Raw genomic sequence first — 120,639 nt, forward strand, 5'->3', positions numbered from 1 at the left:
AAATGATAATACTTTAACAAGTGTGCATCTTTTACTTGAAAATTATCATTCACCTGCTCGGCTACAACCTTTGAATCGGTCCAGCATTCCAATCGGCTAACTCCGATCTCTCGTGCAAGCCTTAAACCTGCCAACAACGCTTCATACTCGGCCTGATTATTTGAAGCTTTAAACGCAAACCGTAATGATTGCTCTAGAATCAATCATGTTGGTCCTTCCAAAATTATACCAGCTCCACTACCCTGATTGTTTGAGGAACCATCCACGTGTATCGTCCACAAATCATTGACAAAACAACCCCTCGGCTGCAACTCATTGATAAAATCCACCAAGTACTGGGACTTGATCGGCCCTCTAGGCTGAAAACCAATGTCGAACTCCGATAACTCAATAGACCAAGCCATCATTCTTCCTGCCAACTCAGGTTTACGCAACACTTTAGCTATCGGGCAATCAGTTCGAACGACGATTTGGTGACTCTGAAAATACTGCCGGAGGCGCCGAGCGGTGTGGACTAGCCCCAGTGCCACTTTTTCCAAGAGCTGGTACCTTGTCTCAGCCTCTTGTAGCATGCGACTGATGAAGTAAATAGGTTGTTGTCCTTCCTTTTCTTGAATTAAAACTGTACTTATTGTATCGTTTGATACACACAAATAAACCACAATTGGTACTTCTGGATCAGGCTTAGAAAGTATAGGCGGCGAACCGAGACACTCCTTTAAAGTCCGAAAAGCCTCTTCACATTCAACAGACCATTCGAATTTTTTCGCTTTTCTCAACAATCCCACCATAGGTTTCGTTATTTCAGCCAAACACGGAAGGAATCGTGGCAATGCTGTAAGCCGACCTGCTAGCTGTTGAACTTGTTTAAGGTTCTGAGGGCTTATCATGTTGACGATTGCCATACATTTGTCAGGATTAGCTTCAATACCCCTCGCCGAAAGCATGAAACCAAGGAATTTGCCCCCGGAAACCCCAAACACGCACTTCTCCGGATTGAGCCTCATATCATACTTGCGCAACTGTTGGAACACTTCCGAAAGATCCGTTACATGCCGATCAATGTTTCTGGATTTTACGACCATATCATCCACGTACACCTCCATATTCTTGCCTATTTGGCGTTGAAAAACCTTGTTCGTCAATCTTTGATACGTTGCCCCTGCATTTTTCAATCCAAACGGCATTACCTGATAGCAGTAATTGGCCGAATCGGTTATGAAGACCGTCTTTTCCTCGTCACGGGAATGCATGGGAATTTGGTTATACCCCGAGTAAGCATCAAGGAAAGATAAAACTCCATGACCCGACGCACCATCAACTAACCGATCTATATTCGGGAGCGGGTAGGCATCCTTAGGGCATGCCTTGTTGAGGCTAGTATAATCAGTACACATTCTCCATTTCCCATTTGACTTTTTCACCATCACCACATTCGCCAACCAAGTGGTATAATGAACCTCCCGAATGAAACCAGCATCTAGCAATTTGGCAACCTCCGTTTCCACTGCAAGCTTCCTTTCCGTTCCCATTTTTCGTTTTCGTTGTGCAATTGGTCTTACTTCAGTACAAACTGATAATTTATGACACATGACCTCAGGATCCACACCAGGCATATCCGAAGGGGTCCACACAAAAAGATCTTTATTTTTCAATATAACCTTGCACAGGGCAGAACGACCCTCTTCGGTCATATCGGCACCGATGTATGTAACCTGAATAGGATGTACACTGATCTGAAATTGTACTTTAGATTCTACTGGCTCCACCCGTTCCTCATTGTTCATTCTTGGATCAAGATCCCAAACAGGTTCCTCCCCGAGTGCCGAAGTGTTAACAGTATGAACCCTTTTTTTATTTTGATTTTTTCTCTTCCAACGGCGCGATCCGTAAGCTAGCATAATAACACTCCCTAGCAGCCTTTTGATCGGCATGAATCGTAATTATTGTCCCTTGATCAGATGGAAACTTCATCGCTAAATGTGGTGTTGAAACGATAGCCCCTAATGCATTCAAGGACGGCCTGCCAAGGAGGATATTATATGAAGTGCTAGCTTCCACCACGATATACTTCACTTGAACCTCTCTACTCTGTTGTTCGTCAAAACAAAAACGTGTAAAGAGTTTAATATAATCTCGGGTACTGACCCTTTCTCCTGCAAAACCGACCAACGGGTCATCATAAGGGAGAAATTCTTTTTCCGAAATGCCCAACTGCTTGAAAGTATTCCAATATAATATGTCTGCTGAACTACCCTGATCAACCAATGTTTTCTTGACAATGCAATTGTGAATTTCCACGCTAATAACCATTGGGTCATCTTGCTCTGGATCAATGCCCTTGAAATCAGCATCGGTGAAGGTTATTGCTGGTAACCTCCGTGAAGACTGTCTATGAACAATGATCTTCTTGTATTCTGAAGGCCGAACGAGTGTTCTGAACGAGTATTCCGATCCAACGTGAGTAGACAGGTTTGTACCTGCAAAAGGCACTCCGATGCTCAAGTCAGCACAAGCACGAAAATCTAGAGTAATTAATGAACAGTGACGTTACCTTTTGACCTGAACTATTTATACTGACAATCGTGGGCCCAGGACCTTATGGGCTCTGTAACATACTTACCGTATTAGGTAATACTTCTTAATCAGCTAATTAACCCTTAATCATTTATTAAAAATAATTAATAAAGATAAGCCGATCCAGGTGACCGATTGACAATCGACCACCTGGTTCGGCCATTCGGCGGCCGATAAGAGGGTGGCTGAACGCCCCTACCCGTACAACTACAATGGCTAACTAACTACAATTATTTCAAAAGGTTAACATCGTAATTCTCTATCATAACTTACAAAAATAAGTTATACTTCTAATTCCTTTTTACTAAGATATAAATATGATCATTGCTTAAAAAATAGAATTGAAAATCCAACATAATGACCATTGCAAAACATAATTCACAAACAAAATCTAAAAAAAAATATTAAAATTTATTAAATTTTTACAATTTCTTTTAAAATTCATAAAACTTTTATATTAAAATAAATTTTATAAAATCTTAATTCAATACATCCCCATAACATATATTTTTATACTTATACTTAATATCAATATATATATATATATATATATATATATATATATATAATAATAATAATTCAAACGATATCAGTGTAATATATTTTCCTTTATTAATTAACTACCAAATCCAACACATACTAAATAAATAACATTGGCAGCTATAATAAGTTATTTTTTGGTTAAATACCTCTTTTAGTCCTTTACAATATTTTTTTGTTTCAATTTAGTCCCACTTTAATTTTTTGTCTCAATTTAGTCCCTAATAATTTAAATCGTTCCAATTTGGGATTTCCGTCTAAATAATTTAAACGGAGTTAACTGGTGGCCACGTGGATGCCAGGTGGATGCCACGTAGATGCCACGTAGGTGGATCAAAAAATACTTGAATACACCTGGAACCATAACGGCTCGTTCTGGTTACATTATTGGTGTGTAAAATTTGCACTGCCCGTTCCAGGTCCAAAATTAACACATCAACAATATACCCAGAACGGGCCGTTTTGGTCCATAATTTCGTGCAAAAAAACCAAAATACAAAACATTTTTTTTATAGGAAAAATACAAAGCATTTTTCTTTTTTAGGAAAAATACAAATCATTTCAAACACTATATTTAGTAATATTGTTAATGAGGATTAATAACTTCAACCGCTAAACATTTGGGCTACACAGTATATCATTAAGAATGATGCAGTGTATCACTAAGGACAATGGTAACAAGTTTTATTTCATTGTTAGTCAAACTGGAGTGAACCACTTACTACCAAATTGACACTATACAATCAAGGATAAAATGAAACAGTGTTTTTCCTTAAAGTCATTGACGATGTACCCCAACAATAACAACCTGTTCTTGAGGAGGTACCCCTAAACCCTGAATTTTATTTTCAATTTTTGAAATACATTGCGACATTTTAGTCAAGATTTTGAACTGGATAAATTCAAATCAAAGAAATATTTTGGAAGGTCTTATCTTATTTGATTTTTTTTTATAGTTTTATTCATAAATGAATATTAATTTATTATATTTTATATTTATTATATATTTATTAATATAGATATAATAAAAAAATATATAATAAAAGGCATGGCGTTTTGGAACGGGCCGTTCTGAATTCAGAACGGCCCGTTCTAAAATCAGAACGGCACGTTCTGGTTTCAGAACGGGCCATTCTGGTTTCAGGTTTTTTAAAAAATTTTGGCATCCACGTGCGCATCCATGTAGATGCCACGTGGCCAACGGTTAACTCCGTCTAAATCATTTGTTATTAGGGACCAAATTGAGACCAAAAATTAAAGTGGGACTAAATTAAAACAAAAAAATATTGTAAGAGACTAAAAGAGATATTTAACCTTATTTTTTTTATGCAACCGTAACGATCGATAGTTTTTTAAAGGGGGGTATATTCCGCAGAATATGAGAAAAAATAATTTGGAATATACCTCAGTTGAAGAAAAAATAAATAAATTAACGAGTGTGGAACAGAGTTATAACTTGATTTTTGTGTAGATGGACAAAGAGAACACGTGGAGACATCCACATATTTGCACGGTTGTCATTATTGTTTACAAACAGTTCAGTAACCAAATCTGAGTTTCGCGGCGGCGTTTGTACGGGAGTGATCGAGAGAGTAGCAATGTTGACGACGATGACTCTTCCTCTGCACGTTTCTGTCAGGTCCCGGAGCTGGTGCTGCTACGCCTCGCTTTCCGTGCCTCAGCCGCAGGCGGAACCCCAACTCCTCAACGGAAACTCCGGCGGAAGACTCGCCGACCGGAAAGAGATCCGTCTCGGTTTGCCCAGCAAAGGCCGTATGTCTGCCGACACCCTCGAACTTCTCAAGGTACTCACTCTATTCGCCAATTCGATTCGATTCGCCACTGTTACTTCTCACATTTAGGGCACTGTTTACGTTTTACTTTCCACTGTTTCTCTTTCACTAACTGTAACTACTGTGCCTTGTTCTGTATTCAAGAATTGTCAATTGTCAGTGAAGCAGGTCAATCCTAGACAATATGTCGCTGAGATTCCTCAGGTGCGTTTTACTTTTCCGTTTGCTTCCAGCTTTATGACTGGATGTTACCCTATCAATGTGTTTTGCACTCATGGATGATGCTAAATGTCCATTTATGGATTTTCTTACATTGCAGCTTTCCAACCTGGAAGTTTGGTTTCAGAGGCCTAAAGACATTGTAAGAAAACTGCTATCTGGAGATCTTGACCTCGGTATTGTGGGGCTCGATACACTCAGTGAATATGGCCAGGTGAGCATGTGAATGGACATTTTTGTTATGCCTGATTTCACATTCGTAATTTATGTCCAATATATGTAGTTTTGTTCCACAATATAAGCAAAGGTTCCTTGTGCCTGTGGTTCACGGTGCTTAAATTTAATACTCCTTCGGGTCCTTTTAATCATTGTATGTGGCCTGACTAACTTGTATCACATTTTTCCAGCTTGAAAATTTGCTTTGCCTCCAAGTTTAACTGTAACTGAAAATTGATTTCCCAGGCAGCCAGGCTATTCATGAGAATCTAAAATTTTATCATCTAATTTTCTTTTGTTAGAGTAGCGAAGATCTCATCACTGTCCATGAGGCTCTGGAGTATGGTGATTGCCGATTATCCCTTGCAGTGAGTTAAAATTGTGATGTTTTAAACTGCTTGATTCTGCTACTGTTATTGTTTTGTACAATCAATTGTCTGGACTCTGAAGTACCCTCTGTTATTTTAGATTCCCCAATATGGAATATTTGAAAATGTAAATTCACTGGAGGAACTTGCAAAAATGCCTCAATGGACAGAAGAAAGGCCTCTACGAGTTGCTACTGGATTTACCTATGTAAGTGCTTAAAGTTCAACTAATGTTTCCAAGCATCATCTCTGGTAGGGTTTCTACAGTTAGCTTTTAAAAAAAGAAAATCTAATTTGAATTTTGGTGTTACTGTTCAGCTGGGGCCTAAATTTATGAAAGAGAATGGACTTAAGCATGTGACATTTTCAACTGCTGATGGAGCACTAGAGGCAGCTCCTGCGGTGAGATACTTTTTTGTTTTATTAAAAGTTGTTCATTTAAATTTTCTATTCATCTAATAGTTGACCATTCTGTGTTAGGTCAAGATCTTTTTTTTTTTTTTTTCCTTTTGCTGCTGCTGCTTGCATGGTTGGGGTTTGGGGTGCTCTTGCTTACTATAGTTGTTTATAGATGATATATGTCTTTGTTCTATGGCTTAATACACTATTCATGGTTAAATATTATCTTGATCCCAAAAGTCATTGATAAATATTCTATAAATGTTTAGGGGCTGAAACTAATGATGTTCAAATTTTATATATAGGATAAAAGATCGTTAAACTGCAGATGTACACTGTATGTGCAAATTGTTGCTAGATATGCATAGAGCTGTCAATGTTTTGCATTCAGCAAATTAAAGAATACATTTCTTGAATTTTCCCTAAAAATATGTTTTTCCATGCAAGAGATTATTTGTTCTTCCAATGAGATTATTTATAGGATAAAAGATCGTTAAACTGCAGACGTACACTGTATGTGGCAAATTGTTGCTAGATATGCATAGAGCTGTCAATGTTTTGCATTCAGCAAATTAAATAATACATTTCTTGAATTTTCCCTAAAAATATGTTTTTCCATGCAAGAGATTATTTGTTCTTCCAATGAGATTATTTGTTCTGTGCTTTTGTTGTTTCCCTTTTATGCTTTCTCGTTGGTATGATATGTGTGCCATGGTGACCAGCATTTATTAAAGTGTGTTAGTGTGCTGTTTTGATGACAGCATTATTTTGTAAAGTGAAAAATGAGGACACAGGTGATGTCACTGCTTGCCCAACCAGATTGTTTTTCTGCATATTCTATATCAGGAGAATGAGGAACATATTGAAAATTCTGCAGTGCTATATTGAATTGTGAAGTTTCATCAAATTACCAACTTCTGGTTGGCTTTTGTTGAACTTCAGGTATTTTCTGTTTTATGCTATGGGGAGGAATGGTGGGATGTGAACTGTGGTTAACTACTGAGCCAAAGATCTGTTGGCATTGCACTCTGCTTTTAGTGAAATGTCAAAATAAACTTGGGAGTTCTTTCTGTGGCAATATTTATTAGTGTGAAGTCGGTTAGGATTTTAATTATTTCATGCTGCAAACAACAAACTCTTTTGTAGAAATTATATCCCCTTTCCTGACAAAACCTTTCCCATTTTATTCCTTTGCTCATGATTCTCAGGTCTTTGCACCTGAAATGATGTATCGATTGCTGCATGTTCATTTTTGTGATGCTGCTGCCGTATATGCTGGATGTGATATTTATGATTTATGTAATTGTTTGTCTTTGCCCTATTTAGATGGGGATAGCTGATGCTATCTTGGACCTTGTAAGTAGTGGGACCACGCTGAGAGAAAACAATTTGAAGGAAATCAAAGGTGGAGTTGTTTTGGAAAGCCAGGTTAGCAATTGTTAACTTTTCTTTGAGTATTATGATTTGTTGGTTTTACAATAAAAAAAAGTAGGCATGGGGAAATTTTTTCTGTATTATGCATTGTCAGGTTTCGGCTCATTCTGACAATTGAATGCTCTTCAGGCTGTTCTTATTGCAAGCAGGAAATCAATGATCCAACGGAAAGGAGTACTTGAAACAACACATGAGATGCTTGAGAGATTGGAAGCACATCTGAGGGCCATTGGGCAGTTCACGGTGCATAGTTTATAATTCCGAGTCGCCCCTAACTCCACCCGTGTCTGCCTTTGTTTAAATTCCATTTTCTAATGCTAGACTTGACAGGTGACTGCAAACATGAGGGGAAGCAGTGCAGAGGAAGTGGCTGAGAGAATACTGAGTCAACCATCATTAATGGGTTTGCAGGTGTGATATGAGATGAAATATTTGCTAACCTGGCTTTCCAAAACAACTTCCCCCTTTCATCATTTGCTTTCTGCATTAGCAAAATCCGATGCATTGTAATTATGACATCTTCCGAGTTCTGATGCAACTCTTTCCCAATTGTAAGAATCACACTTGATTGACTGTCTGCAGGGACCCACTGTAAGTCCTGTTTTCTGCAAGCATGATGGGAAGGTAACAGCAGACTATTATGCAATAGTCATATGTGTGCCCAAGAAGGCGCTATACAAGTCTATACAACAACTGAGAGCGGTGAGTTTTTTGAACTAATGTTAAAGAAGTTGTTTTTGGATTTATTATCATTTATGAAGATATTTGTTAGCTTCTTGGGGGGAAACAGAGAAGAAAAATTAGGAGATGAAGGTAGAATGGATGGTTCCTATTGTTGCTGGCTAGCTGTAAACTGTTAGTTTCACCAAAAAATTCTTGAAAACCTTTCAAAGCTTCTGCTTATCATGTGGCATCATATTTTAGCTAAATACAATGCTTGCTGTTTTGACTTGCGTATCAAAAAACTCTATTTCTTACGCTTATATGATTCTCGTACTTGGTTTCCTGTTTACTACACTCATGATGCAGATTGGAGGCAGTGGAGTTCTTATATCACCCTTGACCTATATTTTTGATGAAGAAACTCCAAGATGGCGTCAGCTTCTATCTGAACTTGGGCTGTAACCATTTATGATCAGTTCATGGAGTCATTCGGGGATGTTTCATTTTTCAGATACTGCCAAAGCAGAAGAGCATTAAATCTATGGTGAAACTGCGAAAGACAAGTACACCAAAATGGAGGACTTAGATAACTGAAATTGCATTCTCATTACTCATAGAGGAACTCCTATTTACATCGCTTTATAGAATGAAATTTTTGTAGCGAGCATGTATCTTCTACGTTCTCTTCTTAACACTGGTAATGGCTAGAGAAGTGACTTTGTCTTCTGGGTCCTTGGGGGGGAGGGGTTATATTTTAAGTTCAACTGCTGTGGGATTTTGCTTCGGTGTTGTAATTTGGAACTTTTTAGTAGGATTATTTGTGACCTTAATGAGTTGGCCATCTTTCTTATGATGTTTGATACGTATGATATTAGAAGCTTGTGGAAACGCACAGCGAAGCAATGTCTAATGAATAAAATTCTGTTTTGTGTGTATTTTATTTTTGGATGGTTTGCTATTTATAATTAGATATTGTCTAAGCAAGCTAAGCTTTAACTTTTAAATATAAAATCTGATATTTAAACCAGATATTGGAGTGCTCGAAACACATTTTCTAATGCATTTTATAAATATACTCTTTATTGATAGTTAAAAGTTATTAGAAATTATAAGTTTAAATATATTCCTTCTAATAAAATAGTTTCACTCAATTTTGATTCTTCTTTTACTTCTATTTTTTTTTATTTCTTTTCTTGGAAGAAAATATGTCGTCTCTGGTGATAGTTATAAAAATTCTTTTTTGTTTGATACTCTTTTTAATAAATAATTGAGACACTAAGATTTTTTATAAATCAGTTTTTCAGTTGTAATATTTAAGTTTTATTTTATTTCTTGTTTTTTTTTTCTACTTAAAATAAGCATTTGAGCCGTATTTCTTATATTTGTGTTGTGCTCATAGTTTTTTTGGTAGAAACAAATAAGTTAAATATATACAAGATAATAAATGACCATTTTTTTTACAGCAGATAATAAGTTTTATTATATAAATATTAATATTATATAAAATGTGCCAAATAATAAGACGTAGATAATAATGCTGACATGTATCTTATTATATCAAATTGTTAGCTTCTGTACAAATGAAAAATAATAATAAAAAAAGTTTTGTTGACTAAAAATAAAGGTTGAAATTTGATTATTAATAAGATTAGATTTGTTTTAAATTTAATTATGAATATTAGTTGATTTATAATATTTATTTTATATAATATAAAATAAGCTTAATAATAAGATGTGAATAATAACTTTCATATGCATAAAGTAAAAAATATAAAAATTGCATAAATAATGCAACCATGTGTTTTATTATGTGTTTAGTATTTGTTGAACAGAACAAAATACTATGTTTAATTACATATATATTCATATTTTGTTTAATGCTTGGTTGAGTATAAAAGATTAAATAGAACAAAATTAAATATTATTTCACATTTGCTATTTTATGACTGTTATTATATAATATTCTAATAAAATATTGATATTTATATTTTATAATTATTTTCTAAATATGTAAATATGAAATATTTGATAAAATGTAATTTATAAAATATAATTAACTTAAATATACTGTTATTATTATATAAAAAAATTTAAATAAAAAATAATATTAAAAATTTCACTCATATAGTTTCAAATAAATGCATTCATCATAACAATAATGACATTGTTCTCATATCCAAAAATAAAATAAAACATTAAGTTTCAATATCATATGAAATAAAACAAAACACCATAAAATAAAACAAAATTTTGTAGTAACTTATGTTTCAACCCATAAGTACCATATGAACAAATATTGTTGATAGACTAAAATACTAATTATGTATATATATATATATTTTTTTACATTTTCAATACTCTTAAATATTTATATTTTCTATTGTATGAAAAAATAAAGTAATTTTGCTCCTTTTATATTAATTTTATTTTTTTTAAATTATAATAATAATGGAATAAACTATTTTTTATGTGTAAATTAAAAAAAAAACTTGCACACAAGAAAAAATAATGTTGTGAGATAGTTAAATAAAACCTAATCTAACTAATCTCTTAATCTAATGGTTATAAAAACTATTTTGAAACATGAGAATGGACATGATACTTTTAAGTTTAAATTTTGTTTGAGTTAAAATAATATTTAGTCAATAAAAATCATGATTTAATAAGATTAGTCATTGATTGTTAGTTTAGAATTATTTTGAATTTCAATAATAATAGTTCAAAGACTTAATTAGTGATTTTTTTTCTATTAATTTTTTAAAATAAATTAAATTAAATTGAATTAAATTAGAACCTCTTATAAAAAAAAGTTTAGTTAATCATATTATAGATATTTTTTCCTCTCTTAAAAACAGTTCAAATTCTTTAAAAATAGATCGTTTCAGTCATTTACTTTATTGATATGATTTAATTCTTTAAAAAATTATACTATAGATAAATTTTTTTTTTCTCTTAAAAATGATTTTTTTTAAATAGATCAGTTTAGGCATTTACTTTATATTCATAGGATTTAATTTTTAAAAAATTAAACTAAACTGTTTTATAAAAAATGGTTGGATTTGATAAACCAAATCAATTTTACAAAAAAAATAATGGTTTAACTTTTTCTCTCTAAACAAATCAGTATTTTAATCCGGTTTTGGCATAATTGGGTTCAGCTCTTTTCGTACCCTTAATTTTTTTTTGGTTAGAAGTACAAGTAGCAGGGTTTTGTGAGCTGTGTGTTGATTGTTGGGCCTAACAAACGAGCGGAAAGTGCAAGAAATTAAGTTGCGGCTGTGTGAGTGTAAAACCCTTTCTCTCTTTCTAACCAAAACCCTAACACCCTTCCCTACCTTGGAAAATGAAGGGGAAGAAGAAGACCATGACGCAAAACGACGACGAGGGAGCTCCCTCTCCATCTGAGAAGCTACCTTCACCAGTAGTATCCGATTACGATTCCGAATCCGACTCTGATTACGAGGTACTCTATCTTCAAGAGATTGTAAATTCACATCAGTTTCTGTCACTGTAACTATATTAATGCTATACTCGCACTCGCGCATTCTTGTTGTAGGACTCTTCTGCAGGTAACGACGAATCTTCTGACTCGCTGGATTCTCTATCTGAATCAGATTTAGATGATGCTTCACCTGAGAATGATAGCGCTGGCAATTCTGAACCTGCAGAAAATGAATTATCTCAAGATGAGGTACATTGTTTTTGTTCGCAATAACCTTGTATGCTAACTAGGAAGAGTGTGTTGTCGTTGTTGTTGTTTTCTTTGTTCATCCATAACTAATATGCTTAGGTGCAATGATTGCAGGACATTGTCAATGACGAAGACAGTGAAAGTGAGAGTTCCGATCTCCATCAGGAAGGAGCTGAGAGTGACTCCTCTGAGGATGAGGTTATCATCGCCTCATCGGCTTCATGTTCTAATATAATACGATTCTGGTTCATTTTATGAAGCTGAGTTTTGCTTACATTGTTTGTGCTATCATAGGTGGCTCCTCGAAACACCATTGGAGATGTGCCTTTGAAGTGGTATGAGGATGAACCTCATATTGGATACGACATCAAGGGCAAGAAGATTAAGAAAAAAGAAAAGCAAGACAAGTTGGATTCATTTCTAGCAAATGTTGACGATTCTAAGAATTGGTTAGTTTTATGTTTCTACATTAACTTTATTCTCTTCATTTCAGTATTCATTGTTGCATTCTTTTCTTCTCATAATGTTTGTAAACCTACTCATAACTTTCCATCCATCTACTCGGTACAGAAACAGCATGTATATAGTGTTTTTCTTTGAATACCTAGATTTAGATTTGGTATGTTTTCTTTAATGTTAAAGCCTAACATTTGAATTAGCATGCTGTTTTTTTAATCTGAGACATAAACAGATTTACAATAGATAAAAAAAGGTCAACCGGATAAATTTTGATATAATAATGACGAGCTCTCTTCGGAAGCTGGGAAAAATAGGCGATTATGTCTTCAAAATAAGATCAGTCAAATGCACACTAAATATGCTTACTGAAGATCAATAGTGGAAAAGTAGGTAGATAGAATTGTGCCTAAGACCAAACTAACTAAATGTGATAGAAGCTAATGCTAATATAATAAACAAATTCTTAATTAGGATGAAATTCCTAAATAGAAATTCAAATTTCTAAAAATTAATAAACTAGTCAACAGCCCAAATATACTACATCACTAATAGAGACTCCAGTTTGAAGAGTTGATCACATGGAGGATAGTTCAATAACTGGAGAGGTAGAGGTATATATTGATAACAACTCTAGGTAAAACTATTTAAAAGGATCAACTAACAAATGGCCTGAATAATTGATTTTGGACAGAGCATAAAGTTGACCTTTGTTTTTTTTGTAGCCAACTCCACCGGGTGAGATAAACTTTGATTGTTGTAAAGAGTTAAATCCAACAATAGTTCTCATAGAAATATCTGGGCAAAAAGTTTAAGAATCAGAAAATTTGTGATTAATTTTCTAAATTTCTCATTTCTCTTTAATTGGACACTTGATGCTGAATTTTTACATTCTTAAAACATTTAAGGAGGAAGATCTATGATGAGTATAATGATGAGACAATTGAGCTGACAAAAGATGAAATCAAACTTGTCCGAAGACTACTCAAGAATCGGGCACCACATCCTGACTTCGATCCATATCAGGTGTGCATTTTCTTTTCATCTTTTTTTTATTTATTTATATATATATATATATATATATTATTTAGGCCACTGATGTCAAGTACGATTTTTAATACGATTTGTTTGCACAGTTTTGTTCCTTAATTTTTTCTCTCCTTTCTAATATCCAGGATTATGTTGACTGGTTTAAATGGGATGATGCCAAGCATCCATTGTCTAATGCACCTGAACCAAAAAGAAGGTTTATTCCTTCAAAGTGGGAAGCTAAAAAGGTAACATTCCTTTGTTTACTAATGTCGAGATGATTTGGGTTCAGGCTAGAACAAAGCAAATTGTTTTTCCTTGTCATTCATACACTTCCTTGATTCTGCAGGTTGTGAAGTATGTTAGAGCAATTCGCAATGGATATAACCCTTTTGACAAGCCAAAAGAGGAAGATGGTCCATATCTCTTGTGGGGAGATGATTCTGGTTCAACAGAAAAAGCAAATTATTTGTCTTACATTCCTGCCCCAAAGCAGAAATTACCTGGTACTACATGTGTCAAATTTTGGAGTTCCAAAGTCTACCAATAGATGATGTTTGTTTTACCTTTGACTTTAATGTATTTTCATTGTTGATAATTTAATTTTGCTTCTTAGGCCATGATGAGTCATATAATCCTCCTTTAGAGTACATTCCAACCCAAGAAGAGATCAATGCTTATCAATTGATGTTTGAGGAAGACCGCCCTAAGTTTATTCCAAAAAGGTACTGTCTTTTCAAGGCAAACATTTTTGCCCCCCTCCCTTTGTGTACAGTTGAACTATAATAAATATCACTTTGTCAGGTTTACATCTATGAGGAGCATCCCTGCATATGAGAATGCTATGAAGGACTGCTTTGAACGTTGTTTGGATTTGTACTTGTGCCCTCGAGTTCGGAAGAAACGTGTGAGTGAAATATCTATTTTGACGAACTAACTTACTGATTTTATTTTTGTTTCATGTCTTAATTTGGTGGTGAGTTATACATAATACAATATATTACTATTGGTATAATTGATTTACTTTTTCCTTTCTCTGTGTTTTAGCTCAATATTGATCCTGAATCTTTAAAACCAAAGCTTCCAAGTCGAAAGGAGCTCAAGCCTTATCCCATAACATGTTATATTGAGTATAAAGGCCATGAAGACGCTGTTACATCAATTTCAGTTGAAGCTTCTGGGCAATGGATGGCTTCAGGTATGAATGTTGATAACATATATTTCAGTCTCAATTAAGGTGGGATGGAGATGTGCCTCTCATTTTCTGTTATCTGCAAAGGTTCAAGTGATGGAACTGTCCGTATCTGGGAGGTTGAAACTGGCCGATGTCTTAAGCGATGGGAAGTTGGTGAAGCTGTTAACTGTGTTGCCTGGAATCCTCTGCCTGATATTCATATTCTGGCCGTTTGTGTGTAAGTTTGGTTTCATTGGCTATGAAGGTTCATATGTTTTTTATTCTATAAAATTCTTAATGTTTTCTTATTGTATATGGCTTGATTGTGAAAAGAAATCTATTATGAATCTTTTAGGGGACAAGATGTTCTTCTACTGAACACTTGTTTGGGGGATGAAGAAGAGCAGAAATGTATTAAGGAGCTTCTCTGGGTTGACTCGACAATAGCATCAGATGACTCTGGTTAGTGTTGTTGTCACTTCTTTGATTTTGATCTAAATATTCAAAAGATGGATGCAAGAGATTCCGAGTCTCAAATTGTCATATGAACCCTAACCAAGGTTATCGATAGCGGATAACGGTCTATGGCGGTGAGGCCAGAAATCCTTTATAACTCTATGGTGGATGTCATGGCGGCCTATGGCGGACGTCATGGCGGACAAAAAAATAAAAATAAAAAATATTTATATATATATTATATACAAAAAAAACAGCAAAACAATGAATAACAAGTAACAAAACTAAATTAAAACCAACATAATATCAACTTAAATACTTAAATATCATAACAACAATACCATAATTCATTGTCTCATAACATAATTGATTAAAACACAACAAAAAATATAGAAAAACAAGAGACTCAATTTAGAATTTAGAATAAAATAAAAATTTAAATTAACCCAATTGGTAGAAGAATTAGGATTAAAAAATTGTTGCTGCAGATGCAACAATGAATTCATTAACAAAAGACTCAAAGGAGTAGGAAAAATTAAAAAGAGGATTAAAATTTAAAACTGAAAAAAAAAGGTTTTAAACTGAAAAAATAAAAAGAGGAGGATTAAAACTGAAAAAATAAAAGTAGGAACATTAAAATTGGAAAGAAAAAAAGTAGGATTAAAACTGAAAAAAAAAAACTAGTTTCGCCGGAGTTGCTCGCCGGAGTATCTCGCCGGAGTACTGGGCCACCACGGTTCAGGTCGCCGGCCAGAAAGGGGACGAAGGGGTGGTGAACGGAGGTGATTAGGGGCAGTTTCGACTTCCGTAAGTGCTGTTCGCACTTCGTGGTTGCTGGTCGGAGTGTTGGACTGCCGCAGTTGCCGCGTTTCAGGTGGCCGGAGTACTGCGTAAGTGCCGTAAGTGCCGCGTTTCAGGGAACAAGGTCACCGGAGATGCTTAGGGCATGAGCTCCTATTGAGGTGCAAAGAGTCGCGACTGTGAGGGGGAAGAGAGATGAGACGCAGAGACAAGCACTAACCTAGGGCTCACTCCATTTGGGCCTGTTTCAAAGCCCAAAAATAGGTTTTTTTTTTTAAAAAAAACCGTCATGACTGCCATGCCCGTTATAAACCTTCACGGTGCCATGACCATGGCGGCCGCCATATCGGAAATGGCGGAAACCGCCATAAAGCTTCGTATAACGGATGGCGAATGGCGGTTTCAGCTCAAACCGTTCCGTTTTTTCCGTTATAACCCCGTTATAACCGATTTTTGACAACCTTGACCCTAACTAAACTTTTAATCAAAGTGGGTAAAGGTCAGCTCAAAATTTAAACCTAACTGGTCTGTGGATATTGACTTGTTATTTACGTCAATGCTGATTGTATTTGATGTCCCATTCTTGTGCTTCTGTTATTTTCTTACCATGCCTGTGTTTGCAGGGAACAAAGCTCCTAGTGTAAGCTGGCTTAAAGACGATAAACATATGGGTTTAAGATTAAGGCACTTTAAGGTATTTCTACAATGTCTCCATTTCCATTTTGGTTTGCATGTTAATTGAAGTTTTCTTGTTCAATTAAAAAATTGTGAATGTGTCTATGCAGACTGTTACTGCTCTAGAATGGCACCGGAAAGGCGATTACTTTTCAACAGTGATGCCAGCAGATATCCTTTGAGTGTTTCCTCTAAGCAATTGATGCATACCTCGTTATTCATTTGTTTATTGCCTGAGAAGGATTACATGTCTTGGTGATGATGATTATTTTTAAAATATTAATACTTTTAACATGTTGATATTTTTGGTATATTTGTAGTTTTATTTTGTTCAACACAGTATGAGGCATGGCTGGCTTTTGACATGTCTAATTATCATAAATATTATAACCATTTAGACTTGAAATGTTATATGTCATGTCGTTTCATCTCTTGAGGTGTTATATGCCATGTTGTTTCGTCTGTTCTATTTCATGGGTCATTAATGTCTGTGTTCACTTTGTGGATACTTTATCCATGGAACTTACTGAAAACAAACTGTACTAAACGATTTCTTCATTGCCAACTTTTTAGCTGATTTATTATCTGAAAACTAAACTTTAGGTATAAGATTTTAAACTAGGGGTTTGCTGGTTTTTCCTTGACAATTTCTTTACGTGAATCAAGATCAGTGCTGATACACCAGTTATCCAAGAAGCTTACACAAAAACTTCCATTCAAATTACATGGACTTGCTGTTAGGTCAACCTTCCATCCATCCCGTTCCATCTTCTTTGTTTGTACAAAACAGAGTGTTCGTGTGTATGATTTATTGAAGACCAAGATCATAAAGAAGCTTGATACTGGGCTTCGTGAAGCCTCATCCATTGCAGTTCATCCTGGAGGTATGATTATTGTTGATATTAATTATATTGTAATCAGTTTATCTTACACTCATAAATACAAAAAATTACTCATCATAATTGTTTGTCTGTACGCATTTCACGCAGGCGATAATTTGATTGTGGGTAGCAAGGAGGGGAAGATGTGTTGGTTTGACATGGACCTTTCATCTAAACCGTATAAAATTCTTAAGTAAGTTTTTTTTTTTTTATCTGCTAATTGAAACAAGGCCAAACTTGTTACGTTTTTTTTTTGTGCCAGAGTGGTTCTCGGTTGTTAATGCAGATTATATTATAGTGTGCGACCTATAGAGCTTTCTGAATGAAGGAGGAAATAATTTGCCTTTAGGCAGAAGCCATACGAAGTTGATTGAAATGAAAGAGAGACCTGTGGGATGTTCTATATGTATATGTATATTATTAAACTATAAACTATACCTTGCTATTTTTGACGTTTACCAAATTTTGTGAGGTCATGCATGATCGCAATAGAAAATTAGCTATGAAAATGAATGTGTTTACATACGTTGATGTTATATTGTGGAAATAGTATTTCCTGCTAAATTCTAGCAAGTTATTTATTGAACTTTTGAATTTATTACACCCTGACTAGTTCCATAGTGTTGGCAAGTCCAAATTCATATACAGGGACAGACAATTTCATTCTTTGAAAAGACTAAACTAACAGCAAGTAGAAAACATAAAAAAATAACTACTATTTGTATATTGGTTAATGAGCTATTAGTTATTTGGCAACAACTTGGTAAGAAACTTCATTTTCAGTATTTTAATGTCATGACATGGATTATTTTTTAATAATTTGATTACATTGCAGGTGTCACCCAAAAGATATCAACAATGTCATCTTTCATCGCTCCTATCCCTTATTTGCTTCATGTTCAGATGACTGCACTGCATATGTTTTTCATGGAATGGTTTATTCTGATCTCAATCAAAATCCTCTTATTGTGCCTTTGGAAATTTTACGAGGTCATACCAGTTCAAATGGGAGAGGTGAGTGTCCGGCTGTTTATGATGTTATTTTTTGGTGTTGATAAATGTTGAGATCCAATTTTGTGCAAATTTTAGTTTAGATCAACTTAAAAGATAAATGAATCAAATCTTAACTATCAAATTAGTTTAGGATAGTAGAAACAAAAGAGCCAAGATGTTGGATTGGTTTATATTGACATAGCCTTGTCTACAAAGGAGAAAAACAAGTCAAACATTTGAAGTTTAACTGCAAAATCTGTTTAGGATCATGCTTAGTAGAACAGGAGCAAAAGATCCAACATATAGGATTTGTTTGTAATGGCATGGCCCTGTCTTACAGAGGAATGGGATAGACACAATGCTACTTGCGGCTTTGGTGCGCATTTATTTCTGTCCTTATAGGTTGGTTTGTAGACAATTGATTCCTGATCATAGCCAAAGAAAAGGAAAAATATATACAATGTTTGAATGATTAGATCAACCTTCCAACTAATTTTTTCGGCCTTTGTGGGGTAACTTGAGAGTTCAACTCTACGTCATGTGGTCTCTGTAGATGTAATTTGTTGACATGGTTACAATTATTTGATCAATCAACCTTGAGTATCTGTCTTTGATGTATTACCCTCCTCATTTTAATTATCCATTATATATTATATTCTGCTTGTTTGACAATGCATTTGAAAATAAGTACATGTATGCTAAATACTTTATCTTACTTGGAAGTTGTCTTGCATTGCAGGGATACTGGACTGTAAGTTTCATCCAAGACAGCCATGGTTATTTACGGCTGGTGCTGATAAACTGATTAAACTTTACTGTCATTAATACAAATACGGATATTCTTGTATACATGCGATATGTGGATAACATCTAGGAGTGTTGCGTGCAACTTTATCACCAATTTTGTTCATCAATTCTTAAATAGAAAGCACTGCTAGCTGAAATGAAGGGCAACTGACGAGTTAATTTCTTGCTCTGGTTTTCTTGACCGTCTTTGTTCACATATCACATTTATCTTTATAAAATCTTTAGCTGAAATATCAATCCTGGAATTCATATCCGCAAAACTTGGCTTGCGGTAGAAACAAAACTTCAATTTTGATGTAACGTGTATCAATGAGAAGCCCATTATTTTAAGACATCCAGCGGTGTTTTTATTTTTTATTTTTTTTCTCTTTAACGTCAATCATGCAGTTTGGACATTGTAATGTTTTGATAGGTTATTAAATGAAGTCCCCTTTAGTTGAGGTTAAAGGATAATAGTTGCTTAGGCTTTCTTAACACTAAAGTTTTGATCAAAAGTCTATTATTATTGTTAAGGTTATCATACTAGATATTTTTTATTTTGATATTTATTAAATTATTACAGTTTTGTGCTTGAAAAAATGTTTCAATGGATTAAGGGGTGAAATTGTTTATAAATTTATTTTTATATTTGATGTTTTAAGTGATTTGAGACTTTTAGATATTATTGAAATAATAGTACATAAAAAATTAGGGGATAACAAGATATTATAATCATATTATAATTTAATATTTAAATATAATAATTTATTTTTAACGTAATATAAAACTATAATATAATTATATATATATATTTTTTTTTCTTTTTTTAATTACTAAATTTTCTTATTTTATTTTTTAATCTTTATAGTTTAAAATAAATTTAGTTTTCTTACTTTATCTTTTCCAATCCTTTTAGTCTCTATAGTTGAAGAAAAATATTTTTAACCTCTATATTTATAGTCTTTTAATTTGTAGTTTTGGTTTATTTGTATTTTTTTGTAACATTTTGTTTTTCGTGTTGTTGACTCATGTATTAATTTAATGTGTTTGATATTAAATTTATTTTGTTAAAATTACTCTAAATTAGGTTTCAAACATTAATTTAACTTGTATTTGATATTGAATTTATTTTGTTAAAATTATTTTAAATTAGATCTCTATTTTATGACTCTTTTGTATCCTTACCTACAACGCATATTGTTGAAATATCATTTTTTTTATCCTTATAAGGTCAATGCAAACCAAATGTTAAAATAAATAATAATGAAAACTAAAAAAATTATAAAATTACAAGTACAAACACTAAAAAAATTTATCTTAAATTATAAGAACTACAAAGAATTAAAATAAATAAACATAAAAACTAAAAAATATATTTTAAATTATAAAAAAACAAAAATAAAATAAGTAAAATTATATAAATTAAAAAATATTTTAACCAAAATATTTTTATTTCTAACAAATTTAGAAGTCGACAATCTCTAGGACCTTTATCGAGGTATTCGTGTGTGTGAATTCTGACAGGACCTCTATCATGTGTTCATGATGCATGAATTGCGACATTATATTCAGGATATCGTGTGTATACAGTATACTTACAATTTTCCTTAAATATGGTCAATGGAAAACAGGTGGCCAGTCAAAAATATCGTTTTAAGGAATAATTAGGCTCGAACTCATAACTTCCACCATATCAAGATGACATTTTACCGCTGAGTTATATTGAATAATTAAGCTCGAACTCATAACTTCCACCACATCAAGATGACACTTTACCATTGACACTTTACCATTGAGTTATATTCCTTCCCTTGCCTCCATCGAGAAATAGAACTGACTAATTCTAAGGCAAAGGGTCGAGAAACTCAACACCACTATTCTTAAATACTGATTAAAAAGATAAATATAGCAGTAGTTTGACGGCAATAGAAGAAGCTCTCTTCCTCCGTGATAGTTCTATATATTGACTGCATTCAAATGTTTGAATTTCAAAAAAAATTCCTGTGGCTACATATACTATACATCACATGTAACACTTTATTTCTATTAGTGTTGTACACGAAAAATTACAAGAATGCCATGATAGTTCTATTTTTGTTTCGGATCAAACTATCATAAAAGCTGAACTGCTGCTATGGCAGGTATTTTTTCTCGCAACTTTTGTGTAACCGCTACACGCACAGTCATGACACTAGCAGCAGGACCTGTGATTCGGACCTTTACTATTGGCTCATCAATGCCCACCAATTCAAGTGTACCATCAGCAGCCCCAACCAAGTATGGCCTTATTTCCTCAAGAACCTGAAGCAGTTAATAAATATTAAACTCTGCGAACATTTCATAGTCATACTAGTGTTATAGAAGTTTTACACAAACGTTATTCTTATTCATTTAGACTAAGAACTGAACAAGTCCTGAAATTAACAATGGCAATAGTAATTAAACTAGCTGAGAATAACGTTATTCTTGATATAACGAATTAAAAAGACAGAAAAACGTCCATCATTTCCCATTTCTTACCATATCAACAAATAAGAAGGTCAAACATGGCAGATGTACCGCTCTTTCAATAAACCCAATATAAAGAAACATAAGCTTATTTCAACATTAGACCAGTCTCAATAAACACAATCCAATACATAAAACAAATAAAGAACAACATTTGCAGTTTAAACCCTAATGGGATAAAGCATCTTCCTTCTACTGAAAAGCTGGACTTGATATTTAGTGTTGAGAGAAAAATCAATTCCATATGGAAGTCCTTACCTCAGATGTTACTCAAATCCCTTTCCATCAATGTAAACAGTGTACAGATTTGAGTAACATCAAAAGTAAAGACTTCCCATATGAATTTGATTTTGCCCCGCAACACACGGAACACAGGAAGTTTACTTTCTACCTTAACTACTTTTTTCACGGAAGGGCTTAACGTGTGTAAATTTTTACAAAACTTGTACCAAATAACTAAGCAGCTCTTCCTAAAAAATGAGTAACTTTTTCCCAAATTGTTTGAATATCACAGTTGATTTCCATCAACTTCATTGATTACAATGCAATTATATTAGTATATATATTAGGCGTATTTATTATTCATTAATTTTTTTCTTAGAAGTAAATCAGCTATAGTGTTTCAAAGAAATCCCGAAAAACAATAAAAACTACACCTTTTTTAGTCTTTGTTTGATTCGTTGTTAATTAAGCCCATTGAATTACTAATTCACAATGAAAAGCCCAGAACAACCAGTGAAGTATATACATAATAGTCGTAATGAAACACAGAACTAACCTTCTCTATATTTTCTTCATTTAGCTCAAGGCCAGTTTCTTCATCAGGTATTGGTTCAACTGCGACTATTTCAGGAATCTTCTCCATTAATCGACGCTCAATGCCCAATTTCATTGTTGTAACAGAACTTGGACAGGAGCCACATGCACCCTGTAGCTTCAACCTTACAACATTGCCATCAATTTCATGCAAAGCGACATTTCCGCCATCTGCAATGAGATACGGTCGAATTTCATCCAATACACTTTCTACATTTTCAGCAGTTAAAGGCAATTCCACAGCAGGGTTTGGAGTGGCAACGCAATTTACAGCTGTTCAAGCATAAGAATCAAGTTGAGATTGGGTTTCCCAAATGTCATATAAAGGAAAAATCTGAAACTAAGGCCTGTAGCAGCATGGCATCGTAATCACACATGCACAAATGTTTAAATCGTAATTGGATTATTAAGCTTTGAATTTGAAAGTTAATTGAGAAAAGTAACTAACCAAGGGTACGTGTAGAAAGGGGTAAATGAATCCGAAGAGAAGGACGGAGCAGGTAACCTCTTCTCCTGAAACAAACATGGGCCCCCAGAAACCTTGTTCCCTGCGAAGCGAGAATTGCAATAGCGGATTAGAAAAGGGAAGAGAAGAGAAGAGGGTCATTTGAAAAAAAACCCTAAAAGAAGAAACCTTTTTGGAGGTGAATGAAGGAGAAGATGAAGAAGGTTCAAGGCCTCTGCAGAAGGATTGTGTGTTGAGCACCACAACTTGCATCCTTCCTTCTCTCCCCAAAATGATTTTTCTTTCACCTTTTTGCTCTTCGATTCGAAACAGATCTTTCTCTATAAAAAATCAAATTTTTATTTTTTATATATATGTATATGCTGCTCCTTTATCAATTTCTTCTTAAAATAAATTGGAATGCGTTACGTCTCTGAATCTGATTCATGTCGTGCTTCCTTCCTTCTTTTTGGGCCTTTTATCTAAGCCCAACCTTTTCGCTCTATTTTGCTCTTACAGTTTTTTGTTACTTTTAATGATTTTTATATTATACCTGATCGATATCCAAAACTTTGATGAATACTGGTTTTGTATAACAAATGATAAATAAATGACATTTTATCAAGTAAAAAAACATAGTTAGACATTGAAATGACGCATCAAAATTAATTAAAGTGAAAATCCATTCTCAAATTTTCAATTAAGTCATTCTAATCATCTATTTCCCCACCTCCCTCTTTCTTTCCAATTTTATTCTATGCAAAATTTTCAACGACCATTTAATCATATAATTTAGATAATATAAGTAATATTCTTTTAAAATTTAGATAAATTTTTTTAACATAGATTAATCGTTGACAAAACTAACAAATCATTGTTTGTGTCGATATATTTATATAAAAAAATCTAATAATTAGGAATTGGAGAACACTAAAATGTAAGAAAACATATTATATCAGAATTTGGTGTCAGAACTATTAAATTTACGTAGATACATAAAAACTTTCCTTAACTTTTACAAACAAACCAAGGCCAGAAAAAAAAACACACATAGAATTTGGAGTGTTGAAGCATGCAGATATTAAAGATTAAAAAGGAGAAGCATAAAGAGGATTATGGTGATGGGTAGTGGAAGATGATTTTCTCTTGAAAAAGAAATCTCCGACGAGAGGGATGATTGGTTTCTGTTTGTGTTTCCTTCCCTTCTTCTCTTTCCCTCCAAAAAGATGGTCGTTTTCACCAAGACTAAGTATGTCATTGTCACCCACACTCACCACCTCTTCCTTTTTCTTCTCATCTTCTACCATCTCAAACCTCACCGTCTTGGTCGTCGCCGCCGCCGCCTTCCCCGCGGCGGCAGCCTCGGCCTGAGCGAGCTTCGACATGTTCTTGTGAAGCTCCGCGTTGAGCGTGGCCAACGCCACCTCCGTTTCGCTCCCTCTTTCCTTGAGCAGCTTCAGCTCCATCTTCGTTTGCTCAAGCTCCGCCTCCAGCTTCTTTATCACGTCAACGAGGTGGTCGTTGTTGCTGTTCTCCGGCGGCGGTGAGAGCCTCCACGACGGTTCTCGCTTTGTTGTTGGAGTGTACATGTCCGGTGAGAAGGGCTTGGGCGAGTAGATCTCTCCGAGGAGGAGGCGCTCGCCGAATATGGCGACGGCTTCTTTGACGGAGGTGAAGGGGCGAGACGTGTCGACGGTGGAGGTGAAATCGTGTTGGGGTTCCATCTCCATGGTTCATGTGTCACAACAATTTTGGAGTGCCATATTTGAGGATCATAATTGGTTGGTTTGGTGATCTTTTCTTTGCTTCTACTTCAATATGGGAGCTAGGAAGAGACCTTCGCAACATAGACTGAAAGAAAGACATCATCGTATGTTGTTTTTTCAAGCCTAAGACATATATAACACATTATATTCTCTTGCTTCAACATCACTTCCAAACTAACTACTCCCATCATTAATTTCTTTCATCTAGACTTCACTTTGATGCAAATTAAATACTATTCTTCTCTAATTAAAGTTTAATCTTAATGAACCACTAAAATGGGTATATATGGTTGTGAACTGTGATGGTTGAGATAGATGCATTAAGAAAAATAACACTTGGTACGGTTCTCATCGTTATCTTGTAATTTTTTTGTTTATCACAAAAAAATGTTGGAAAAATGATTTACTATATGTATTTCTTAACTAATAAGTAAAGATTAATTTTTGATGACTTAAATATTAAGAGATAATGAAAAGTATTGTTTTCATTTTTATAATGAGTTGATTCAATAAAAGTGAATTGTACCTCTCGGTAATAATAAGAATGAAAAAAAGAAGAAACAAAAGCATTGAGAAAGAATTCAGTTAATTAACAAATCAATTATTAGTTGAACTTTGAAATTATTACACCCTAACTAGTTCCGTAGTGTTTTTCTTAAATTAGATATTCAAGCCTAATGAGTTATTCGTTATCTAGCGACAATTTGGACGAGAAACCTCACTTTGTGTGGTTTAGAGTAATGGAAGATTATTAATAATCTGATTATATATGTAGGTGTCACCCAAGAGATTTTAACAATGTGATTTAACCGTTCATATTCAGATGATTGCACTGCATATGTTTTTTCTGATCTCAATCAAAATCCTCTTTTGTTTTAGGTGTATGTTCAATAACACCCATGAGATTTAAACTTAAAAACATCGTCGGAAGGAATTCTAATCTTCCATCACCACTAAATCAATGTCAGTGAATTTAATCAAACTCCAGTTATTGTTCCTTTGGTAATTCTAAGAGATGACACAAATTCAAATGCAAATGGAAAATGCAAGACTTGAAAAAAATAAACAGAGGAATTGAATCAAGCATTTTAATTACAGAATCAGTTTAGGATAGATCAAAAGAGCTAAAAATTAGGATCTGGTATATGGGTATGTCCTTGTCTAGAGAGGAATAGAAGAGATGTGATGGTAATTGGTAGCTGCTTTTGTTACACATTTATTATTCTATCCTTGTAGGTTGGTGTTGGTGTATATATAGTTTATACATGATGAATCATTCAGTAGCATAGCCAAACAAAAAATAAATTATTTCTGCTGATGGTTGGATTAGAATAGGTAAATAACGTTTGCAAATGATTAGTCCAATTCTGATGCGGCTGACTTTTGCATGATGATGTGGAGTATCTGGACTAGCAAGAATAATCTCCTATGGAAAGATATACCTTGGAATATATCGGAAATTGTCCACCGTGCCCGTAACTCTAGACAAAATTGGACTTTGGCTAACCATCGGCCTCTTGATGCTAGAGGTATTCCTGGTCCCACCTCAACTACCCAATGGTCTCCCCCACCCCATGGTTCATACAAGTGCAATTTTGCCACATTCCCTAACCCTGATGAGAATACATTTGGAATCGGTTTCTGCATTAGAGACAGCTTGGGTTCCTTTGTGGGTGCACGTACCCTCAAGATCCCTGGTCTTCCTCCTGCCAGTATTAGAGATGTTATTGCTCTCATGCAAGCCATCATTTTGGCTTCGGAAAATCAATATTCGCCCATCCTCTTCGAGTCCAGTAGTAGCAGAATTGAAAGTTTTTTCCTTCATCCCAACCTGAAGGATAGAACTGAATTTAGTGGCATTATGAACCATTGTAGAAATAAGATAAATTCTTATAAGATAAATTCTTGTGCCAACTTTAATGTAAGTTTCACCCATAGATCAGCTAATTTGGTGGCTGCCAACCTTGCAAAGGCCTCCAAATATTATGCTAATCTTAAAGATTTTGCATATATCCCAAATTGTATCTTCTCTCTTATTGTTAATGAATTGAGCTAAGGCTCAGCTCTTCAAAAAAAAAAAAACAAATATATTATTGTTAAGGGGTATAATCGTCAAAATAAATGGGTACACGAAAATGAATTATTATTTTTATAATAGCTATAAATTTATAATAGTTATATATGTTTTTATTGTTTTTTTTAGTAAACAAAAAGATGTATATTCAGATAAAACATAATCTTATATAATATTACATATAATAACTAATTTATTTGAGAATTTTTAGTGAGATTACAATCAGATTTTTTTATGCTTAATAAAAGTTTACATGAACTGGTATAAAATTATATAAAATTAGAGATAAATCATATTCGATTCTAATTGATTTAGATGGTTTTCTTGTTCAACACTGCATTTGAAAATAGTTTCTTTACAAAGATATTTATTTATTTTGTAAATTGCTTGCATAGTAGGGATAAAGGGACTAAAAATAAGTAGGTGCATAATGCATTGTATGAATATATTAAGATTTAGGTAATATTTAAAAAACTTTAGAAATACTCATTCGGCTAAAAATGAGAGGGGATATTGACATTGATTTGGAAATATATTTTTACGTACAATAAACACATTAAAAATTAATTAATAATGATTTTTTATGGATCAACCGTATAAAAACTTTTATTGATTCTACATGACTACTAAACTTTTTTTTTAATCATCTTTTGGTTTTGAAATATATTTTATCAACTTATAATTATAAAAAATTATATAACAAATAACAATAATATATATATATTCTTCCAACTCATTTTTCTCTTCTTTCACATTGCTGGCCACATTATCTATGTCTCTACAACTCCGTCCATTTGCAGAATGATTAGAAAAAGCTTTATTGGGATTGAAAATGAATACTTATGCTAATATTAACTGTAAGTTGCAAAATGTATCGATAGATTTAGGTCAGAATAGCATTTAACCATTTAGTCATTTACTGATATTTGCAAAAACTCTACGGCTAATAGTTGCAAAAATTTGTAAGTTTCATTTCCTCATATAATATATGTGTACTTCTCTTTGAGTGGCTATATCAGTAAGCAATTTTTTCATGCGTTGATTAATTCGTTGTTGTGAAGTTTTGTGATTGTGATGATTCCTATTTTCCTAGGAATTAATAGAATGTTGTTTCTTTAGTCTTTTTGAATTTGATGCAGCAAAGAAATGATGATTTCATCCGTTTAGGAGGAATGAGACACTAGCATAATGTTGAAAGGAAAAGGATCATATTTGGAAGGCATGGGGGATTCTTCTTCCAATTTCTCTTTACTTTGTGATGCATTCAGTCTAAGACAAGACAACCTTCTCAATCTTCCAACTTCCATATTTGTGGTTCTCAATCCTTGCCAAAAACTATGTAATTCTGGTGAGTGTATTATATTTGTTTGACACATAGGGAATTCACTTTGTAAAAACTTAAAAAGGGTTATTCACTTTGTAATGTTTGATTTGCTATGGCCACTAAGGTTTTGTGAATGTATCCGCAATGCAATGGGACCAAGACAGAATATATAATGATCAAGCTTATTATAATATCCTCCTTACAAATCTAACACAAATCAGATGATGCTATATATTTTTTTCTTCCTAAAATTTTTATATAAATCTTAACATATTCCAACTATAAAAAAAAGTGAGTATGTTAACAATTTTCATATATATAATAAAGAACATTAGTGTGTTAACTTTGATTAGATGAATTAATTATTTTTTTTGTATGACTATATTATTAGTATAAAGTCTCATTTTTAATAACATTTCTTTTTTTTTTGCATGACTTAAATTAATTGAATTCAATATAGTTCCTTCCGGATTATAATTTTAATTTTTGCAAGTTCAGTCAATGGTAGAAATAGAAAATTAATAATTTGTTATCATCATGATGGGAGAAAGAATAATAAATTAATATTCTTAAATTTGCTAAGAAATAAAGGAATTTAATTCAGTATGCAAGTTTAAAGGAAATAATTTGATTATATTAAATATTTTTTAATAAATTGTGTATATAAATAAATACAGTATATTGTAAATTATAAAATAAAATTATTTTAATTATTAATAATTTATTTTAATGTTATTAATTATTAAAAAAAATATATATATAGTATTTTAACTTATGTATTTACAAATTAATTGTTTATTATATATAACTAAAATTTATAATAAATTAATTGTTTTTTATTAATTAGAAATAATATAACGAGGAAGATAAATATCAAAATTAAGTTATCAATTTTTCATACATTTATCCAACTCCAACCACTAAGTCTATTATATTATGTGAGTGTTGTATTGGGTTTGTGAATTGTGAATTGTGAATTGTGAATTGTGAATTGTGAATTGTGAAGGTGAATGGCGAATCCAAGTCTCTTCTCAATCCTCTGCATATTCTCGCTCTTCCTTGCACTCGTAAACGCCGATTCGCATTTCGAAGGCTTCGAAGCAGAAGAAGATGAAATCGAAGACCTCACAATCGATCCAGCGTCTCTCCGATCACCGCCTCTCTCAAACCCTACGACTCTCGCCGATCCCACGCCCAAACCTCCGCCCTCCCATCTCCCCAGCCCACATCCGCCCACCACCTTCGATTTCTGGGACGACGACGAATTCGAAGGCGTCCCCGCCGACCACCCTCCCGCCGATCCCAAACCCGAAAACGCCACCGCCGCCCCAACCCCTCCCCCCGCCGCCGCCACACCCCCCGCCCCCCGCTCCTTCACCGTCGAGATCCTCTGCGGCGCCTTCCTCGTCATGTTCGCCGTCAACTACTTCACCGGCAAGCGCGAGAACGAGAACATCGCGCTCTCCTGGGCGGCGCAGTTCGCCGCCAAGGACTCGATCTTCGAGAAGAATTTCAGCCTCCTCGGGATCGGCGACGGCGGCGACGACGCGCCGCTGCTTCTGAAGGAGGGGCAGACGACGTTCAAGTTCTACGCGAGCGGGAGGAGGTTCTGCCAGGGGTTGCTGGCGACGCTGGAGCTGAAGAGCAGGCACGATCTCATTGCGAGGATCTACAACATGATCGTGCCTTGCAGGGACGAGATCTCTTTCGAGGTTTTCATGAACGACGACGCCATGGATCATGTCGTTTTCGCCTTGGCTAAGAAGAAGGCCGCTAAAGCTATGCACAAGGATGTTAGGGATTTGCAGAGGTTTGCCAACGTTCTTTCTCCTCCCACTGGCAGGAAGTGGGTTGTTGATGACCTCGCTGTTATTTCTGAGTCTAAGGAGGTTGCTGCTGATTTCGTCACCGATGCTGTCATTGATCAGGTTCCCTTCTCATCTATTCATCTTCTTTTATGGATGTTTTGTTTTCATCAATGTTGCAATATGGATTTGAACCTGTGTGCACGCCTTTCACTATCCTTAATTGAAATTTTTTAGTCATTCTCCTCATGTCCGGGTTAAGAATGTGTTATGTCCCTGTAGATATAGAAATATCAAATAGGGTAGCCAATCATAAGTGATAATGGGAAATAGGAAAACAAATCCTAAAGCGTGATTTAGGATACTTTAAGAGAGATGATATTCGTATATGGGCATCGATGAATAAACTTGTCCAGAAGTAGTACTTCTAGGAGGAAAAAAATATGAAAAAAAAAACTGAAATAAGCTTTTTCATAAATTAAAATTAGCTTATTCATTGGTTAATTTTTAGAAGGTTGCTTTTCCAAAAAGTTACAAATTAGCTTATACATAAATTAACTAATCCCATATATTCTACTACCCCTCTCAAGCTTGAAGCTTACCAAGCTTGTTACAAATCAATCATATGCAGAAAGAGATTAAAATGTATAATGGCAACTGGCAATTTGATTCGGGACAGTCGTCGGGAGGTTAAAGGTTTGAGGGTCCTCGGTCTCTCTTTCTTTTGATCAGTGGTTCGTCTTGTTCCCATTTCATCACTACAACCTCATCGGCTTCTATGTAACATGTTGTCTGTAATCCAATTTCGTCCGCCATGGTTGCTCTCTTGTGTGCTAAGCTTAAAGTCATTGAATTTTCTACAGACAGGCACTTCATGAAAGCCACTACAAACATCTCGTTCAAATTCCTAACCTGTACTAAGACATCATTGAAACTGGTCAAATAATCCTTCGATGTCTTATTGAGTTGCTAACAAATGTCAGAGATTGGCCAATGTTGTCAGCCAATTGGTGTTCAACGTGAACAAAACCATGAATTTCTATAAAAAGAAGTTGAAGTTGGTTATACTCGTAGATTGGAATGGGAGGCCGATAAATTACATCAGCAATGTGACCTTTAGGCCTCTTACAAACATTTTATAACACACAGCATCATTTACACCACTTATCAAAATTTGGGTTTAAAATGCTACCAGATATCAATGAAGATCTTTTGAGGGGCTGTACACTTGTTAAATTGGGGTGTATATTGTTTCACTTGCTGAGAAAGTTATCTCTTGAATTAGGTGTAGTATCAAAATTTGTGTTTAAAATACAAGTTACATTCATTGGTGGAAAAAAGTTATCTCTTGAATTAGGTGTAGTATCATTTAAGGCTATCACTATTTAAATTTTAAACTAATCAATTCAAAGGGTATTTTTGGAATGAATTTAATTCTACTACATTATTAATGAAAACTATCAATCTTAACTACTTTTATTGGTTTTGATAAATTAGTTATTTGTTTCTTATATAAAGAACCATAAGGAGTAATATTTATATGTTTAATGACTTTTGGAGAAGCATTATTTATTGTGTTCAGCACATTACATAGTTGTTTCTCTAATACAAGTTGGCATCCTCTTCCTTAGTTCTTTTTATTTACATTGATAGTTCATAGTTACATATTCTTTTGATGCCATATATGATTATATGTGCCCCGACCAGGAACAAGTGTTTTAATTTGCTGATAAGTAGCTTCATTACATATGGAGTTGTAAGAAAAGGAACTTTGTAAAGCCGTCTTAATTGTAGTCACCCCTATTCTGCCTTAGATGTGACCTTAATTGCAGTCACAAGGGCGGTGTTTAGTCTCACATCAACTAAATATGTGTGACTTAAATAGAGGTTATAAAGTTTAAACAGTTCTTATCTTATAAACTGATTTTTGTAAGATTGAGTTAGGTCTTTATTTCAAATTATAAGCCTCCCCCTCCAAAGGTGGGTTAGGGATGACTGCAATTCAGGTGATTTTCCAGCATTTGGCTTCATTTAATGCATGAAATCATATTCATGACCATGTAATATTATGCAAATTGTGGTTGTTGTTTCGTCTGGATAGTTTCTCCTGTCAAAGTTAAAATTTATTTATTGGGCTCAAAATCAGCTTATTATTGATATGCTGCAGGTTTTTGGTGAGAAAGCTTTTGAGAAATTTGGAAAAGGTTTAATTTCATTGCATTTCTCCGACCAGCACCCTGGTGTACACAAGAAGGTATTGTTGTTCAAGTTTGTGCTTCCAGCTGCTAAGAACATGGCTGATATGTCTCGACTGGTGGCTCTTGTTCCATATTATATTGATTTGATCGGAAGATATAAATTAAGTTCTCAGGTGGGCTCATGTTACCTTATTATGTTTGGCTTGTAATTTATGAACTTGATGTGCTTGATCCTTGATTGACCTTTGTTGATAATTCAGGCTCGGTCTAAGACAGAGGCTGCACGACAAAAGGCTGCTCAAGAGGCACAGAAAGAACTTCGAAATGCCCAACAAGAGGCGATGCAAAGAAGAAAGGCAGAGAGGAAGAAGATGATGGAGGAGGCTGAGGCAAAGCTGAGTGCAGAGGCTATTAGAAAGAAAGAAGCAAAAGAGCGTGCTCGTCAAATGAAGAAGGCAATGCCAAGAATGAAAATGGCCCGTGGTGCCTAATTCGTGATGGCCAATATAGCAGCATACGTTGAATCCCTGCCTTGCCTTGCCTTGCCTTTTGTAGAATTTACGGCAATGTACTCTTTTTTAGTAGCTAGATAGGCGTCACCACGTCGTAGGTGGATTTTGAATGTACCAAAATTTCCATTTATTTATGAGCTCATCATAACAAGTTCAGTCTATTTTTCCTAGTTTCCAGCTGACAATGTTGTATTCCCATTTTCCTTTCTGTCAACATGCTCAACATGCATGCTGTCACAAATGTCGAATGAACTGCTGCGTTTTGTTTTATTTCAAACTAACTAAAGTAGTTTGATGAAAAATGAAAATGTTTTTGATTTTTTATTTAGTGACCAAATTCAAGTTAAAAATCAATGTAATTTTCACAACGTTATTGATGATTTGGTTGCTTAAACTAAGAAAATGTTAGTTTGGGGTGAAAAAAAAAATGTCGGTTGCTTCTTCTAGGATAATTTTTACAATCATTCATTTACATTTATTTCATTTATATTTTTCCTATTTTTCTCTTCCTTATCTATCGTATTACTTATCACTTTAATTATTTTCTCTCGACTGTTTTTTTCGTCCTATCTTCTATTTCTATCTTACTGTGCGTGCTACTTTCCAGGATAATATTTCTATTGTTATGGGGTCAAGTTTTATTCATCATTGTACTGATGTTTGTATACCTCATACAACCACTTTTATCTAATAGGTAATAAAAAAAATGACTGATATTTTACTGTTGTGTATCAAAACCGTTGTATGCTGGAGCAACTGCATTTTCTGCTTTTCTTTACTATTCCCAAATGACCTACCATATATATTTTGAGAAGTTCTTTTAAATGGTGAATCCTAATCCCATGCTGAATTGGTTTTTATCCATTATAATCAAATTTAGAATTAAGAGATTTATAATAATTTATACATTCTACTTGATTAATTAAGTTAAAATCCTTAATCTATGTATAGTAACATGATTCATCAAGAAAAGCTACATGTAACCAAATATGTCATCTGATTAACTTCTATAAGATGTGTTTTATATAAATGAAAATGTAACGAGTAGAAGAAAAATAAGTGATTCGGCATTGTGCGTTTTTAACTAAGTATCAATGTTTAATCTCTCACTTGAACATGAAATTATAATTAAAAATATTATTTTATTTATTTGTAGATTAATCATGTAAAAATAAATTATACATTTTTATTAAAAATGAGTGAATTTTTACATTATATTGGATGCATATTTCATTGTGTTTTTTCTCCTTTTACCATCACATGAGCCCAGCTTATTTCAATTTTACCATCTACCAAAATAATGGTAAGTTTTAATTTTTTTTCGTTTTACCTTTATTTGAGTCCATCTAACTTCAATTTTACATATATTAAATATTAAGTTGCTATTTTTTTTGTCGTATGAAACGAACTTTTAAATAAAGTTAGTCAAGTAGAATGTACGAGTGTTATAAATTCCTTTAAAATTAAATTCGATTATCGTAAATAAAAAATTTAATTTGAATTCTTTTATTTTTTACATAAAAAAGTGTCTTTAGAATATCATATAAGAAAATAAAAAGGACGTGATTAATAAAATATATTTATTTTATTACAAATATAAATTATTTAATATTTATTTTTAAGTATTAAAATCTTCTAATATAATATACTAAATTATTGTTTACTAGTATTTTTAATTTTTTTGTTACACACTCTTAAAATAATATAACTCATTAAAGTTGATATTGCACAACTAAGTTAATCTATTACTATTAATAACAATATTAGTGAGTGTTCTGTTTTTGATTTTCCTTTTCCGACTAATGCAAAAAATAAATTGTCATAATGTCTATTGGGATTCTCTCTTTCTTTCTTTCTTTTTTTTTACTACTAGTTATGATATATATATATATATATATATATATATATATATATATATATATATATATATATATATATATATATATATATATATATATATATATATATATATTGAGATTTTTTTTAAACTTAGAATATAATAAAATTTTAATCAATCTATCAATTTAACTTGAGTTAATTTATTCTGAATTTGACTAAGTGATTAAATCGGCCCTTAGTTTGATATCTAAAATTTCAGGTTAAATTAGATATCATTAAACTTTGACTAACTCTTTGATTAATTATTAAATAAACAGTAATATTTAGTCTAAATTTTTGTTTACATGTTATTATTCTTTGTCCATTTATATGATGTATCATCTGTTATCAAGTATTTTCTTGATACAAAGAATTGAATGGTTCGTTCAGGTTTTCTACCCTGTAAACAACAAAATTGGCCCAAATAACTCATTACTAATTTTATTGATTCAGATTCTAAAATAGACAAAACTCAACCAAATATGCCCTACATAGTACATATTTTTGGGTTCGTTCGTGAAGTATTCACCGCCGATAGTAGTGACTAATCTTCTTGTTACGTTGGAGGCACTTCAAAAGATGGGATAGCTGACTCCAAAATTTAACGCGGTTGCATACACAAGGCAAAATTTGAACCCCTAATTTTACTTAAACGTGAATCAACCCCTACTGCTAAACCTGCGTATCACATATGATAAATGTAGTGTTAATGCGCTGACTCATATCGATAAGAACACTTTCATATCCAACAAACACAAACACAAACAGACGCACATGTCAAATGTGCCGCAGCAATAATTGCCCACCAAGATGACGTGACTTTTTTTTTATTTTAAAAATTGAAATTACTTATATGATGAAAAAAAAAACTTATTATCTTTCTTTGATTTTTTTTTGTTACATCTTTCTATGATTTTTTTTTGCTGGATTGAAATAAATTAACATTTTATTAAAAAATTAAAATACCTCACTATAATCAACCTCGTAGTGGAGGGTCTAAGTTATATTAAAATGCCTTAAATTATAATTTTTGCAGGTATTAAGATTAAGAAAAACAAAAAATAAAATAACAGACAGTAAGAGACGGTGGGATTGTTGATTAATAATTTCTGTCACACATGCCCACCTTTTCCTCACTCTTTTATCAAAATGACGCGGATCCAAAGACTCTCTCTATTTATTTATTCCAAAATATAAAAAAAGTGAAGATATGTTTATTTTTATGTAAAGTAACTTATGTTTTATGAAGTATTTAAATTAATATTTCAGTATGTAAAATGTATATAATAAATATTTATTATATGTAATTAAATTTACAATAAATTATATATAAATAAATATTATGTTTGAATATATAAATTATATTTAAAATTTATATAAATAAATATTTTAACTATATAAATTATATTGTAATATAATATAATTTTAATTTATTAAAAAATTATTTTTAAAATATTAAAATTTAATTTATAAATAACTATGATAAATAAAAATTAAATTAAATAAAAGTTAAAAAATATCTAAAAATTGTCTATTAAATAAAAAAAAATTAAAATTCGTATTTAATATATAAAAATTAATTTAAATAAAAAACAAATATACGTATTTGTCTTTCTTTCTATAATCTTCACTTTAAAATCTAAAAATTCATAACTAAACAATTGATATACTTTATTTTTTAGTTTTATCAGTCATGCAAACACCCTTATGACAAGGTCGTTAGTTTGAGATTTTTTTTTCATTTTGAGTTAATATATTTTTATTGATAACCATAACAGAAATTATGAAGTAAATGTTAAATATAAGACTAAATTCTTTATTTACCTTTTCAAGATAATGTTGAATAAAATATTAACACCGATGTAGTGATGAAAAATTAGATAATATCTACATAATGTTAAATTTTAAAAAAAAATTGTTATCAAATTGAATTTTTAAAGACTAAGTTTTACTATATTTTTTTTTTAAAAAAATTAGACACTTATAATATAAAATAATTAATAAATTCATTTTCCATTACATTAATTCTTTGTAAATAAAGATATAATATTGTTTTATATTTTTAAGGCCTTAATTTAGTAATAAATTCTTTAATAACGTGATAGAAGATAATTTTTTTAAAGATATTTAGTGACATAAATTTCTTAAACAACTAATGTATAAATATATGAAATTTTAAAAATCAAGAATGGTTTTTCCATAGAAATAATATTCTATCACAAAATTTTAACAGTAAAAAAAAAAAAGCATATGATGAAAACGTGGTAGTAATTTAAACGAAAATAGAATAAGTTGTTTCGTCCCACTTTCCAATCAGCAATAAATTTTGGACAATAACATCGTGTGCCACGTTTTGTAAAACTAGACAAGTAGACCCGTGGTTGAACTATGATAAATGATATATGGGTAGTTGTTGACATGATAATGGATGAGGTGTGAACAGATAATTTCACTTTTTCACTTTATTTCTAAACTATACAAAAATTTAACAATTCTGCCTTTATATAAGCACGTTTGAGGTTGCTCAACTCAATTACACAAGAATTTCCTTAGGCATTATTGAGACATAGAAAGATATAGAGTACAGAGAAATGGGGAAAATGGAACAAGGGTCACTTGATTCAGCTTCAGCTATACCTCTACCTTTGCTTTCACTTAACCATGTTTCTTTTGTTTGCAAGAGTGTGACTGAGTCTGTGACATTCTATGAGAATGTCCTAGGATTTGTGCTTATCAAAAGGCCTTCTTCTTTCGAATTTGAAGGGGCATGGTAACTTCTCAACTAGATCTTTCATTTTCTGCTTCTCTTTTCTAGTTCCCCACATGAGCTACTACTATATATATTTTCAAAAGTCATTTCCATGTGCTGGATCCATCATGCATGTGAATTATTTTTATCTATCACAATCGAATTTATATTAAGAGATTTATAATAATTTAAGACACTACTCGACGAATTGAGTTAGAATCCACCTTAATCTATGCATTTGAATATGATTCATCAAGAAAAGTTATATGAAACTAAACATCTACCATTTGCTTAACGTCTAGCTTTCCTTTTCAAAATGAAAATGGAAGGAGTAGAAGAAGAAAGCTTGAAAAGTTAAAAGTTACGTACGTAGGATGCATATTTCATTAGTCAAGTTTTTTCTCCTTTCACCTTGATCTGAGTAATTAACTCCGATTTAAACATTTATCAAACATCAAGTTTCTATTATCTTTTTCTCTCCTATTAAAAACGACCCTTAACTTTGTTTTCCTATTAAAATCGCACATCTTAGTAGATACTCATGTACCTGTTGTGCCATCGGGTGTTTTTCTTTTAAAATGAAAGTTAGGAAAATGCATCTTATAAAGCACTGTCAATAGTACATACTCTTGTACTTACCTGATGTGCCGTTGAGTTTATATTTTCTTGAAAATTTTCGGAAGTTTGGAAAATACATCTTACAAATAAGTTAATATATTATCATTATTATTATTATTATTATAAGTTAAAAGTCAGTTTCATCTTATACTAATTGTTATGAGTAGAAGATGAAAATTGATTTAAAAACAAAGAGGTTACCCATCATAATTAATAGGTGTAAAGGCGCATATAACTACTGCATGTATAGGTTGGTGTCTCGAGATAATTGAGGTATGTAAAATGAAGAAAAAAAGTGTGAATGATCATTGATTTGAAGTAAATTAAATTTACAATAAATTAATAAATATATTTTTATATCCTTACATTGGGATGTGGGGTGGGGTCATGCCCTCTGCTAAACGCCTAAACCTTCTGATTTTTTCTCACATACAGTATACTTCTTTCTTTCTTTTTAATCATTACATTACATCTATCATTTTTACTTTTATTGTTAAGAATTTAGATATATATACATGAAAAATTTTGGTTCACAAATTCAATCTGAGGGGCCCTCGATTTTTCTCATCTGTCACTCTATACATCGACCACGCGCAGCACACCTACTTTTTTCATCCAGCTGTCTAAACTTTAAATCATAAAAAATAATTAGGATAAAGTATTAAATATGCATGCATTGACAGTTGACACAATAAGAGAGAAATAAAACATAGTAAGTATTTATAATATGACATTTTTCCCATATATGTCTAAGATAGCTTTTCGGTAATGGCACGAATGTTGTTTAGGTTATTCAATTATGGCATTGGCATTCACCTACTTGAGTCAGATAAGGTTCCGGTGAATAAAAGAGAGATCAACCCCAAAGAAAATCATATTTCATTTCAGTGCTCAGACATGAAACTTATAATGCAGAAACTTGATGAAATGAACATCGAGTATGTGACAGCACTTGTGGAAGATGGTGGAATTCAAGTTGATCAGCTCTTCTTCCATGACCCTGATGGTTACATGATAGAAATATGCAACTGCCAGAATCTCCCTGTGCTTCCACTTTCCTCATGCCCTCTAAAGCTCAAGCCTAGTACCAATTATACAAAAGATCAAGAACCATTTTTCTATGGTACAATTTTTTTTCTTCTTTTTTTTTCTAAAACTAGCTAGAGAGTTTGGCAAGTAATATATGGATGATGACATGTTCTCTATTTGGATGATTTTGGTTTCGCAGGAGATGGTGGTACGTTGAAGATGAACTGCTTTGTAGAAGAATCTATGCTGATGATGGACAATTTAATGATAGATATGTTGAAGATTTCAATATAAGGGTTGCTGTAATTTCCCTAATTATTTTGTAAAAAGTTTTGTGAGAGCCTTTTTATGAAGAGAGAAAAGGGGAAATAAAGTGTGAGAGTAAATTTACTTTAGTAGTGAAGTGTGATAATATATATATATATATTTTTTGAGTTCCCATTTGTGTATAGGGACGTAATTCTCTCCCTTCTTTAACATCCGCTTGTCGTTAGAACAGTGGATTACATTCCGATTATTTATGTATAAATAGAGAGACATTTTTATTTTTAAGTTTTAACAAATAAGATTGAAATGTGATCGTGGTTGCTTCAAGTCTTTCACATTATTAATGTGATCAATGACTATGGGCTCTAGTATTTCTTCTGATATTTAATAATTAAGCATGTCGTAAACTTTAGGCCTTTTAATAAATTGTTTTAAAGATGTATACTTTTTGACTTTTGCATTAAGAATACATAGTGATTAAAGAATTGATTTCTAACAATCTCGCCCATGTTCTACATTGAGTTACACACTTACAGGTCTATTGGGAGAAACCCAAAAGTCAAGGTAAATTTGTAAAAATATTTTTAAAAAAAAAATTGATTGTGGGTTCCTCGTGAACAATCTTGACCCCAAATATTAACACAACGCTACAAGAATTTGTTTAAGGTTGATCCTTGATGGTCTTTTCCAACTTTGCACAACGCGACATGAGTTCATTTCTCACCCAATGTGTGGAGGAAAAGATAAGAAGTATCGAAAAAGACACAAAGTTGATAGCGATCGTAGAGACTCTTTCCTAACTTATGCATTTCAACTTTATAAGATCTTTCTCATATAAATCTCTAACTCATGAAAAAAATTTCATTTATCTTACTTTATATATATTTTTTTCCTTTAAGTACTCATTTAGAAATTTATTCAAATAACAAGACCTTATACACTAAATTTGAATTTCTTTGTTTTCTTTTTACCCTTTCGCTCGACCTGCTGCTTACTTAATATGAAAAGAAACACAAAAAAATAAATTCTATATAATATATATAGCGCGCTACTAGTTACAACAAAATCTTTCTTTATTATTGAACAATGATTTCATAGTTTCTACATATTTGTTAGAGTTACCCTACACCACTATGAACTCCTTCCCAGTCACCTATAGTCTATATATGAAAGATTATTTTACAAGTTGCAGTAACGTTATAAATATCATATTCCACATTAAATAAAGAGATTAACCAATATCTTCAAGAATCTTTGAACGGGCAAAATCTCAGCTCCAAATTCCCAGCAAGTTTGAGACGGGGAAGGGAAACGGAGGGTCATCACAGGGTCCAGTGTAACCAGTTACCAAACCATGAATCATGATCGGAACATAAAGGAACAAGAATGGTACTAATCCCTTCCCTTGTCAATCGCATTTGGCAATAACAACAAAAACATCACCAAGGGACCATTTTCTTTGCACCGACTTTTCTGAAGGGTTGATAATAGCACGATCTTGGTTAGCCAGGCGATATCCTATAACTATCTCCTTTCTTGTACGACCCCTAATCATTATATCATAAAAACACAGTTCTTCCTGGTCAAATAAATAGAACTCTGCTGGTTTAATACACATCTCGTTCCCCTGCCATAAGTAAACACAATGTCCAACATATATGTAATTTATGGGAGATGACCAAAGAAATTGAAATTCAACTGAAATCTATCAATATCATGAGAGGCAGCAAGAGTCAGTTCAAATGAGGGATACCTCCTCTGCAAATAATTCCTCAAGAACACGGTTGATTTGCTTGTCTTCAGCCACCATAGCTAGTGCCATGCTAACCAGCTCATTCGATAACACATAATCACTGATTCTGGACACAGACACTAGATTTCTAGTTCTAGAATCCAAAATTTCACTAATTATAATTGATTTATCTGAAGCTTGCTGCATTTCACGGATCCAAGAGTTGTGAGAGAATCCAGATAACCTCAGAGAAGTTGACTTTGTGTCTTTGTATGGTAGACGTCTTGACTACAAAAAGCCGAAGGGGTTATTAGAAATTTAGAAATTTAGTTCGCAAAACAATGGGACAGTAGTCATTGATGTGAACATAATAACCATAATTTGAAATGCTACAATAATGGATACCTGTATATCGCGAATGAGCAGAAGGGTAGCTAGAGACCTTGAGTCAGAATGAGCAACAGAGTCCTCCACTGACTCATCTGCAAGAATAAGGATCTGTCCTTTTAGAGTTAGTATACAGTTGAAGAAGATTTTAATTTACTTTGCCCGACGATCTTTAATCTAGAGATATTTTATAACACTTAATCGGTTAGTCCTATTTCAACACTTTTCTCAAAATTTTACATGGGTGCAATAATGTTGAAGTATGATTTAAAGGCAAGTTTTATTGTAATACACTTGTCCAACCTTATTCTATGGTAGTGAATGTTAGCTTTAAAGGGACATTAATAGAGAAATTTGGGTATAGCAAAAATGAGAATGTTAACATGGATGTGTGACCATACAGGAGAGGAAATGATACAAAACAATTGTATACGAGGAGATACTGGTGTTACATCAATTAAGAAAAAATGATAGAAATCGATTAAAGTGATTTGATATGTACAAAGAAGGCAACTGGAGGCACTAATGACTATAATAGATTGCATGATTTGTAGTCCAATAAAAAAGTGGGAGACAAAAAAGATATTGGAAAAAGCTGTGAAGAGAGGTTTTTGTTGTTATTCTTGCTGCTATAATTATATTTTGGTTGCGTGGCGATTGTATAATTCCTTCGGTCTTTTTTAAATACCCAATTAACTAATTCACCAATATTAAGGAAATTAGTTAATTTAATTAATAATGTTAAATTTGTTTAAAATTTACATGTTCTTTCCAAAGTCTGATTATCGATTAATGCTAGCTTTACTTCTTGGTTATTCATGATCATGACATCAGCCTCTTAATATTCACACGGTACATAAGTGCCGGAGGATTCCTTCCTCAAGGCACACCGATTAACTTCAAACCTGAAATGCTACAAAAATGAAGATAAAAATATTTAAAACTTACCGAATCAAAAGTCTCCAATGGAAGACCCTCTAGGTGCCGCCTGATTACAGCATTGCCCTCCCTATGGACAAGTTTTATGTTCTCTAGCTCAGAAACATCAAGTCCACCATCAACAAGCTTCTTCTCTCTTTCCTTTTCAGGAACCTCATTGAACATCCACAGTTCTGAACCAGGAGCCAAGAGTGCTTCTAAAACCTATGAAACAACAACGATTTAAGGAAATCTTAGAGGATTATGTTTATTTTTAACTGTGTTTTGAAAACTCATTTTCCATAATATGTTTTTAGAGTAGAAAATTAAGAACACATTTTATTTGTTTTTGTTGTCTTTGTGGTTATCGATTAAATCACCAGAGTTTGGAGGGGTTTGAAACCCACTGAAGGCCCCTCGTGGCCTATGCTAGGCATGGTCAGCAGAGCTGTGAATACTGAATAGTACCACAACTAAAGGGTGTGGCCGTGTGGGGACCCCTGATAATCTTAGCAAAAAAAATAGTAGCTCCTGTTGTTCTTGTTAAGATTATAGAAAACTATTAAATAAGAGAATTAGTTCTTTCTTAACATTAATATGATAGGGCATTATAGCGGAGTCATTTGTCAAAAGAGTAAGGATATATAAGGCCGTAATGCAGAGTGTACAGAACTTATAGAATTACCATGATCATATCATCAATATCACGGCGCCAGCCACAAAATAATATCTTCTCTGGATATTTAGGTGGATCACGTATCCTTGGGCAAAGGCCCTTCCGTACCTGTATAAGTATATAACATTAAAAACATGTATAACACACAAACACGTATATATGTCTGACTGCAGAAAGTTATCACATAAGTCACCGACTATCATTAATCAAATAAATCCAAGAGAGTGTGCAACATATACCAGATTCTAAGCATCAAATTAACATCTTTTCCAATAAGGCATTCATAAATGGACCCAGTTCAACAAGAGGAATTAGACAGAAAGATTACCTCTGGAAGAGGACCTGGAGCATAAGTGTCATCATCCTCAGCTATGACAAGGACTTCATCCCCATCTCTCAGAACATAACTATCATCTGGATTGATGATAATCTTGCCCCCATCTGTAGCAACCTTAACTCCACAAGGTATTGCATCGGGAAATGAAATTAAAACGTCTTTGAAAGATAGACCATCCAATTCAGGCCACCTTTTGATGTAAAACTCAGCATTCTCAAACCCTAAAATATCCTCCCATATCTGACCATGGGAAGGAAGCAAATGAACGAAGACTGAGTGATACCATGGTCAGGCATACGGAAACCAAATGCAACAGAGAAGTGATAAAGTCCATAACGTTTGAGACACTTTAAGGACAGAAAAATGGCAGTCAGTTTCTGGATCTAAGAAACAGGCTTTGTATTACAAATGAAAATAGTTCGTGCAGATATTCATATAGAATGTGTCATAATTCATGGGCGTTCTATATGTGACTTAGCAAGCACGCTCTAGCTATTGTAAACACTAAACACATGATGACATAAGAAAGGGGGAGCAACCCTCATGAGGGTGAGTGGAAGAGAGCTAGTTTACCATGATATCACCTCTAGGACTGGGGCCTGGGGTGTATCAATTTCAGTAATACTTACTAGAAGGACTGAGTTATTTGACTAACCTGTGCAAGGCCAGGCTGTAGAGCGCACTGAATCATCAATCGTCCAATTACATCGTGTGCAACAACGGTTTCAATGAGTTCTCCGCCGACAAGTTTCACTAGAGGTTCGTTGTCAAGGTCACTCATTTCCACAACAACATGACCCCCTAAGCCCTCCCTTACACCTGTTAGGCTGAGAACAACTCTCAAAGCACGTGCATCACTCTGGAGATAGAGATTTGAGAAAAACATTGACTATGAGGAAGTTTCTCCAGAAATGTTAGATAAAAATAACAAAGGAAAAATGAGTTAGGTGAATGACCTGATCGGCATTTTCATCCGAAGCTAATACAATGATTGCACGTGCCTTAGAAACTGAAACCTGTTAATAAATAATTTAATTTGAGAATGAAGAAAATCGTAAGGAAGAAGGAAGGTACAGGTAAACAACTCGAAACCTATTCCCCACATTATATGATTCACAGAGATTATATAAAAAGGTAACCTTTCCCCTGAAAATATAACAAATGGGTCAAAGATACCCCATAAATACCTTCTTTAGGTCAGCCAGTATAAGAGGACTGCCACTTCTACAAATTACAGACGTCCCCATGAAATCAAATTCCAGCTTTGCTATATCCATTTCCATTTCCTCCTTTTCTTTTTCTGCAAGCACCACAATAACACCACCACCAACACTCTTATTTGCTATTGCTAGCTGCTTCAAAAGTGAACCCTGCAATCAAACATCACTTATCAGCCCCTATTTCCTTTTTATGAAGAAAAATAACTAATGCAATCAAATGCACAGAACTCATAGAGATGAACTGTCAGATAAAACAAATTCCTCAACATGACAGTAAACATGATATTCCAAGTTGAATATCAAAAACTCAAAACAATTCATGTAAAATCAACGGGGAGATTACCAATTTGTCACTCCACCCAAGAATGAGTATGTGGTTTTTTTCAATCACTTCACTCTTCCCTTTTCTGAGTGAATCTACCTTCTCTGATATAGCATCTGAAACAAGCCCGAGCATCATAGCAAATATCAGCATACCACCTGAACTAATTGAGACAGAGACAATCCTCTGCCCAGTTCCTTCTGTTTCAGCATGATTTCCTGAGTCAGCCACATATGTCCAAGAATGCCAAAGTGCTTCAGCAAAGCTGCCACCAGTCACCGCGTACAATGCTAAACCACCAAAGCCTATAAGAAATAGAGTTGCAAAGAGAAGGGCAAGCAGCTTTGCATAAGGATATATGGAGAAAAACACATCTACCATATAAGCAACTCTCTTCTTCAATGGTACATCCTCCTGGTTATCGTTTGTTCTCCTCAAGAAATTTATTATTTGAGGAAGGTAATCAAGATATTTGTACAACACAAAAGGCAAAATGAGTATGACCACCACAATATACAAAGCAACTGTTCTACTGTCAGCATTCAGGATATAAGAAAATGAACTGTCATATTTTCCTATAGATGTCCTTCCATTACTAGGACAAAAATCAATTTCGCAGCACTGGTGAAGTTTCTCATCCTGCAACCAAAGAAATTGATAAAGAACCTATCCAACATAAACAAGAAGTTAATCACCACAGCCAATTTCTTGAATTGCAAGCTTACCTCCAGTTTTGTGAGCCTATATTGTAGATAAGCGGAGTGAGGTACAAAAACCATACAAGTGATAAGGAGCTGCAACAAAAAAGGAAAGGTTCAAATGATTCAGTATGAAGTAGTCATGGAAGTCATCTCATCTTGTGGAAGTACTCATAAAAAGGAAAGGTCTATAACTTTCTGTCACGCAAGCTCAACACAAGAGAGAAACATAATTTGTCCAAAGTGGGAAAACATGTCCGCCAACTTTGTTATCCAGTGCTGAGAGTCTCTAGAAGCATCAATAGTTCACATGGAAGAACAGCTAGGGTTCTAGAAAAGGATCTAGGACCAGTTTGAATAAACACTTGTCCAAAATAAAAAGAAAAAATAGCTTATGCATAAATTTAAAGTAAGATTTAGAAGTATAGAAAAGCTAATACGAGAGAACTTAAATAACTTAGCTTACCTATTTTAGCAAGTTTAACTCATTGTTTTCTCCTATTTTCTTGTTCTATAAATAGTTATGGACAATTTAGTCTAAATAGTCCCTTACTTAATTATGATAATGGCAAAACAGGAAGCATTGGAGAAAATAGAATAAGCAGTGTGGCGAGAGAATCTAATTGCAAAAGAAGGAAGTAACTAACCAGATAGAAGATCGGGGAGCGATTAGGTTGTTGAGGTGTGGTGATGTGGGAAGGGGGTGGCGGAGAAGAAGTGGAGGGAGGTGGAGGTGGAGGTGGAGGTGGAGGTGGAACAAGCGAGGGTTTGGGAAGGGAGAGGTTGTGTTTGAGAGATGGTTTTTTCTTCTTGGTGGTGGTGCCGAGGAAAGAAGGGTAGTTCCATTGCTCGTCGGAGGAGTCGGAGAAATGGGATTGAGGGGAGACGGTGGGCCTTGGATTGGGAATTGTCTTGCTCCTCTTCAGCGGTGGCTTCCTGAGAATGAGATTGGAAGATTCCTCATTGCTCATTCGCATTCTCCACAGCACGACTGATGGTGGGATCTACAAAGAATAATAGAAAGAGAATGTGTGCAGAAGCACAGCACAAGAGAAGAGACTGAAGAGAGAGAAGGAAAGTCTTTTTCACTTTCTCTCATGTTGACGTGGATCATCCATCCTATTCCTCATCCTCAGTCCTCACATCACCCTTTCTATTTCTATTTCCGATCAACCTTTCTTCATATTTCAGTTTTTTTCCGTTTCTAGTTTCTACCTTTTTTCTCTATCATTGTGTTTTAAAAGGAGGAAATAAAATGTCCAAAACCAATCAAATATATATATATATATATATTATACAATTTCAAATTAATAAAATATTAAATTATTCGCTCAGTACTTATTAAGTGCTAAATTATGTTACAATTATTTGATAATTGTCGCGTCTCATAAATAATTAGGATTTCTTTAACTAAAAATAGGTTATTATATTATTTATTTGAGTAATGTTTTAATTTTTATAATTTTATTTTTTTATACAGTTTATATATATTTAATTTCTATCATCACTAGTGCTCGTTTCTTTCTACATGATCTACGTCTAGTCAAAAAGCGACAAATTGTAGATTTTAATTTTTTTTTTGACATAAAATAACTGAAGTGCTCATTTATACAACGTTACAATACAATTAAAATTTTATATTATCTCTTAACCAAGGAATGTAAAGTGTGTCTAGGATATGGAATCGATTTGGTATATTAAAATAATATTTAATTAATAAAAATCACATTTTATGAATATAGATTAATTTTTAGTTATCAAATTTTAGAATATTATATGGACTATGTTTATAAATAAAAATTTTTATTAGAATAAAAAATATATATATATTAATTTTATAAAACATACATATTTTATTTTAAAATATTTTTCAAATATTAAATAAAAGTAAAATCACGAGATAAATATCTTCTAATGTAAACACGTGTAAATAATTAATATAAAACGATATATAATACTCTTTTCTCTTGATAAACATATTTCATAAAAATAATAACCAAAAAAGTAATCATCGCAACATTGATGTAAACACAAAGCTATAAAAAAAAATTTAAAAAAAAAAAGAGGTATTTTAAGAGTTAATGATATTTTTATTCATTTATTTTGTAAAAAAATTTCGTCACAAATCATCTCACACTTTTTTATTAACTTAAATTCAAGAAAAAAATTATCTTTTTATTTTCTTTTTCAACATTTCTTCTATTTTTAAGTTTTATTTTAGAAACATGAAGAGAATTAAGGAAATTTTTATTAAAAAAAATATATATTTTTTAAATTACTAAAAGAAATCTCCATATCCTTTATTTATCAAAGTAAACCATTTTACCGTTGCAGCTCAGAATTTGACTTCCGCGAAATTGAATTGCTTTTTTATTAAATTATCAAAAATATTAATTTTAAATAAATAATTAACTATAATTTTTAATAAATATTAATATTTAATAATAGTTAATGTATTTATTTAAATAAAATTTTTATTTAAAATGATTTTATTATATTAATATTAAAAATTATTAACACAAATTTACATATTTAATTAAATATATAAACATAATATTTAATTTTATATACGAATTATATTTTATTGTAATAATATAGAAATTATAAATTACAAAAATAAAGTGATTTTTATATAATATTTATTTATAAAATATTATATTTAATTAACTTTTGTAATACTATTAATATTGTATTTATTAAACTTAATATAGATTAAATTCATTAAATATATTATATTTATTAGATATATAACTTTTCATATCAATTTATATACATTTAAAGAATATTATTAAATAAAAGAAAAAATACAACAAAAAATAATATAATATTTAATGGCCATTAATAAAATATTAGTAAATATTTGAATAAGAAATTTTACATAAATATTAAAATAATATTTGACCAAAACTTTAATTTTAAAAAATAATTAACTACAAATATTAATACACATTAATATTTAATATTAATTAACTTATTTTATTTAAATAAAATTTTTATTTATAATTATTTTATCGTATTAATATTATAAATTATTAGCAAAAACTTACATATTTTAATAAATATATAAACATAATATTATATATTATTTATATTAATTATATATATTATATAATTATTTTGACTAAATATATAATTTATAATTTTACAAAAATAATATTTTTAAAAAAATAAAAAACAAAAAAATTATGTTCGAAATTCAATCCCCAGTAACCGAATTCCAATAGGGATAATCATCGGAGAGGGAGGAAACGAAGCTCAGAATTCAACTTTTCATGAATTGAATTCTGAGCTACAACAGTAAAAATATTTATTTTGATAAATAAAGGGTGGAGGGATTCCTTTTAGTAATTTAAAAAATATTTTTTTTTTCTGTAAAAATTTTGAGAATTAAAGAGAAAAGTAAAATTTATGTTCTCAAAAGTTTAGTAACAGAAGAAATAGAAAAAATAAAAAAAACTTTTCTCTATCAATTCTATGATTGTTAAGAAAAATATTTTAAATGTGTTAAGAGCAACTCCAATAACATTAATATTTTTTTGAAAATAAAAACTCGAAAAGTAAAATTTTAATGTTGGAGGCAAACTTTCTGAGTCCCATTTTCATAACTGAGGTGATGGAAGAGAATGATTTCTGTTATCGTATTGTGAGTTCATATTATAAAGTATATTATTAAAATGATATCATGCTTCTTGTATGTTTGTTAATCAGAATTAATCTTTTGCTTGCGACAAAATTTGTATTTAATCAATCACATTTTTTTTTACCGTTTTATAGAAGTTTTATAGAGACGTTGCATTAAATAGTAAAATTGATTGGTATGAATGGTAAGATTTTATAATATTTGTTTACATTATCGTCTCCAAATAAATTTAATGGAGCATATTTAAAAAATATTTTGGATGAGTATAATAAGAAATTGAACTATATCGGAGTAATTATACAGAGGGGGTAAAAATTGAGAATTACTCGATTTATATCAATGATCAATAAACTTTAAAGAGAATGTAAAATCATTGCTAAATATATGATGATCATTATCCTATAGACCTAAACTAGTAAGGTTAGTATAAATGATGATGTATAAGGAGAGAAAAAATATATATTTTTACATTTATTATAATATTAATTGTGTTGATTTGTCTAAAATTAACTTTAAGTGTTGGAATAACTTTTGTAAATGTCTTTTTTTTTCCTTTTTAACATATATAATTGAGGATTATTCATCTCAGTATTAAAGGTAAATATGGTACATTTTGGACTCTTAGGGTAAGTGCAACATAAAATTACAAGGAAACTATGAATGAAAACTACAAGGATGAAGACCAATTGAACGAGGACTTGAAGTGATAGAATTATCTATATATCTTTGTGTAGATACATCAACTATTTCAATGATATGTTATTTGTGTTTTTCAAGTGTTTTAAAGTTATTATAATTAATTTTAATTTATATTATATTTTTTATGTTAATTTTTCAAAGTTAAATGTAACACTGTACATGTTTATTAATTGTTATTAATTTTATTAAATTATATGTTATGGTAATTTATTGTGACTATTGTTTTTATCGTTGAGAAACTCTGAGAATTAAGAAACTCCTAATGAGTTTTAGTTGTAAAAGAGTTTCTCTTAGCAGATGTCAAGTTTGACTTATAAGGAGAAGATATATAAGGTTTTTCCTAACTTAAGATTCATAAGTTCATTCTTAGGAAAACTTAAAGAGATAGTATGGAGAGAGAAACCTTGGAACCATAAGTGACCCTACTTCCTTTTGATTTTGTAGTTTACCTTTAAATCTCTTCTCTAGAGTTGAGTGAAGTTTTAGTGGTGAGACTCAAACTTTTAAGCTTTGAATCAAAGTCAAAGTGGTGTATGGAGCTTTCCAAAGTTAACTCATAGCTTGGTTTCGTTCTTCATTCTTCCTCCTTCTTGTATACTTGGAGGTAAAGGAAGCTAGAATTGCAATCTTTGTCGAATTATGAATTTGTATATGATATGTTTCATTCAAATTTGTGGTTGTTTTGATGGTTGTAAGTTGAATTGCATAGGTTGTGCACTTATTGGGATTTTGAATATGTTGGGGAAGATATGGGTAATTCTTGAAATTTGCTTTCTAGTTGGATTCGAGTCATCCATGGTGAATGAATAAATTAGTGCCTTGTATATATTGGTATTTCTGAGTTTCAAGTATTGATTAAGCCAAAATTTGAAATTTCCAAGTGCAAAATTTATCACTGCACTAGGTGTAACTTCATGGCGTCAGGCATGACATAGGTTAGAGAATCTCTGCTTCACGTTGGGCGCAAGATTGGTAATGTCGAATGAAAGTTTAAAGAGAACTCTCCAACTTGGTCACATCAGGCGTGGGTTGAATAGCGTCAAACGTGGATGCCTTTGGAGCTCTCTAACTTAGTGACATTAAACCCTAAGTTGAGTGACACTCAACATGAACAAGACAAAAACTTTTTGTATAAATGACGCTAAACATTAATGTGGTGATGTCAAACATGAGTTAAGTAAAGACTCTCTACCTGCATAGGGTCAGGTGTGGGTTTAGCCACACTAGGTGTGATTGTCACAATGTCTTTGTCTCATTCATGTTGGGAGTTGGTTGTTTGACATCAGGCGTGGGTCATTTAAAGGCTCTCTACCTTAATGACGCTAGGCATGGGAAGAATGGTGTTAGGTGTGGGTTGCTTAAATGAAAATCTGTAGTTTTCTTCCCTAAGTGTTGAACATGTATAGGTTAGTTAAATTTATTACATGTTCAATGTTGATATATTTTGCTAGTTCTTTTTATATTGATATGGATAATGTATATTGATGATTAAATTGTCGAAATGTCAAGGTGATGGTGTTAAGAATGTTTAAGACAATAAGTTGTGTTGTGTTGTGTTGATTAACTTATAACTAGAGGAAAAATGTTTTAAAAAGTTGGATATCCCATAGCGAGGATATTTTATATTATTGCTATGTTCTATGAGTCTAGTTGATGCAATCCCTTCTTAACAAATTGACTATTGAAATGAATAATTAAGTTTTCTCTAAGAGCTTAGTTGATGTGGTATGAGGTAAGGTCCAAACCTATCATTTATAAGTGATCATAATATAGAAGTCAGGTTAAGCTATACTGATTATAAAGTGACTATTGTTGATCTATACGAGGATAGGTTAAGCCATTCATGTATAAGGTGACCAAACCGAATAAGGTACGAGGTCAAGGGCCAAAATGTATAACTAAGTACTGAAAGAGGCGTAATATTTGGAGGGTAGTCGACAAGCTAATAATGGCTTAGTTATGCATGCTAACATCTTGGTAAGCTTAAACCCAAGTTGTCCCACCATAACAAAAAATATTAGATTTTCATAGTTTAAGTGGTGAAATTTGAAAAATCAATTGTTGTGGATTTTTATCTGAATTGGCTGTTGATCTAAAAGCTGTAAAAGGATCACATTATTATTGATTCGGTATGGTCAAACCACTTAAAGTATTCACTTATGTTGTATAATATCTCCTAGTTAAATGCATGAAGGTGCATATAACTGTGTTGTTGTGCACATGATGTGTTGATTGTGTGGTGTTGTTCATATGCTTTGTTGAATGGTTTATGAGTTGCAACTATTGTTGAATGTAAGCTAATGTGTTGTGGTTGTGTTGTTAAAGTTGAAAGCCATGAGGAGTTTTGTTGTATGGTTTGTCTGTTGATGCTGATAGTATAGTTGCACTTTACTTTTATACTTTGTATGATGATTTCTTTGAATACTAGATTATCCTTATATGTTTCCTTGTGATTAACTTGTGATGATTGTATTTATATGGGAGTAGGACAAGGATAGCCAGAAGGCATAGTTGTTTTAAGGCCATTATGGAGGATGGCAATGTTGATTTGTTGAGCTACCTCGATGTAGCTAGTTTAGTATTTTGTAGTGTTGCTTGACTAACAATCTATGTTTATCTTTCAATTTTTGGATTACTATAAATATATGTGTATATGATATGTTGTATTTCCTTTGAGGAACAATTATACTTTTAGTTGACTTTATACTCCTATATTGGAAGAATTTAATATAATTAACTAATTTTCTGAATATATAAAAAATAAAATATAAAAAAATAATGCTTATAATAGAGAGCAAAGATAATGAATTTTTTAATCTTAATCATAAAAATAAGTATTCAATATGTTCTCTATTATAAGATAAAATAATTAATTTTATGTATATTAAGAAAATTGAATATTTACATTAAATTTTACTACCCCATAAGATTTTTTTATAAACTGTCTTTGTTATAAATGGCAAAAAGTTGTACAATTCAAAAGTTATTTATTAAAAGAATAATATTTTAGAGAACATATTATTAAATAATGTAAAAAAAATTAAAATTGTTTATATTTAAAAATAATAAATATTTTTTTTCTTGTAAAAGAGAACAGAAGGAGCACGCACTTCAAGATTTAATTACTACTTTTCTTTTATACCCTTATACAATTAGATATATTTATTGTTACATTAATATTACATGTTACACTTATTATTGAAAAAAGTTATATTTTAAATTATGTATAATATCATTTAATTTAATGTTACCACTATTTAAATCAACTAATCAATAAGATATTTTTAGAATAAAATTTAATTCTATAATATTATTAATGAAAACAAACAATCTAAAAAAAATTAATGAAAAGAAATGAGAAATAGTTAGTTTTCAAGTCATTCAATTATAGGTTTCCTCACTTAAAAATATACAATAACCACTCAAGTTGACGGATTAAAATAAAACAACTAAAATTGACTAAATCATAGCTTATTTGTTTCTAATTCATATTCATATTCATATAAAACTAAAAGTAAAATTGCATCAAGTTAAATGAGTTAACAAAGCTCAAGTACCACATTTTTTTTCATGACCACTTCATCTTGTTCATTAAAAAATAAATAAATACTATTTTTGATCACTTCATAATATCAAATTAGTAATTTTAATTATTTTATTTTATTTTTAAATATATAATTATGGTTTTTGAAATTATAAAATTTACACAATTTTTATTTTTGTTGAATTTTTATTCATTAGTCTTTAAAGTTGTAACATTCATTATGACTTAATACTACATAAATGACACAATAATTAATATTTAATAATATTTAAGTTAAATTGTACTTTTAATTCTCATTTTTTTTCTTACTTGAATACTTTTATGAGATAAGAGTTAAGACTACAAGCAAAATTTATTTTAAATATTATTAAATATTAATTATCATGTCATTACTTAATGTAAAAATTATGTCCTATATTACAATTTTAATAATTAATGAATGAGTATTTAACAAGAGAATCATGAATATTATAAAATTAAGAGATTAAAATTATAAATTTAAAATAAAAAGATCAAAATCACATATTTAATATTATAGAAGGAATAAAAATGTAATTTAAAAAAAATATAAGCTAATAAAGTCATTAAAGTTGAGGCTAAATTTTATTTTTTATATTATTTTTTTAATTTATAATCATCCAAGTGGCAATTTTACATATACAAGCAAAGTTAAACAAGATATACACTTGTTCAATGCCCTAACATGTACCGGGGATGAGAATATTCATCTACTTTAACTTAATTAATTTTAATTTCAATTTTTAAGAAGTCACCTATCTCATTTTAAATGTTGGCTCAAGTTATTCTCATTCTACAAATATCCAAGTTTTGATCATTTGCACAAAGAAAGTATGAGTTTTTTTGTTTCATCTTCCATTTATATTTTCATTCGTACATCAATTTTTAACGTAATGAATAAGTTTTTCATAAATTAAAATTAATTTATAGTTAAAAAATTTACAAAATTATCTTATATTAATTAATTAATTAATTTATTTATTTATTTTGATTTTTCCTTGGAATATCTACCGCTGATAGTAGTGACTAATCTCCTCGTTACGTTGAAGGCACCTCAAAAGATGGTTTAATTTATTTAAAATTTATTTTTAATTTATGCATAAGTTAATTTTAATTTATAAAAAAAATATTTTTTATTTTTATTTTCTTTTTATAAGTGTTTATGGATAAAAGTATCCAAATAGATCTTAACTCATTATGTTTATTTCTAAGAATAAACAACTCATTTTTGTTTATTTTTCCATTTCGAACAATTATTTATATTAAAAGTAATTTTTGTAGGAATTGTTGAATAATTAGCAATTAATCAGTGAAAAAATCAAAACTATATTGAAATCATATAATTTAAAAAAAAAAAATCAAATTGTAAAACCTTGGAATAGTAAATGTAGGAAGAAGTGAAAAGAAATTCTTAAAATAAAGATAATATTTTAATTTTTTTAATGTAAAATTAAAATGCACCGCACGGAGTATTTTTTTTCTACTAATAATATATATAATAATATATAAAATAATATATAAAGACGACAATAACGTTTATACATAAAAGTTTGTGCATATTAATTGTTATAAAATTTAAAATTTAAGATTAAAAAGATAATAAATATTGAAAGTCAAAAAAGGAAAAATAAAATCCCATATTTTTTAACGTAACAATTCAAACCCAAACAGGACGGTGTTACTTAAATTAATTTAATTTGGATGGGTTAATAATTTTTTAAAATCAGATGAAATGAAATATAGCCGATTAAAGTTACTATTTAATTTTGAGACGCGATTAAAGTAAATATTTTTATACTATCAAATATCAATAAATTAAAATAATCTTAAATATAATTTAAAAGTAATTATTATAAAAAAATAATATCTTTTAATTATATAAACAATTCGAATTCATACATATATTTTTATACTATATTATATATACTTTGAATGTATTTCAAATAATTATTCAAATTAAGAAGATAATTACTTAATTTTATCCTAACTGAGACGTGATGAATTGGTTGGGTTATGAGTAAAAGCAATTGAGCATATAGGAAGGAAATACAAATAGCGTAGTGGCAGTGGCGGCGAAGGAAGGCGATGTAACGAATCCTGTTCCTGTTCCTGTTCCTGTTCCTGTTCGTGCGCTCTTCTCAATCTCGTGTTAAGTTTCTAGGTATGGCATAATACATTCAATTCTGCAACGTATCTCCTTGATTCTGGGTTACCTTCATCTCCTGTTAAGTAGTGTTTTATACAACGTATCTCTTTTATTTTTCTTTTTGTCTAATCTGTTTCTCCTTTTTCTTAGGCTGCGATTGGTTTTAAACACTCGTATTCTTCATCATGAACCGTGGCAAGGAATTCCAGACAAGTATCCTTTTGTTAATTCACCTTTACACTGTTCCTATTATTTGTCAAAATTTATCTTATCAGCGTTTCAATTTCCAGAATCGATAACATTCTATTCATCTGAGTTACAGTTTTTCAAAATGTCGTAGTGCGTATATTTTGCAACGTTTGTATTTACAGTACTGTATTTAAAGCCACGGCTGTTATTTTGTCCGCTTACTAGCTTTCTATTGCACAGTAATGACATTAAATGGTGCAAAATTGTCAGATATAGTTAATAATTTTCTTTCTCTCTCTCTATCTGTTTTAATTTTTTTATGATCAACCACAGAACCTATATTCACAAAAGTCATAATAGTCTGCTTATTGATGGTAAACTGAAAGACTAAGAGAGATAGTAGTCACGCAGTCTAAACCCTAGTCAAACGATAAGAAATATATATTCAAAAAAATAACGTATCTTCTTCAAGGATAAGGAAATAAGGAAAAGCTCTTAAACTAGGAAAGACAATATATAACTGTTTATCTCTGCTCCCTCCCCCACTCTTTTTAGGAGACAAAGCAGACAGGTCATACTTTCATAGCTCTTTAATGGTTGCTTCAACGTAACGATATAAAGCAAATCCAATGACATGGTTAGATGTTAGGATTCAGGAAATCAGGGTGATTTTATTTGGCTTTTCTCTTATTTGACAGTTTAATTTATGGTATACTTAACCATGTAATATAGCTCAGTCTGCCCCCAATAGAACTACCAATCATTGTCAGCAGCAGAATGAGGAAGATGTGGTATGTCCACTTTCATGATTCTCTCTATGAGTCTGTGCCTCTCTCTCTCTCTATGTTTTTCTTTCTAAATTTTATTTTTGATTCATTCATCTGTTCAGTAAAAAGTACTGCAATTCTTTGCTATTGAATTGAAATGGCAGAGTGTTGTAAGGACTGCAAAACACACTGTTTAGGCGTGATAACTCATCTTCTGCATAAGAACTCTAAATTGCAGTATGATAACTAGCATGGAGATACTCTTGGGAATTAATGAGACCAACCCCCCTTCCCCCTTCTGTAAATTTAAAATGGACACTAAACGAAAGTATTAAGAGTGTAACTCTCTTAACACTCTGGACGTAGTTCGGGAAAAACTATTTCCACTATACAAGGATGACAATGTTTCTTCCATGACAATTGACAATAGAAGATCTGTCAATCTTTTCATTCTACAGTACAAAGTTTATTTTCTCGGATTATACTTACGTTTGAGGTAACTCTCTTTTCGAGAATTACAAGTGTATATTTCTTTACTAAGAAGCTTTCCCTTTGCTTCCACTCTTAACCCTTCGATTCTTCTATTTGTACAAGTTAATAAGTGATTTGCAAATGTCAAGGCAACAACTCGATCTTCCTAGAACTTTGTTTCAGGGGACACAAACCCACCCTCGATTTTAGTGAAATCTGTTTCAAACAAAGGGTATAGTTTCCGTTGTAGGGTTTCTTGAATGTGGTCAAATGTGGTCCTCCGTTGATTATAGAGAAATTCCAACAAACTCTGCCTTTCAACATAATTGATAGATGGCAAATTTTTTTTTGATAGATAACATTGGTCTTAAAGTTAATTTATTTACTACTGTACATAATCTCTAGGTATTTATTTTGACTAAATAACTAGTGTACATTGAGCATTTTTAGTTCAGTTTACCCTCCCTGACATATATCTAAAGAGTTGACCTTGTATCTAAATGACTGGATGTGTACATTATTGACCTATATCTAAGGAATATGTTTTTTCTTTCTCTTAATTTCATTGGACTACTTGAATAATATATTTTTATTGTTGTCAGAAGTTTAATTGTTTTGTATTATGTTACCATTTTATAGTTTACACGTATTTCATTTTCATGAAGCGTTCAGCCAGCCAGTGTAATTTGTAATTTATTCAGACCTGACAGTCGAGGACAGAGCAACAAAAACTTTAATTAATAGATAACATGATCTTGCTGCAAGACTCTAATGTTTGGGCCTGACTTAAATTATTTACACTATAACTTGGTATTTGTTTATAACTAGTGTACAGTGAGCACTTTTAGTTGTATGTACCCTTCTGGACCTATATCTAACACCTTGTATCTAAACAGCTGGATACGTACATTGACTAATATATCAGGAATATTTAGTTTCTCTTAATTGCATTCAAGGAAAACAAAAGTGGAATTGTTTTGTACTATACCATTATATAATTTATTTGTATTTCATTTTAACTCTTGTATAAGTTTCTGCAGGATTCTCTAAAAAATTGTATCTCATCAGATTTGACAACATTTGCAATCTCCTCTGGAGATGTTGCTGCTGGCTTCACAGGTGAGTCAGCTGAAGATCTTGAGTTTATATAATCATCCTATACCTAATTGTTATTCTTCCTTAGGAAAGATGATAAAAAATAGTTCCTTAATAATGATATTGAAGTATCTGTCTTAGAAGTTACTCTAAATTTATAATTAACTAGGCACAGGCTCCTGAATACTAACTACATTTATGATCAGTTGATAACATATGAAAATAATGTTTCACTTCCTAAAATTCAGGTATTATCTTGAAAATAATGTCCTTTTCTTATTATCTTATAGCCTTTTTTTTTTATCAGTGCTATTCGATCAATTGATCATCAATCTTACCTTTCTTTGCCTCGATTTTCAACAATCAGGTGCACATGCGTCAGAAGCTCTGTCTTGTAATTCATCAGTCTCAACTTCTGTTTGTGTGCAAAGCAAAACTGTCAAGGGTTCTGTAATTCCAAAAAGTTATCCAAAATCTCCTGGTTTGATGAAGCCAAGTAGCTTAATGTCTATACATAGAAATGGAAGCTTAACCAGAACGATATCCAAGACTGTGGCTGATCCAGAAGACGATATCAAAATTCTACACAAGGTAATCAGTTGGTGATTATGATGTTTCATATTGCTTATGAATATGATATCATGTGGCATCACTGCTTCTTGCTTATTTATTCATTTTGTGAGGTGGTAGAGTTCTTGCATTGACGATGAATACTTAGAAAGATGTTATGGTCTTGTTTCCTTGATACTTGCTTCACTTATTTGGATAATTTGTAAGAGGAAAAATTTCTCCTCGTCCTTTTTTGCCATCTCTAGTATCTGTTTTTATAACTTTTATTTAATATACTTTGGAATAAGAAATGGACAAAAAATTCCATTCATTGAACTTTGTTTCAAGTGTTTTACATTTTCACTATAACTGCTGTGGAAGTGGAACTAAGATGTTTTGATAATGTAAATGCTTTATTTTGCAGGCTCCTCGTTTGCGTTCTAATTTTACAGCAGCCACTCCTCCAAGTACATATCACCAAGGAGGAAAATTTTCATCATTCGCCAACCCAAGATGCCATGTTTTCTCCCCCACAAACTACAAGCCAAATACCTCTACTAACTATAGACCAAATGGGAGAGTATCTAGTGTAAATGATAGATTTTTGTTGAGTGACAAAATCAGGAGTGGAGAATCTGAAATGTCAATGGAAATGACTCGGGGTCCTCGGGGTCGTTACAACAATCCTCTTCTACAATCGTCAGCTGTTAAGGATGAGCTTGCAATCACAATATGTAGAGACCAATATAACCTTTCAGATTTCCAAACCGAATACGAAACTGCTAAATTTTATGTGATCAAATCTTTCAATGAAGATGATGTTCATAAGGGTGTTAAATATAATGTTTGGACAAGTACTCCAAATGGAAATGAGAAGTTGCACGCAGCATTCCTTGATGCAGAAGCTAAATTGAAACAGACAGGCACGATGTATCCAGTCTTCCTCTTTTTCTCGGTGAGTTCAAATCTTTATTCACAAGTGGTCTCTCCCTCTTTTATTTTTTGTTCAGAAGGGGTGTAACATTAATAAATAAACTCTTTTTTTAATTGATATTTTAGATATTGATATCTTGTTAGAGGTATGTATTTTATTTTATTCTCTTTCTTGAGGTTAAATTATCATCAAAAAGAAAAACCATGAGAAGAACATGAACGTCAGTTCATGTTTTCCTTTTATATTTATGTCCAATAATTGTCAAAAATAAAATTTTTTTCTTAAATTGTCTGATTAAAATGCCAAAATCATTTATTCTCTTCCAAATTATAATAGGAATATCTTTGATGTAAGTTTATTTGTCATGCATGCACAACTATGCATCCGCTGATATATTTTTAGATTTGGGAATTCATTTTCAAATCTTTATAGATTCTAGATGAATTTTTTACTCAAATCAGGTTAATGCTAGCAGACAGTTTGTTGGAGTGGCTGAGATGCTTGGGCCGGTGGACTTTAAAAAAGACATGAACTTTTGGAAACTTGATAAGTACAATGGGTTCTTCCCAATTAAGTGGCATATAATAAAAGATGTTCCCAACAATCGGCTTGAGCATATCATCCTTCCAAACAATGAGAACAAGCCTGTAACTTTCACCAGGGACACACAAGAGGTAATTCTTAACTTGATGGCATTAAACTGCACCTATGCTTGCTTTTATAGAGACAGAAAAAATTAGTTATTGTATAAGTTGGGTTTAGTTATTTACTGACAGAAAGTTGTAAGTGGTATATACAAATAGTTTGTGTAAATGACATGATAATTTGTATACCACTATAGAGTCGATGTTCTTGTGTATTTCAAGTGGGGAAATTTTCTTTAAAAGGAAAAGTAAATCTCTACTATATATAATGTAGTGTCAATTGATCAATGATTAGGTCAAGCATCAGTGCATATCATGATGCTGGTTATTTCCATTTCTCTGGAGAAAGTTATTTATTAATTTTGGATTCTAGAGGAAGTGTGATTTTTATTTTTTATTTTTTTATCCTTCAAGGTGTCAAAATGTTTGAATCCAATGACTTTTTTTTAATTATTTTTTGGTAAATTCATCCAATGACTTGTATAATCTATCTAAGTAGATTATTAGATTGGATTGCACTTTTCAACTCTCTAACCCCCACAATCCAATGGATTGGGTTAGAACATGTTGAGTTGACTTATTTAATTTTTAACTATTGACATTGATTTATAGTGTTTAATTTGTGTTTTATTTACTTATCAAGATTTTTTTTTATAATTGTTTTGTCAACTTATTTTAGCATTGTTGATAGACTTATTAAGTACATGTTTTATCGAACATTTGAATCATTTAATTCATTACTAGTTTTGTAACATTTTTTTTTTCTCTTTTGTAATTATATTTGATAATTTAAGGCAAATAAAATGAAAATTTTAGGCAAAAAAATGGAAATAGTTTATAATATTAATAATTTATAAAATTAAATTAATTTTTTTTTATAAAATTAGATGTAATATCAACAAAACAGTAATTTTATTATTTAAACATAATTTATATCTTATTCTATTATTATCTGATCCATATTAAATACAATGCATGATACAATAATGTTATTATCTAGTGTGTCCTAATTATCGAACAAAATTATCCAATTCTCGCATCATATCATATCTTGAAAAACACTAAATAAATCTTATAGTTATTGACTCAATATTTTGTTAGATTATCATTAAATTTGTAATTATCTGGTTTGCAGATTGGACTGAAGGAGGGACTGCAGATGCTGAATATTTTTAAAAATTATTCGGCTAAGACATCTCTATTGGATGATTTTGTCTTTTATGAGAAGCGAGAGAAGTTATTTCGTTCCCAGAGGAGTACTAAGCATGTAAGGTCAGAACAGGAAGTATATGGCAATAGCAATGACAATTACGAGGTATGTTCCATTTACATTTTCTCCAATGGTTCGTAGTTCTTACTTATTTCTGCAATTTGAACATAGAAGATATGTGCTTTTCCATAAGTGCACTCGACTGGAATATTGTAATGCTATGATGTTATATTGGTCATTAGTCACTTCCTTTTTGTCTTTTTTGTGTTTTTATATTTTTACTTTTGCGTTTGTGATCGTTTGTCTTATAATTTTCTGCAGAACACTGTCAAGGCAAGAGAGAAGAAAATAGAGATGCAATCGAGTGGTACCAAGCAAGGTACTCTCGTCAACCTTACAAAAAATCTTTCTCTCGATTCCTCTGGAAAACAAGGCTCTAGATAGCAAGATTTGTAGGGGAGAAAAAGAGAGCCAGATTAGATATTTATTTCTACACATGCATTTTAGAATTGCAGTTTGGTTTGTTTAGAGATTCTGACGCATACGGTTCCTTTTCAAATTATTACATGATTTGTGTGATATGTCGATAAGACGATCATGACACATTTTAAGTTCGACCAATTATATTTATATTACTTGATGTTTGCAATTGGCAAACGGTCGAGGAGGTATTTGTTAGTATGGTACGATCACTTCGATGTTTCCTATGTTTCTGTATCATTCATGAGCTTTTACTAATTTGTTTCACGTTGATGAGCGCCCAGTTCCAAAGTGGCAAAGTTGGTTAATACGAAAGCTATGTTTTGTTTGGTTGATTTCTTTTATTTGATTATGCCATTGGATTATTTTATTTTTATTTTTTTAGTTGATATGTATACTAAAGATAAAAATATTTCATTGCTTGTACTTTTTTTTTTCTCAAGAATTTGCAAGAATAATAAAAATATTTCATTGTTTGTACTTTCTTTTTTTCTTCTTCAAGAATTTGCTAGAATAATAAAAATAATGCTTATCGATTTTATTATGTTGTTATATTTAATTTGTTTTAAAATAAAGATTTGTTAAAAATAAATTATTATATATATATATAATCACTAATAAAAGTAAAAGAAAATGTATTTCCACGGTTTTTAAAACTGAACTTCAACCAATGAACGTAATGTTTTAACTTTCAAATGGTTTAATTATGATTAAATTTAAAATACTATTTTAATTCTTAATATAATATATTAAACAACAATAAAAAAATAATATAATATTCATAGTTTTATAATATTAAAATTAAACTTTAATTGTAAATGTTTTTTTTTTTATCGTTTCTGGAGTATTCGATAGCAGTGACTAATCTCCTTGCTACGTTAGAAATACTTTAAAAGGTAGGATAGTTAGCTCCAAGATTTAAAGCGGCTGCATACACAAGGCAGGATTCTAATAGTAAATGTTATAACTTATAATTTCTATTTAAAATTAAACATGAAATTGAAAGTAATGAAAATAATTGGCACAAGAGAATTGCATACAATTTTAACTAGAAAGACAAAAATAAAATTAAGCGTTTTTATAATTATTATTAATGCAAAGTAATCATGATAAGCAGTGATTTAAAAATCGGACCGAACTGGCCGGTCGTACCGGTTAGACCGGGAACCGGTGGTCCAGCTGGTCCGAATCTTAAGTTGGATCAGTTATGCAGTTGACCTGTTTCAAACCAGATTGAACCGGTCAATTTTTTGGTTCAACCGGTGAACCGATGGATCAAACCGGTTCAATCATTTTTTTTCTTTTTTTTTATAATTTTTTTAAGAGACCATAAACAAAAAATAATAATAATGAAAATTGAATCTCTTAATGAAAAAGCAAGGAGTCTTATTAAATATAACAATGACTACTTGTTCTAATATATTTATTTGCAATATATACAACTTAAATAACTTTTATAATATATTATTAATTTTAAATTATATATTTAATAATATAATATTTATGTAAATATTACATATATTATTTTGTGATATTAATTGTAAGCATATTATATATGTACATATTATTTATATTTTTAATTTGTATTAATATACCGTTTAACATGTAATTTTTTATGTATTTTTTACAAAATAAAAATAAAAATAATTTTAAATAAGATAGAAAAATTGAAATTTAAAATAAGATATGAATTTATTAAAATTTATAAGTATAAAATATATTTAATATGAATATTTTTTTAATAAAAATAAATAAAAACTGAGTTATGCGGTTCAATTAATGACCCACCGGTTCAACCTTTGACCCACTGACCCAGTACCTTAACCGGTTCGATGACCGGTCCGGTTTTTAAAACTATGATGATAAGGGTGGTGTCATCTTTAAATAGAAATATTTTACTGCTTCTTGTATTTTAAAGAGAGTTTTTAAACAATTAATTTTTCCCAATTAATCTGCGTGAAACGTACACAAGTAAGCCATTTTTTAAACATATTTAGGAGAGTCTATTTTTTTTTTGGTGATAATTTAATAGTCTATCTAGTGCTTGTTTTTGTTTCCTCTTTAGTATCAATCGTGGATGATGCATTCATACTCTAACCTAACTTGGTCTATGGCTGACATTAGGGTCTTAGAAATTCAAGTGTTAAAAGTTTGATTTGCAAATTATTTATGCATTATATATTAAATATGTCATTGAAATTATAAAAAAAAATAAAAAAGAAAGTGCCTCTCGTACCAAAAATGTTTCATAGAACACTCTTTACCATTCTACATTCAGGGAGTGAAAAAAAAGAAGAAAAAAGTCTAAGATAATAAGTGAAATGAAGAGAGATGATGAGAAATAATAAATATCGATAAAGTGTTTGTAAAATAGTAATGTTAATATTTATGTGAGCATGTAATAAGGATATACATTTCTAGGAGTGTGGGGATGGATGTAAATTATAGTATTTCAAAAAAATGTTTAATAGAATTTTTAATATAGCGAAAGGTTTTGGTATGGTGGGAAGTGGAAGCATTAAGCAGGGGGCAGTGGTGGGAATAGCATTGTGACGTCGAAGAGTGAGAGAGGGAGATTGATTTCGTTTCGATGACAGAGAATCTGAAGCATAGTGTGGATTTGGAATGCAGCAGCGATAACAATAGGCCGTCAAAGATATCAAAAATCGAGTATCTGAGTGACGTTGACGAAGAAAAACAAGGGATGAGCCAAAACCCTAGTAATAGGATTCAACGCTATTTGTTCGCAATCGAGTATATCGGGACTCGCTTCTCCGGTTCTCAGAAGCAGCTCAAAGACCGCACCGTCGTCGGTGTTCTCGAGGTAGCTTTACGTTACCATACAACTAACATCACCATTTCCATTATCACAAATTACAATCAAATCAATTGTCTTGTTGTAGGAGGCTTTTTCTAAATTTCTTGGCCACCCAGTGCCTGTCTCTTGTTCAAGTCGAACTGTGAGTATCGCTGCCATTATCGCTATTCAAAAATCCGTTACATTACATATATTCTAATTGAACTCTGTTATGCAATTGCAGGATGCTGGAGTGCATGCCTTGTCCAATGTTTGTCATGTGGATATTCAACGGACCAGCAAAAGGAAGCCCGGTGAAGTGGTCCGTTACATAAACCTTAACTTGCCTTTAAACATGATACTCTTACTAATCAATATATGCTTATCTAGTATTTGTATGGAACCATTTAACTTGTCAACAAGCTATTCATGCCTTTTATCATAACATCACCATCTTCAATTTTACTGCTCTTCCTGTGTCTTTGTTTGCCTTCCTCTTTTTAGTTTTGCATTTTCCTTGGATGTGTGTGGGCTGGAGTGGGAATGTGGGATGTAGCTCCCCATCAATTTTGTAATTACTGATTGACTTTTTTTTTTTTTTTTTTTTTTTTCCTTTTTCATTTGTTAATTGAGTGTATTGATTAAATTGACAGAGGGGAATGTCTGTAGTAATTAGTATTATTTATTTCTTAGTAAATTCCTTTTTTTGTTGTTGTAAAAATGCAGTTACCACCTCACGAACCTGCTGTGGTTGGAAGGGCTGTGAACCATTTCTTACAGGTATGTTCTTCTGTGATCTACTGAACTGTAAATCATTTAAATAAATGTAGTGCTTGTTCTGTCTTGACAAAATGCTTGTTCTTCTTACACCATGTGGAAGAAGAAAGAAACTGTGAAGATAGTTGGGTTCTCTAACCCCACATTGCTGCAAACAGAGCATGCTTGCAATTTTTTTTGTAAATGGTTTGCAATTTACTTTCCATCATCTTATGCATGAAAGTTTCTCAATCCTATTGAACTGTCTTCAAGGTACATTATGTTGAGGCCAAAACTTGCATCACAGCTAATATCTGATCTATTGTTTTTGTGTATTCAGTGTGGATTTTGCTAATGCTTTTGCTTACTCACTAGATTTGCTGTTTGTGACAGCTTTCTGTCTGTGTGGATTCTTAATATTTATAATTAGAATGAATTTCAGCTTTCTAATCTATTGCAGGAAGATTAATGAATTATTGAATTCTTAAACAAGTGTTTGAACTAAATTTTATTACCAACTAGTTTTTGCTTGCAAAAAATTGAAGTTGTGGTTCTGAAAACCTGAAGCATTTCTCAAATTTTGTTCATTAACTGATGTCGCTCAAGTATACTGTTTGTGCTCAAAAGCTCCTGACAGTTGTTTTTTGCAATTTGATTTATTTTAGAAGCATGACAGTGACGTTATGGTTATTGATGTTCGATGTGTTCCATCTGATTTTCATGCCAGATTTAAAGCACAAGAGCGCACGTGAGTAATCAAGAATCTAGATTTTGCTTCTAAAAGACTAAACATAAAACATGCATTGATTATCAATTGTATTAAAGTATATAACATCACTGGCTTTTGTAAAGTTCTATTCGATGCAAGATATTCATTCATAGCTGATATTTGCTTGATCTATGAAATTGTACTTTATTTATATAAAATAGTGACTGTGGAGAATATCACAGTAAGGTTCATCTAATCATCTTAGACTTTCTCACACTGGCTACTATTCTGTGCATTTTATAGAATTCTCTCTCTCTCTCTCTCTCTCTCTCTCTCTCTCTCTCTCTTTCAGTTGTATGATCATTTGTAGTAATTGATAATTATTTGGAACTACCTTTCAGATACTTCTATCGATTGCTGTCTGGACCAGAGCCTTTGTCAACCTTCGAGAAAGATCGAGCATGGCATGTACCTGAGGAGCTTAATCTTCCAGCTATGCAAGTTAGTTAACAGCTCCTTATATTTACTAGATTGTCAATCTTTCATCTATGCAAGTTATTGATGATATGCATGCAGGAAGCATGCAAAGTTCTTATTGGATGCCATGATTTTAGTTCCTTCAGAGCAGCTGGTTGTCAGGTTGTGTTTTTTCTCCAATATTGTAAACAATAATTTATAAAATTCTACATTCCTCTTGAGGGATGATTGGGACTAGACAGTATGCAGTGGTTTATTTGACAAGCTTTACAGTTATCAAATGGTAGTCATGATTGAATTTTAATTTAAAGGATTTATTTTAGTATAATGCTCCGTGTACATTCTTTCTAAAGTGTTATTTGCATGTCTTTTTTTCATTTCAAAATTTTCATTCCTGTTTTGAAGTTCTACAACATCCCATTACAGGCAAAATCACCAATTAGAACTTTGGATGAACTCAGTGTCACCGAGGTAATTGAAAGTCCATATTTTCCATCTGTAATGGATAGAGAAAACCATAATAAAGTCAGTGATCTTGTTAGCTTCCCCAGCAACTCTGAAACTGACATTCCTCCTAGTTCTAGTCCAAGCATTGATAAGGTAATGACATCAAGTCAAAGCGTAGGATTTGGCAAAAGAAGGCGACATCGATGTTTGGTGGTAACAGCACGTGCACGTGCTTTTCTTTATCATCAGGTGGGTTGTCTTCCTTTTAATTGAATGCACTAGATTCTATGTTTTCGGTTGGGATTTAGTCCTCCATGTTCTATCCAATCTGTTCTGAATACAGTTGTTAATTCATTTCAGGTCAGACTACTTGTTGGTGTTCTCAAGGCTGTTGGCACTGGAAACTTAACAATTCCGGACGGTACTCATACCATTAATCTCTATTGACGCGTGTTATATAATATATTCACAAACACTTGATTTTGTTTGGGCTTAAAAATTTGTCTCACATAGCGCACTTTTCAGTTGAAAGAATTTTGAATGCGAAGACTGTTACTGCCGCAAGTCCAATGGCCCCGGCATGTGGTCTCTACCTAGGGGAGGTGAAATATGATCTACCGAATACTTGAAAGGGCCTCTCGGAAACACGCCGTGGGCTCAATCCAATGGACCTGTAGATGTGCCATCAAGGATTTTTATTTAATTTAAAGTCCACCAGCAGTGGATTAATTTTGTCCCTTGTATCTCTTCATATTCTCGTTTAACGTTACTCGGACTCCCATCATTACTTCCCTCCCTTTTACTTTAAAATTTTTAGAAGAAAATTATTAAAAAAATTTCGCAAACTCCATGGTGATTGTCTAATTAAGCCATTGGCTACCCATTCCAAATTAAGAGATTCAGTTATATTTTTTTAGAGGAAGTCAATGGAATTATTTGTGTTTTAAGTAAATGAGACGAAATCAAATCTCCTACCTTTTTAATCTATTTAAAAATAAAAATTTTGTACATCAATTGTTGACTTTTGCACGAACGCTCGATTTGCAATTAGATGACGGGTAGCATTATGCAGTAAGATTTATTTTACTAGTTTGAAAAATGGCATGATTGTGTTTTGTCAAGTAATTTAATCCAAAATCAGTTGGTTTCTAAACTTGGCTACTTAAGCTATGATCGCAAGTGGCAGTTTACTTTCAAAGTAAAACGGGTTTGAAGAACAATTTCTTTTTCCCAAGAAAAACCATAATTCTAATATAAAATTTTAAAACTTATCCATGACATTCTTGCCTACTGAACCTTAAACATAACTCCAGATTTAACGGTTAGAACTTAGAAACAGTACCCTGCGGGTAAAAGACTGAAAATGAGATGAAAAAATGACTTTTAACTTAGTACGATAGGATTACAATGCCTGCTTACTGCCTTGTAATATGCTTGCGCGGATTTAAAACGTCGAGCGAAAGCGAAGGGAAAAATAAAACAGGAAGCAAAATTACAAAATCTGCTCTTGCTATAAATTGTGACTATAATACACCATGTGACGAAGGCATTTCAACTAAAATATTAATGACATAGACTGCTAGATCAAGAGAAGAGGCTACTCCATGAAAGTCCTGATAGCTGCGTGAATTGCACTGGTACGAGCAGAACTTCTTTTCTGTATTAGTGAGTGTGGTCCACTCCAGACAGACTGACTATTTTGGGGGAAGAGAATTCCACATAAACTTGAAAGCTTGGGGTTTTCACTGTACAAGCTCTCAAGGAGCTTACCTTTCTGCTCTTTATCTTGTGACCCCTAGAAACAGATTGAACTATTAAGTACACTTATCAACAGAAAATATGCGAATAATCATAATGACAAGTCCAAACAACTGCACAGATCCACATGTGATTTCTTGTATTAAGGGTTAATCAAATACTGTAATTTGCTAGATCAAACATCGAGTGAAATACCTTGTGTTTCTTCTGTTGATTGACTGCTGCAGCTTGTCCTTCTTGTTGCTTTGTTCTATATTCATCATGAAGAACGGTTGCATCACCAACATTTGATTTCTCTGCCAAGGTTCCCCCATGTTTTAAAGTTTCATCCATCTCTCTCTTCTGACTGTTCATTTCAATCTCTTCCTCATCTTCTTCCTCTTCATTCTCCTCTTCCTCATCCCCTTCCTCTTGAACTTGGTCGTCGTCGTCATCATCATTATCAACATCAATGTTCACGTGCTTTCTCTCAGATGGGCTACAATGCTTCTCACTAATCTCTATCTTCATCACCTCTCCTTTGTCTTCATCAACATCTCCATCAGTGCCCATAGATTCATCTATATTTGATGATGAATCCTCACCACCGGGACTCTCTACTTGTATTGATTCCTAAAACATAAGGCAGTACAAAATCTATTTATAAAGTAGATATTTAGATTTCTTCAATACTTGTACTATGATCCTCAAGCCATATGTTACCAAAGGTAATGGAAATCAAACAAGAGAATACCATCAAGCAACTTGAAAAACATTGTTTGATGATAACTAGCATAATAAATTGCACCAAGGCAAAGATATAAAGCCAGTCCAGCTATATTCTTTTCTATCGTTTTCTTAATGAATTGCAGCAGAATAACCATGAAGAAAATATCAAATCAGAAAAATATATTAAAGCTATAAAATTGAACAAGTAAATCTCTTGTGGTTCCATCATTTCAGTTCAGAATTTTACCATTGAGACACGATATATACCCTAAACTGTCTCCAAGTATTGCCAAACATGTATCCAAAAGATAAAGTGCAGGCAAAAAACATTAAAATACCTCGTGCTTAAACTCTTTAGCATGCTTTTCACCACCAGTTCCAAAATTGCCTCTAGCAATTCGGGCATTCTCCTCTCGTTCCTTCCTACGTCGCTTTAGAACACAAATAGCACATAAACAATCATGTTTATGGTGTCTTCTGCAAATGAGATAAAGTATAAGCATGCAAATAATTTCAATGATCAGTTATCCATTAACAATTCTCATCATCGATTGAAAGATGGCGGGAAAAGAGTTAAAAGCAAGGAATCCTTTGTCATAAACTCAACATCATTGATATTTGTTTTGGAATCACTTACGTTTATAAATGAACAAAAAGGATACATTTTACAAAACTTAAACGAAGGAAACACAATTCCCAAAAAAACAAAAAGCTTCTCTAAACCCTTTAAGAAAGATACACTATCAGACAATATCAGATTTCTGGGAATAAGTGTTGGTCTACAATCTACTTGTAATCTTGTATTGTTCACTTGATCATAACATACAATGAACATTATTGACGAGTGATTTCATTTAGCTTACGTGATAGCCACTTAAGTCATTTCCAAACCCTAAACTGTAAACCATGCAAGAACAATTACCATATAAGGAATTATAGTACCATATAAAAAATAGTGTTAAATAGCAGTTTGGGAATACACACCCATGACGCTTTTTTGTCTTCTGTTTCACTTGACCACCCTTCCCTACTTTTCCATCACCAGTCAGTGTAACGTCTTCTGCTGAAGTCCTCTCTATACCTGATACATTACAAAAATATAAGCCCATGTTGCTATCACGGCAAAGCATTTAACATAAAATGAAAATCATCTGTTTTCAGAAGATTAGGTATGCAAAAGTAATGTTCTTAATTTGTGGGGTAGGGATATGATCAATAAGATAAGTGTTAGGAACTAGGGATTGAAATGAGAAAGAAAAGAAAGATTTTATTGAATACGATGAAAAGAACAAGGCATATGAGAGAAATCTCTCCTCCAAGGGTTTCCACTTGACAAGGAGAAAATGCTCAATTTACAAGTGATAATACATCTGAATGAACCCTTCTATCCTTCCCCTTATTTGTATCTAATCAAGCCCTCTAATTAACTAACTCATTAATATTCTAACTGTCCTAATTTACTTCCTCTTCACCATAGTCCTAACAGTAAGAGAATTGGTTGCTTCGGAGGAGCTTCCCAGATTATCTCCAATGTGTTTAGATATCTAATATCTAATGATGAGTGGAACAGTCTGGGATAAGATAGGATGTAATTGAATTAAAATATCATACTGTTGTTTCCGTATTTTACAATAGAATAGAGTTTCCACTCAATTGTATGGGAAGTAATTGAAATGGTTAGTGGATTAGGAAACTAGACCCCATAGTCCCATACCCCTCAAATTTGGGGGAGGAAAAAATCCAACGGATGGAATAGATTCCATTGGGTTTCATTCCATTTATTCAATTTTACACAGTACAACAGATCTAGCTAGACATTAAGACAAAAGTCAAGTTGAAATGAACTAATTATCATTCTAAAACTTTATGAACATCAATTTTGGAGCTAGATTTTTGAGAATGAAATCTCAGAAAGGCAAATTGCTTAACTAAAATTCTTGGTTTAAAAATTATAAAATCTATCATTTACTTCCTCCCCTTCTCTTCCCCAAATTGTTCATAGAAAAACAAAATATAAAATATGGGACGCAGAGAAAAACAGAGGCAGAGGAAAAAAAACTACATAGCCTACTTAAACATTTTCTTCATACGGAAAGATTCCTCTTGAAAACATTGTATAACAAAAATATTTAAAAAAATGAAGGAATAGATACATATTTCCAGACATTTCATGCAAAACATATCCTGAAAAAACAAAGGCAAGACTAAAATCACTAAATGCTTTATATCTCTCATCCTCATAAAGAACAATGGAAGGATAGTATTTTGATTTTAATATATACACATATACATGGATGTCTCACCCTTGGTCCCTTTGGATGGTTCACTGTAAAGCCCAGCCGCACTCCAATACTTCATAAAGTTCTTCTTTACTCGTCTCATAAGATCCAAGATATAGTCACCCTTATTGTTATACTTGTAACAGTTGTCCCAAATGTATTGAACATCCTTAAATACATCCTCCGAATTTATATACTTTTCATTCTTTTCAAGATTGTTGCATATAGTTCCAAAATCCATTGGGGTGTCTATGATATCAAAATAGTCCTGGTTCCAGACAGCATTATGACATTAGATTAGACACAATTAATCATTATTCATTCAAAAAATAATTATAAGTTTAATTATATATCATGTTAGTGTCTGGCTGAAAAATTATCATAGATCCTTGTAGAATATAACCTCTATGCCTACCAAGAGAGAGAAAGACAGCTTGCTTGTAGAACAATTATTTGGGAAATATCCCATTAGTTTCACTTAAGCTATTACTTCATAGTATTAGCGTGTAATAATAAGTTTTACTAGGCAATAATTTCTGGAAGCATGCAAGCTGTAGATGATTGATTCACTGAACAAAAGGAATTTAACAAAACAATGTTTAGGGGCAGAAATTGAGGAAGAGAAATATCTAGCATATCAAGGGAATGGGAACCAAACATGAAATAAGTGTCATTCAAATTTAAAAAAAAAAAAAAAGAAAAATCCATGGAAAAAATTGACTTACAGGAATTCCCAGAGCTTCAGGATTGACAGGAACATTGAATGGCTCAGCTGCATCCATTTTCATTACCTTCCTTATAACCTGCGCAAAACAAACCAAATGCATTATAATTGATGATGTAATGGTTGGAAATAGAAGACAATGTTAAAAAAAAAAAAAACAACTTATATCAAATCTCCAACACACCACTAAGGAAGCATCCAATTCCTGCTTATTATATCGGGAATTCTGTTGAGGGGCCTTTCTTTCTCTTGGGTCGGTGATCTCAGTGGAAGCTGACAATGGTTTGCCTGTCTGCTCAGCATTTGATCCCAAAATCTTAGAAGACTTAATTTTTATGCTACCAGTTCTCTTTGACAGAGTTCCCAGCTTCATATCAGGCAATGAATTCGCACTATCTTCCATTCTCTCGGCATTCACGCCTTGTTTCTCAAGCCCGTGTTGCTGACTACTCTTATCAGTATCGCTTTGTGTGGGAGCATCAGATGAGGTGGGTTGGGAGTCCAACAATTTAGGTGTCTTGAGCTTCACCTTAACACGCCCTACCGACTTCCCGATAGCCTTATCAACAGAACCATCAGGATTTATGTTAGCAAGATTGTAATGCTGATCCGTCCCGGTGGAAGAAGGTGTATCAACTTCCATTCCAGAGTTATCTTTATCATTACCATACTCATCCAAACCAGAGGTTTCTTCCTTATTTTGACCCCCACCATTACTAAGGTTCTCACTAGCACTGGTTCCATGCTCAGTGGTGCCTTTTGCCTTCCCTTTCTTATGTCCACGCTTACGCTTCATGTTCTATCTTCTAACCAAATACGACTCTCACCGTGCTCTAAAAACAAATTCAGACCAAAATCAAATCACAACACTACAAAGTACTGTAATTTATGCATCTCATCTCAATATAGAACAAATTGCAAAGCACATGGTAACATTATGTTTCCCACCGACAAGAGTGAGAAGAGCGTGATTTGAATGAGAAAAAAAACTAGTGTTTTAGCTAAATGAAATTGAATTGTGGGTAAAACAATTAAAGAAAAAACAACTAAAGACAATATCTATGAAGAAAAGGAAACAAATTAGAGAGTTGAGAAAAGCAATTACAAGGAGCGAAAATTGGGTATTGGCAGAAAGGTGTGGATTTCTTTGAAATGCGGAAGTGAGCGAAAGGAACGCAACTATGGAGAGGTGAGTCTGACAACGCTTCCTTCACTTGAGCTCACGGTGTCGCGTTCACCGTCCACGGAGGAGCAACACCGCGACGCCACCGGAACACTGAATCCCAACCTCTATCTTCTAAACCTCAAAACGCTTCGTTTCATTAGGGCTTTCTCTTTACACAGAAGAACTACGTGTAAATTCTATTGACTTTATACTTCTATGTAATTACAATGTAGTTATTTACTAATTTTTAAATATATCCGTTATCAAATAAAGTATTAATAGATAATATATTTTCTATCGATTTAATCTGTAAATTATGAAATGTAATTTTTATTATTATATGTATTAAATAATAAATAATTCAAATATTTATAAATTTTAATTTAATAATAAATTTCTTTATATATCAAGTAATAATATATAATTTGACATAATTGATAATTTGTTTTTTAAACATATCGATTAAAATTGATGATATGAATAAAAAAATAAAATTTTAAAAATAATCTTCAGTTCTTTATTAAAAATACGTTTAATAATAATTTTAAAACTATAAAAAAAATAGGATAAAAATATGCGAGGTCTTTTATTCGTGGATGTAATTATGGTCAAATTACAAGATTTATGGAGAGAATGATAGAGATGATATTAATCACAAAAGATGAGACATTAAAAGAGATAAATTGCCTTAACTTTGATAATTTTAGCGTAGAAATAAACTACAATGAGGCTTTTGATGGCCACAAATGATGTTGGCAAGATTTGGCTATGATGGTTTCTTGAAAAGTTTAATTAATTAAAAATATTTAATTATGTTTTTACTCATTAAATTTAGAATAATTAATTTTTTTATTTATTAAATTTAAAATTTATATTTTTAATCTCTATAATTTTAAAAATATTATTTTATTTGTTGCATATATTTTTATGTTTTAAAATTAAAACATGTGTTTTTAATTTTTAGAATTTAAAAATAATTTTAGTTCCTCAAATTTAAAATTTATCCTTTTAATCTCTATAATTTTAAAAATATTTTTTAATCTTTTATAATCACTATTAATATAATTGATAATAATTATGTCAATTAATTTAATGTGATATTTTTGTTGACGATAATATTAGTAGAAAAAATTTGTATAACTAATTTTCTAATAATATTGGAGCAAAAGAATTAAAATAATATTTTTATTTATATTTTAAAAATTAAAAGTACATATTTTAGATTTGAGTCATAAAAAATATACAAAAGACTAAAATAATATTTTCTAAATTATATATACTAAAAAATATATTTTAAATTTGAGATATTAAAATATTATATATATATTTTGAGGACTAAAAATATAAAATTTAAATTTTATAAACCAAAATAATATAAAACTCAAATTTAGAGAAATAAAAACATAATTAAGTAAATTAAAAATATATATGAAACAAGTAAGATTGGTGTTTGTAAAAATGTTTTAGTACATGTCTAGGTAAGTAAGATGAAAATATTCTTATGATGCTTTTTGTTTCTAAATTTAAAATTTGTGTTTTAAGTGTCAAAATAAAATTTATTTTTTTAATCTTATAACATTTAAAAAATATTATTTTAGTTTCTAATAACATAATTGATGATGATAAATTAAGAGGAATTAAAATAATATATTTTTTATTTATATTTCGAAGATTAAAAATACAAATTTTAATTTTGAGAGATTAAATTAATAATTTTTTTATATAAATTTTAAGGATTAAAAATAAATATTTTAAATTTAAAGAAACAAATATATACTTCAAATTTAAAGGAATAAAATCATATTTAAACTTATAATATAATTTCTCTTCATGTTGAATTTCTGTTAAGATTAATAATTTGAGTTTTTGGATGGAGGGTGAGATTGGACTTGTGAATTGGTTTACATTGAGTGAAAGAATTTCAACAGAAAAGAAATATGATAGTAAATCTGTCGAAATATTAAACAAAACATTGTCTCACGAACAAAATGTTATCTTTTATGTTGTGCATTTAGTTAGTTTATGTAACTCCCATAAATCTAATGGTAAATTAGTACTTTTTACAAATTTCAAGTTCATTATAAGCTTATATACATTTTCTTTTAAGAATTTAAATGATAATTTTTCTTCTAAATTTTAGACTTACGATTTATTTGCAAGTTTGAATTTGTTAGGCTGTTTTTACAAAATATTTACAAGTAGCATAAAAAACTTGCTTTTCTTAGCTACGAAGCAAAACTTTTATTGTACGTTCAACTTAATGAGATTGAGTGGAGACATTGCTGAGGTAGAACAATTTATTTGTTAGGAAGTTGCGGAGAAAATATGTCTATTTTAATCGATTCTTCATGTCTAAATACAAAAGTTTTATTTTTTAAGGTCTAAGTTTTTATGGAATGTTGATGAAAAAAAAAATTATGGAACGTTGGCGTAAAAAAAAAAGGAATGCTGTGATATTTAAAGCTAAGCTACCATTTTTGGGAGAAAAAAATTATTATTACCTATAGGAAATCTGGTAAAGAGAATAATCTTAAAAAAAGATAAACTCATATTTTACCTATAGTCATGATTTTTATCATATTTTATTAAAATTATGAATTTTGAAACACCTAAAAAATATGAGTCAAAATTAAAGATGACTATGAGGACATTGATATGATTGAATATGTTTGATTCCACATATTAAAGAGAGAATTTAAAATGCTGAAGATAAAAAATAATGAATTTATTAAAGATTATTTTAATACATTAATAAGTGTTGTAAATTAAATATTTTTTACTTTTACACAATATTTTAAGATTTTATCTTAGATTAATCTAATTTGTCTAAAAAATAAGTAAAATTTGTATAAAAATGACACTTACAAATCATTGTAAATCAAATATGACTTCTTGGTTAGACATTTACAAATCATAAAGATTGTTGAAAGACTCAAAAGTTTAAAAGCAAGATTTTTGCAATTAGTCTTTGAAGAGTCTCACTATTATAAAGTTAACCAAGAATTATGAGAATTGAGAAGTGATGAAGTTATCAAAGATGCCTTTAAGGAAAAAGAATTCTAAATTCCAACATTCTTTCAATAACAATAAAAGAAAAGTCAAGACTTCTTTAAAAGAAATAGCTCAAGTCACTTTTTGGATGTCTATGGTCCAATTTTTTTTTAAAAAAATTTTGTTAAATGAGTCACATTAAATAATCATTAAATTAAAGTCAAAAGTTAAAAGTTGGGTTTAAAATTATTCAAAAAGACTTATAGTTAAGATTAATATGTTGGCCTATTTAAATAAATAAAAACAATAAAATGATGCTAAAATTATTTTATTAATTTTTTCTATAATATTTTAATAATATTTTGTTTATTTAAAAAAAAGTTTTTTTTAAGTTATAAGTGTAAACTTGTTAACTTTTTCAAATGTGTTTGTAACTTTATTTAATAAAATTTATTGTTAAAAGAACTTTCGAGATGGACTAGACTTTTAAAAAGACTAAATAAACCATGTCTTAGATGAAGATTTATAATTTTATATCATGTAAATGAATCAAATTCGAGCTTTTGATTTGAGAAAAAGAAAAACTTAGATCTTATAAAGCCTGGTTCAATCAAGTTGATACATTTGCATCCTTTACTTCCGCCTGTCTCCGTCACTTTTGTTATCACCACCATCCCTTTACTCATTATTATCACAATTATCATAAATTAGAGGTGTGAGAATATATTTAAAATTCATTGAAAGTTACAATTTTATACTCTAATTCTTTACGCAACCAAATAAATAAGAATTACCGCTTTATACCAATTTTAATATAACATAATTGAAATCGAAATTACAGTTCCCAAGTACAATTCTAGTTCCACGCTTCAAACAAACCCTTTGGCCATTAATTTTAAAAACCTAAAATTTAGAAAACAACTTATGTATTTGTTTTATAAACTATTGAATTATGTGGTATAGTTTTACAACAATTAAACTTTTGAATAAAAGTTAAAAAAGAAAAAAGTGTTGAGTATTAGAATAATGTGAAATTTGCATGAAGGGAGTGTGTGATGATGATGTGAAGAAGCAGGTGAAAAACAGGCCATGAAGGTGACAGAGATGTAAGTAAGTAAGTTGATCATAAAATATTGGCACCACAGCCTGCCCTCCACGTTCTTCAATTTAGCCAATTATACTCTCTTGTTTGGACTATGTACAAATTCTTTCTTCATAAATATTATTTGTTCCAAAAGTCAAGGTTGCTTAAGATGGAGACATTTATGTTTCAATCTATTTTTCAACATTTTCTTTAGTGCGCTTTCTTGTCACGGGGCCATCCAAAACATGTCTTACATGCAAATGGCGAACACTCTTCTTTTCTTCAACCAACCCTTTAGCTGTTATGCTTTGAAACAGTCTATGTAGTTTTATTCTTTTCCAAATAAAGACGAATTTTTGTACCCTTATTCTTTGCATTACTTCAAATGCAAGTACTGAACTTAGAGAACTTGAGGAATAAGGAGCCCACAATTCACCCCTTCATCTGTGTCAACTGAGCAATAATTATGGATGGTAGTTCATACAATGTCGTCTAAAACCAATTGATTGTAATACAGTGAAGTGAAAGTGATGTTTGCATCTATTTCTCCCTTTCCTCCTCAAATTCATCTCTTTCTTAATTTACTTTTTTTTTTGGAGGTTGCTGAGATAGTTACAGATAAGCTTTCATATTCCTCAGACAGTGTGATTGTCTCGTTGACAAATGCTTTTCTTTTAATCATTTATTCTGTTAATTATTATTGCTTCATTCTTTTCAGTAATTACCATGGGTTTTAGGGATGAATGATTAGCAGAAATGGGGGTTCTTGTGCATTTGATTTAACTTAAAACATGGCATAAGGTAATAGTCAAGTGATCCTGACAAAAGCTATGGATTTCCCTTAACTAGGTTATTTTTTGGCCAAACATGAGGAATAAAAGTGGTCTACATCACCCCTTTACTAGCTTTATTTCTTTTTCCCTATAAAATCATTTCTTTCTTCACTTGAATCATGAATGTTCTACCCCTGCTTAGCTGTAGTATGTCAAAGTTTCATTCTCCCGCTCCCTTTTCCTAATTATTTATTATATAATAATCATTACTACTATTTTACTTGTGCTGTATCCATTTTTATTTTTTTGGGGGTTCTTGTGTAATGTATGAGTTGGTGTTTGCACGATATTGAAGCAGCCTTTTCCTCTTCTTTTTATATCTTTTAATCAGTGGAGATTTTATGAGATTATGAAAGATTCATAGTGCAATCCTTTTCATGATTACGTTTGAATGGTTATGTTGGAAGTGAGGGGATTCTTAACATTAATGTTATCATCAAAGAGAGACTTTAGGCTTTAATCCTCAAAGATGTCAGGAATAGGCTCCTACCTTTCTCGTCTTTAATATTTTCCCCACTTCCTAAGCTCGTGCGTATCTCCTTTTATTCGGTGTATTACGGTATTGATTTTAATTATGTTTGTATTTATCATGAAAAATGTTGTTTCCAAATGCATACAATTATTAGATTCAGATATATGAAAGGAATGTTGTCATTTCTAATAGTAGTTGGAAATTATTGCTTGCACTTGTCCCACCAAGAGTCACTATTCATGTGACTTAAAGTCTTGGATTAACTACAACAACCTAGATGAAATCCAGCCTTAAATATGACTACTTTTAGTTTTAAAAGTAGTAATTGAAAAATCTTGCTCTGGCTCTCCGGACAGCAAGGCCCATTCTTTTTTATTTCTTAAAGTTTGCTTCTTCTGACAAGGTATAGTATTCAATAAGTTAGGCATCAGGATCATCGACATGGGAACATAAATAGAAAAGTGTACCAATAGGACTATCATACACCTTTGTCTTAACATTTTCTATTGGCTATAAAGCTAACCGTGCTCAGCATCATGTTTGTGTGAAGCATAATAGCATAAATAAGTGTGCTCTTGCCTTAAAACATGCCAGTTAAAAAATTGGAACAACACACTTCAAGCTGATCCCGTATCACAAAGAAATAGAAGGCAAGTTTATTCTTTCAGTTAATTTGTATTATTGTTGTTTACCTACTGCAGAATGACACTTATCTTCCTCTTACTGTCTCAATGGCATTTCTAAATGCTCTATTATATCCTGTTCTGCTGCATTTTCTGGGTAATTTCAACTCTTTGCATCTTTCCTGAATGTTTTCTATGTGGTGTTTTCATGAGGTAAATTTCCTTTCATGTCCTTTGAAACTAATCAATTTCTCTGGCCTCTATGCAACTTGTTTTCATGAGGTAAATTTCTTTTCAATATCATCATTACAAAATTCTATTAGATCATGCATGTGCTTGTAGCATTAAGTATAATTACCTTAGGCCAGTCATTTTTTCTTTAAACTTCTTTACTTGAAGTATTCATCTTATCGTGTCTTTAAAGACTTCTTATGGTTACTTCTATTCGTCCAGGGACAATGACTTCCTATAAATGCCTTTAAAATTGACCACTTGTTAGCTTTACATGTGTGGTTTTCAATTCTCTCCACTCTTTCTTGTTTAGAATCATCTCATGTTTGTAGGTGCTAAATAATGCATAACTGTTTCACTTGCAAAGATTGGATGCCAGATTTATACACATAATTGGCCTTACAAGGGGATCTCCTAATATTGTAATTCATACACATAATTGGCCTTACTATGGGTTATCGTGTTCTGCGCTTGGCATGTTTGTTCCTTCCCTTGGATGATTTTGATTGTGGAATAGAATGTTTCCCAAGAGTAGCATATAAAAGATAAGGTAAATTAAAAAAGAAATTGTAAAACACCTCTCAAAAAGTGTTTGATGTTACCGTTCATCTTAAAATGATCTCTCATTTCTACTATGAACTTCTCTATTTAGTAGACTACTGATGCTTTCTATTTTCATTTGTTTCAGGATAGAATTTTTCTTCAGATTATCTTAAGATATATTTCCAAGAGAGCTTGTAAGCCACATCCTCAACTAACTAAGCTTTCATGGTGCTTAAGGTTATTTGCAGCCAGTGATTTTCTATCTGTTTTTTTTTTCCTCTTTAGAAGGACAAAACAAAATTTGACAGATTGGGAAGGAAAAGTATTTAGTGACATATATCTACTACCATGAGCAATTTAAGCGTTGAAAGATCAAAGCCATGGAACATATATCCATCTTCAAACCCTGGTCCATCACAAACAGGAGTTGATGAGGAAGCTCCATGGAAAAGCCTAGGAACATCTATAAGTGCTATTTCTTTTGGTTTTGTTGCCACGGCCATTTTGATTTCAATGTTTCTTATAATGGCCATATTTGAACATCTGTTCAAACCGACTTCACAATATTCCACGCAAGAATCTATGCTGAGACGTTATCAGGAGCACCCAGTACCAACCGTAAAACAAGGAAATGCTCAATCAGTAAGTCTCTTCATAATTTTTTACCTTGCTATATGATGGTGTTTCTACTTTCTACAACCTGACATCTCTTTTCTTGTTTAGCAACAACATTATATGCATTTGAAAAAAATATTGTTTTGATAATTAACCCGTGTTAAGAACTACAAAATAATTATTCACTTTCATTCATGAAGGACTTAAAATTGAATTCATCCAAATTGATTTTTGAGATAAATAATCTTAAATCTTCAAACTTTGAGCACTTGTTTTTAATTGAAAGCGAATAACCTGAAGGCCACCCAGAAACCATGTTTGACTATAAAAAGTTGTGATCAGTTCATTACAAAAAAGTGACTATTATAGTATTTTGGAAAGTTACGTTGGTTGAATCATAAAAGGTGATTTTCCCTAGATTGCGGTTCATGTTTTAACATCTCTATATTGAGGGGTGGTGTTAAGTGTTAACACTAAGTGTATATTAATTTGTGACAGGTTCCAGCATCTTATGCATCTGATTTCTCAGTTTTGATGCCAGGGCAGCAATATCCTACCTACATCGCCCAACCTGCTCCTTTGCCATGTCCAAGGGAAGGGATTTATTGGCCTTCTCATGAACGTAATTTTGTAATTAATTAGCGCATTTTTTTCTCTAACCTACAATATCATCAATGAACTCTGTATACAATACAGATACCCAGACACGACCCACTTGTGTCAATTTTATAGATAAATATTGTATTTATATGCCCAAAATCAAAATATGAAGCCTGCTTTTCCAACTTGGGTGTACTCCAACATCAGCAACTAAAGCAATCCCTTTGCAACATAATTTTCTTCTCAACTTGCCTCATAAATGTCCTTCTATTTTTTACTTACATCCTTCTTCCTCCCTGTCTCGTGTTTTCTTAGCGCATTTGCAATGAAAAAGGAAGATTACAGCTACAGGAGTTTAAATAAACAACACTCAAGTAGTGATCCACTTAGTTCGAGGTCGTTATAGTTTTATTTTTTAGGTTTTGATCCTTATAATTTTGTTTTGAGGGTCTCGTGCCATCCAAGTTGCGTCCACAAATTTGAGAAGCTTGTGAACTTAGTTAATAATTAGAACGGGAAATCAGCAAAATATAATTAACTTCTGCAGGACATGAGGTTGCTGACAAGTGCAAGTATAATGAGAGACATTCTTATATTCATTGTACCTCTCAATCTCATCATGAAAGGACTGATGCCAAATGTGAAACTGACACAACTACAACTTTTAAGTTGTAACTACCAACCAACTTCATCACGAGGAAACAACCAAGGCTGTATTTAGTTACATGAAGAAGAATGGTTGCACATGTGACAAGAAAAAAAAAAAAACAGAAAAAATTGTTAGGTCAAAATATTAAATGTGTTTGCTTAATTGGGTGTTTCATACGGGCCTACCCAAGTATTTCGGACGTACCTATCATTTTGTTTGCAGTCATATCATTAGACATAGAAAAACAAAACAAGCAGCAAACATGAAATAGTATCACGTAACAAGTGATATTGATCCCGAAAGAATACCAGTCACTAGGAGAAAATGGAAAGTAGAATTCGAGTCCAACTCACCTGTTCATCTTTAATATTTCTTGATCAACATGAATGATGCATGCTCGTCCATCTTCTCCCACATTAGACGAGTTATGCTTAAGATCAATGATGAGAATAATCAAGAAAGATGACATAATTTCTCAACATATTAAATTGACATATAGCAGTATTTACACATAATTTCTCAAGATGATCCTATCTGTACTTTCATAAGTTCCAAACTGATCGATCATGTTATATTTTTAAATGACAACCAAACTGTTCATAAGAGGGTAACCGATCAATGTTTTATGCCATGTATGATGACTTACTTAATATGTTTGATAAAGAATACAAACCACTACTTGATAAGATAAATATATCCAACGCGAAATCCAAGAATCGTGGACATAACAAAAAAAAATGTTAAGATCATGATGAGGAGATAGGCTGAAAGATCAGTAACACAAAACCCTACTGCCAGGTTAAAAAGTGGGAGACGCCTCCAAGAAGAAGAAATGAATAGTAGAAGCAAAAACACATCTAAAAGAGAATAGAAAGACGAAAACTATTGAGCATTCCTGTGACGATATCTTGGCGTTGTGGCCAGAACACTCTCCAAACAACAACCACCACCTTACCCCCACTTAACGACATCGGCTACATATATCATACAACTTCATTTGGCTCAGTTAAAAGCCAAATCTACGGTGATCCTATGCAAACACGATAAGTGATTCGCCATAATCCAGTGGAAATGATTTGTAGTAGTAATTTTCAACAAGTCATGGTGTTAGACGGTAAAAGTATTACATTAAAAGTAAAACTCCGATAGGAAGGAAAAGCCACTGCACTCTTTGAGTAACCTACACATGCCCATCTCTCTATCTCTTCGTGAATAATGTAAGAAGGCCTCCCTGATTAGCGACACCGAAAACAATATTCTTGATGTAAATACACTACTTTCTTATTTCCCCACCTTAAAAATAAACACTTGCAGCAGAACAGTTTGCTGAAGGCGAGGCCTAAAAAAGAAGGAATCAGCTACTGATCATCCAACATCTCTTCATCTGGTAATACCATGGTCAACAAAGAATACTTAACTCGGAGAGAAATTCTGCCCTTATCAACAACAAGCTTTGCTCCAGAGACAACCCAATAGCCAGGAGACTCTTGTGGTCCTCTGGTCATCTCAGTTGTGTCAACAAACTTGAGAAGCTTGGGAGCTTGGACAGGAACTGGAGGGCCACCCGGATAGACAGCAGAATTTATATTGACATCTGCTGGACGTGGCGGCGGCTTCTGAAATGTTGCTGTGAAGTGTTGGCTAATTAAAGTGGATATGAGTCCTGACTTGGCTCCCAGCTTCGGCGATCCCTCCCACTCAGGATGCTTCACTGCTTTAGCTCCCAACACACTGGAGAATCGAAGCCTTAAGAAGAGTATATTTTTTATGCCATAATTCTCAACTTGCAATTGTGCTCCAGTTACTATTGAAAGATCCTCCTCAGATTCCACAGGAGCAGTGCACACATGAGAGAAATTCTTCCATTGAACCTTCTCATAGAATCTCCTATCATAAGATTTCCGCTGAAAGTTTTCATTTGGCTCATCTTCAAGCTGGAAGATTTTTGGAAGTGATGAAAGGTGTTGCAAATGGATGGCTAACCGGTTGCTTTTCTTACCTTCTAGATAAAGACGGAGACCAGTCACTGGCCTCTTACCAACATCAACCTGTTATAACATGACAAGTATTCCTTGCTTTAGCATGAAGGTTATAAATTATTAATATCGTTTTTCTAGTGCGTGCCCAAGGCATGTGTTAAGAAGCATTAAACATATCCAATTAAATGCTTCAAATTACTTAACAAAGCAACCATTGAATGACTTTTGGGTTTTTGATATCATAAATATTTTCTTTTTTAATAAAACCTTTCACCTGAGTGGTGTTAACATAAAGCTTTGGGCCCATGAAGCTAAACTGTAAAGATGCAGAACTCCGTTGCTTCCGTTGTGGACCAAGAGGAAGTTCACTGAATACAGGTGCCCACTGCCTTGGCAGCTGGAATTCCAAGAACTGGTGGAGCTCTTCAATTGGTGGTTTATCTGCAAGAATCAATGCGGAATGATGAAGCATTTTGAACTAGTTAATATAATCTATGCAGAAGCAAACAACAATGAAGACAAACAAATTAAAAAAGGTGATCCATCATCCGTCAGAATTTAATTTTAAGACAAAAATCCAGACATTGGACAATGTCACGATGTATATGAATCACCAACATTTAATTACTACTCTATCAATAAGAGTGCCATTTCTTATGTTTCAGTGCATGGTATTGCAAAGCAACGCTTCTGCATTTTCAAGTCCTTGCGGGAGCATCTATGCACGCTCCTAAAGCTACATTGCAAGTATCCATGGTCATGTGATGTGACAAAAAACAGTTAAAAGGTAGAGAGCAGGCTGGAGGTCATCCTACAACACAACTGTCTATGATAGCTCGTTTGCAGTAAACCATAAACTATATGATCACATTAAAATTGTGTGACTAATAGAACAGTTTGGTCCACAACATAATGGACAATTGTTATAATCAAATACCAGAAGGAATTGTTATTTAGAAAGAATGCATAAAGAAAAAAAGCAATTTTGCTCACATCGTAAATAAAGGTTTATGGCATGGCTCAAGAATCCACTCCCTGGCACTCCATTCAATAGAGATGTAATTGGAATGAATGACATTGAGATCACATCAGGCTCAAACTGAACAGTTTGCAACCACTCATTATGGGATATATTTTTGTTATCACTCCCACCCCTCCTCTTGCAAATGCTTACAATATCCTGCAAAAAGAAATAATTTAAGGACAATTGGTACTGTAAATATAGAATTATAAACATTAAAAAGATTGTCAAGGTTAAATATTCCAAGTGCACCTCCTTATGTGAATAAGAACTTGATGGACTAATATTAGCAAATGTTAGCCTCTGCTCCCTGGCTCCAAACTGAAGGGAAGCAAAATTGATTAGATACTTTCAACCCAATGAGAATTCACAAGAATGAACATTGTAATAGAACAGGATCAGAATATAGAAAGAAAACAGAATGCTTATTGACAGAAACAACCACTGGGTCTGTATCAATGGAATACAAGATCACCAGAGATGAGGGATTGAAGATACAAAGATAGTGTAGAATAGTAGACTCACTAACCCTCCAAGTATTCAAGAGACATCTGGACTATCCCCTAACTTCCTCTCTCAATTAATCAATCACTGACCCAACTAACTCCCCATCTACCCTTTTATCTTTAAATTAAAATTTAAATACATGTGTGAACATTCCCCATCTCCCTTTCCTAATTACATATGGTCTCTATACATTATTACAAAGAGGATATTATTATTCGAGACAATGATTACAATTCATGAACTATGCAATTAAAAAATAATTTGGGTAATGACACTTGCACAAATTTATACACACTCTGCAGAGACTCCCATACAAGTGATTTAATAACATCTTTGATCCATGCCATGGTAACATTTTATTAATGTCCTAGATTGTACACATACCTCACATGGTTCAAGCAAATATATTTTCCCTTTTTGCTCTAATAATGTTTAATCAAAATATACGCAGGATGGTGAGCCTTGGAAGACACAATCCAATTTCAGAACCATCCAATCTTAAGAAACCATATTCTGATGTTTTCAAGAAATAGCAAAATATACGTAGCAGGACAGGATTAATAATGATTGGTCCCTGGGATCAACATTCTTCACAAACCTTGTCATTTGGGAAAACTTGATCAGAAGCAATGTTATAGTGGCCATTGGCATCTAGAAACCTCCTATCTGCCATCTCTTTCAACTTTTTCTGAACATCAGCAGGTTGGAGGGTTGATGAGTGCTGCTGCTTCAAATATATTACATCTTTTCCTCCCATTTTCATACCAACAATTATATGGGTACCAAAGGTATCAATAAACCTGAGAGTTATGAATAGGGACAGTCAGCCAGAGTCTCCAACAAAAAATACAGTAAAAAGATAAGCAAGTAGAGTTAATCCTAATAGAATTAAATAATTTTTAAGACAGTCAATTTAAGTTGCATCTCAACAAGATTCATGCGTTCAGCCAATTGAAACAAAATTTGAAAATATATAACTAGATGAAGAAAGATTACAGATCCAAATCAGACCTAGTTTGCTTAGAACCATTATGAGTTTTATATTCTAAATTTCAATGCAAATAAACAACCAAAACTAGATAACAAACATGACAAATTAAGTTTTTATAAAATTGGATTATAATTGGTGGTGGTGGTGTTATTTATTAGCCTGTGTCAAATTTTTCAATAAAAAAATATTCAGATATGCAACCAAATGATGACAAAAATGTGTTATTACAACTACCTCCCTGGCTACAGATGAAACTCAAGTCATTCACCTCATTCATACAGTCATTCTCAGAAATCCTCTACCACCTGTGCATGTCATATTGGGATAAAAATACAAATCGCAAGTATATAATCCTGTAGCATGATACAACAATAATATATTGGAGAAACTTCCACTTATTCCTTATTAAGGATTTATATCTATTAAATTATCATTAAAGGTCGTTAAGAAGCTTGACATCAGAGAAGGTACCCATAATTCCAAGAACCGATCAAGATGTCAAAACTAGAATTCAGAGGGTGATAATATTTCATTTGACAATGAAATTGGAAATAGTTTCAGCATTTGGTCAAGATTACATTAACAAAACTCAATTCACCTTGCTAATGCAGGTGGATCCCATGATGATGGTACAGCATTTTTAACATGGTCACAGAGGACCATCTGAGATTTCTCTAATGCAACAGTATAAAGTGTAATTAACACCCCATCAAAAGCAAGGGACTTCGTATGGGCTGCATCTCTCTGCCAACTCCCAGAAAATTCAAACATTGTATTGAAAAGCCCTGAGGGAATTTTACCGGTCAAAGATAGTTCCTGATTGAATTGCTCTGACATCTGAAAAAAATTAAAAGAAGCAAACAGCCTGTAAGAGGGAGACATGTATGATGAATGGATTACTTAAAACTGTTGACAAAAAGAAAATTCAGCACCACTGAAATAGCAAATTATAAATAAAATAAATATTTTGTTCTGCCCTTTCAAAAGCATTCAGAAATAAAATTATTCAACAGCTTTTAGTGGTTATTACATATGATCTACCAAGGAAGGATTACCAACAGAAATCAAAATCCAATATCATTCACCCCCATCCTACCAGTTGAGCCAACCCTCATTGGCTTTGGACAGTGAGCATCATAGGTAAGCAACCACAACACATATAGTGATGACAAAGCCACTTTGGAAATGAGGCTAGAGTAATGACCTTCATACATTTCAGCAAATCCAAGACTGAATTTCCATCATAGTTTATTAGGTTGTTAATACACCTATCCAATCCATATATTATCTACTAAGGAAGAGAAGTGCATTCCAATAAGGAGATCATAAGCAAAACACTGAAAATGAAAGGAAATAGGTACAATGATGCACGGCAATGTTCATAAGTTGTCTAATTAACAGACAAGATTTCCATTCAAGCAATACATGATTCCAGAATTCACCTCCCGAAGAAAAACAGGAAAGCTAACCTGTTGAAAAGACAGGACATCAGACCTAAACCTAGTGCGTTCCCCTTTATCACATTTTATTGATTTGGAAACATTTGGTATTGAAACTCCTCCAGGAAGTACCACCTCTCTTACATCATTGTCATCTATCTCAATTAAACGCGAATTTAAGGAATCTCCTTTACAATACTTAAGCCTTATATCAAGAGATATATCATAACCACGACCGATGGACCCAATTGCAATCTCAGCAGCTTTATGAGCAGGAACTTTAAGTGCCATATCTCAGCATATCACTTTTCTTCACTGTAATGAAAACCAAATTCTACAATTCAGCATTCTTAACCAGCTATTTAGTTCAGTTTAACTTAGAAAAATAGGAACTTAGTTAACACATATATAAATCAATTCACGATCTAAACACACAAATCATGCATAAAAACGCGAACTATAAATGATTAATCGGACATCTACCTTAAAAAATGACAGAAATATCTCAAAACCGACAAATGAAAAAAATTTCAGGACAAGATCGTGCAAAACTGGTTTTAAAAATAAAATAAAAAAATAAAACCTTTACTTCCTTATGCCCAAACAAAAAATTTAAAAGTAATAAATTTTCCCACAATGATTTATGATAGCCCGCTCAACTCTGCATACTGTCCCACAAATGAAAAAAGCTTATGCCCCACCCCTGAGCTCAGTATGTACTTCAAAACAGGCGCATTCTTAGTCAAAACTGCTAATTAAGCATAATTTGCCGCTTAAACCATACATAATTACGGTGCACAATGAGCTTATCACTGCTTCTTTCTAGGCTCGGAATCGGCGTGAAACCCCTACAAATAGAGGCCGCCAGCAATCGCTAATCGGCGATCAGGCCAAGCAGTGCGTGGTTTGTAGCTGGGATATCAAAACCCTAATGTAAAAATTGGATTTTTCAGGGGGGAATTAGATGTAGAGAGAGAAATGAAGCCCTGAGAAGAGAGAGAGAGAGAGAGAGTTGAATAGAAAAGTTATGGACTAAGACTAACATAAGTACTGTAATTTTTAAGTAGTGAGTCTGAGTGAGAGCAATAATAACATTAAAGATTATAGTTTGGACTTTGGAAGATGGGATTCACACCACCCTTATCTCATAACATTGATTGTACTTTCTGACTCGGTACAAAATCATACTTGCCCTTTTACTTTCTAAAGTATAATTTGCAAATTATGATCTTTACTCTTTAGGGCAAGTTGAAGTATTTTCAATTTTTTAAGAGTAATGATAGTACCCATTAATTTTTTTTTTTTTTTTTTACAAAACATGATATTTATGTATAGTTGTATTTTAGCATTCACAATTTATTTGTTAACCTTGACAATTAATGAGGTTGTTAGTAACTTATTTTACCTTACTAAAATAAGCTTAAAGTTACACTAGTACCATTAATATTTATTTATTTATTTGTTTGTTTTTACAAAACATGATATTTACATATAGTTGTATTTACCTATCACAGTTTACTTGTTAACTTTGATGATTAATGAGTGAGGTTGTTAGTAATTTCTTTTACCTAACTAAAATAAGCTTAAAGTTATTAAAAATAAATTTGTGTAATAAATACGTTTATTTTGTTTAAATTAATTTATAAGATTTTTAAAGGTCTTGTCAAACAGATTCGAAATAATTTATGAAAATAAAATAATTTATAAGTTATTAATATATTTTTTTTATTTAATTTATTAATTTATTTAAAATCTCTTTTATCTTAAATTAACTAAATATATTTTTTTCATGCTATTCTACCTCAATCAGTTGATATTATTATACACTGGGAATTCAATCATTTAGTTTATAAATTTAATTTTTTAACTTTTAATTTAAAGCTTATAAGTTTTAATTAACCTATTAATAAATTTTATCAAATACACCCGATAATTATTTAAGAGTAAATATTATCTCTACAAATTTAAGCATTTGTAGGAGACCTAACTACATCAAAGTAGCTATCAACAAAGTTGAGCCACTACCAATATGACTTACCACCAACTACACAAGTTATCTTACTAATTTTGTCATACTCTTATACTGAGCTTGATCATCACAGATCCAACCACAAGAAAAACACATGGTAAGTTTTTAAAAAGAAATCAACATATAATCACAATGTCATCTTTAACATGCAATTATCAATTTAAGGACAACATCTTCCCACATCTCATCAACATTCAACACAACAGCAATAACATCATAAAATATCTATAAACAACTCACAAATTTAAGCAATGTATCAACATCATCTCATGTCATAAACATCATAAAAACATATAATTGTATCTCTAATATGTCATCACGCATGTCAACTTATAAAGATCTCTCACAACTGAGTTGAGCAATTTAACGTGTGATCTATCTCAACCATGTCATCTAATAACTCAATTTGATTTCTCAGGTTTGCCACTTAAATTAGGAAGTCTAGTACTACTATCAAGATAGAATAATTTGGGTATAAGTCTACCATGGTAGTAGCTTGCATCACCAAGTGACCTTTGGAATTAGTTCATCTACTACCCCTTTAAGTACTACGCCCCTCCAATACTTGATTAGCGACTAAGTTTTCGAGTTCGTACTTTACTCAATTTAGTTACTTTATATATGTATGCCTCCACCTTATCCACATATGGATATCATATAAAACCTATAGGAGATAACATAACAACTTATCATTCAAAAGTCAACTTATTTAGTGAAGGTTTTTCAACACTTGGCCTCTCAAAGCACGATAACATATATCAACACAATGAGATATTAATTTTCAAAAGCAACACTTATTCTCCTGTATTTTTTATGTACCTTAGCAAACATATATCTCTACCACATGTCTAGCAACTTAACAACTTAATTGCTTGAGCAACTTAAATATCATACAACTTCACAACTCATTAAACTACAACATCTCATAATTTATACATCTTATTCGTTAATCAACTTACAAATTAACATGAATCTTATCACATAATGTATCAACTCACAACATATAGATTCATCATCATCCATATGACTTATTCATCATTATACAACTATTAAAAAAACTTAAAACAATAACTTTTATCATGCACCTTGTGTTTGGCACCACTCGTAGGATGCTCGATGCCATTAAGGTAGGGGGCTCTGTGTCTCACCCACATCCGACACCAAACTACATGTGCCTAACATGGTTGAAACAAAGAGTCTCTCACTTTCTCGCACCTAGCATGACAAAACCCATGTCGACCCTAATCAGGCAAAGGGCATTTACCTAACTCATGCTCGACGTCACTCTATTAGCACCCAATACAAATCCACGTAGAAATGAGTCTCTCTCCACACGTCAGCCCAATTCAACCCACGTTCAACATGATTCCAACCCAATATGATCCTCTATCCTCATCTTTGGTGTCATTCAACCCACGTGTGACATAGTTCTAACCTAAGATGATTCTCTCTCCTCTCTTTAGTGGCTTCGAGAGTGAGCAAGATAAAGACCCATTTTTAGAGTTACGCTCGATGCGATATAAGTTTTTTCACTTATGAAGAAAATGATTTCGTCCAATCTACTTAAAATCCAGAAAACTCCCAATACGCATTGCAACATGATGCATATAAGTTTCATAGGTAACACAAAACAATGTCAAAAATCAACGTGCAACCATTTCATGATAAGATTTTTCCACTACCCTTCAAGTGCTTTAAGAAAACACCAACATCCACGAAACTTCATCAATTTAATCATTCAATTCTTCTCAATAGCCAACAATCAACTCATTTCAGTAATACAACCACATAATGCATAAAAGAATTTAAAATTACAACTTTCCTTACCTCTCAAAGAACCAAATTAAGAAGAAGAAAAAGAGAAAATCACTCTGTATAACTTCAAAATCTTCAACTCTTTAAACTTAGATTGCTACCTAGTCATCGAGGATCATTAACATGAATTTAAAATAAAGGATTTCAGAAAATAAGAGAATGAGGAGATTTTGGGTTCTCTGAGAATTTATTACTAACTTCCCTCTAAAAAATTTTAAAACATAAGTTATGAGGTTCAAAACTTCAGAAAATTCTCTTATACCTTCTTGAATTGACTCCACTTATCTCCAGTTTAGTTGTCCAAAGACCAACTTACTTTTAGAGTCCTTTAACCCAAAGTTCTCAATAATGATTGACATCTAAACGATAAAGATTATAATTAATAAAACAATCATAAAATCAATAGTGTTACACCAAGAGTAAGTGTAACTACACTTATTTTACTTAATAACTCATGTTCTGTGGTGAGTTTTAATAATCCAATTGTTTAATTACAATTTCTTAATGCATAGATCAAGTCTACAAAGTTTAAAAAATTTTGAAAAACATATAATACTTCATTTTATAAATTTAAATTGACAGATAATCATAAAAATATTTTATACATTGATTTAAATCTATATAAAAAAGTATTATATGACTTAAATTTTTTAAAAAATGTACATACTTGATTTATTCATTAAAAACTCTTAATTTAATAGTTGAATTGTCAAAATTTAATATAGAGTACGAGTTACACCCACACAAAGAATATATATATATATATATATATATATATATATATATATATATATATATATATATATATATATATATATATATAATACATTGATAGTTAGGAAAAATGCTAACGAAAATGTTAGTGATTTAAAAGTATATTTTTTTTAATTGAAAACTGTAATAGTATATTATCTTTCTATAATCTTACTGTAGTTTTCAATGTTAGAGAAATTATATATTAATTTGTTAACTAATTCTAGTTACGTGTCCTAAGAATTCAATTAACAAGTTGTAATAATTTCCATATAAAAAAATGTAAGAGTTAGATGTGTTCATGGATTGAACTAATCAAATTTTAGAATTTTTTTTCTTTTTTTCTTCTTCATTCAATCACTTCTATTTTTGTTATCATCCAATCAATTTGATTGTAAAAGCAAATTCAATCAAATCCAATTTATTTTAATTTGTTTTTAATTGATTTTAAGTTTTTTTTAAAATAGAGTATTAAAAAATAATAAAATATCAAATCTCATATATAACATAATATATTTCAAAATATATACTTAAATTAAAAAAATTAGTCTTATTACAAGTATTTCCTAATTCATTGAGATAAAAGACTAATATCGCTATGTTGATGTGATTATTATTGGTTGAGTAATTCGAAGGATTTTTGCATATGACAAATGTTTGACAATAAATTTTTTTTTGTTAAATATGTCATTTTCATAATATTTGAGTGCAAACTATATAATCATTACATTAAGTCATCGAGTTATTTTGAATTGTAATTCAAAAATAATTTGATAATCTTTTAAGAGAAAAATACATAATAGATGATATAAAAAAATCTTGCAAATTCTTTAATAAGTGATTGTGCAATTAATAGTTGAATAATTTTGAATACACGACAAAGTTTGGTTTGATATAAAGTAAATCAATTTTAAATATGTGATACAAAATTCAATTCAATTCAATTTTTAAAAAATAATAATTTTTATTTATCGTGATTTTTCCAATTTGTTTATTGCCACTTGTACTTGATTACATCAATCGGTTGACAATTTTCTTATTAAGAAGTTTCATAAGATATTAATGTTAGGAGGAGAATTTTTATTTATTCATTGTTTAACTTCTTAGGTTGCATTTTTTTTAGGATGTTTCATTTTTTTCATGATTAAAACATCATGTATGAAAATGTGAAATTGTCTCAAATTTTAAAAATATATTTTCAAGTATTGTTATTTTGAAGAAAGTAATTGTCTCATGTCAAGATATAAACAAAAGTTTGAGAAAAGAAAACAGAATATATTTTTTATCCATTATTTTAGACGATTGCTCCTCCATTATATATAAGAATTAGGTTAATTAAGTAACCTTATACTATTATGAAAGCTAACTATAAATTAGAAAAATAATTAAACTACAAATTGATAAGTTAATCAAGAAGTTATACATAACAAATATCCTAAATATATACCAAAAGATATTAATTGCTTAGAACAACTTCAATGAGAGTTGTTTGTCCCATGAAGCAACTCAAGTCCCGGTTTCTTATCATTGAAGAACTCTGACGTGGCAACATGAGTTGCTTGAAGAAGAGAGAGAGTTGCTTCCTCAAGCAACCATTCCTTACCAGATTTCAAGCAGATCTTATTAAACATATTTGGGAACGTTTCGAAAATAATAATGATAAAAATTAATTTCGTATAATATTTATGTATTTACTATTGTTTTATTTTACTTTTAATATCTATTTATTGTGTATTTTTTCTCGTAATTTATTTTCTTTCATTATAGTGCAATTATCCTTTTTAATAAAAATTAAAATTTGGTTCATAAATGATTAGAAAAAAAATTCTAAAAGTTAGATTTCTTAAAGTTTCTTATCATTAGAATAAATTTGTGTTTAAGTTACTTAATGCTGACATGGAGACCACTTTTTTCATTTTTTAATGCATGAAACAATTCAAATGAGTTGCTTGCATTGAAGATGTCCTTAAATATCTTATACATATATTATTTGTCATTAATATCTCATGTTTTAAATCATTTTGATTCCCATCATGAAATGGGAGAAAGTTATATTTCAAAAATGTGAGAAGTTATTATCTAACTTAATGGTAACTATCACTCAAACTTTTTATTTTAATTATTTTAAATTTTGAAATATTTCTAAAAACATTTTAATTTAACGAAAAATGATTTGAAATATTCTCAAAAATAATATTTTAAATTATATTATTCTTGAAAATATAATTTATGGAAATTCAATATTATCTTGCGAAACAAACGTTTCCTAGTAATATTTTTCAATTTTCGACAAACAATCCTTGATAGTTTCGTTTTTTAATAAATAAAGTCTCAATTTTTTTATATTTAAAATATACATGTAAAAGAATGTTGTATCCTATTAATAGCTTCACTTTGGTTGACTCAAATTTTGTGGATATCTAAATATATACACTTCAAAATAAATGTTAAAGTAAAAAAGTAAAAAATAAAAAAATGTATATCTGCACCTATTTAATATTTTGAGGGTTTAGTTTTATTGACTTTTGGTAGTGACCGACTTGTAGATAGAAGCTTTGATACTATTTCATCTTTTAGGTAGGGCGGCCAGCCATAATTTATATATTTTATGTGACTGTAGTCAAAAGGACATGTGAGTTCATGGAATTGAATACGGTGATTTTTGTTTCCAAGTTTTAACCTCCAAATTCCAAATCTACCTGGATGGATGATAGTGTTATTATAAGTTAGTAATAGGTTCAGTATTATTGTACATATGGACTTGTCTATCCTCTGAACAGTGCAGAAAATGAATGGATATTCTAGAATGGAAGGAAAAGGTGAAGAAGAGGAAGAGGGAGAGAGATTTGGTGTGATACTAGGGAGGAGTGCTTCAGTTTCATCTTCAACATCTGCAATGAAAAGGGCATTCTCAATGAGAAGATCTTCATCAGTTACAGAAAGTGCAGGATCCACGACCAGTGCACGGCCATTCAAGATCAAGATCAAGATCATCAGACAAAGACAAAGACAAAGACAAAGACTGGAGGCAAGATCCTTAAAGCCTGTAAGCGCATCTTTCGACTCTAGCTACCTAAACAACCTCCTCCTCTTCTCTGCCTTACACTTTTGTCGCAACTTCTATAATATTTCTTTCCCATAACTTAATTATGTATACTTTACTTTTCGCTCTTCCACCAAAACTATATTTAATTCATGTATTGCTTTTTCCAAAAATCAAATAGATCCCTGGTGAAACCCAAGGTATAGATCATTCATCACTGCTTCCTCTCCTCCCTACTGCTTTCTAAAACAGACACCCAGAAAATTAAAATCGAAAGGATTACAATTTTAATTACCTCAATTAAATCTCGACAATCATATGGGTCGGAACAGACCTTTGATCCATTATTTATTTGAATCTCATCCGCTTTAATCAAGATTTATATTTTGACATAATATATTTAAAATAAATAATCTTATCTTAAAATAGTTATCATAAAAGATGTTGTTTAATTAGATAATAATATAAGAAAACTTAATATATGATTAAACAATAATATAAAATAATTACACTATCGTACAATAAAATTAAATTCACAAACGTATATTTATAGTTATTTGGGGGCATACTGTTGTACACGTCTGATGGAGTTTCAAATTTGAATGATCTTGGATGGCTGCTCGAACAACAATGGATGGACACGTGCAAATCCTGAATACCGTGACACTTGAATGAGCAACCGTAGTAGCATCGGAGTGAAAAGATGTTATAGAAAGGTTGGCGGTTGTTTTGGATGTTGTTCCGATAAAGGGACTATCACCCCGAAGAAGAATTGCCGGTGAGAGCTTATTAAAAAAGTTTACCAACTATCTCGGTTTAGAATATTCAAATGAGTGTAATTTATCTTTAGTATACATGTTCTCTCTTATACATCTAATCTTAAGTTCTTACTGAAATCTCTTATTTTCCACCTCTAAATACACATGACAACATCGTGCCTTAATATTCTTAAGAATCCTAACATTTATGATCATTTTGTATCATCAATATTATATAATCCCGTGAATTGCAATGCCTTCTTCACACCTCGGAGTATGTTGTTCCAAAGTCGAGAAACAAAATTAATGTCTAATTACTAACCATCATACGTTCGATCAATGGGTGACTTGCATGAAACACAATCTCCCAGGCTCCAATGCGTGAGCATCAAGAGTCTAGTAGTTGGGTGTTCAATGTGTCGGTAAAAGGATGATAGACCATGTACTCTAATTTGTCAACAAGCGACCTACACAATACATAGTCTCCCAAGCTCAAGTGTGAAGAGTCTAGTAGTTTGGTGTTCGATGCGTCAGTAAAAGGAGGATGATCCACCATGTACTTTAATCGATCAACAAGCAACTTGCAAGGTACACGGTCCCTCAGGCTCTAGTATGCAAGCGTGAAGAGTCTAGTAGTTGAGTGTTTGATGCATCAACAAAAAGATGATCATCCCTATGCTCTAATCGGTCAACAGGCGACTCAAATGACACACATTCCCCAGGCTCTAGTGTGCAAGCGTGAAGAGTCTAGTATCCCTGGGTCAATAATTTGTTGATCCTGGTTATATATGTTGACTTAAGGTAAGTGAAGAAAATTAATATTAATATGGATTATAGTATTGTCACCTTTGTTGGTCTTTATCACCCGTCTATCACGTTGCTATGGAAGAGACTTTAAAGGGAAGGCCACCAATGAGAAGTAGGGTAATCATAATAGAGTCGTTTCATTGCCACCCTACAATTAATGTGCTTTAAAAGTAATGATGAGGTGTGCCTGTTGGTGACACGTGTAACACCACGGGTCGTGAGGATTTGAAAAGGCTTTTGGGCCTTATGTGAATGTAAGTGTATCACACACATAATTCTTAAGGGTTTAGGATTTAAGATTTTGGATTTAGGTCTTTCAAGACTTTTATTTTCAAACGTGTGTCCTCATTTTTGCTTATAAATACAAGGAAAGAACGTTCGAAGTTTTATTTTGCTTATAAATAATATATCTCTGTTATAATTACTTGTTGCATATGTTGTCAAAGTTGTCATGAATCGACCAACCTTTAGATTTATAAATTTGGTGCCACAAGAGTTGAGTGTTAATTATGCGAAGTACTAGATTACTAACATAATATATGTGAAGAAAATGCATTCATTAGAAAGTCGAGATTTAGAATCGTGTGATATGGTCCTTGTGTTTCACATATATGGATTAGTAAACAATCGAAAAAAATGTTGAGCACAAACACTCGGCTATATTGTCAAAATATTTTGTGTTCATTAATTATACTGATTGTTGTAGATTGTACCCCTTGTGTGGCGTATCTATATCAATTGCTCGGGATTTCTTAGCAAATTTCACAAACTATAGACTTATATCCAGCTTTACTCCTTCGATTGTTCATTTTATTTATCAAATGCTTGAGATTTTTTTGTTAATTCCAATGCTTGTAAGATTTTTTTTATGTGAAAGACTTTTATTAATGTTATCGACCTTAAAACATTATTCACATCAATAACTTTTTTATTACTTCTTCACATCAAAGATTTTTGTTAATGTTGCTAACCTTAAAACACTTTTCACATCAATAAATTTTTATTAATATAGTCGTCTTAAGACGCTCTTCACATTAACGATTTTGTTAATGTTGCCGACCTTAAAATGCTCTACACATTAAGGATGTTTTATTAATGTCGTTAACCTTAAAACGATTTTTACGTCAATGATTTTATTAATGTCATCGACCTTAAAACGCTTTTCATGTCAAAGATGTTTGTCAATGTAGTCGACCTTAAGATGATATTCACATCAAGGATTATTTTATTAATGTTATTGACTTTAAAATGATTTTTCATGTCAAGAATTTTTGTCAATGTAACCAACCTTAAGACACTATTCACGTGAAGGATTTATTAATGTTATCAACCTTAAAATACTCTTTATGTCAAATATTTTGTTTATATCGTCGACCTTAAAACACACTTTACATCAAGAATCTTCAGAAGATTTCCATGTCAAAGATTTTGTTTATGTCATTAGTTTTAAGACATTTTTCACGTCAAAGTTTTTTTTATTAATGCCATTAATCTTAAAACATTCTTTATATCAAGGATTTTATTAATGTTGTCAACCTTATGATGCTCTTCACTTCAAAGATTTTTTATTAATGTCGTTGACTTTTAGACATTCTTTACGTCAATAATTTTTTATTAATGTCATCAAACTTAAAACACTCTTCACGTCAAATTCTTTTATTAACGTCATTGATTGTTAAAAATATTTTGATTTTGTTTCCAAACACATAAAAATAATCACACAATATTAATGAAAAACTGGAAGAATTTGTATTATTATTGAAGATGTCTCGTTAAAAATCTTCTTGGCCAAAAAATCCTTTCATGTTCTTGAAGGATGAAAAAAAATCGAGTTAAGAAAATAGTGTATCAAATACATTAAAAAATAATTGTTACAGAAGTAGAGACTAGCGACATTCCATGTTCTAGGGATATCACCTCCATCTAAGGATGTTAAATAGTAAGCTCCATTTCCTACAACTTCATAAATGTGATATCCACTTTGGGGAGAACTTGTTCACAAGTTGATTCGGTTGAGACTTTTGTAAAACTAAATCTCCTCAGCGTATACCTTCACTGTAGTTTCTTTAATGTGTCATATGTTAAGTTTCTTCCATTGTGTCTAAGTCTTCCCTATGTCCATTTTTAGACGCTTCTTTCGAGAACGATGATGCCCACAAATTAGGCTCAACAATCTAAATTGATATTGCAACATCAGCACCACACAAGTCGGAAAGGTGTCTCGTGTGGAAGAGTATGGAGCAGTGTGGTAGGTCCAAAGAACTTGAGAGATATTATTTACCTACCTTATTTGATGATGTCTTGGATTTTTATCATATTTTTGTCTTAAGTATTTAACTAATTAGAAGTACTTTCATGTATCATATAAGATAGTTTACCATTAGGAATTACTGTAAATTCAATTTTTTCTTTAAGTGTGTTACGCTTCTTTTTTGTTGTGTAATTTGCATACATTTTAGGTAAAAATATGATCTCTCAAAAAACTAATAAAGAAGAACAAGAAAAAAGAGATAAAGATGAATAAAAAATAGAAGAAAAAAAAGGAGCAATAAAACATGTTGTGATCATCAGACATTTCAATTGTTAAAAATTATGTTTTAGGATTATCTTGTTATATTTGGTTATAGTATAGAAATAGAGATTTAGTTTGTATGGAAATGAATAATAACGTTAATATATGTAGTGAGGAAAATTTATATTAATTAGAAGATGATAAATATATGGGGTTATAAAATTGATTGAAGTGAGGGCGAGAATAGCGGAAATTTGTGTGTTGAGATAGATAAGGATAAGGGAAAAGGGATAGAGGGAAGAAAAATAGTAAAAAGTGAAAGCGTAGAGATAGGAGAGGGGGAATGAGTATAATAAAAGAAGAGATGAAAAGAAAAAGGAATAATGGGGGAGGAGTCACCGAAGAATAAAGTGAAATTCCTGTGCAGCTACGGGGGGAAGGTGCTTCCACGTCCGTCGGACGGGCTGCTGAGGTATGTGGGGGGGGAGACACGGGTGGTGTCGGTGCCTCGGCAGGTGACATTAAAGGATCTGATGAACAAGGTAAACAACATGGTGGAGGCTGACATGGTGCTAAAGTACCAGCTCATGCCAGAAGATCTGGACGCCCTCGTATCGGTAAGAACGGAGGAAGACGTAAAGCACATGATCGAGGAGCACGATCGCCACCACACCGGAAACGGCTTGCTCCGGGCCTTCCTCTTTCCTCCTTCCAAGCCTACTTTGCTTCCCACCGAGCCCTATCCTTTGGAGCAGCGTTACATCGACGCAATCAATGGCATCACCCGCACAAGCCCTAAGGCGCCCAGGGGTTCAACGTGTTCTTCCCCTAAATCAAGCTCTCCAGAATACTCTCCTCGGTATGCGAATGCAAATGTGAATGCTCTTGCTCATGCCACTGCGCACGTCATGCAGAAAGTGAGAAGCTCTCCCAGCCTCACCAACATGGATCACCAGCATCACCATCCTTATACGTCTAGACCGCCGCATGATCCTCAAATGGGAATGGGAATGGGAATGGGAAGGCTTGGTGGAAGGGCTCCCGCTTTTAATTATTACTACTCCAACACTAACACTAACACCAACACCAACACCAGACAAACCCATAATCACAGAGGATACGCCTTCCAAGACGATTCTGCCTCCTACACCATTGAAAGACTTCAGACTGTGCCTAGGAGTCCAATAAGAAAATCTATATGGGAGTAGCCCCCACCCCCCTACACCCTAACCCTATTTTGTAAATATAAAACCATTTTTTATTACATGCTTGTGCTTTTAGATTAATCAACTAATAATTAATTCCCTTTTCACTTTTCAGTTTATAACTCTGGATAAGCCTCCAACAACCTCAAAATCTCAAACCTAATTTCAAACAAGATAAAACTCCCAATGTTCCTTCTCACCGCAATTACTGTTGCAAACCGCAATTTTAAACAAATGCACCTGCTGCTAGTAAATTGAACTACGGAAATGTCTGTTGCATGATTGATTTTTCATGTCAAAAATTTTTGTCAATGTAACCAACCTTAAGACACTATTTACGTGAAGGATTTATTAATGTTATCGACCTTAAAATACTCTTTACGTCAAAGATTTTGTTTATATCGTCGACCTTAAAACACACTTTACGTCAAGAATCTTCATGTCAAGGATTTTTTTTATTAATTTCGTTGACCTTAAGAAGATTTCCACGTCAAAGATTTTGTTTATGTCATTAGATTTAAGACATTTTTCACGTCAAAGTTTTTTTTATTAATGTCATTAATCTTAAAACATTCTTCATATCAAGAATTTTATTAATATTGTCAACCTTAAGATGCTCTTCACGTCAAATTTTTTTTATTAATGTCGTTGACTTTTAGACGTTCTTTACGTCAATAATTTTTTATTAATGTCATCAAACTTAAAACACTCTTCACGTCAAATTTTTTTATTAACGTCATTGATTGTTAAAAATATTTTGATTTTGTTGCCAAACACATAAAAATAATCACACAATATTAATGAAAGACTGAAAGAATTTGTATTATTGTTGAAGATGTCTCGTTAAAAATTTTCTTGGCCAAAAATCCTTTCATGTTCTCGTAAGGATGAAAAAAATCGAGTTAAGAAAATAGTGTATCAAATACATTAAAAAACAATTGTTACAGAAGTAGAGACTAGAGACATTTCATGTTCTAGGGATATCACCTCCATCTAAGGATGTTAAATAGTAAGCTCCATTTCCTACAACTTCATAAATGTGATATCCACTTGAGGAAAGCTTGTTCACAAGTTGATTTGATTGAGCCTTTTGTAAAACTAAATCTCCTCAACGTCACTGTAGTTTCTTTAATGTGTCATGTGTTAAGTTTCTTCCATTGTGTCTAAGTCTTCCCTACGTCCATTTTTAGACGCTTCTTTCGAGAACGATGATGCCCACAAATTAGGTTCAACAATCTAAATTGATATTGGAACATCAGCACCACACAAGTCGGAAAGGTGTCTCGTGTGGAAGAGTATGGAGCAGTGTGGTAGATCCAAAGAACTTGAGAGATATTATCTACCTACCTTGTTTTTACATCATCCAATCGTTTCTTCGATCCAAATAGAATAACCTTATTTGATGATGTCTTGCATTTTTATCATATTTTTGTTTTAAGTAATTAACTAATTAGAAGTACTTTCATATATCATATAAGATAGTTTATCATTAGGAATTACTGTAAATTCAATTTTTTCTTTAAGCGTGTTATGCTTCTTTTTTGTTGTGTAATTTGCATACATTTTAGGTAAAAATATGATCTCTCAAAAAACTAATAAAGAAGAACAAGAAAAAAGAGATAAAGATGAATAAAAAATAGAAGAAGAAAAAGGAGCAATAAAACATGTTATGATCCTGACTAATTAGTCTCAATCATAAGACATTTCAATTGTTACAAATTATGTTTTAGGATTATCTTGTTATATTTGGTTATAGTATAGAAATAGAGATTTAGTTTGTATGGAAATGAATAATAACGTTAATATGTGTAGTGAGGAAAATATATATTAATTAGAAGATGATAAATATATGAGGTTATAAAAATGATTGAAGTGAGGGCGGGAATAGCGGAAATTTATGTGTTGAGATAGATAGGGATAAGGGAAAAGGGATAGGGGGAAGAAAAATAGTAAAAAGTGAAAGTGTAGAGATAGGAGAGGGAGAATGAGTATAATAAAAGAAGAGATGAAAAGAAAAAGGAATAACGAGGGAGGAGTAACCGAAGAATAAAGTGAAGTTCCTGTGCAGCTACAGGAGGGGGAAGGTGCTTCCACGTCTGTCGAACGGGCTGCTGAGGTACGTGGGGGGAGACACGGGTGGTGTCGGTGCCTCAGCAGGTGACATTAAGGGATCTGATGAACAAGGTAAACAACATGGTGGAGGGTGAGATGTTGCTGAAGTACCTGCTCATGCCAGAAGATCTGGACGTCCTCGTATCAGTAAGAACGGAGGAAGACGTAAAGCACATGATCGAGGAGCACAAAATGGCTTGCTCCGCGCCTTCCTCTTTCCTCCTTCCAAGCCTGCTTTGCTTCCCATACATCGACGCAAGGTGCCCAGGGATTCAACGTGTTCTTCCCCTAAATCAAGCTCTCCTGAATACTCTCCTCGATATGCGAATGTGAATGCGAATGCTCTTGCTCATGTCACTGCGCACGTGATGCAGAGAGTGAGAAGCTCTCCAAGCCTCACCAACATGGATCATCAGCATCACCATCCTTATACGTCTAGACCGCCACATGATCCTCAAATGGGAATGAAAATGGGAAGGCTTGGTAGAAGGACTCCCGCTTTTAATTACTACTCTAATACTAACACTAACACCAACACCAGACAAACCCACAATCACAGAAGAAACGCCTACCATTGAAAGACTTTAGATTGTGCCTAGGAGTCCAATAAAAAAATCTATATGGGAATAGCCCCTATTCCCCTACACCCTAACCCTATTTTATAAATATAAAATCATTTTTTATTACATGCTTGTGCTTTTAGATCAATCAACTAATAATTAATTACCTTTTCACTTTTTATAACTCTGGATAAGCCTCCAACAACCTCAAAATCCCACACATAATTTCAAACAAGATAAAACTTTCAATGTTCCTTCTCACCGCAATTACTGTTGCAAAGCGCAATTTTAAACAAATACACCTGCTGCTAGCAAATTGAACTTAATTGATTTTTCAAGAAAAAATTTATAAAAACTAAAGCGCCCTTTTGAAATTCGTACACAATTTTCAATACATCGGTCCACAATTTTAAACAAGCCTCTCTGTTACATACTAATTCACCTTAGGAGTGAGTGGTCTGCACACCCAATTAAATAAATAACCAACAAGTTTTACAATTTCAGTGATTGGCACTATGAAGGAATACTAAGCAACGGAAGAATTGTTTTCCCTGAGAATCTGTCATCTAGCTTCTTAAGCTTATTGGAACGATTTTAGACTATAATTTCCACCCGTTATACCAGTGTTTCTCAGACAAAATTTCCAGGGTACAAAGCGAGCACCTATAAATCCCGTGCCTAATTTATAATGGAAACATGCACCCACTCTCCATTGACAAAAATCATCAAGAATTTGGAACAGAAAAACATGCAAGGGGAAAAAATACTATTAGATAATCTCTATGCTAGCTAGCTCATTTAGAGTCGGTGAAATCTGCATCGATCACGTCTCCATCGGGACCCTTGCCTGAAGATTCTGAGGGGCCAGAATCGGCACCGGGTGGTGGTGTAGGGCCACCTGCGCCTGCAGCTCCTGGCTGGTTGTAAAGGGACTGACCAAGCTGCATAACTTCCTGATTGAGGGCAGCCATGGCATCCTTAATAGCTTGGGTCGAACCACCAGAAATTGCGTCTTTAAGCTCCCCTAGTTTTGCTTCAACCTTTTCTTTCACAGGACCAGGTACCTTGTCTCCCAGTTCTTTCAACTGCTTCTCTGTTTGATACACCACTGAATCCGCCTGGTTCTTTGTGTCAATGGCATCCCTCTTCTCTTTGTCTTCCTTCGAAAATTTCTCAGCTTCGTTAACCATTCTCTCCACCTGCATTTCATTCCAGAGATTGTCGTAAGCATCATATAAGCTTCAAATATCAAATGTCCCACCTATAACCATATAATTGTCCCTAAACAAGTAGCTGGCAACGAAAACACAAAAGAATAAAGTCAATAAACAAAGGCTATATAAGTAATTGATTGGCAGCAGTAGTGAATACCTCATCTGAAGGCAAGGTGCTAGCACCAGTAATGGTAATATCTTGCTTCTTCCCGGTGCCTTTGTCAACAGCAGCGACTGAGAGAATGCCATTGGCATCAATGTCAAATTTCACCTCAATCTGGGGCACTCCACGAGGTGCAGGAGGGATACCGTCCAAACGGAAGCTACCAAGTGATTTATTGTCCCTAACGAATTCTCTCTCACCCTGAAGAACATTGATTTCTACACTGGTCTGTCCATCAGCAGCAGTGGAGAAAACCTCGGACTTTGAGGTGGGAAGAGTAGTGTTTCTAGGGATAATTTTTGTCATTACACCACCTAGAGTTTCCAAACCCAAAGATAATGGAGTAACATCCAACAGCACAATGTCGCTGACATCTCCAGCCAACACACCAGCCTAAAACATAAAAAGCATTAATCAATAAAATAATATACTATCCAGAAAAACAATATTTTACAAAACTATAAATCTTAAACAACATTCTCTGTCCCCTTGCCCCTTCAAATTAAACAACTTATCGATGAAAATAGCTACCTGAACTGCAGCTCCGAGGGCAACCACTTCATCTGGATTGACAGTGACATTGGGATCCTTGCCAGTCATCTTCTTAACAAGCTCCTGCACAGCTGGGATACGTGTTGATCCACCCACGAGGATGACCTCATCAAGATCCTTAAATGAGAGTTTAGCATCCCTCAATGAGTTCTCTACGGGTGTCTTGAGCCTGAACACAATTCATTCAAGTATTAATTGATTTAATTCACCTGAGTAGCTTGCTCAGCTTTGATGGAAGCAGCAAAATCATAGAATTGACATTCATTCAAACTTATCATTACCTGTCAAGGAGATCAGAACATAACTCCTCGAATTTAGCCCTTGTGAGTGTTGTCTCAATATGTTTGGGGCCATCTGCCGTTGCAGTTATGAATGGCAAACTAAAAAAAAAAAAAAAAAAAAAGAGGCACTAAAATCTCAGTGGTTTGCTTGAGAAAACAAGGTCAAAATAGAGTACTGAACCCAAAAAGGTCAAAAGCAAAGACCTGATGTTTGTTTGAGTCAAGGACGAAAGCTCCATCTTTGCTTTCTCGGCTGTCTCAGTGAGACGCTGAAGAGCTTGTTTGTCTTTCAAAAGGTCAATGCCTTCATCCCTCTTGAAGTTAGCAGCCAGCCAATCAACAACTCTCTAGAGTCAACAGAAAACAGTTAGCAAAGAGAAAAGACCTTAATCAGAAGAGAAAAAGTCGAAAGCGAACCTTATCAAAGTCATCACCACCCAAGTGCGTGTCACCAGAAGTAGAGAGCACCTCAAACACCCCATCACCAACCTCAAGCACAGAGACATCAAAAGTACCACCTCCAAGGTCAAAGACCAAGATAGTCTCATTATTCTTCTTCTCAAAACCATAGGCCAAGGAAGCAGCAGTGGGTTCATTGATAATACGAAGAACCTCAAGGCCGGCAATCCTGCCAGCGTCCTTGGTAGCAGTCCTTTGCGAGTCATTAAAGTAAGCAGGCACAGTGACAACAGCCTTGGTGACTTTATCATTCAAAAACTTAGAAGCATCATCCACAAGCTTCCTCAAGACCTAAACATGTCATGCAAGCACAATCAATAACATGCCAAGACAATTGAAGTGGAAAGGCTAAGAAAATAGAAAAGTGACCTGAGCAGAAATCTCTTCAGCGGCGAATTGCTTGCCAATGGCGGGGCAATCGAGCTTGACGTTGCCGTTGTCGTCTCTGATGACTCTGTAAGAGACCTGCTTGGACTCTTCGTCCACCTCGGACATCTTCCTTCCGATGAACCTCTTGACCGAGAAGAAGGTGTTCTCGGGGTTGACGACGGCCTGGCGCTTGGCGATTTGGCCGACGAGCCTGTCGCCGTTCTTGGTGTAGGCGACGACGGAGGGGGTGGTTCGCTGGCCCTCGGCGTTGGTGATGATGGTGGGCTTGCCGCCCTCCATGGCTGCGACGGCGGAGTTGGTGGTCCCCAAATCGATGCCGACGACTTTCTCATTGACGACTCTGAGAGGGGGAACTCTCCTGGGGGTGGTCTTGACCTTGATGAAGGCCTTGGTTTTAAGCCTCTGACCTAGGAATAGGGTTCTGGAACCGGCGAAGGAGGGGGTTCCAAGGCCGTGTATTTGGGCGTTTGAGCAAGCCATTTCTGCGTGGTGCGTGAAGCCCTAAACCTAATCCTAATTTGGTAGAAGAAGATAGGTAGAAATAATAATAAGAAAGAAGAGAGGGTTTTGGGGGAAGAAATAGAATAGGATGAGGGTTATGTTACGTTCTCTGTGCCGCCACGTGTACACATTCTAGAACCATCTCCTCCTTTCCCGTTGGATTGCCTCACTACCATTTCTCGTCCCATCGAGACACTCATTTTTTATTTTTTACCAAAACTAATATTTAATCTATCATAATATTAATATACATCCTCAAGATTACGATTCAGAACTTAATTAAATAATATAATCTCTTTTCTTATTTTAATAATCTCTTCGTTTATCACATTCATAATTATTAATTTCGATATTTTACTTTTTAGGATAATTAGCAAGTATCTCGGACATCAGCACCAAAGTTTTTCTTTTCATGATTACTTGTGAAGAAAATATTGTTTAAAATTTTTTATATTAAATTATAATAAAATAAAAAATGTGTAAACTTAACACATATGTTCTTTTCGTTTCATTGTATTATTGATAAACTTTTAATATGATTAATTATTAATTTTATAATTGCATAGTTAAAGTTTGAATTAACTAACTTTAATATAGGTTGTCCTTAACACAATTAATAAAGTCACAGAATAGTTGATAAGTACAATATTGTAAAACATGTACAAAAGTACTTATTTTTCTAACATTATATATTAATTTGCACAACTTTTTAAAGATGATTCATAATCAATTGATTAAATTGTACTTACTGTGTTTATTTTTGTCAATATGTAATTTTGTTTCAGCTATTTTAAAATAGCGACATTCAATTCTCTATTTTAAAAAAATAAAATAAAGAACACAACATCAGTGCTGATAGTACAAAGTAAGAGGAGTTTCCTTTTTTATTGGTAGACCTTGACACCCAAGGCTGCTAGGAGATATGAGCATTTTCGGTTGGAACTGTCATGGTTTAGATCACTAGAGAGCAGTTCCAATACTCAAAGACCTAACTCGATCTCACAAATTGGGAATAATGTTTTATGTGAAATGTTGGTCCATATGCAAATAAAATAGAAGACATACGTTTGAAGTTTAGGTATGACTCAGCCTTTGCAAATGATAGAGAATGAAGATCAAGGGGTTTAGCTTTTATTGTGGCGTAGCCCATTTGAATGTAACATAACAAGTTGTTGATAAAATTATATTAATGTGGAAGTTGTTGGCAGGATACATGTAAAAATTAGGAGAGTGGAAAGAAAATAAAAGGATACATGTGAAAATTAAAAATAAGAAGAAAAAAAAAAGATGTGTGAAAAAAAAATATTAAATTAAAAATGAGATATATAAAATTAAAAATTTTAAGGAATAAAAAAATATTTAAAATATTTTAAGAATTTATTTAAAAAAATAAATGAAGTGTAGTTGAAAAAAAAAAAAAAAAGAAAGAGATTTATATATCATGAGCCGAAACCCATACCGCAGGAAACCGACACAAGAAAATATGACCCATTTCCAACCAATTCGGCCTTAGTTTCATATGGTTCGAGTTGTTACGGATTGCGATTTAAATGGGTGGGTAATTTTGGGTTTGGGCTTTTTTTTGCCATTTAAAATTTAACCATTTATTTTTCTTATTGGATTTTAAAATAAAAACAAAATTAATTACCTACAATTTTGGCCCAATAATGCTCTTTGGGCCTCATCAAAATTCTGACTAAATTTCTTTCTCTAGTTTTTTCTCAATTTAAAAATAAATCCTAATTTTAAACTGGAGCAATTAAATTTTAATTATAATGGCCAAAAAATCTCAAACAATCATTACAAATCAAAAAACAAATATATCCAAAAATCAACAAAAAATAATACATAACAAATACCTCTTAAAATTGAATAGAAACGGAACTTTAAATATCACTCGCAAGTTGCAAGCTTTATCACTGGGACCTTCGATGAGCTGCCCACAACCTTTTATCACTTGCAGCTTGGAGCATAGAAATAGTCAAATAGCACTCCAACGAAAGAATAAATGTAATTGCTAGGAACGATTATTATTCATGAGCTACAATAAGAAATATAATATAATATTGTCCACTTCTTTTAAACCATTTAGCTGAAGACTACAAGCCATTTACCTAGAAAATCTTAGGAGCGTGATATATAGTATAGATCAACAATAATTTTCTCTACACGAAAGATAACATCCTGCATTAGCTGCTCCGTAATTTTCAGACCAACCAGTTCGTTGTCAATAGAGATAACGAAATCGACCAAAATCTGTTAGATGTTCAATATAAATAGAAATGATAACAGAATCGAATAGGAAGACCATCAAGATGACAATCATGCACATAAATTCGAAAGTGATTACATTTGGTTTTTTCAACTCAAATACCATATATGTTAATTACTTAATTCCATTCACGAGCTTGTCAACATGTTACTACCTATTCCTCTTGTGACAGAAGTGGGTCTCATCTTTCCACTATTTGGACTCTTCTTTCTTGACGAATTTGATATGACTGGACGACAAATACTAAAATGGTTAAAATTATTCAAACATACGTGACGCATCAAACGATGTATCGCATAAAAGCCAATACAACGTATAAATTACACTATACTATCATGTCTTATATTACCTAATCTAACACAATCAGGTCTTATAAGTTGCAACAGAGGGAGACCAGAATAACCAGCGGCACATGACATAAATATACATGAAAACGTTGTCTTCTGAACAAGAATAGAAAACAACTCCTTTGACAATAAATTCAAAAAGGGAAAATAAAAGACTTTTCATATTATATAATATATAATATAATCCTAGGAACTCTTTCTGTGGAGTTTTTCTCGGATGCACCGGATAATTTACAGCCTGCTAGTAAGTGAAGACAACTTAGGGGGGAAAATTGCTAGGTGTGCAAAGCCATAAATAAGTTCTGTTTACGCGCATGCTCTGGAATAAGCCGATTGATGACATCGGGGGGTATACCAGAAAGTTCTGCATGAATGAACAAACAGGGAATTAAAGAAAATAGTAGAATAATAAATGCAAACTATCATCAAGACAAGTGAGAAAATCTGGTGTCTTTCACTTCTGTATGAACTGTAGTTAAAGACATCGCGATAAGTGATATGCTAAAATAGCCACTATCATTGTTTTGGTTACAGAATTGTTGCCTTTAAATAAATCTCTTTAATAGATTGTGCTGATCTATGAGGGAGTAGTTAAACACCTTGAGGTTTAAAATTAAACAGAGGTGGAAGTGGTCGACCATTAGGAAGGCGAGTGTTTGGGTCCCTCAATTCATCAAAAAATGGATGAATGCAAGCTTCCACCTGCAGTGCCATAATATTATAAGCGTCAAACAATTATAATAATTATACATCCAAGGTGAGAAGTAAATAATTATAAGTAACAGAGACATTCAACTTACTGCGGTGCATCTCAAATTGGGAGAGTACTGAAAAAACCGACAAACAAGGTCCACTGCTTCTGGGGGTAAACGCTTCTGAAAGACCTATCAAATTAGGATAATATAACAGTAAATTTCTCATTCAACCAAGAGTCCTTGGAAACAATGTAAGGTTAGACATTCACGCAAGTTTTACCAGTACTTTGCATATGCTCAAATTGAATATCTTCACACACGCATTAGAGGGACTAATATATAACATTAATTCAATCCAGACATTAATGTCTATCCCCAATTTTAGGATGTTTGAAAACGTCCCCGGTCCCTCACCAACCATTGGAAAACCGCAACCATGTTTGAAAAAATGCAGCCTATAACAATTTTAACATCTGATAAAGTACTGTTCTACCTTCCGGGTATCTCTGGACAAGGAACTGGGAAGTATCAACAAATATCTACCTAAATTAATGATTAATCTAGTATTATGGCACTAATCCAGTCCAATGCCATATCTGGTGCGACAGACAAATCAAACCCAATGAAATAAGCCGACTCCTTGATCTATATTCAACTCTTTCTAGTGCCACAATAGCCCACAACCACAATAATTTATATAATCCTGCAACATGTACAATTAAACTACACGTAGGAAGTGGCACACAGATATGGATCAAATAAAGAGAAACTGTAGTGAGTATAAGGGTGTAGAAGAATAAGTACAGGTTTCTACTGTTTCTGAGAGAAAGAAAACAATAAAGAAAGATCTGTCACGTTAAAATAATATCATACTAAAATCCTTACACAAAGAAAACTAGTTCACCAATACCAAGGATTTTTTTCTTCCAAAATGCAGGACAGTACAATGGATCGTTCATATTATTATTATTTTGAAAAATGGTGCTGGGAGGAAATACAAATTTCGAAAGGATTCTGCTCCTCATTTATATGAAACATCTCAGTTATCATTTTTTCACTGTGAAATGTCTCACTTTATATTATAGGAACAATCTACATTCAAAAATACAAAAATGATAATACAGAATTTACCACATCCCAGAAATTAATTCTAGCAGCTCAATTACTCAGCTTCACGGAATACTTAGAACCATTATAGGAAAAGCATGCAAATGCCATCAAATGAACCACATTGACACAAGTATCATTTAAGAAATGCATAGTATCAGTACGTGTTCAAAAATGATTAAAACGTAGCTCATCTTAAATCCTGAATTACTACAAACATTTACAGTAAGTTACAGAATGTAAGTAAGCAGAAGAGAGAATGAACCTTGTGCCATGGATGTGGTTTTATCTGCGGAAACTTAAATTCTGTATAATTTGGGTTCATGCACTTTATCTCCTCCCTGGTCGGAGTTCCCAAAACCTGAAATCAAAATAATTAGATTGTAATTGTTCATGACTCTATTGGGTAATAGTAAACTACAAAACTTCGTATTAAAATCAATGTTTTTAAAATCGGACTAGTAATTAAACCCGTCAAACCACTAGTTTAAGGTTCAATAGTTGAACCGTGATCAAATCAAAATTAATAAAATAATAATTAATAATATTAAAATAAATATAATATTATAACTCTGAAACACTAAAAATTAAAATAAAATATTATTTGAGTTCTTAACATTCAATGTATATAAAAAAGTCCAAACTAAAAATAATAAATATTTAAGTTCAAAATTTAATAAAATATAACAAATTCCATTAACAATAACAATTCTAAGTCTAGAATAAACGCGAAAAAGTGTCAAATTAATAGAATCTAAATTATAAAAACTCAAAATTGCAAATTAATATAAATGATTAAATTATACTCCCTCATGTCCTTTATATAAGAAACAATAACTAATTTATCCAAATCAATAAAACTAGTTAAGATGGTTAGTTTTCATTAATAATGTCATAGAATTAAATTTTATTCCAAAAAATACCCTTTGAATTAATTGGTTTAAATAATGGTAGCATTAAATGATACTACACCTAATTCAAAAGATAACTTTTTCTACCAATTAGTGTAACTTGTATTATTAATGCATCAATAAATGCATCCACTTGCGTGAGGGCATAAAAGGAAATTAGTAATTAATAAATCTTAAATAGGTACTTGTTTCTAACAATTAGGGCCAAGAAGGTGTATCCATTTGTTTTATATAAAGGACCAGATAGTATTTTCATAAGAAAACTATTAAAAATAATTGATAAAATAATTTATTTCAATTTATGTTTTTATCAAAAATATTTTAAATTAAATTATAAAAAAAATTAAAATGTTTTTTTTTAATCAAGAATGGTTCAAATGGGTTTTCCACACTGCTTTTAGACTGGTTACGGTCGAACCAGCTGGTCCAGTCCAGTTTTAACAACAATGATTAGAACAATGACAGTACTTGAGAAATCTAAATTACAAAATGTACAAGTAAGGGAAATTTTTTTTTTTTTTCGCTCTATCCCTTTCAACCCAAGGTAAGTTAATCAAGCATAGAAAAACATTTCTACATTTAAGCTGGAAATCATCGCTCAAAACAAAATAAGTTTATCCCTTTCCTTGAGCCAGGATGCAGAGAAAATGTAAAAATCCCCAGAACATATACCATTTCTGGTAGACCCAACTGAACTTATCAACAAAAAAACGTTCACAATCTAGGATAGCCAAACCAGATTAATAGAAAAAACATGGATGCTATATCCTTACCTTGATGATTTCAACTAGCTGATCAACTCCACTCTCTCCAGGAAACAAGGGCTGCAAATAAACTTGAACTTCAGGGAAAATGAAAAAGAAGACAGAAAACAAAAATGATGAATTGAGAAAAATATTGTCACATTTTTTTTCAAGCACCAAATTACCTGTCCAAGAAGTAATTCAGCCATTACACAACCAGTTGACCATATATCTATAGCAGTTGTATATTCGGTGGCCCCAAATATAAGTTCCGGAGCTCGGTAGTATCTTGAACAGATGTAAGAAACATTGGGTTCTCCTTTCACCTGATGAATTAGAACATGGATGAAACTTGAGGACAAAAAACAGTAGCTTCCATCAACCAACAGTTCACTTTGATCAATATCTTACCAGCACTTTTGCACTCCCAAAATCACATAGTTTCAGCTGATGAGTGTGTGGGTTCACCTGACATGAGTAACACACATTTGAGCCCAACAAATAGTAACATATGGCATCACATGTACATTTGCTGCATATTCTATCAGCTTTCACTTAGGTTAAGCAAAACTTGAGTTCATATTGATTGCTAGAAGAAGACAATGAGGTGATTGTAAGGCTCCTAAATATGCAATAAACAGGATACTCCTCAAAAGGTGGCCTATAACCAATTCACATGACAAGCTAACTGAATTTCTTTGACCAAGTGGTTGGGACATGTTATTAATAATATAAAGCCATTATTGGGCCTCCACCCAGCAACATAAGCTTTTAGAAGAGTTTGTCTTTGACATGGGCAATTAATGTGATAGTATACAGTAAAACCAGCATTCAAAAACTATCCATTTCAATTCAAACTTCATAGAAAAGTTTAAGACATCATCTGCTGATTAAGACTTTCAAAAAGCAAGTAACCTTTATTTGCACATACAGAGACATGAGCGGATGTAGGAGCAAGCAGTCAGGCATACATTTCAACAAAATAAAATAAAAGGTGAGCAGAATAAGCAGTGTGGAACTGTGGATAACCAACTTCCATTAACTATTTGTATGAGAACATAACAAAAGAATTGTTTGGATAAATTTTTTCAGAAGCACTTACTGGAAAAGAAAATAAGGAAAAATGAAATTAACTTTTCCATATGCTAAAGTTAGATTATGCGTAAGCTAATTTGTAAAAATTATCTCATATTAGCTTTCTCCAAAACTTTTTTTTAACTAGTATGAAGAAGTTAATTTTATTTTTTCTTTTTATTTTCTTCTCTTATAAGCGCTCATAGGGAAGTTTATCCAAATAGACTCATACTAATTGTTTGAGGAATGAATAAACAAGTATGGAGAAGAAATGTAGAAGACCTAGTTGGGAGAGTAAAATAAATAGAAGGCAACCCAATCGTGAATTTGCTAGGCAAAGGGAGATTGAAAAAATCTGTGAAACCATTAAAAAGGATTTTGAGGTCAATGGTTTGTCTATAGATAAGATTTGTGATAGAACATTATAACATCATTTGTTCCATGTAGCCGACCCTACCTGAAGAATAAAGGCTTTTTTATTTTAGTAATGTTTTCTTCTTTCCTTGTGTAGATTTATATTAGATATGAGTGTTAAAAAAATCAACATCATAATTGGTATCTAAATAAATAAATAAAAAATATCATAATAAATGAGTGAATTATGAGACATTGACTATACCAAATAAGAACCACATAACAAACACTTCAATAACACAGAAATATCTTACAAGTAGGTTCTGAGGCTTGATGTCACGGTGACATATACCAATGCAGTTATGTATATAAGCAAGGGCCCTGCAAATCTGCAATCAAGACCAGAGATAAGAATAAATATATCAATGGACAAGAAAATAATGGGCATTTAAAACGTGTAAATCACTCAATCCCATTCTACAAGTCTATTGCTCAAATACAAAAGTAATATTCATTCTGATTTTTTTCCTGTTTTACAATTCTTTGGAAAGGAATTCCATATGCGAAACTGGAACTCAGATTCTTCATATCAGATAAAGCTGAAGCTGAGGAACTTAATACAAAAAATTAAGAAAAAAAAATTAAGCATGGATTACAAGAGATGAGTTAGCATTTAACGAGCTAATAATATATTATTATTAACACCTTCATACATGCAGGTTATTTATAAATTTTGAATACTCTAGGGATGGCTTCTTGCCAATATTATATGAATTTCCAGTTTTTCATTTCCAGATCTAACTGAGAAGCGAGCAATTACATACCTGGTAGGTATAAAGCTTTACATATATTAAAGGCATCCGCTGGTTAATCCTGCTATAGCTCCTTGCGATGCGATTCACAGTTTCAGGAACATATTCAAGTACAAGATTCAAGTAAACCTCTTCCTTGTCAGTCGTTGAAAAGAAACAATGCCTTAGGGCAACAATATTTGGATGATCCAGCATTTGCATAATCTGTAACTCTCTATTTTTGTAGCGCTTGTCCTGGAGAACCTTCTTGATGGCCACAATCTCTCCTGTTTCTCTACATTTAGCCTGATAATAGCATTAATGAAATGAAAAAGGTATCAGTATGGCACACATGAACAGCACGGTGTTTGCAAAAGAAAACTAAGTTGTTGTGCCTCACTTGAAAAACAACACCAAAAGAGCCTGTTCCCACCACATGTTCGGCAATATAACTAACATTCTGTCATCCCAAACAAAAAACATAATGTCGGAGGAGTTATTAGTTGTCAATAGTTCAACGATGATACCATAACCACAAAAGTTCTCCAATACCAAATGACCCGGAATTTTATTTTATTTTTTATTTTTTTCTACCTGCTTAGATTGACCATTTCGACCACCAATGCTGGTTCTTATCACGTGCCCTGTCTCGGCACCCACACCATCAATGATGTCAGGCTCACTATCCTGCAAAATATAAACCAGGAGCAATTGAAATCGACTGAAACTCTCAAACAGAAAATATATTAAAATTGTTTTAAAAGAGAAAACAAGCCTTTTGATTGTGAGTAGGAGGCAAAAGAGCCCTCAAACTCAAAGTGAGAGAAAAGAATAGGAAATAGATGATGAGAATTGAAACAAAGAATCCAGTGAGTGCAGTCCTGGATTTATTTAATAAATAAATAAATAAAAAAGGGATAGAGAAAGAGAAAGTTACTGACTCTATCGTCTTCATGGTCATGGTCATGGTCATGGTCATGGTCATGGTCATGGTCTCTCAACCTCATCTCAAGCATCTCTCTGCCAAGCCAATCGACGGAACTGGAAGAGCCCCTGAAGGCGCCATTAACAGACCTGGAACTGCCGACCCCACCACTTCCGAGGCTAGCAGACGCCATGGATCGATTACTTTCCTTCTCTCTTGTTTCCAATTTCCTACGAAGCCTCAGATATCGAATTAATTCATCAGATCTAATCCCTCAAGAGAGATCGATCCAATAATTAGTATTATTATCGAAAAGGGAAATAAAGTTGAGAGTGAGAGTGACCTTCAACTGCAAGTGTTTGTGTTTGTGTTTGTGGTGAGAATGAGAGCAGTGGAATTGCATCTTACTCTCACTTTCATCGATTCTCTTCACTTCCTTTTTATTCTAACATTTTTTAATTACACATACCCCTTTCCTTTTCCCTTCCACCTTCGCTCTATGCCTTTAACCACTTTCCAATTCCATTTCTTTTTTTCTTTTTTTTTTTTAAATCCATCACCAACATTAATTTTACTATAATTTTTTAAATTATTATTATTAAAATCAATAAACTTATCATATACGTATATAAGATATAAAAAACAAAAACTGTACATTATTATTCCGTTTCCTTTTTTTCTCTTTCAGACCACTCCTTTTAATCTTTAAATTGTAATTCTTAATAATAAAAAATCTTTATATTTTATTTTTTAATTACTAAACACTCTAAATAAATGTGAGGGAAAAAAATTATACACTACCTATGTGAAACATAGTTATGTACTACCATTATAAAATAATTTTATTTTATATTATTATCCCATCACAATGTATTATATATAGTAAATTTAGTAATAATTATCTTAAAAAATTATATTAACAACAATTTTTATTGTTAAGCGTGTAAATTTTTTTACACATAACTATTAAGCCCTAAATATAATATATAAATAATTGAAATCCAATAACATCACTGTGGTGTTACGATCACTGAAATAATTGATATCCAATAATCAATGGTAGTATTTTAAAAAATCAATGCTACAATTATATTAATATATAATTTATTATAAATTTTAGTTATATATAATAAATATTTAATTCAAACATTATATAAACTAAAATACTAATTATATTAATAGTTATATTAAAAATATTTTTTTAAATAATTGACAGCTCAAAATTTTTTATAACAAGAATATATAAAAACTAAATTCTACTCACAATATTATAAAATTTTTCAAAATGTTTGATAAGAGGAATCTTTCAAATTTCTCAATAATCTTTAAGTTAAAGAATGTTAGGATCCTACGTTTGATAATACGATTTTAAAAAATCATTCTCATAAATTATTTTTAATTATATTTCTCACTAAAACCTTTTCATTGGGGAGGGTATTCCTATGAAAGGAGTTTTTTTATAATATTAAATTATAATTATATCTCTCATTCTCAAAAAGTATTTTACACACACCAAAATATATCCATGATGTTCCTAATTCTAAAATATATAATTTTAAAAATATATGATTTTTAGAGATGAAAAAAAATTGTGCAGTGTGTTTGGTATGCAAATTTTTTTACTTTTTTTAAAATCTTAAATTGAGAATTTTGATTTTCACGTTTTGTAACTATTTAAAAAAAATCTTAAGAAATATTGTAACAACCTATTATGGTCCATATACTAAATGGCACAACTACTCATTTAAGATCATGTACTTATAAATATCAGAATATGTACTACATCGCATACATATAAGGATAAAACGACTACTCCAACATGTGCAATATATATACAATAATCTTGTGAATGTAAATATACAATTAAGTTGTCAGTCAAATAACTATAACTATATACGTAAATCTACTATCAATAGGTAGTCATCAAAACCATTCAGCTCTTATGTCATTATATGGCCTCCACTGCAATACTCTAGTCTTATACCTACCTTACTTTCATACCACATATGATCATCGCAGTCCAAACCACATAGAAGCACATAAGGGTAAGTTAGGAAATAAGAGACAACATGCATATATATATATATATATGTGTGTGTGTGTGTGTGTGTGCGAGAGAGAGAGAGAGAGAGGAGGGTTCAAACGACACCGGTATAACTTTTACTAAGTATTACACCGTTTAATAACTTTTATATTAAATGTGAATTTTATAAATCCAATCGATAAATTGAAAGTTCTTTACTCTTAGATCATATATACAAAATTTTATATTAATCAAAGATGATTTGATACTTCATTCTTATAAAACAAAATTGACGTAATATATACATTTTAAAATATAATAAAATATGAACTCTTTGATTACTTTCAAGTTGTTGTTCAATTTTAACAAAATTTGATATAAACATATAAAGTTATATGAACTTTCGATCTATCTTCCCTCTCTCTCTATATATATATATATGTGTGTGTGTGTGTGTGAGAGAGATAGAGAGAGAGGAGGGTTCAAACGACACCGATGTAACTTTTACTAAGTATTACACCATTCAATAACTTTATATTAAATGTGAATTTTATAAATCCAACCGATAAATTGAAAGTTCTTTACTCTTAGATCATATATACAAAATTTTATATTAATCCAAGATGATTTGATACTTCATTCTTATAAAACAAAATTGACGTAATATATACATTTTAAAATATAATAAAATATGAACTCTTTGATTACCTTCAAGTTGTTGTTCAATTTTAACAAAATTTGATATGAACATATAAAGTGATATGAACTTTCAATCTATCTTTTCTCTCTCTCTCTCTCTCTCTCTCTCTATATATATATATATATATATATATATATATAACATAGGAACGTCACATCATCAACTCATCTTTGACAACACAACAACAAAATATTACAGTATATATTATATAACATAATCCAACTTTAATTCAATAGAGCAACACATTTCATCATAGTTCAATGCAACATATGAATATCACAATCAACTTAGCATAGCATATGCTTAACACAACAACTATATATGTTGTCACGCATTTCAACTAGGAGATATTTTACAACACTAGGTGAATAATTTAAATTAATGGCTTAATCCTACCGAATCGGCAACGCATGGTGATCTTTTTTGGCTTGCTAAATTAACAGCAAATTGGATAAAAATCCACAACACAGCAACTCAATTTCTCGGATGTTGCCACTTAAACAAGGAAATATAATACTAATGTCAAGATAGAACAGCTGGGTATGGACCTACCACAACATTAACTAGCTTAACCAAGCCTCATATGGGATTAGCCCACCAATTATCTTCCAAACACTACAATACTTAGTTAGGAACTAAGTTTCAAATTTTGTACTCTACTCGGTTGGTCACTTGTAATCAGTATAACTCAATATAGTCCTTATACTGTGGTTTCTTCATACATGCGTGCCTCGATCTTTTCCACACACAATATCAATAAAGTCATAAAGGAGAATAACACAACATCCACTTTAATGGTCAACTTCCTAATAAGGATTTTCAACAAATATTTTAATAAATTATTTTATTGTGTTTTTTACTAAAAAAGTATTTTACTGTTAGACATGTAGAAATTACAATTCATTTTTTATCATTTTTCTCATTAATCTAATAATAATAAAAAACAATCATATAATTTTCATAAGATATGATATTTGATAATTATTTAAAATTTATTAATTATAAAACTGTATTTTTTATTGCGATTTTTATCTTCTAAATTTATCAAACTATTTAAGTAAAATAATGCTATATTTTTTTATTTTCTAATTTACTTTAATTCTGATTATTAATTAATTTATTTATTATTATGATAAATTATGAAAATTATATTTTATACTTTGGCTTATTATGATTTTGCGTATAGTCTAATCATATTTAAATTGTTAATGTGTTATTTAAGTTAAATATGATATTTTTTATGTTAGATTATAACATGATTATACCTATAAAGAAGAAGAAACTTAATTATTTTTGTAAAAAAAAATATTTATATAGTCAAGAAAGTAA

At 32.1% G+C, this 120,639-nt stretch overlaps 16 protein-coding genes across 25 annotated transcripts; 9 read left to right on the forward strand and 7 right to left on the reverse strand.

The window, feature by feature from the left end:
• Positions 1-4,572: 4,572 nt before the first annotated feature.
• LOC109804198 (ATP phosphoribosyltransferase 2, chloroplastic) lies at positions 4,573-9,144 on the forward strand. The gene is made up of 11 exons (XM_020365990.3): positions 4,573-4,922; positions 5,055-5,114; positions 5,230-5,343; positions 5,648-5,713; positions 5,814-5,921; positions 6,032-6,115; positions 7,439-7,540; positions 7,676-7,789; positions 7,877-7,957; positions 8,129-8,248; positions 8,576-9,144. The coding sequence occupies exons 1-11, from the start codon at positions 4,716-4,718 to the stop codon at positions 8,669-8,671; spliced, it is 1,152 nt and encodes a 383-aa protein (XP_020221579.1). The 5' UTR covers positions 4,573-4,715; the 3' UTR covers positions 8,672-9,144.
• A 2,281-nt stretch (positions 9,145-11,425) lies between these two features.
• On the forward strand, positions 11,426-19,506 carry LOC109804080 (Transducin/WD40 repeat-like superfamily protein). Its single transcript, XM_020365847.3, has 18 exons — positions 11,426-11,672; positions 11,766-11,900; positions 12,015-12,098; positions 12,195-12,349; positions 13,265-13,382; positions 13,532-13,633; positions 13,735-13,891; positions 14,002-14,110; positions 14,190-14,292; positions 14,433-14,583; positions 14,665-14,797; positions 14,915-15,021; positions 16,440-16,510; positions 16,602-16,662; positions 17,148-17,375; positions 17,481-17,565; positions 18,208-18,386; positions 19,105-19,506. The coding sequence occupies exons 1-18, from the start codon at positions 11,553-11,555 to the stop codon at positions 19,188-19,190; spliced, it is 2,184 nt and encodes a 727-aa protein (XP_020221436.1). The 5' UTR covers positions 11,426-11,552; the 3' UTR covers positions 19,191-19,506.
• A 1,560-nt stretch (positions 19,507-21,066) lies between these two features.
• On the reverse strand, positions 21,067-23,297 carry LOC109803927 (nifU-like protein 2, chloroplastic). The gene is made up of 4 exons (XM_020365607.3): positions 23,110-23,297; positions 22,924-23,023; positions 22,438-22,748; positions 21,067-21,452 (listed from the first exon to the last, which is right to left on the reverse strand). Exons 1-4 carry the CDS (start codon positions 23,191-23,193, stop codon positions 21,264-21,266), a joined length of 684 nt encoding a protein of 227 aa, XP_020221196.1. The 5' UTR covers positions 23,194-23,297; the 3' UTR covers positions 21,067-21,263.
• A 543-nt stretch (positions 23,298-23,840) lies between these two features.
• LOC109804470 (WEB family protein) lies at positions 23,841-24,942 on the reverse strand. The gene has a single exon (XM_020366299.3). It carries the CDS (start codon positions 24,648-24,650, stop codon positions 24,009-24,011), a length of 642 nt encoding a protein of 213 aa, XP_020221888.1. The 5' UTR covers positions 24,651-24,942; the 3' UTR covers positions 23,841-24,008.
• Positions 24,943-26,079: 1,137 nt separating this feature from the next.
• LOC145956266 (uncharacterized) lies at positions 26,080-26,742 on the forward strand. The gene has a single exon (XM_083071839.1). The coding sequence runs from the start codon at positions 26,080-26,082 to the stop codon at positions 26,740-26,742; it is 663 nt and encodes a 220-aa protein (XP_082927965.1).
• A 2,270-nt stretch (positions 26,743-29,012) lies between these two features.
• Positions 29,013-32,927, forward strand: LOC109804150 (uncharacterized protein At5g49945). The gene is made up of 3 exons (XM_083067631.1): positions 29,013-30,012; positions 32,057-32,260; positions 32,348-32,927. Exons 1-3 carry the CDS (start codon positions 29,095-29,097, stop codon positions 32,576-32,578), a joined length of 1,353 nt encoding a protein of 450 aa, XP_082923757.1. The 5' UTR covers positions 29,013-29,094; the 3' UTR covers positions 32,579-32,927.
• Positions 32,928-36,990: 4,063 nt separating this feature from the next.
• Positions 36,991-39,467, forward strand: LOC109803644 (glyoxylase I 4). The gene is made up of 3 exons (XM_020365314.3): positions 36,991-37,247; positions 38,633-38,967; positions 39,073-39,467. The coding sequence occupies exons 1-3, from the start codon at positions 37,069-37,071 to the stop codon at positions 39,165-39,167; spliced, it is 609 nt and encodes a 202-aa protein (XP_020220903.1). The 5' UTR covers positions 36,991-37,068; the 3' UTR covers positions 39,168-39,467.
• Positions 39,468-40,195: 728 nt separating this feature from the next.
• Positions 40,196-46,637, reverse strand: LOC109803483 (ion channel protein). Of its 2 annotated transcripts, XM_020365084.3 has the most exons (12): positions 46,078-46,631; positions 45,458-45,526; positions 44,754-45,371; positions 44,378-44,560; positions 44,147-44,206; positions 43,846-44,049; positions 43,182-43,430; positions 42,863-42,961; positions 42,208-42,402; positions 41,278-41,370; positions 40,894-41,160; positions 40,196-40,767 (listed from the first exon to the last, which is right to left on the reverse strand). In XM_020365084.3, exons 1-12 carry the CDS (start codon positions 46,405-46,407, stop codon positions 40,549-40,551), a joined length of 2,586 nt encoding a protein of 861 aa, XP_020220673.1. In that variant the 5' UTR covers positions 46,408-46,631; the 3' UTR covers positions 40,196-40,548. The 2 variants fall into 2 exon arrangements, with proteins under 2 accessions (XP_020220673.1, XP_020220676.1); XM_020365087.3 differs by lacking the exon at positions 40,196-40,767 and having other exon boundaries at positions 41,020-41,160; positions 41,278-41,354; positions 46,078-46,637.
• Positions 46,638-55,331: 8,694 nt separating this feature from the next.
• On the forward strand, positions 55,332-61,985 carry LOC109803914 (YTH domain-containing protein ECT4). Of its 2 annotated transcripts, XM_020365592.3 has the most exons (9): positions 55,332-55,492; positions 55,628-55,690; positions 56,399-56,457; positions 57,945-58,023; positions 58,367-58,590; positions 58,973-59,503; positions 59,944-60,156; positions 61,262-61,441; positions 61,658-61,985. In XM_020365592.3, exons 2-9 carry the CDS (start codon positions 55,663-55,665, stop codon positions 61,778-61,780), a joined length of 1,437 nt encoding a protein of 478 aa, XP_020221181.1. In that variant the 5' UTR covers positions 55,332-55,492; positions 55,628-55,662; the 3' UTR covers positions 61,781-61,985. The 2 variants fall into 2 exon arrangements, with proteins under 2 accessions (XP_020221181.1, XP_082923758.1); XM_083067632.1 differs by lacking the exon at positions 59,944-60,156.
• Positions 61,986-64,019: 2,034 nt separating this feature from the next.
• On the forward strand, positions 64,020-67,918 carry LOC109803675 (Pseudouridine synthase family protein). 3 transcript variants are annotated; one of them, XM_083067633.1, is made up of 10 exons: positions 64,025-64,640; positions 64,720-64,776; positions 64,858-64,935; positions 65,340-65,393; positions 66,038-66,117; positions 66,480-66,579; positions 66,655-66,717; positions 66,982-67,251; positions 67,363-67,423; positions 67,528-67,918. In XM_083067633.1, exons 1-10 carry the CDS (start codon positions 64,407-64,409, stop codon positions 67,629-67,631), a joined length of 1,101 nt encoding a protein of 366 aa, XP_082923759.1. In that variant the 5' UTR covers positions 64,025-64,406; the 3' UTR covers positions 67,632-67,918. The 3 variants fall into 3 exon arrangements, with proteins under 3 accessions (XP_020220948.1, XP_082923759.1, XP_020220946.1); XM_020365357.3 differs by having other exon boundaries at positions 64,065-64,640; positions 66,035-66,117; XM_020365359.3 differs by lacking the exon at positions 66,655-66,717 and having other exon boundaries at positions 64,020-64,640; positions 66,035-66,117.
• A 448-nt stretch (positions 67,919-68,366) lies between these two features.
• Positions 68,367-73,819, reverse strand: LOC109804456 (DNA-binding bromodomain-containing protein). Its single transcript, XM_020366284.3, has 8 exons — positions 73,577-73,819; positions 72,656-73,304; positions 72,473-72,550; positions 71,772-72,015; positions 70,453-70,549; positions 69,807-69,945; positions 68,956-69,372; positions 68,367-68,797 (listed from the first exon to the last, which is right to left on the reverse strand). The coding sequence occupies exons 2-8, from the start codon at positions 73,265-73,267 to the stop codon at positions 68,600-68,602; spliced, it is 1,785 nt and encodes a 594-aa protein (XP_020221873.1). The 5' UTR covers positions 73,268-73,304; positions 73,577-73,819; the 3' UTR covers positions 68,367-68,599.
• Positions 73,820-78,145: 4,326 nt separating this feature from the next.
• On the forward strand, positions 78,146-82,498 carry LOC109804479 (uncharacterized). 5 transcript variants are annotated; one of them, XM_083067635.1, is made up of 4 exons: positions 78,146-79,921; positions 80,559-80,607; positions 80,699-81,055; positions 81,527-82,498. In XM_083067635.1, the coding sequence occupies exons 3-4, from the start codon at positions 80,762-80,764 to the stop codon at positions 81,668-81,670; spliced, it is 438 nt and encodes a 145-aa protein (XP_082923761.1). In that variant the 5' UTR covers positions 78,146-79,921; positions 80,559-80,607; positions 80,699-80,761; the 3' UTR covers positions 81,671-82,498. The 5 variants fall into 5 exon arrangements, with proteins under 5 accessions (XP_082923761.1, XP_082923762.1, XP_029128350.1 ...); XM_083067636.1 differs by having other exon boundaries at positions 78,146-79,852; XM_029272517.2 differs by having other exon boundaries at positions 78,146-79,796.
• Positions 82,499-83,053: 555 nt separating this feature from the next.
• On the reverse strand, positions 83,054-89,317 carry LOC109803549 (MAC/Perforin domain-containing protein). 2 transcript variants are annotated; one of them, XM_020365170.3, is made up of 8 exons: positions 88,999-89,317; positions 88,245-88,529; positions 87,374-87,612; positions 86,383-86,584; positions 85,530-85,598; positions 85,250-85,436; positions 84,531-84,697; positions 83,054-84,325 (listed from the first exon to the last, which is right to left on the reverse strand). In XM_020365170.3, the coding sequence occupies exons 2-8, from the start codon at positions 88,503-88,505 to the stop codon at positions 83,636-83,638; spliced, it is 1,815 nt and encodes a 604-aa protein (XP_020220759.1). In that variant the 5' UTR covers positions 88,506-88,529; positions 88,999-89,317; the 3' UTR covers positions 83,054-83,635. The 2 variants fall into 2 exon arrangements, with proteins under 2 accessions (XP_020220759.1, XP_082923760.1); XM_083067634.1 differs by lacking the exon at positions 88,999-89,317 and adding an exon at positions 88,698-88,716.
• Positions 89,318-100,230: 10,913 nt separating this feature from the next.
• Positions 100,231-101,500, forward strand: LOC109803886 (Octicosapeptide/Phox/Bem1p family protein). The gene is made up of 2 exons (XM_020365556.3): positions 100,231-101,170; positions 101,252-101,500. The coding sequence occupies exon 1, from the start codon at positions 100,315-100,317 to the stop codon at positions 101,137-101,139; it is 825 nt and encodes a 274-aa protein (XP_020221145.1). The 5' UTR covers positions 100,231-100,314; the 3' UTR covers positions 101,140-101,170; positions 101,252-101,500.
• Positions 101,501-104,234: 2,734 nt separating this feature from the next.
• On the reverse strand, positions 104,235-107,419 carry LOC109803624 (stromal 70 kDa heat shock-related protein, chloroplastic). Its single transcript, XM_020365285.3, has 7 exons — positions 106,847-107,419; positions 106,436-106,768; positions 106,223-106,365; positions 106,019-106,117; positions 105,717-105,906; positions 105,180-105,578; positions 104,235-105,007 (listed from the first exon to the last, which is right to left on the reverse strand). The coding sequence occupies exons 1-7, from the start codon at positions 107,345-107,347 to the stop codon at positions 104,603-104,605; spliced, it is 2,070 nt and encodes a 689-aa protein (XP_020220874.1). The 5' UTR covers positions 107,348-107,419; the 3' UTR covers positions 104,235-104,602.
• Positions 107,420-109,913: 2,494 nt separating this feature from the next.
• On the reverse strand, positions 109,914-117,079 carry LOC109803441 (shaggy-related protein kinase kappa). Its single transcript, XM_020365016.3, has 13 exons — positions 116,931-117,079; positions 116,604-116,817; positions 116,257-116,349; positions 116,063-116,122; positions 115,696-115,968; positions 115,186-115,260; positions 113,855-113,911; positions 113,629-113,769; positions 113,474-113,524; positions 112,055-112,150; positions 110,788-110,871; positions 110,587-110,689; positions 109,914-110,351 (listed from the first exon to the last, which is right to left on the reverse strand). The coding sequence occupies exons 2-13, from the start codon at positions 116,778-116,780 to the stop codon at positions 110,263-110,265; spliced, it is 1,299 nt and encodes a 432-aa protein (XP_020220605.1). The 5' UTR covers positions 116,781-116,817; positions 116,931-117,079; the 3' UTR covers positions 109,914-110,262.
• Positions 117,080-120,639: the final 3,560 nt, after the last annotated feature.

This window comes from Cajanus cajan, chromosome 1 (assembly GCF_000230855.2).
Source record: "Cajanus cajan strain Asha chromosome 1, NIPB_CcT2T_4, whole genome shotgun sequence".
NCBI lineage: Eukaryota > Viridiplantae > Streptophyta > Magnoliopsida > Fabales > Fabaceae > Cajanus > Cajanus cajan.

Coding starts and splice junctions, on each gene's coding strand:
- LOC109804198 (XM_020365990.3), top strand. CDS start 4,716: ATGTTGACGACGATGACTCTTCCTCTGCACGTTTCTGTCAGGTCCCGG. Junction 5,344..5,647: donor CACTCAGTGAATATGGCCAG/GTGAGCATGTGA, acceptor TTCTTTTGTTAG/AGTAGCGAAGATCTCATCAC. Junction 7,790..7,876: donor GGGCCATTGGGCAGTTCACG/GTGCATAGTTTA, acceptor TAGACTTGACAG/GTGACTGCAAACATGAGGGG.
- LOC109804080 (XM_020365847.3), top strand. CDS start 11,553: ATGAAGGGGAAGAAGAAGACCATGACGCAAAACGACGACGAGGGAGCT. Junction 11,901..12,014: donor ATGAATTATCTCAAGATGAG/GTACATTGTTTT, acceptor CAATGATTGCAG/GACATTGTCAATGACGAAGA. Junction 14,111..14,189: donor CCTAAGTTTATTCCAAAAAG/GTACTGTCTTTT, acceptor TCACTTTGTCAG/GTTTACATCTATGAGGAGCA.
- LOC109803927 (XM_020365607.3), bottom strand. CDS start 23,193: ATGCAAGTTGTGGTGCTCAACACACAATCCTTCTGCAGAGGCCTTGAA. Junction 23,024..23,109: donor CTTCATTCACCTCCAAAAAG/GTTTCTTCTTTT, acceptor CTCGCTTCGCAG/GGAACAAGGTTTCTGGGGGC. Junction 21,453..22,437: donor ATGAAGAAAATATAGAGAAG/GTTAGTTCTGTG, acceptor TAACTGCTTCAG/GTTCTTGAGGAAATAAGGCC.
- LOC109804470 (XM_020366299.3), bottom strand. CDS start 24,650: ATGGAGATGGAACCCCAACACGATTTCACCTCCACCGTCGACACGTCT.
- LOC145956266 (XM_083071839.1), top strand. CDS start 26,080: ATGTGGAGTATCTGGACTAGCAAGAATAATCTCCTATGGAAAGATATA.
- LOC109804150 (XM_083067631.1), top strand. CDS start 29,095: ATGGCGAATCCAAGTCTCTTCTCAATCCTCTGCATATTCTCGCTCTTC. Junction 30,013..32,056: donor CCGATGCTGTCATTGATCAG/GTTCCCTTCTCA, acceptor GATATGCTGCAG/GTTTTTGGTGAGAAAGCTTT. Junction 32,261..32,347: donor GATATAAATTAAGTTCTCAG/GTGGGCTCATGT, acceptor TTGATAATTCAG/GCTCGGTCTAAGACAGAGGC.
- LOC109803644 (XM_020365314.3), top strand. CDS start 37,069: ATGGGGAAAATGGAACAAGGGTCACTTGATTCAGCTTCAGCTATACCT. Junction 37,248..38,632: donor TTCGAATTTGAAGGGGCATG/GTAACTTCTCAA, acceptor AATGTTGTTTAG/GTTATTCAATTATGGCATTG. Junction 38,968..39,072: donor TCAAGAACCATTTTTCTATG/GTACAATTTTTT, acceptor TTGGTTTCGCAG/GAGATGGTGGTACGTTGAAG.
- LOC109803483 (XM_020365084.3), bottom strand. CDS start 46,407: ATGCGAATGAGCAATGAGGAATCTTCCAATCTCATTCTCAGGAAGCCA. Junction 44,561..44,753: donor TTGGGTGGAGTGACAAATTG/GTAATCTCCCCG, acceptor GTTTGATTGCAG/GGTTCACTTTTGAAGCAGCT. Junction 40,768..40,893: donor AGGAATTATTTGCAGAGGAG/GTATCCCTCATT, acceptor TACTTATGGCAG/GGGAACGAGATGTGTATTAA.
- LOC109803914 (XM_020365592.3), top strand. CDS start 55,663: ATGAACCGTGGCAAGGAATTCCAGACAA. Junction 56,458..57,944: donor AGCAGAATGAGGAAGATGTG/GTATGTCCACTT, acceptor AAGTTTCTGCAG/GATTCTCTAAAAAATTGTAT. Junction 58,591..58,972: donor ATATCAAAATTCTACACAAG/GTAATCAGTTGG, acceptor TTTATTTTGCAG/GCTCCTCGTTTGCGTTCTAA.
- LOC109803675 (XM_020365357.3), top strand. CDS start 64,407: ATGACAGAGAATCTGAAGCATAGTGTGGATTTGGAATGCAGCAGCGAT. Junction 66,718..66,981: donor TCAGAGCAGCTGGTTGTCAG/GTTGTGTTTTTT, acceptor ATCCCATTACAG/GCAAAATCACCAATTAGAAC. Junction 67,252..67,362: donor GTGCTTTTCTTTATCATCAG/GTGGGTTGTCTT, acceptor AATTCATTTCAG/GTCAGACTACTTGTTGGTGT.
- LOC109804456 (XM_020366284.3), bottom strand. CDS start 73,267: ATGAAGCGTAAGCGTGGACATAAGAAAGGGAAGGCAAAAGGCACCACT. Junction 72,551..72,655: donor AATTGGATGCTTCCTTAGTG/GTGTGTTGGAGA, acceptor TGTTTTGCGCAG/GTTATAAGGAAGGTAATGAA. Junction 68,798..68,955: donor ATCAACAGAAGAAACACAAG/GTATTTCACTCG, acceptor ATCTGTTTCTAG/GGGTCACAAGATAAAGAGCA.
- LOC109804479 (XM_083067635.1), top strand. CDS start 80,762: ATGAGCAATTTAAGCGTTGAAAGATCAAAGCCATGGAACATATATCCA. Junction 81,056..81,526: donor AACAAGGAAATGCTCAATCA/GTAAGTCTCTTC, acceptor AATTTGTGACAG/GTTCCAGCATCTTATGCATC.
- LOC109803549 (XM_020365170.3), bottom strand. CDS start 88,505: ATGGCACTTAAAGTTCCTGCTCATAAAGCTGCTGAGATTGCAATTGGG. Junction 87,613..88,244: donor ATGTCCTGTCTTTTCAACAG/GTTAGCTTTCCT, acceptor AATTTTTTTCAG/ATGTCAGAGCAATTCAATCA. Junction 84,326..84,530: donor TTTATGTTAACACCACTCAG/GTGAAAGGTTTT, acceptor ATGTTATAACAG/GTTGATGTTGGTAAGAGGCC.
- LOC109803886 (XM_020365556.3), top strand. CDS start 100,315: ATGGGGGAGGAGTCACCGAAGAATAAAGTGAAATTCCTGTGCAGCTAC.
- LOC109803624 (XM_020365285.3), bottom strand. CDS start 107,347: ATGGCTTGCTCAAACGCCCAAATACACGGCCTTGGAACCCCCTCCTTC. Junction 106,118..106,222: donor TTGACTCAAACAAACATCAG/GTCTTTGCTTTT, acceptor TTTTTTTTTTAG/TTTGCCATTCATAACTGCAA. Junction 105,907..106,018: donor TGTTCTGATCTCCTTGACAG/GTAATGATAAGT, acceptor AATTGTGTTCAG/GCTCAAGACACCCGTAGAGA.
- LOC109803441 (XM_020365016.3), bottom strand. CDS start 116,780: ATGGCGTCTGCTAGCCTCGGAAGTGGTGGGGTCGGCAGTTCCAGGTCT. Junction 113,525..113,628: donor CTGAATTACTTCTTGGACAG/GTAATTTGGTGC, acceptor GTTTATTTGCAG/CCCTTGTTTCCTGGAGAGAG. Junction 110,872..112,054: donor AACCACATCCATGGCACAAG/GTTCATTCTCTC, acceptor CTAATTTGATAG/GTCTTTCAGAAGCGTTTACC.